This window comes from Anticarsia gemmatalis, chromosome 27 (assembly GCF_050436995.1).
Source record: "Anticarsia gemmatalis isolate Benzon Research Colony breed Stoneville strain chromosome 27, ilAntGemm2 primary, whole genome shotgun sequence".
NCBI classification, from domain to species: Eukaryota; Metazoa; Arthropoda; class Insecta; order Lepidoptera; family Erebidae; genus Anticarsia; species Anticarsia gemmatalis.
The window spans coordinates 674293-791030 of record NC_134771.1 but is presented as its reverse complement, the minus strand read 5'-3'; the positions used below and the strand labels follow the sequence as shown (position 1 = coordinate 791030).

The following is a 116738-nucleotide window of genomic DNA, read 5'->3' as shown; positions in this document are numbered from 1 at the left end:
TTCGGGAGGAGACCCTTGCCCTGCAGTCGGACAGAAATGGGCCACTAAAAAAAAAATGGAGAATTGAACCTTAGACCACATGATCATTAGTCGTATACCCAACCGCCCAGACCACAGAGGCAACTATGTTACTATATAAATATTAGTTTTTCAGTCACACGATACAGCCTACCCTAGAACAGTCGCAATAATTATCTCACTAATCGTATATTCTCATTGTTTAATTTATAAATAACTATAATTATACGTGTGAAATCTACATCCTTATCTATAAATGTGTTAAAATGTTGAAATATCTTGTTAAAATGTCATGGGAATCGAACCCTGAATATACTGTCCCACTGCTGGACAAGTCTCCTCCAGAAAATAGAGCATTCCTTAGATTTTTAAAGCTCTATACAGTCGATAATAACAATTATTGAACAATTGATAATTTAAAATGTGCTAAACGATTAGTTTGATATAATGACCTGATATAAATTTTATCCATTTTTTTTAAAGACACCATCCGCACTAATAATTGCTCTTGTGTCGCGGGGACTTTTACAAACATACAAACAACGGACACAAAGTACAACCAGACCCGAAACAATTATTTATATATTGTGGATCGCACAAATATAATGCAGTGTGGGAATCGAACCCACGACCTCCTGACGCAATGGTTTCGGCGTGGCATGGCCACTGCGCCACGGAGGCAATCGAATATTATTAGAAAAGGTTTCTGTCATTAGCTGTCTCACGCCAATCCTATAATCAATTTACTTTTAATTAACAAAAACTATAAGAATTTTATAATATCATAAAATTTCTAAAAGAAGAATGCTCTATCTATCAAACCTGGGACGTCACACTCAACTGTAGCACATATTACCACTGTGCCTATGTCTTGTGTACATATAACAAATAAATGTAATAACCAGTGGTTTTGTTCAAAGTTGTGCAGTTGTTCAGAGCGCGGCGAGCGTGGGAACAATGAAATATTAGTGTGGATACGATTTCTAAATATATGAGGTCGGGGAAAAAGTCTTTTTGCATTATAGTATGTATAAACTTGTAATAAAATCTTTTCTCTACACAAAAAAGCTCGATATTTGGGTACTTCATGAGCTCACTGAAAGAAACCTAATGGACCGTGTACTCATTTGTGATTCTTGAAGCTGAAGAGATTTTATTACAAGTTATACTATAATGCGAAAACTTTTCCCCCGACCTAATATAACTCAAAGGTCACTGACTGATATACCCCCAGTTTCTGAAGTTCATTTAGCAGTAGTTTATCTATTCAATAGTGTCAAAACTCATATACAAAAAACGCTATTGAATAGATAAACGACCGCTAGATGTACTCAGAAACAGGGGGTTAGGGATCTATCAACGCACAGCCCAAACCACTGGACGGATCGGGCTGAAATTTGGCATGCAGGTAGATGTTATGACGTAGGCATCCGCTATGATTCGTTTACAAATTGGATCATCTTTCATAGTATTTTGACATACGATGACAAAAAAAATTGTTTATCGGCTAAAATTCATTTTTTTTTTATTTATGTATTCTTGAGTCACCTTTTTCTATGACCCGTCTATCACCGGAAATATATAAAGCATTTCAAGATTCATAAAATTTGACTATTTGCAAATCTTATTCAATAATTTCACGTTACTATTAGAAAGTGTTATTTTAAGCACGCGCGAACGACCCCATAACAATTTATTATAATATTCTAAATAAAAAATATTGCACATATTATACAACAGTATTTAAGAGTGCAACGTTTTGTATGGCTGATTTAAATAAGGATAATGGAATGAGTTATGACTTTAGTTATAATTAACGCCTAAATAATGAACTATATAATATGAATGCCAATAATTAATCATTCACTTTTTTACATATCGAGAATACACTTTTCTTTCTTACTTATTTTATATGTCTTTATTGAAACACTTTTCTTTCTTATTTACTTTATAAAATATATTTAAACTAAACTATATTATATTCTTATTTATACAAGATATTGATTTCAAAAGAAGTAATTCAGTTAAATGTGATCGAAGAGGTCAGACTGATTTGTACGTCTGACGAAATTACTTAAGGTTTACTTCCTGAACTATGCTTGCTGAGGTTGGTTATTGAATGGGTGACCATATTATACGTAAGTACCGCGTTTATCCGTGTTTCAAAAAGCACGTTAAATTGTGGATCCCGGCTGTCATTTTCATAGATCTCTGACAGTCGCTAACAGTAGTCAGAAGCTTGAAAGTCTGACAACCAGTCTTACCGAGAATTATCGAGTTATAACCCAGGTAACTGTGTTGTGGAGGTCAGATAGACAGTCGCTCTATGTAAAATACTGGTATTCAGCTGCATCCAGTGAGACTGGAAGTCGACTCCAACATAGTTGGAAGAAAGACTAGACTGATGAAATGTATAAAAAAAAACTGACAAAATTTCATCGAATAGTCTATACGCTGAAACACTAGGCTGATGTATTTGTGCCTAAATATTTTAAAAGACAACACGTTTAGTCCCCTCATTACCATCTCTCTTAGTCCAAGAAGGTGACACTGAAGGTGTTACCCAGCAGTGGGACAGCAATGGGTAAAATTATTTTTTTCTAAGTCTTATCCATAGTAATCGAACAGTGCGTATAAAACGCAGCGGCGAGTACAATCGCATTTCAGTAGTGTGTCGTGTGCCGAAGTGTTCAGTGATTGTGTTGTCACGGTACGTACGGGGCGCAGGTTCGATTTTATATTTATTTAGTTTAGTTGTTTAGTAATTTAGGTTAATGGTTGAATATTTTAGTGTGATTATTAGGATTTTATTTGATCCTGAAAATGGTATTGGATATGTGATTACGAGAGCCAATAAATTATTAGGTCAAATTTCCTTTTTACATTAATCACAAAAAATATAAATGAGTTAGAAAAAATATAAGATGTTTTTAACGATTAAATTGATGAATGAATACGCAGTGTACATCAATTTAGTAAAGAGCTTTGCCATGCTCAATTTAAATATATTAAGAAGCCTATTTAAGTTATAAAATAAAGTATTTGTATCATACAATAAGCCACCATCAGCTGCATAAGCAATCATTGATGCTCAATTTTTTTCATTTCGTATACGCCATCCGAAGTCCCCAACCCGCATTTGGCCATCGTGGTGGACTCTAGCCCTAACCCCTCCCTCATTACGGGAGAAGGCCCTTGCCCAGCAGTGGGACACTAATAGGTTAAATTTATTTTCTTGTCGGACTGTAGTTGTCAAACTTGAGGAGCTCGTGGCTTAGTTAACAACAGCCATGCGGATCAATCTCTGAGGTTCGCTTGCCGAGGTTGTTTTGTGGATGGGTGACCATCTTATACATATCGAGTTCCTCCGTATATCGGAAGGCCCGTTAAATTTTGGGTACCGGCTGCAATTTTTAAACATCCCTGACAGTCATTAAAAGTAGTCAGAAGCTTAAAACTCTGACAACTATTATTTGCTGAAGAGTATCGTGTTATAACCTAGGTAACTGGATTGTGGAGGTCCGATAGACAGTCGCTCCATGTAAAATACTGGTATTCAGCTGCATCTGGTGTGACTGTAAGCCGACTCCAACGTAGTTGGAAGAAAGACTAGGCTGATTTTTTGTTGTCAATTAAACTAAGCATGTCTGTTGCCTAATTACTCTATTAAGTTAAACATTATATAATTATCGTTTGAACAAACCGCGTGAGGTATATGTTCCTGGTTCACTTTCTATCGCGTTTAAACATTGTATACAGCGGTTGCTATTGAGCCGTGAAAAAACGCATACTAGCGAAGATTACAGCACTTCCGTTATCATGTGACCTAAATCAGAATCATCTATAAAACATATATACATACTTAATATCACTCCTGTTATATACACGAAATTGTAGGCTAAGGTGTAAGAAATACACCCACGTTTCGCCATTGGCAATGTTAGTCCCATGTAATAGGGGGCGAGCCTTTCGCCATTTACCGACCCTGACTACTTTCTTCAACTTCTTTCTTTTCTCAGCCCTATTTTTATTAATCCCCCTTTTTCCTTGCACAATTCCCTATCTTGAGCAATCTCCCCCTTCACGTTGGTCCTACAAATGGCTATGTGTATATAACATACAATAAATAATTGTCAGTCTTCTGGATTAGACTGCTGCTCATAAGGCCCCGATTCCCGGGTCAGGCAAAGGGTTCTTTTCTAATTAGAATTATTATATTTTTAATAGTAGCCCAGACTTGAGTGAAGTGTTGGGTATGTGGCCATATAATGTAGCTGTATTTCATACACCTCTGTCTACAGCTTTGAATAGAACACGTAATGTTATGTGTGTATATGTAAATGAATATTAATTGTCTTAAACCTTTCCCCTTCCCCAAACCCGGAGAAACTCTTGCCCAGGAGCAAGACATAATTGGGTTAAATTTATGTATTGTACCACTTTTAACCAAATGAGGAAGTCTAAGCCTAAAGTGTAGTACGGCTACAAAGTACAAGTAGGCTTTGCATCCCTTCAAGAACTGTGTTAAACAACTCTCAGGCATGCAAGGTTTCATCACGATGTTTTCCTTCACCGTTATAACAAGTAATCATTATTTCTAATACACACATCACTTAGAAACGTCATTGGTGTGTTGCCTAGGTTTGGACTTGACACCTCGCGTGGGATACAAATACTTATGCCACTCGGCTATCACTGCTTTTTGATAAGGAAACGCTAGACCGACGGGGCACGATCGACATTACGTCAATCATTATTATTAATAGGAAATTTATTGCTTCTTACTTGTACTTTTTATAAAACGCCACCGTGCCGGCTTGTGTCAATCTTACTTGCAAACATTTTCTAAAAATGTCAGGCTGCCAATACTTCGTCCGAATCCTACTAATATTATAAATGCGAAAGTTTGTGAGAATGTTTTATGTATGTATGTATGGATGTTTGTTACTTTTTCATGCAAATACTACTGAACCGTTTCTAATGAAATTTGGTATATAGGTAGCTAAAGCCTAGAAAAACACATGCCATAGGCTACTTTTTAGAAAGTTTTTAAGTGAGTTTCCGAGGGATCGAGATTTACACGTGAAGGGTTTCCACGCGGACAATTGGGGTAGGCAAAAAGAAGAGAAAAAGGCGTGACATTATGTTCAAGGTATACATAAAATCACACCTTTCTCCCAAAGAGGTTGGAAGAGAGTAGAGAACATCACTTGGTAAGATCCTTAAAAACTTCCCTTGCTTCATTCACATACATACATGTTGTCATATGGGACTGACGGTAATTCTTAAGTAATTAGCATAAATAGCATGTAAAAACTACTTCCGTTTTGCAAAAAGCAGAATACCCATCCAAAATAATGCCTTCATATCTTATACTTAACTGCCCGTAAAATTCAATTAGCCTACTTAAAATACCATAACAAAATTATATAATGAGAAAGAAAATTAATTATTAATTTTTATGTAATAATTAACATAAAAAAATAATTAAAATGATTAAGTAGACTTTTAATTTCACGGAGGATGAAGATTATCATGTAAATCTCCAACGTTGTGTGGAAAGCATTCTTTGACAAGGTTTGTAAGTGGATGGGTGAGCGTTTTGTAATACTGGAATTCGTTGTAGTAATGATTTCTTTGCGACCGTCTCTGTGATATGGGTGCCAGTTTATGTAACTGCTTTCGGGAATCTAAGGTTCCATTCCCAGATCAGATGAAGCGCTATTTGGCTTATAGCTTTTGTAGCTTTCAGTTAAGTAACGGGTATAGAAAAGACCAAAAGCACTTTGGCCGGAAATCGAACGTGAATCTTCGCGATCAGTAGTCGTTCTACCGTTTACCCAAATATATCCAAAAAATATCACTTAATGCAATGGTCTTCAACTCACAAAGTCATGCGAAGCATTATGATTTCAACATAGAATTGTGTGCCAAAACAAAATGGCCGCCGATTACTGTGGGAGACTTTTGTAACTATAAACAAAGTAATTTTATCTTATGAACATCTTGGACGATAACTAAGTGGCAGGAAATTTTGAAATTATTGCAAATATAGTTTACATTGTCGAATATAGTTCGACGACTTGGTTTAGAGCTTTGTAGGCAATCAATACGGTTGTTTAAAATTTATTTGTAAATTTCATTATCCGACCACTTGGTACAGAGTCTTGTATACAGGGTTCGCGGCTGTCGAAGGTATACAAAATTAAGAATTTAGAAAATCTGTGACCTGCAGTCTTATGCCTTTAAAGTGGCCTGTTTGATACAGATACTATACTAAGTTGCAGGACTATAGAAACAGTTCTTGAAATAAAGTTATCGAAAATAAGTTTTTTAAAAGTGGTTATTATTAGTTACTGGTTTCTGTTCACGACTTTCTTCAAGTAAGAAAGATTCTTTGGGTAAAAAGTATTCGATGTGTTAGTTCAGTTTATAAACTATATATGCCCCAAATTTCATTAGAATCCGTCCAGTAGTTTTTTCGTGAAACGGTAACAAACATACATCTAACATCACAAACTTTCGCATTTAAAATATTAGTACGACACGCGCAATTTTCTACAGTCGATACTGTCAAGTATCACCTGACATTTGAAATAAACTGCCAAAATGTGGTCTAAGCCATTGCTTTGGGAGGTCGTGGTTTCGATTCCCACACGGAGCAATAAATTTGTGCGATCCATAAATAATTGTTTCAGGTCAGGTAGTGTTTTGTATCCGTTGTTTGTATGTTTGCAAAAGTCCCCGCGATACAAGAGCTATTCTTAGTGCGAGAGTTATCTTTTAAAATACAACAAAAGCTCGTACGGAGCCCGGTAGAGGTGCTAATCAGATTTTCGTGTAAAATTTATCAATAGCTAGCCGGTTATCGATAGTCGATAGTTGTAAAGAATCGAGTCGTAAGTCTTATCAACCTTGCAACCAGCTTTTCCCACAATAATAAAATTACACATAGTCAATACTATTATAGTTTTTATATAGCTATAATTAACCTTTTGTCTGTCCGTGTGATTAGTGAGACACATTGTTCCGGCACAATTATATGTGTCAGCTTGACAACTACACGAATTGTCTATGGGCATTTTTGATTGATTATTTTTTTGTTAATTTTAAAGTGTTAGGATGGAGGAATGATAAAATTATTGTGTCGTGGACTTAACAATACTGTGGAATAAGCAGACTGTGTATCATGAGGTCTTGGGTTTGATTCCGGTCACTGACAAAGTGTTACTGAAATTTCGGTTTGGAATATTTAATTACATAATATCAAGCCTGTTATCAACGAAAATGTAGGCATAAGTGTATAATATGCATCCCTATAACTTACTCCGGTCTGAAAAAGACCAAAAACACTTTGCCTGACTCGGGAATCGAACCGAAAACCTCGTGGTCAGCAGTCGCATACACTACCAACCGTAGGATAAGGCAGCCTCACATTATTTCATACTTAAGTATATAAAATCACGTCGTCTTCCCATAAGAGTAAGCGAAGACCAAAGAACGCCACTTGGTACGATCCTTACAAACTTCCCTTGCCTCATTCACATCCATACATCTTGTCATACCGCAGTAATGTACCAGTTAATTAATCTCCCTGCAATAACACACGATATATCTTGTTTCTGCGGTCATACTTCCTTCATTGTGAAATGTGCAAGTGAAATAGTTTCTTGTTGTGTTAGGTTTATTCTCACGATGTTTTAGGATAGAGAGTTTTAGGAAGAAGGTGTATATTGATGACTAGCTGACCCGCGCAACTTCGCTTGCGTCACATAAGAGTGACTGGGTCAACATTTTCCCCGTTTTTGTAACATTTTTTTACTGGTACTCTGCTCCTATTGTTCGTAGCGTGATGATATATAGCCTATAGCCTTCTTCGATAAATGAGCTATCCAACACTGAAATAATTTTTCAAATCGTACTAGTAGTTCCTGAGATTAGCGTGTTCAAACAAACAAACAAACACACAAATTTTTCAGCTTTATAATATTAGTATAGATAACCTTTCGACCGTTTGCTAAGTAATCTAAATACTCGCACTCGACTCAATGCCTCCACTCCCTAATTCCGGGAGGAGTCTCTTGCCCAGCAGTGGGACAGTAATGGGTTAAATTGATTTATTTTACTACTGCTAGATGAAAATCTCCTTCAGAAAATGTCATGTGCTTGACATTTATAATCTTACTACCCCCAACCCGAGTCAGCGTAGTAGACTCAAAGCTTAACCTCTCCCTCATTCCGGAAGTTGACCCTTGCCCTGCAGTGGGACAGTAATGGGTTACATTTATTTATTTTAATCTTACCACTGGATGAAAATGTCCGTCAGAAAATTTCCTTATGTAGTCCATGAGTCAATTTTCTAACAACCTACCTGTAAATAAATATATAAATAAATAACTTAGTAGATAGCCTTTCTCGTATGCAGGGTTCAAGGCTGGCGGGTTCATTCAGAAGTTAGTAGTTTAGAATTTGTAAGCATTAAGCAGGATTTCTGAAACTGGGGCACAATCTGAAATTAAGAGAACGCTCACCCATTAAATTCTCAACCTTGACAACATTGCTTAACTTTACCACGAAACGTTATTAAAACAAATTATCATATTTAAACATTATCCCAGCGGTCCGCAATGATACCGATCATATAAACCTCTGCCGTTAACTATGTATATGAGACCGATGCTATCGTGTAAAACAATACGGTTGCAACATACTGATGTTGTGACCTAGTGTGGTTTTTTGTTCAGATTCTCGCTATGGGTGGTTCATGGCCCTTTTTGTGTATTATATTATTAGAAAAAATGTGTTGCGAAAGCTTCCGTTATCAAAAATTTCATTTTTTGCAACTAGGGTTCGGTCGATTGAAATTATTTATTTTGTTAATTACAGTATATTTATTTTCACGTGTTTAAATTTAAAGTAAATCTTTAATCATTGACATTTGAAACTGTAACTTTCTAAGTTTTCATCAAAATCTGTTAAGGTTTTTTAAACTTATTAGTTCTTTATATTCAAACAATGCGTGTGTGTTTGAAAACAAATCGAGTTAATACATCAACTAAATGAATGTTTCAAATAATAAAGATCTAGTCTTATTTACAAGCCTTTGTAGATGTAAATAATTTAATGAATGAAACCACTTTAAAATTAATTCTTATAATTGCAGTCATCATTCTATTTCCTAAGTTATTTGTGCCCCCGTATTTTAAGTCAATTTTGTAAGAATTTTAATTAAGTACAGAATATAATAACTCCCCCCCCCCCTTTCCGAGCTAGTGGTAGATTCAGTTATTGTAACGACTATCGTAAGTGTCAATATTTGATTTAAATGAATAAATGATTTGATTTTGATCTTCTTTTCATATAGGCCTACTATAATTACGACCTACGATTTCGCTAATTTTGGTCTTGAATTATTTGTAGAAGTCCAGAGAAGGTGAATAAATTTGAAAATGCGCGGTATTAAATAAAAACAAGAATGCGTGAGCGTAGCACGGGTCAGCTAGTAATAATCCTGTGTGTTTCCAAAAATATGTTCTAAATTCTGATTTTTTTGCACCGCAAACTTTGCATACAAGACTCTTCACTCTCATATTGGCTTGTTAGACTATACAAAAAGTGTTATAGTGCCCGAGATAGGTTCAAATGCTTACAGAAATTTAGTATTTTTAGTATGACTATTGGCTGTCGTCTATATTGCGTTTGGTATTACCGCTGACTACGAAGTCTCAAGTTCGATTTCCGATTTCGGTAGAGTGTAGTCGTGTGGGAAAAAATGCTCAATGGTAACTTGGAGTTTGGTATATGGCAATAGGCCTCATTACATGAGAGTACCTTGCAAAATGTCGAAACGAGTGTGTGCTTACACTTTAGTGTAAAACAGGCGTGAACTTTAATTCACTTTCATAAAGAAATCAAGAAAGATAGAAAAGTAAAATCAGCTGGCTCAAAAGCAACACAATTATTATAATTCAAGTGAAATAGCGGCCATTGTTTTAAAACTCTCAGAATAGTTTTGTAAACTTAATTTCAAAGTTACAACAGTTGAGGCTGTGTTTCAACTAAGTAAATTGGGTATGCGAAATAATTTGTGTTCTGTGAAACTTAAAATTCTTTGTGAAACAGGATTATAATACGATTCTCTACAATTAACGAAAACTAACTGGCTATAAATGTAAATATCATTGGATAACTCACACACGGTCATCTGATTCCAAACTGAGCGGGGCTTCTTCTTGTATGGTTAGTGGTCAACCTAGTGTCTAAAGTGGTTCAAGCCCTCTTAAGGCCTTAGATGTGGCCTAATGACAAAAACCGGGGCCGAAATTTTACGTGCACTCCGAAACAATACTGGGGGTTTGTTTCGGAGTGCATTCAGACACCACTATGCGGTTACCCATCTATAAAATGACCAGGCCAAGGTTTGCGAAACTAGCTTTGAGCACATTAAATCGCCTATATTTTTTTGTGTTTTTTTTTTTAAATTTCGCCTTTAGTTCCAATCGTTTATCATGTATACATAATAGTAGAGCAGGCAAAGACCGTCACTTGGTACGATCCTTACAAATTTCCCTTGCCTCATTCACATACATCTTGTCATAAAGGACCGCCGGTAACCAGTACCATGCACCTGATCTTTTTTAACATTTCATTTTTAATTTTTAACTACCTGACCCGCGCAACTAACTTCGCTTGCGTCACGTAAGAGAGAATGGGTCATAATTTTCCCCGTTTTTGTAACATTTTTCGTTACTACTCCGCTCCTAATGGTCGTAGCGTGATGATATATAGCCTATAGCCTTCCTCGATAAATGGGCTATCTAACAGTGAAATAATTTTTCAAATCGGACCAGTAGTTCCTGAGATTAGCGCGTTCAAACAAACAAACAAACAAACTCTTCAGCTTTATAATATTAGTATAGATTAACACTAGTATGTAAAATACTCTTTTCCCTACAAAATGCGTAACGCTATAGCAATACTGTCGCACACACTCAGTCAATTTTGCATAACAGTAAATTGAGTAGTACAATTGAAATATTTATGTGTTTTTGTAGCACATAGCTTGCTTTGTGCCGCTGTAATTAGTTCCCATATGACGGTGGTTTTTATACCTGTTGCTCACTTCCAGTCGGTGAAAGAGTGCTGTGATTGAGTGCTAATTGTGAGGTCTCAGGTTCGAGTAGGTAATCAAGTAGTTTTTGTTGGCCAGAATTTATTAATTTTGCAGATTACTAATCTAGAGGGTTCAATTCCCGAGTTCAGCAAGAAAAAATACTGACGTACTTTTGAGTTACGTTTTATAGGCAGAAATATATAAAAATATATTGCATAGATAGATTTTATAGGTATTGATATTGTATGTATCATGACAAAAATGTATGAAATATGTGACTAACGAAAATTGCCTTGCATTCGCTATGGATAAACTGTTGTTTCCCTGCAACACTAATTATTGTAATAGTATATTTACGTAGTTACGCAATTTTATCTTTATATATTCGGTAGTAGCTCGGTATAATCGGCAGCAAGCGTTTGTCATTTGAATTATATAAAGAAAATAGTTTTTGAATACACAAATAAATACGGCAAAATGCAAAATCTTAAAAAAAATCTTTTAAAATATATAATTCCCGCTCAAAGAATTGCTATTGTGTCGCAGAAACTTTTACAAACAACAGATAAAAAGTACAACCAGACCTAAAACAACATTTTGTGGATCGCGTAAATGATTGTTCCGTGTAGGAATCGATCCCACGACCTCCTGACGCAGTGGTATTGGTGTGGCGACCTACACCACTCCGCCATGGAGGCAGTCAAAGGCATTTATAATGATTAAATTAAATAATAAGCAAGCTCATCGTTAGTATCGTAATACAAGATGACCACCATTCGTTCTTGAACTTGACGGGACGTTGACATAACCGCAAGATATCCCAGACTTGTCAGCAGGAAATACCTTGTGTTATAGTTATTTAGATATCATTATAATCTTTACCTATACTAATATTATAATACTAATATTATAAAGCTGAAGAATTTGTTTGTTTGTTTGAACGCGCTAATCTCAGGAACTACTGGTTCGATTTGAAAAATTCTTTCAGTGTTAGATAGTCCATTTATCGAAGAAGGCTATAGGCTATATATCATCACGCTACGACCAAAAGGAGCAGAGTACCAGCAAAAAGTGTTACAAAAACGGGGGAAATTATGACCCATTCTCTCTTAAGTGACGCAAGCGAAGTTGCGCGGGTAGTATATTATACATACACAAATACCTACTAAGTGACTAAATAAAGTCTTCTAATTTTCATTGATATTAAAATATGTGAGGAGTTCGTAACTCAGTAACAACAGCCGGCGTCGATAGAGCTCTAAGGTTAAGCTACGCTTGCCGAGGTGTTCTGTGGATGTCTGACTATATCATGTATCGCATGCAATTTCCAAAGATCGTTAACAGTCGTTACCTGCACATATAAGCTTGAAAGTCTGATAAACAGTCTTATCGAGACGTATCGTGTTACACAAGTAACTGGGTTGTGGAGGTCAGATAGACAATCACTCCATGTAAAATACTGGTATTCAGCTGCATCTGGTGAGACTGGAAGCAGACTACAACATAGTTGGAAAAAAGGCTAGACTGCATGTATTTCATGTTTCAGGCATGTTCGGTCAATTTTTATGAGCTCAATTTTTTTTGTTACAGATTCTCATAAGACCCCAAAGAAGGTGTTCAGCTCCAAAATGTCACAGCACAAGTTATGTGGGGTCAATCTCGGCTCTCTCAGCATACTGACAGTCCTGCTATACCTCATAGACAGATCTATAGCCGTGAGTATATAAATACATCTAGATTCAACTATATCACAATACTAACTGCTTCTTTGATGAGGTCGGTAGTGTAATCACTGCTGTCTACGAGGTCTCGGGTTCGCTTCCTTTGTCGGGCAGCGTTATTGGAATTTTCTAATCTATACTAATATTATAAAGCTGAAGAGTTTGTTTGTTTGTTTGAACGCGCTTATCTCAGGAACTACTGGTTCGATTTGAAAAATTCTTTCAGTGTTAGATAGCCCATTTATCGAGGAAGGTTATAGGCTATATATCATCACGCTATGACCATTTAGAGCGGAGTAGCAACGAAAAATGTTACAAAAGCGGGGAAAATTATGTGACACAAGTGAAGTTGCGCGGGTCATCTAGTAAATTATAAATATAGAAAGGGTAGACACGTGAATGAAGTCGCATGGGCCGGCTAGTTTAATGTAATTAATAAGTAAAACGTGATTTTTATAACTTCGCATGATTATGACAGTAATTATTGCATTGTGTGTCCGTCAAGTGTGGAAATAGCTGAACATAATTGGATTAATCGTTAATTAAGATAAGCCAGTATTTGAGATTACAATGTATCTTATTCACTAAAGTTTCTTACCTACCTTAAAGGACAAAGACACCACAAATACCCAGATTCGTTTCCCCACTTGGGCATAATGATTTTTCCTTCAATATTTGTAAATTTTTAGTAAAAATGATTATGTATTCTAAACGGTAGTGTAATTTGATTGCTGATCTTAAGGTCCCAGGTTCGATTCCCGCGTAAAGTATTATAAGGTAGTGGTAGTTCGGAGTTTGGTAACGTCCACAGTACATGACAATAGGCTCGCCTCTTAATACATGGGACTAACATTGTTAATAGCGAAATCACCTTTTCCGATCACTTAAGGGTGTAACAAATGTAATATTATGTATGTGTATGTATGTAGATATAAAAAAAAAACATAATATAATTAGCCTTTTGGGAACCGAACCCTCACACTCAGCTACGAGAAACAACGATAAAAATATTTTTTTCTGTAAACTTAGTGGATAATGTTATGTCAGAAATATGGGAATCGAACCTAAGGCCCTCCCAATCGCATATTAATAACAGTATACAATGAGTATGTGTATAAACACATTGGAAATAAACAATTTGCGACAAAACGTGTCGCACGCGACAATCGCATGTCTTCAAGACAATCTAATTAACAATAATAATAGATCTGCAATAATTACCTCTAATTATGTTAACTTTTCTAGGTATTAAGATTAACCGGCTTTTTTTTCATTAGTATATGACTTATGACAGATGAATAGAAGGTAATTAAAAATTACTAGTAGTCTAGCCAGACTTCGCCCGCGTATAAATGGTACAATATATTTATCCCTTTGATCTTATTTCCGTGGGAATTTTGATCCCATTGATCCTATACAAACCTTGTCCCGACGGTTACAAATAATACATCAAAAAAGAATTATCAAATTTAGCTTTTGTAATCGGCAAAATAATGTCCCTGCCGATTCGGCTACGGCGGTCAGTTTTTGAAACTGGCCAATGATGCAGGACTTTGTTTATATTGTCCAAGGGTGTGCACAATACACAGGTAAACTTTATTCCTTCACATAACCCGGTGGGACGGAAACCGGTGGAACTCTGCAAAACCACATGTGAAAATAGGTATGACTTTAGTTGTGTCATATATTTCCAGGCTCTAGACGGCTACATACCAGGGGAAGACTACCCAGTGTACACAGAAGTACCCCAGGGTTTATCTTTCACTTGTGACGACAAAATACCTGGATACTACGCCGACCCGGAGACTATGTGCCAGGTAAGTGTCTGATAGCTTATGGTTAGTGGTCAACCTAGTGTCAAAATTGTTCATGCCGCCCGAAAGGCCTATGACATGGCTTACCAAATGTAATCAGTTATCTTAATTGACAACAACCGGGACCGACATGTTACGTGTCCTCCGAAGCACGGAGACGCTAAGTTCAAAATAATATAACTATGCGGTCACCCAGCTATAAATTGGCAAATATCGTTTACCGACCGGTGAGCGCGACTAGCTTTGAACGTCTCTAATATAAAAATGATACCATTAAAACGCCTGATGAAATTCGTATAGCAATGTGTAAGATTTCCTTTTTAAATTATATTAGCAAAGTTTCACTACCTGCGGGAAAAGCGCCTGTAAATTTAGTTAGAGCAATGAGGCAACATTAGATCTCTTGTCGTAACAATGTATAGAAGCGCCTGTTGAATTTATTTTAGCAATCTACGCAATTGCGTGTTGCTTTTGAACAAAAAAGCGTCAGAATTTAAATTCCCGCGACATACAATAATATTACTATGCAACGTGTTTTAAACGCGATTGAAAATTAAAGATTCCGGTACCATTTTTCTTTACAAAAAAAGCGTTTTTTTAATTGTGGTGTACTAGTACATACCTGTTTTTGTAGTTGTTCTTCTATTTGTCTTAAAAAGTCCATGGTTCAATTTCCAGGTGTGGCACTGGTGTGTCCCCAGCATCGGTGGTAACCAGATGTATTCATTCGTGTGCGGAGCCGGTACAGTCTTCAACCAGAGGACCAGGGTCTGCGACTGGTTCTTCAAGGTAAATAGAAGTTTATGTATCAAATACTAGAAGCCGCCCGCGACTTCGTCCGCGTTTAAACCCTTCCCGTGTTAATCCCGATCCCTCGGGAATTCTGGGACAATTAGCCTATGTGTTATTCTGGGTCGTCAGCTACCTACATACCAAATTTTATCTTAATCGATTCAGTATTATTTACGTGAAAGAGTAGCAAATATCCAAACGTACTCACAAACTTTCGCATTTATAATTTTAGTAGGATAAGCAAGTTACGTCCATTCAAGTGGTTGAGGGTTCAAATTCAAGTTAATATACATACTTATTTGATTGAAGAATTAACATGTCATGCCTTAAAGGTCTTCAAAGCACATTTTTCAAAATATATACTTAACGTATTTAATCCGTACTGGTTCATCGCGGTGGACTCAAGTCCACTCTATCCCCTTTACCGGGAGGAGATAATTTGTCAAGCTAATGTATAAAAAAATGTTTTTTAACTATTTGCCTCGTTTGAAAACTTAGATCACTTGCTTGGATACTAAATGATAATGAAATGTGATAAGAATGATTTCTTAAAATACCATCAATGATCCAACCTCTTTCTAAAAGAAGAAAGATAAAACGTCTTGATAGCTTCGAAACTTTTAGTAAAAATTCAAAAGAATTACGCTATATTTTTACTAGATTAAAACAACTTTTATTTATATTTTCATCATCATTGGCCTGAAATACATCTATTGCAGATGATTAAGGTGGCGTCAGGTAGAATTAGTGTACTTGTATTTATATTTTAACTGCATCTTTTTGCAGGTTGACTGTCAAAACGCTCAAGCATACTACGGAATAAACGAAGACTTATACAAGGACGAGGCCGGCAACTACATCAATGGGAAAAAGTAGAGTTTTATTACACGTATCGACTAGCTTTTGATTCTTCTTTGTTGGGCTTCTGTCTGAAGGTTTCACAATTCGATCAACCATTTGATATTAAAAGGCTTACAGTGGTTTGTGGTAACGAAAGTTACTGAATGTCGTTCGATCCTTTATTGAACAGTTCAACAACTTATTAGAGAGCCTTTGCATGCAAGTTCTACATGTGATTTGCGTTTTTATCTTGGAAATTATAAAGCTTCTTCAACTTTAGTTCTTTCAACAAAATATGCCAGCAAGTAAACGCTGAACTTATGTTTGACCCGCAACTTCGCTTGCGTCACATAAGAGAGAATGGGTTAAAATTTTCCCCATTTTTGTAACATTTTTTACTGGTACTCTGCTCCTATTGGTCGTAGCGTGATGATATATAGCCTATAGCCTTCCTCGATAAATGGACTATCTAACACTGAAAGAATTTTTCAAATCGGACCAGTAGTTCCTGAGATTAGCGCGTTCCAACAAACAAACAAACAAACAATCAAACAAACAAACTCTTCAGCTTTATAATATTAGTATAGATAGAGTGCGGTAACTGAAGACGTTCCAGCTCATAAATATTAATTGTCTTCAATTCCAAAATAAAGTACCTGTATCAAACAGGTAACCGTCAGCTGTATAATTTTGGTCACTGATGTTATAAATTCTGAATGTTGTATACCTCCGTACCGCGAACCTTGCATACAAGACTCTCTACTAAGTAACTTTGCGCCGGAGTACTACCCTAAGTCCCTGTTTTCTGAACTAGTATCAAATAGCCTATCAGCTAGTTTTTTTATTATATATCAGATTGGAAATCTGTCACGATCTATATTTTCTTGCATACCAGTCCTTTTTATAACTTACTTTTAAGTTATATTTAAGACATTCTTAATGCTTTATTTCAGTGAAGACAAATTTGTTAGCCGATACGCCTATAACTATTTATAAATTAGTTTGTATTTTACTACTGATATTATTTTCAAAAAGGATACGAAATTAAAGGCAAAGTGATTATCCTGGAGCTAAATACGTAAAGCCTAATTAAAAACAAATCCGGGATATTTCGTGTCAATATAGATCACGGAAATCGTGGGTCCCGGCTGTCATTTTCAAAGATTTTTGACAGTCGTTAACAGTATTCAGAAGCTTGAAAGTCTGACATCCAGTCTTACCGAGGGGTATCGTGTTATAACCCAGGTAACTGTGTTGTGGAGGTCAGATAGACAGTCGCTTCATGTAAAATACTGGTATTCAGCTGCACCCGGTGAGACTGGAAGCCGACTCCAACATAGTTGGAAGACAGGCTAGACTGATGGTGACTTAGACATAGCCTTAAGGCAACTATAAACCAGCTTGGAAAATCGCTTTGTTTTTAATAAACCTGGATCGTAAAGCACTTAAAAAGATGATTTAAAAACTATATTTATGAATAAAGTACAAATGATTAAATTGATACTTTAAATTAATAATGTGATAATTATATATTTTATTTTAGTCATAATAATACTATAGGAAACATTGAGGTACTTTCCTCAAACGGGAATACAACTTACAACTATGTAGTTACCATTAAATTTAAGTATAAATAAACTTCGTAATTTTGATAATTTGTAAATAAACTCAAAATTAACTGAAGCAAATAAAACTGTTTTTAACCACTACTAACTTACTAATTTAACGAAAATAAGTACAAATATTTTTGTAATAAACACAAAAACCATTTTCGACAATTTTGATTTCTAAACTGATATGAAGAATGCTGACTTTTTTTATATTCTAAATGAATACATCATTTATTTAAGATTACCAACACAAAAAATGCTTTTAATGAAACTATAAAATGATGTAGGGAAAATATAAAGTGATTTTTTTCTAATTTTTCAAATATAGCAGAATGAAAAGATTACATTATCTCTTTTTAGAAAAATGTCTTTGAAATTCAATACCTCATAGACTTTTCTGTAAATCGTCATTTCAATACTTTAAATATTATATCAACATTTCTTTATCAAGTAATATACTATTACTAACTGATCCAACAAGTACGAGTAATATCGTTCCATCATCAAAAGTGACAAAACTAATTTCACATCAATATAACTTTCAAAGCTCAGAAAAGCAGTTAATTTTAATGGCAAGTAATAATTTATCACTTTAATATAATAATTATAAGAACAAATTATAATGTAACAGTTTAAAAATGTAATTTTACGCTCAAATATTAAAACCTTGCGTTAAATTAACAAGTAATTTGGACTTTAATTAATATTTTTGACAAGATGTGAATGAAGCAAGGGAAGTTTGTAATGATCGTACCAAGTGGCGTTCTTTAGTCTCTGCTTACCTCTATGGAAAAAAGGTGTGATTATATGCATGTATTTTTTTAAATACTGCACCAAAAATTGATCTTGTGTCGCGGGGACTTTTACAAACATACAAACAACGGATACAAAGCACAACCAGACCCGAAACAAATATTTGTGGCTCGCATAAATAATTGTCCCGTGTGGGAATCGAACCCACAAACGGTAGTGACGGAATGGTAGCAGCGTGGCGACCTAAACCACTGAGTTATTTATATTTAAATCGCTCTCATTCATACTAGACGCAGAAATGCTTTCAGTATTTCGATTCATTACAACTATCGACAACCCGCTAGCTATCGAGAAATGTATTAAACTCTGATCAGCGCCTCATGCGGGCGTTGTAGGAAAAATATTTTTGCAGTTCATTTTAAATGTCAAACTTTCGATACTCGATAGTACCGACAATACACAATCGTGTTACTCTGTAGCTACATAACCGCTGATCTTGAAGTCTTGGGTTTGATTCCCGGGTCAATCAAAGTGCTATTCAACTTATCTATTATGTAAAGCTTACCTGCTATTATGTGCAACTAATAAGTACTGTAAATAGCGAACTACGGTTTATTTCGTACCTCTGTCAACACCTTTGGGTAAACCAGGATTTTATGTATGTATATGTATATATGTATGTTTCAAAGCCTAACCCCTCCTGGTTTGGGAAGGAAACCCTTGCCCAGCAGTAGGACAGTAAAAAAAATGTATGTCTATTTATATATTATTTATTTAATCCCAACCCGCAATTGGCCAGCGTGGTGGACTCACGGCCTAGCCCCCCTAACGGGAGGAGACCCTTGCCCAGCAGTGGGACGGTAACGGGTTAAAAAATATGTATGTATAAAATATTTAATCCAAACCCGCAATTGGCCAGCGTGGTGGACTCAAGGCCTAACCTCTCCCTTACTACGGGTCACCTTGCCCAGGAGTGGGACATTAATAGTAAAATTTATTTATTTATATATGTATATATTTTTTCAGAGGTAACTCATACAACAGTTCATATGACAGACGACGTCTGGCGGCAAGGACTAAGCGACAACAATACGCTAACAGAACGAGCAATTACAAAAGATATGACGTGACAATAGGCAAGACTGACAGAAATGATAGGAATCTAGCCGTTGTACAAGACAGGTAGAATTTGACTGACTGAAAATGTAATTATGTAGTGTGGTTGTAGACTGTATGATATCGGGATGGCATTTTTGGATTTATTTTTTATAGTGTGAAAAGTTACTATCGAGTTGCTATCGAGTTGCTGTCGAGTTGCTATTGAGTTGCTATCGAGTTGCTTTCGAGTTGCTTTAAAATTGCCGTTGAGTTGCGATTGAGTTGCGAACGAGTTGCTATCGAGTTGCAATTAGGTTGCGATCGAATTGTTATCGAATTATTATCAAGTAAAACTCGACTCCAATATAAAGGAGGAACCGAGGAACAATCGAATTACTATCCAGTCACATTCAAGTTGCAATTGGGTTGCCATTGGGTTGCGATTGAGTTGCTACTGAGAATGTTTATAAGACACACTTTTTCATCGCTTATTATTTCTCGAACTTATTTTGTAAACTTATAATAGCTATGTAACTCGATACAAACTTGACACAAAATAATATAATATTTATTTAAATATTTCATTAACTGAAGATATACATAAATAATTAATTTAATCTTAATGATCGAAATGCCGTCCCGATAAAATGTACGACACGACTGAAAAACGACTGACATATTTTATTAAATAAATTATTTCCCCTCTAATTAAAATGGTGTAACTTCAAAGACTATAAACATTTATATAATTTCTATCAAATTAAAAAAACATGCTGAAACCCTTTGACGTGACTTAACTTCTGTTGATGAACAACCGTGACTTGTATCACGGAGACGCTCAGCTCAAACACTGCACCTACATCTATGTAATGTACAAGTTACTTAACACACTGATCGTTTACCGACCGGTGAGCGCAACTAACTATACCCTCTTATTCATAAAAATATATGAAGTTATGAAAGGCTTATGAAGAGTTTTGTTTCCTTCACTCCTTAGCGAAATGAAAAAGAGAAAACATATTATAGTCGTTTTTTAACTAAAATAGGTTTATAGTGTGATTATGAAAAAGAGGGTAAATATTTTTACTTTTTATAAAGTGATTTTAAAAACAAAAAGTATAGTGTAGTATTTCCTCATTATTTTGGTCCTTTTTTATCAAAAACAATAAAGTACTTGGCCGGATATCCCTTTTGCAAACTAAGAGAAAGTTGTTATAACATTTTAAAGTATCAAACTTTTAAGAAAGGCTTTCAAAGGTCCAAATTGAAAGTGATATTTGGAAATAGGGCAGAATAAAATACGTTTTGCTATTAATTGACAAAAAATATTCACGTTAAATTAACTATTTTGACGTACTAAACCCATTTTTTAGCTTCTCTACTTATTTCAAAATAGAAGTACAGTTTTGGCTACCATCAAAAAAATGGCAATTTCATGGTACTGTTAGCTCAGTTATTTATTAAAGTTACGTAACACAGAGGTTTTGAAAATATGAAATTGTTTAGCTACTTTTGGAGCAGACTGTACTAGGTTTACAAGATTCGAAAATACAGTAGGCTTTTTTCATAACATCATTTTGTTTTAAAAATATTAATTAAAGCACTATTTTGAGTGTTTACACATAGTTACCAATACGTTATGTACATAAATCGATAAGTAAATAAAATATTAAAAAAAAAGAGAATTGATTATAATTTTATATAAAATTTGCCATAAAATAAGAATTGTAAGAATTTTATGTAAATAAAGACAAAGTTTGTAATATTTTTTTATAATAAATTAATTAATTTTAAGTTGTTGTTTTATTTCTCGTTTTTTCAATATTTATTAAGATGAACGACTTTTCTCAATTATAACAGTATCCCAGAATTAAAATCAAAATCAAATAATTTATTCATTTTGGTCAAATATTGACACTTGTGATAGTCGTTACAATTACTGAATCTACCACTTGCTCGGAAAGGGGATAGAGCCTTATGAGAAGAGCTAGCAACAAGCTCGCAAGAAATTTGGTAACGTGCCCGGTATATGGCAATAGACTCGCCCCCTATTACATGGAACTAACATTGTTTAGTACTCAGAGACGCAGTCGGTAGTGTATCCGACTTGCTAATCTTGAGGTCTCGGGAGAATCCCTGGATCGAGCAAAGAGCTGTTGTTATTTTCTAATTTAAATGAGAATATTTCTCAAATAGTAGTTCGGAGTTTGGTAACGTGCTCGCTATATGGCAATAGGCTCGCCCCCTATTACATGGGACTTACATTGTTAATGACGAAACGTGAGTGTATTTCATATACTTCTGTCTACACCTTTGGGTATATCAGCCGTGATATTATGTATGTATGTTTGTTTCAAACAATGATTTAAACAGCATAAATCAAAGTACGTCTTATACAGTCACTAACAGGAAAATTCCTACAAAATCACGCAGACATCGGGGTATTGAACCTGGGATGCCCAGGTCATGAATTTTGTTAAAAGTTTTTAATCACTAACAAACTCCCTGGCCATTACTGGGAATTTTGTTACAGGAAATATTAAACATACACGATTGTTATACTCAAAAGTGTAGGAAAATGTGACATATACTCACGTTTCTCTCTGAACTACGCTTACCGAGGTTAGTCTGTGGATGGGTGACCATATAACATATTCTGAGTCCTTTGGAAGTGTGAAATGAAGAAGAGTGTTTCGGAAAGCACGTTAAATTGTGGGTCCCGGCTATCATTTTCAAAGATCTTTGGAAGTCGTTACCAGTAGCTACAAGCATGAAAGTCTGACAACCAGTCTTACCGACGGTATCGTGTTATAATAAAGCTAACTGGGTTGTGGAGGTCAAACACTTCATGTAAAACACTGGTATTCAGCTGCATTTGGTGATACTGGAAGCCGACTCCAACATAGTTGGAAGAAAGGCTAGGCTGATGAATATATGGATGTAAAGAATAGCTCTTCGATATTTTTAACTACAAGCTAGACAATCACATATCATCAAGCAATGTCCCCTACAGGATACGCAGAGAGAGGCCGCTTAATATTAATGTTGCATTCTACACACACACACAGACAGACACACACACACACAAACAAGTTGCATTGTGTGTCTACGTGTGCCTCTATTTATGGGTTTGTAAAGCTAAGGTTAGATTGGTGAGGAATATATAGACGACTTTTAGCTCGCGACTTTGTTCAAGTCAAAATATTTTATTGAGGTAAATAGTATCCTATATGTAAATATAGGTTATATACTATATGCGTACCAAATTTCATAAAAATCTGTTCAGTAGTTTTGGCGTGATTGAGTAATTAGAATCTATCAAAACATAGAATGTATCGCATTTATAATATTAGTACGATAAGTAAGATTTTTGTTTGATACAGTCCCACTGCTGGGCTTAGGACTCATATTTAAATGAGACAGGATCTAGGCTCTATATTCACCACACTAGCCAGAAAATCTATCCTTACGATGTTTTCCTTCACCGTTATAACAAGTGATCATTATTTCTAATACACACATAACTTTAAAAAAAACAGTTAGTCGTTTTGGTTTTGAACCCTTAACCATTTGCGTGCGAGGCGAAAGCTTATTCCACATAACTATTATTACATCTTAACACGCTAAAGTTAAGTTATTACTAAAAATGGCTACCCATCTATAAAATGCGGTATAGGTGACTTAACTCATTGACCGTTGAGTGCAACTGACTGACTTTCTCAAATAAATAATAAAAACAGGCTACCCATCTGTAACATGTCCGAAATAAAAGTTACTTAACTCACTGATTATACCGGCCGATGAGTGTAAAACTGCTTTCTTAAGCAAATGACCTTAAATGACCTTCCAAAACCATAGATCCCCAACACCATAATAAAAACAACTCATTCAGAACACTATAAAAAAACTTCAACAATTTAAAACTGTATTACATAATACAGTAAAAAACGCATTCAAATTAAAGAAACATTTTGAACAAGGTCTCTTTACTGTCACTTTACCTCTTTGGTGGGGCACAAAGCAGTATGCAAGATACCTTTGCCGCGGACACACGCGGCCGCGTATAAAAAAATCAATCTGTCATTAGTGTCAATTAAAAAAGTGAAGTGTTAGTGTCAAAATTGCACTAAATAGTGTCGTTTTTCACTAATAAATGGTAATTTAGTGTTTATTTTAGTATTTTGTTGTATATTACGTAATTGTCGTAACTTTTTTTGGCGATATTACGTTCGGAAACTTGTTTTGTAACCGGGTCGAGCTGAGAATATTTTCGTTCGGTAGTTTCTTGTAAATCTTTGATGGATACGGTGACATATTAATATACCTACTTTTATATAAGTATTATTAGAAATTTTATAATCGTTTAAATAGGGATTAGAAATTAATATGTTTTTTAATAGACTTCTCTTTTTACGAACTTTAAGGTCGATGAAAAATTCAAATATTTTAAGTCGATATTTCACTCTGGGATATTTTAATATAATATATATTGATAATATCGGGTCTTGAATGCGATTAAAAATTAGAAAATTAGTAGGATACCTTATTTCTTTTTATTTTTTGATCAATAGTCACACATACACTTTTATATTATTTACATACATACATACATACACAATATCACGCAAAAACCCGAAAGCGTAGACAGAGGTGTATGAAATATACCACTAAAAATGTCAGGCCCTTGTCAGTATGGATCGATGGAAATTTTAACAATTTTATGCAGCGATCAAACCTCGGAATTCTCTCTCGGAATTATTGATTAATAGTTGCTATTACAACTTTGTATGTTTTATTAATATATAGCGTATATAGAAGTAATATTTCAAAATACTATCTCTAAACCTCAAAATTGTTGTTTTGTTTGATACAGGTACTTTATTTTAGAAATACATAAATAAATAAATAAATTTAACCCATTAATGTCCCACTGCTGGGCAAGGGTCTCCTCCCGAAACGAGGGAGGGGTTAGGCCTTGAGTCCACCACGCTGGCCAAGTGCGGGTTGATCGATAGAAATACTAGTATTGACTTAGATAAATCGTGCATACCAAGGTTCTTTACTAAGTTGTTAGACTATAACAGGTTCGATTCCCAAATGAAAAAAAAAATTATACTTATTTTATAAATTATAGTTTCGGGTATAAGTTCTTTGTATGTATGTTTGTAAAGCAAAGGCCGTATTTCTTTTCTAAATTTGTAATCAATTGCATCACTCAATTATTATTCTGTTCGAATACTTACACGTTATACAATGTTTTAGATTCTGTCTGTCTGTCGTGGTAAGAGCGAAAGAGATAGAGGATATGCTTGTTATAATAACGACAAATTACTTAGCAGAAAATATTTATATAGATGGCAAATTACTCAACCAAAAATCTCAATTTTTTTTTCACGATCTCGGAAACGACCAATATTATTTTTCCCCGGTCTGGGTATCAAACCCATGACCTTGTGATAAGCAAGCATTTACAGAGTCACTTAGACCACAAAGGCAGTCTGTTCCAAACAGAAAACCCTGCAGTCATTTTTCCCAACCTGGGAAATGAAGTCCAGGCCTCGCAATATACTACTGTCTATACACATTGGGTTTTTATGAGTATACTAGCTTCGGCCCGCGATTTTGTCCACATGAAAAGATTACCTGGGGTAAAAAACATTTTGTGTTAATCCAGGTATCAGGTTAATCCAACCTATCATTGTACCAGATTTTATTTTTTTGTGAAAGAGTTACAAACATAAATATTTATAAAGTGTCGCATTTACCTCTATAATAATCTATTCGGTAGTTTTTTCGTGAAAAAATAACAAACATACATTCATACTTATAAACTTTTGCATTTATAATATTAGTAGGATTAGTTGCAAGAATTATTAGAATCCAGAGTTTTTACCTAACCCGGGAATAGAACCCTCAACATCGAAATGCTTGAAATGTCTATTGCAAAAAGCAAACAATTGCACTACACTCTTAAAAACACTTAACGCTTAGTTAAGTAATAGTTAAAGTTAGTTTTAGTTTAGCAACAAGTTATTTAGCGGTTGTAAAATGGTTGCTCCATGGTTGCGACAACCAGCGTTCTAATACAATGCAAATATATTAAACTGTATTACTAATATACGTCGTGTAAGATCTGATCTATACTAACATTATAAAGCTGAAGAGTTTGTTTGTTTGATTGTTTGTTTGTTTGTTTGAACGCGCTAATCTCAGGAACTACTGGTACGATTTGAAAAATTCTTTCAGTGTTAGATATCCCATTTATCGAGGAAGGCTATAGGCTATATATCTTCACGCTACGACCAATAGGAGCAGAGAACCAGTAAAAAATGTTACAAAAACGGGGGAAAATAACACTTTTTCTCTCTAATGTGCCGCAAGCGAAGTTGCGCGGGTCAGCTAGTCAATTATACAGTGTCACTTTCAATCAATTTTGAAACAGTATATCTAAATATATTAGGTCGGGGAAAAGTCTTTTCGCAATATAGTATGTAGGAACTTGTAATAAAATCTTTTCTCTACACAAAATAGCTCGATATTTGGGTACCTCACGAGCTCACTGAAAGCAACCTAATGAACCGTGTACTCATTTGTGATTCTTGAAGCCAAAGAGATTTTATTACAAGTTCAAACATACTATAATGCGAAAAGACTTTTTCTCCGACCTAATATATAAATCAAAGGTGACTGACTGACATAGTGATCTATCAACGCACAGCACAAACCACTGGACGGATTGGGCTGAAATTTGTCATGCAGGTAGATGTTATGACGTATGCATCCGCTAACAAAGGATTTGGATCTATTCTGCCCTAAAGGGGATAAAATAAGGCATGAAAGTTTGTATGAAAATTTCGGCCTAAGTTACAAACCACTCGGAAAAAGTCGTGGGCTAAAACTAGTGTTGTTATAAGGCTTTATAATAATAATATAATAAATTTAACCCATTACTGTCCCACTGCTGGGCAAGGGTCTCCTCCCGTAATGAGGGAGGGGTTAGGCCTTAAGTTCACCACGCTGGCCAAGTGCGGGTTGGGGACTTTGCATGCCCTAAATAAATGTATTAAACAAATTTTAGGCATGCAAGGTTTCCTCACGATGTTTTCCTTCACTGTTGGAGCATGTGATAATTATTTTTAATACACACATAACTTCGAAAAGTCATTGGTGTGTTGCCTCGGATTCGAACCTGCGAGGAACCTGGGAGGTGTCAACTTATACCACTCGGCTATCACTGCTCACTAATACTATAGGTATATACACTAATATTATAGGTATTGTATTTAAAATTGTCACCAATCAATAACTGTTCACAATAGTAGTCAGGTCACAAGCGAGAGGTTGCTCAATGAAAGCCTTCGATTAAATAACCATGTGTCGACACACTGTCACGCGGTGTGCATACTTTGTATCACTTTGTGTAGAGTAGCTTGTGTCGAGGTTCTGATCGGAAGGGAATTGGGTAATTGGGATTGTGGGGTACAAATGAGTATACTAATTTTTGTTTGTGAGTTTGTTTGATGGAAAAAACTGGAAAAAACTGGAGATGAAAATGTATTCTACAAGTGTGTTCAGGTTATATAAAAAGTCCTTACGGTAGTTTTCGAGGATAAGAGTGACATACATACAACCATTCATTGTTACAATCGCTAGCAATTATAACAAGATGTAGGATGCAAAGATTAATTACACAACTCAGCGCGTTGAAGCCTTTTGTATGAAGATCCAAAATACGGTGGAATCGATAAAATATCAATACTAATATAATATTTAAAGTCATTTGTATGTATATTAAGCTTTCAAGTCTAAACCTCTAAACCGAATTTGATGAAATTTTGCATACAGATAGTTAAAGACCCGGAATCAAAGCTACACTACTGAAATTTTCAAGACGAACCTAAAACGAAAAACTCAGGCATAGCTAGTTTCAAAATAAATGTAATTTCAATATTGAACGACGGAACGCGTTGAAGTCTTTTGTATGGAGATGAGATTTCAGTAAGCGTTTGTCAATAACATAGAGAATATGATTCATATGTAAATATTGTACTATTGTTATTTCGTTTTTGTTAATACTAGCTTTGATTTGCGGCTTTGCTTGCTTTTAAAGGCATTTTTGAAGTAGACAACTATATTTTTAACTTAGTTATACTTAAATTTGGTAAACGTGTATTACCAAATTCTTTTGGTATTTACCAATTTGCCTTTTTTGTCTATAAAATGCCAAGCATATTCTTTTAGATTTTTCTCAATCTGGAAATCAAACTTTTCTTTTTTCAGATAGTACATTTAAATAAACGTTATTTTAACAACTCACACTTTTTAACACGCTAATTTAATTATTGTCAACTAAAATTTAAGATACGATTTTCTAAAAAAACAATCCTTGACACGGGAATCGAACTCCTTTCCAATCACTACTGAAAATAACCTTTCAGCATTTTATTAAACACAAAATAATAATATATAACAAATCAAAATTAACAATAACAAAATATTAACAACAAAAAATATGCCCGACTCGAGCACAAAACCCGCTACTTACACAATAATATTAGAAATATATAAATAAAGTGTTGACCTAAATTCTTTTGACGTTGTCGATAGTCGACGATTGTTACGCAAAGCTTTCGTAACTTGTCCTGGCTAGTGATGGGACATGTCGATGTCGATAAAATATAAAAGTAATATTTTTTTTGTCGTTATTTATATATTTACAACTTTTTTCAAACTATACTTAAACTATACATAGTATAGAAATAGTTTAAAAAAATATATATATCTTTTTATATACTTTAACCTAGTAATATCTGTTATGAAAATGTGTCATGACATTTGGCCGGAAAGTCATGAAATAAACCCTTACTTTTTAATTTTTATCGCATTTAAGACCGGTTTTTAACAACTAATTGATGCTCTTGTTTTTCGTGTGTGTAGAAAACTCTGGATAACGATATTTAGAATTAGTCAAATTGATAAAAAGTTTTTTGTTCTAAGTTTTGTATTATCATTTTAATACCCCTCTAAAGCACTGCCTTTTTGGAGCAATCGGTGTTGAGCATGATGTCTCAAGTTCCATTCCTGGGTCGGACAAAATGCTATTATTCTTTAGCTATTGATGTCTGGAGTGTGGTAACGTGCCCGATAGATGGCAATAGACTCCAATAATAAATTGATAATGACAATACGTGGGTGTATTTCATACACCTCTGCTTACACCTTCGTGTATAAAAGGTTATATAAGTATGTAAGCCTTCACGGTTGATAGTAATAGGAAGTAACGGAACTATCATTCTGCCAAATTCATCAAAATCGTTTCAGCAATTTACGAAAGCGTAACAGACAGACAGACAGTTAACTTTCGTTTTATATAAGTTATGGATAAACCGCGGAAGTGTCCGTTTTGCTACGGATTAATCAATTTTCCTTCGCTTGGATAATTTTAATTGAAAAAATTGTGAAAGTTTAATATTTTTTTATTTGTTTTGTAAATTACTGTTTATTGGTTTTTGTCATTTAAAGATTAACTTCTGCCTGCGACTTTACTTACATTTTTTAGGGTAAAACTATGCCTTTTGAGGTGTTCACCACGCTACTGGTCACAACACTGCGTCGAGAGGTCGTGGGTTCGATTCTCACTCGTAAGAATTATTTTTCAATTATGATCCTTATCAAAAATCAGAAAATCATTTTTTTTTGGGTCATATGCTTACACTAATGATAGTCAATGATACAGAGACTGAATTTACCGCCAGTTCGGAAGGTAAGGCCAATGAAAAGAGCTGCCAACAAAATAAACTCTTTTTAATCGCCAAATGGTTTTAAAAATATTTCTGTTAGGTATTAATCATTGATGATATAAGGAGCTGCTACCAACACTACCGAACATACTTTTGTATACAGATAAATCGTAAGTTGTCAGACTATAACATGTAAACTTTCGCATTTATAATTTATAATATTAGGTCGGGGAAAAAGTCTTTTCGCATTACAGTATGTATGAACTTGTAATAAAATGTTTTCTCTACACAAAAAAGCTCGAAATTTGGGTACCTCACGAGCTCACTGAAAGAAACTAATGAGCCGAGTACTCATTTGTGATTCTTGAAGCCAAAGAGATTTTATTTACAGTGTAAATAAACCTTATACTCTAGCTAATCAATTTATTTCACACAGTTATATAAATGTGCAAAATTGTAATTTCAATGCAAATATTGTCTAAATTGATTTTCCACGTATTTGCGAAAAGACGTTATGGAATTATTTTCGTAATGTCTTTATTTATGTAATTTGTTTTCTATTTTTAGTGACGGAGGCGAAATTTAGCTTTTAAAATATCAAATTTAAGGTATGGCAATATTTACATACATACATAATACCATGCCTTACATCCATATAGGTATATAATAGGCAGAGACCAAAGAACGCCACTTGGTACAATCCTTACAAACTTCCCTTGCCTCATTCACATTCATACATCTTATGAAATTACAATAAAAAATAAATAATAAGATCCGATTTACAATCATAATTACCTTATTTACATAAATACCTCCGGGTTCCTACTAAAAATATTTTATACCGGAAATCAAACCTACACCACAAAATAACTAATCTCTTCATACACACATTAAAAACTTGACTCTAGTTAAAATCTAATAATTAATTAATTTACTTCATAGCACATACAAACAAATAGCCACAAGTACCAAATTTAACCTTCAAAATAAAATTCGACAATTTACCCAAACGGGAACCAAACCCGCTACATCACTACACAACCGGTCTATACTATCAAACGTGTAAAGGAAGTGTATACATAATTTTTAAAATCATTAATATTCAATTTTTATTCTACTTAAAACACGTCAAAGGCCTTCGGGCTTGAATAACTGTGAAAGACAGTTTGATGAACAAAATATAAATGAAATATTTAAATAAACAGTAGCAATACTGTATTTCTTAACCGACTTTTAGAAAAGGAGTAGATTCTATATTCTTATCCTAATTACCCTCGGTTTCTGGGTACATTTAGCGGTAGTTTATCTATTCAATAGCGTTAAAATTCAAATAAAACGCTATTGAATAGATAAACTACCGCTAAATGTACTTCAGAAACCAGGGGTCAGACACATAAGTTAACTAGCTATTAAATGTAATAATACAACTATGTTATAACATTCTAGACAGTATATGTAACATGTAATAAAATGCATCGAAATAAATTATATTTTATGCACATCTATACTATATATACTATCTATACTAATATTATAAAGCTGAAGAGTTTGTTTGTTTGTTTGATTGTTTGTTTGTTTGTTTGTTTGAACGCGCTAATCTCAGTATCTACTGGTCCGATTTGAAAAATTCTTTCAGTGTTAGATAGCCCATTTATCGAGGAAGGATATAAGCTATATATCATCACGCTACTACCAATAGGAGCAGAGTACGGGTGAAAAATGTTACAAAAACGGGGACAATTTTGACCCATTCTCTCTTATGTGACGCAAGCGAAGTTGCGCGGGTCAGCTAGTTACACATAATTATACAATAACTGCGCCATTTTAGAAATTTTTCATCCGTTTTGTTATTACGTAGTTTTGTTAAAGAAAGAAAGATTGCATACTTATATAGAACTAGTATACAAATATAATATCACGCCTGTTAAATGGGGTAAATGAAGCAATCTGTCGCACAGTCTTGGGTTTGAATCTCGGGCCGGAGCAAAAAATATTAAGATAATTTTAACTCTGCCAACTCTATCATGATAGAAAATCTTTGGGCAGAGCTGGCAGAGTTTTGATTGCCTACTTGGCGCAGTGGTTTAGGCCGCCACGCCGCTACCATTGCGTCGAGAGGTCGTGGGTTCGATTACCACACGGAACAATTATTGTGCGATCCACAAATAGTTGTACTGTACTGTTTGTACTTTGTGTCCGTTGTTTGTATGTTTGTAAGAATCTCCGCGACTCATGAGCAATTCTTAGTGCGGGAGTTATCTTTTAAAAAAGCTGGTACTTAAGGCTTTTGTTTAAGCCGCAAAGCCTCCATAAAGGGGGCTACAAGGTGACCCCTAAGTAAGAATACTAAAAAACTATGTACATTATTTATTCCTTATAAAGTTCTTAGTTTCAATCTATTAACCTACTGATCCAAATACGTATTTTAAACTAATTTTGGAAGCACAATAATTGTGCTACAACCTATTTAAATTCAAATTAGTACATTTGTAATCAAATGACTCTGAATAGAGATTTATGACCGATTTGAAATCATCCAAAATTGGATTTTATTTTGTAATTTATTTTAATTTAAAACGTATAAGGTTATATTATAACTAAATTAGGTTTTTATAGGCTAATATAATTGGGCCGAATTTATTCTTGATATTGCTGCAACTGGTTTATATTAGGTCGGGGAAAAAGTCTTTTCGCATTATAGTATGTATGAACTTGTAATAAAATCTCTTTGGCTTCAAGAATCACAAATGAGTACACGGTTCATTAGGTTTCTTTCAGTGAGCTCGTGAGGTACCCAAATATCGAGCTTTTTTTGTGTAGAGAAAAGATTTTATTACAAGTTCATACATACTATGATGCGAAAAGACTTTTTCCCCGACATAATATATTACTAACTTCTATTCGCGGTTTCACGTTACAAGATTTAAGGTAACAGGTCTTGTGTGTCCAGGTTATAAACTATCTGTATACCCACCCAGTTTCGAAAAAATCCGTCGATTCGTTTTTGCGTTAAAGAGTAACAAAGAAACATATTTATTATTATGCTTGTTATATATCCTGGAGATTTAGGCATAGGTATATAAAATAAATCTACGTTACGCCATTAACAATGTTAGTCCTATGTAATAGAGGGCGAGCATATTGTCATATACCGGGCACGTTACCATACTCCGGGCTACTTTTGAGAGCGTTTTAATATAAATCAGAAAAGATTTCCTCGATCCGGGAATCAAACCCGGGACCCTATAGTCGGCCGTCGCGCTGCAGAGGCAATCAATAATTGTGAACAATTTAATATAAATTAGAAAAGATCACCAATTTACATGACTAAAAATCGAACCTCGTGATCAGCAGGCATATACACTACCCAGACCACCTATAGTTAACAGTTAAACTCAGATATGTAACTTATTATCTAAATAGGAACACGTTTGTTGCAAAACTCGAGCAGAACCGGCGCAAAAACTAATAGTTGCTCAAGCAGTGAAAGTAAATAGAAATATGTACCAATATATCTTGATCCCTCATTGCATTTGATTGCAATACATGGATAGGTCTTACTACACTGGTTCTTTATTAGTAGGCTTATATACCTATAAAGTAAAAATAGGAACATTTTATATAGGTTATCGACTGTTATATGGTTCATGAGATACAGCCTAGTGACAGACAAATGGACCAACATTACCTGGGACGTATGGTGTTTCGGACACGTTTGACATACTAATATAGGCTTTTAAACCTATGAAGTTAATAAAATAAATTTAACCTATTAATGTCCCACTGCTGGGTAAGAGTCTCCTGCCGTAATAAGGGAAGGGTTAGGTCTTGAGTCCACCACGGTGGCCAATTTCGGGTTGGGGACTATTATTACTACTGGTCATAAAATAAAGTCCTCTCGCTGTGTCTGTCTGTTTGTTATCGATGAACTCAAAATCTACTGAACCGATTTACATGTGGTTTGCACATGTAGATAGAACGATGCCAAGCAACAATTTTACACAAGGGTATATACGAGCACATATAGTTAGCAAAGGTTTTGCGTAAATTCACTTACTGTATTTGACCATCATAAGTGATTGTAGTAATAGGATTTTAATTAATAAATGATTTATTTTATTGCGTAAACAGGCAAAACCAGGCGGGTCAGCTAGTGAACAAGACACCAAAAAGTGATTTTTTTACCAAAAGAATTTTACGACTATAGCATAAACACATCACACACACAAACATCGAAAAAAAAACGCTGTTTTCTTCACCTTAAATCATGAGTTTCATAGACAAACAAACTCAACCTCTATAATCCAACAAAAAACAACAAACAAAATAATCTAAATACCCATATAAATATCAAAAGAAACTAAACCTAGCTCAACAGCGCAACAGTCTTACCGAAAAATCAGTCGCGCGCGCTTTCTCTCGCGTTACGCAAAACTATAGCACGGCGGTTCACTCTTTGGCATAACAAGCGAATCGCTGAACGCATACAGAACAATCAGTTCACTTGCTACTTTACGTTTTTAAACGTAGAAATAGAATTGATTTAAATATATGTGTGTGTCTTTGTGTTTCACCTAGAAATTCGATGGAGAAATACCTGATTTTACTTAGTTTTGGGTTTAAACCTAGTTGAAACAATACCTAATAAATATAATTCCATTATTATGATTGGATAAAAATGGAAGGGGATTTTGCCCAGCAGTGGGACAGTATAGACTAGCAAATATATAAATAAAAAGTCTTCAAAACCTTTAGAAAAATGGAGGTTCTTAATTCGTCTGTATTTTTTATGTTTTGTCACCTCATAACTCTTTAATTTGATTGATGGTAATCTATTTATAATTTTACATACATACATACAAATATTACGTCTTTTACTTCACTTGGTACGGTCGTCCTTACAAACTTTCCTCGCTTTATTTTAATATTAAAATTCGACTCAATTGTTTCTTACATACAAAATAATGAAACAAACCTTTTTTCTCTGCAATTCGAATAAAACGATTTAATACTATTTCTTATTACAATTTGTTAATTTTGTCTATAAGTACTAAGAATTTTCGTCAGCCATTACTAAATACAAGTTGCATTTTGCACTGAAAAGTCTTTGATGCGTAAAATTACTGAAATATAACACTAAAATGCAATTACTGGGGACTTTTTCGTGAAATTTCGAAGGATCTGTAGTCACACTGCCTCCGTGGCGCAGTGGTTTAGGTCGCCACGCCGTTACCATTGCGTCGGGAGGCCGTGGGTTCGATTCCCACACGGAACAATTTTTGTGCGATCCACATATAATTGTTTCGGGTCTGGTTGTACTTTGTGTTCGTTTTTGTATGTTTGTACAAAGTCCCCGTGACACAAGAGCAACTCTAAGTGCGGGAGTTGTCATTTTAAGAAAAAAAAAATCCTCTGTGATGCGTTCGGGGCTATATCCGACTGCTAATAATAAGGTTTCAGGGTTGATTCCCAAGTCGGTAAAGTACTATTGGAGTTTTTTAATTTATATTTGTATATTACTCAAAAGTATCTCGGAGTTTAGTTACATGCCCGGTATATAGGAACAGGTTTGCCCCCTATTACATGGAACTAACTTTTGTAATTGCGAAATGTGTGTGTACTTTATACAGCTCGGCTTAAACCTTCGGGTCCAGAAACTCGATTCTCTACCACTACCGACTACTGACAACCGGCTAGTCAACGAAAAAAATTGTATCTGATCAGCGCCTCTGACGGGCGTCGTAGGAACTATTTTGGTAGTCAATTTTAAATGTCAAACTTTCGATACTCGACAGTACCGAATATAGAGAATCGCGCTACAGCAGGCGAAATATTATGTATGTTATAAACAAAATGAATTTCAGTTTAGTAATGTAACGTGTTGTATAATAAACTGTATATTTTCACTTTCTTTGTAAACAATACACAATGGTACATAAAATTCACAATCTGAGCTTTTGTTCTAACTTCCTTGACATATAACTGTAATTAAATAACATTATAGCATTATCAGGCCTTTCATCCTTTAGAGCATTGACAGCCGAGGGTAAACATTTACTTTCTAGAGTTCATTTCCAAGACATTTCTCTCTTCCACAACAGCTTTTTTATTTAAAATTTTTCATATATAAGGTTTTCCCCCTGAATAATAATTAATTCACTGCTGGGCAAGGGTCTCCTCCCGTAACGAGAGAGGGGTTAGGCCTGAGTCCACCACGCTGGCTATTGCGGGTTGGGGACTTTACATACGTTCAAGAACCGTTCTTAAGAACTCTCAGGCATGCAAGGTTTTATCACGATATTTTCCTTCACCGTTGTAACAAGTGATCATTATTTCTCAGATCACTATTTTCAATTTTTCCCCCTTGGGGAGGAATTTTCAAAAATCTTCTCTCAATGCTCCTCTAAATTTCCGAAGGAATCTTAGTAGAAAATTTCAAGTTTCTACGCTCAGTAGTTTCGGCTGTGCGTTATCCATCAGTCAGTAACGGAAGATATTTCATACTGAAAGTAGTTCTGAGTTTAGTAACGTGTCCAGTATATGGCAATAGGCTCGTCCCCTGTTACATGGGACTAACATTGTTAATGGCGAAACGCGGGTATATTTCATACACTTCTGCCTATACCGGGTATAACCAGGCGTGATATTATGTACGTATATTACGTCTATTAATGTCTACATGAGGCACCCATAGCCAGTTGCGCTCACCGGTCGGTAAACGATCTGTGGGTGAAGCAACCGTTGGCCCGGTCATTCTATAAATGGGTGACCGCATAGTGGTATTTGAACTGGGCGTCTCCGTGCTTCGGAGGGCACGTAAAAAGTCGGTCCCGATTGTTGTCGATTAAGATAACAGTTGTTAAGCCACGTCAAAGGCCTTCGGGCGGCTTGAACAACTTTTACAGTAGGTTGACCACTAACCATACGACAAGAAGAAGAATGCTACGTCATTATAGACAAGTTTTAAAATGCATGTAATCATTAACTAAGCAGTAATTTAGATTTCTATGTATGTTTGTTGAAATCGTTGCAGTTACTGTTTGATGATAACAATCTTTGTTTTAAAATGTATGTTTATTAAGCAAGTTTTAAAATAATAGCCTCTTTTTGTTCTTACTATAAGTCTTAATTATATATTTATATTAGCTTTAGTCCGCGACTTCGTCGCCTGTTTGTGACTTAAGACAGAAATGTCATACAAACTTTCATACCCTATTTTATCCCCTATGGTGTAGAATTCATCAAAATCCTTTCTTAGCGGATGTCTACGTCATAACATCTATCTGCATGCCAAATTTCTGGCCAATCCTTTGAGTAGTCGAGATAGCTCACTAACCCCCGGTTTCTGAGGTACATTTAGCGGTAGTTTATCTATTCAATAGCGTTTTTATATGAGTTTAAACGCTATTGAATAGATAAACTACCGCTAAATGTACCTCAGAAACCGGGAGTAGGTCAGTCAGTCACCTTTGAGTTCGATAATTATTGTCGATACGAAGGTGCCTACCCGAATATGTTCGAAGCCAGCCCTGTGATGTTTTCCTTCATTATCAAAAGTAATGATAATTTATATATCAAACTAATTCGTGTGGGAATCGAACTTACCTGTCGAATTTATTGAGAACATCTCACGATATTTCACCACTGACATACGCTAGTGTGCTACTTATACGCAACGTGTCAAGTCGTAATGATATGAAGTTTTTGTTATCAGCTTATTATAGTGGTTATTCACGCGATGATATCTAGAACATTCGATCATTGTTGTAGAGGCGCCCATAGTTGCGCTCACCGGTCGGTAAACGATCTGTGGGTTAAGCAAACCATAGTGCAGTCGTTCTATAGATGAGTGACCGCATAGTGGTATTTGAATTAGGCGTCTGCGTGCTTCGGAGGGCACGTAAACAGTCGGTCCCGGTTGTTGTCAATTAAGATAGCAGTCATTAAGCCACGTCAAAGGCCTTTGGGCTTGAACAACATTGACACTAGGTTGACCACTAACCATACGATAGGAAGAAGAATTGTTGTAGAATCAAGTGTCAGATCGGGTCTTAAAAGAATTTTAACAGTGCCTTATATGTGGGTCCCAACTGTTATCTTCAAAAATCTTTGACAGTCCTTACCAGTAGTCAGAAACTTGAAAGTCGTACATCCAGTCTTACTGAGGGGTAACGTGTTATAACCCAGGTAACTGTGTTGTGGAGGTTTAAACTACGCACAATAAATCATCAATATGAAGTTGTTCACACGAGTAACTAACTTTTCCGAAACGGTAAAAAAATATGACAATTTTAAAACACTTTGTACAAAGTTTACAATATAAAAAATATTTTAAATTTGAATTGAATTTGATCGAACCCAATACTTCATTATCATCATTCATATAAGGTACCTGGGTCAAATATGGCCCGCCTAAATATTTGGGCACAAAGCATTTTTCCAAACACGAAATATTATAAACGCGAACATTACACTACTGCCCAGACTACAAAGTTACATTCAGTTATAGCATATTATTGTTTTAAAGTTATATAACAATTACATCTTACACATAACATTACACTTTCTATTGATAAAAATTACGCACGAGAAAGCCGTTCTGTTCACTGGCTACGGGTTCAATGCCTGGGTTGTGAATTGTTGTAATTAAATCACAATGGGCGAGTTATATTGTTTGTCCGTCCTGGAATTTAGACTAGTATTAAAATGGCTATTCTGTTTAAGCTATGTGCAGTAGTTAAGACAAATAAGATTGCTATTTTATTATTGAAATAGAACAATTTATTGAACAATAAGAATCTTAAAAATCAATTAAGCCTGTCCAGTAAAAAATAAAAGATTACGAACTTAAAAAATACAGATTAATTGGGAGTCCCGTTTTCAAGTCTGATATATACAAAATCGCATTTATAATAAATATTTTTTTCGAAGGAGAGGTTAGACCTTGAGTCCACTACCTAGCCAAGTGCCGGTTGGGGACTTTGCATCAATAAGTATTAAACAAATAGGCATGCAAGGTTTTATCACGATGTGTTCCTTCACCGTTATAACAAGTGATAATTATTTCTAATACACACATAACTTTGAAAAGTCATTGGTGCAATGGCATGCAAAGTCCCCAACCGCAACCTCCTCAAGGCCCTCCCTCATAACCTCAAGGCCTAACCCTTCTCTAGTTTGGGAGGAGATCCTTGCCCTGCAATGGGACAGTAATGGGTTAAAAAAATCGCATTTATTATATACAAGGTATTTTCTTACTCTGTCTTGTTATGTTAAACTAGCTGACACGCGCAATTTCGCTTGCGTCACATAAGAGAGAATGGGTCAAAATTTTCCACGTTTTTATTAAATTTTTTACTGGTACTCTGCTCCTATTGGTCGTAGCGTGATGATATATAGCCTATAGCCTTCCTCGATAAATGGGCTATATAACACTGAAATATTTTTTCAAATCGGACCAGTAGTAACTGAGATTAGCGCGTTCAAACAAACAAACTCTTCAGCTTTATAATATTAGTATAGATAATGAATAAACATTGTACAATTTCACTTGTCTTACACGCTTTGTGAACAATCACGCGATAACTATGTTTAATGAATCATTGATCTTCATTCTTTTTGAATAAATGGCATTTAACGACAATTAATACATGTACGACTGTCACAGAGACATCTCCTGTTTGTACCAAAAAAATATATTATTGGACAACTCACACACGGTCACTGCCAGCCTCCGTGGCGCAGTGGTTAAGATCACCACGCCGAGATTATTGCGTCGGGAGGTCGTGGGTTCGATTAATCGAAATTCGATTTCGGTTCTGGTTATACTTTGTATCCGTTGTTTGTATGTTTGTAAAAGTTCCCGCGACACAAGAGCAATTCTTAGAGCGGGAGTTGTTCTTTTTAATTAAAAAAATACATTTCACACATCTATCTATCTGTCTATTCTATGGTTAGTGGTCAACCTAGTGTCAAAGTTGTTCAAGCCGCGAAAGGCCTTTGACACGGCTTAACGACTGTTATCCTAGTAGACAACAACCGGGACCGACTTTTTACATTCCCTCCGTAGGACGGAGACGCCCAGTTCAAATACCACTAGTCACCCATCTATGGAATGACCGCGCCAAACGTTAACCACAGATCGTTTACTGACCGGTAAGCACAACTGGCTATGGACGCCTCACTGCTTTTATCACGGCTGTCACTGCTTTATAATAATATGAAAGTATTAGGTCGGGGAAAAAGTCTTTTCGCATTTTTTTTTTTATTTTCTTTTTTTTTTAAAGACAACTCCCGCACTAAGAATTGCTCTTGTGTCGCGGGGACTTTTACAAACATACAAACAACGGACACAAAGCACAACCAGACCCGAAACAATTATTTGTGGATCGCACAAATAATTGTCCCGTGTGGGAATCGAACTCACGACCTCCCGTTGCCGTGGTATCGGCGTGGCTACCTAAACCACTGCGCCACGGAGGCAGTCGAATTATAGTATGTATGCCAGCTTATACCTTCAAGACTAACAGTCGTGAAGTTACACTAACCCAATCGTGTGGAAAACGAATTTAACGTTTCCTACGGAAATGATACTGAAAAAATACCTCATATAGGAAACATAGTATCAAGGAAGGAAGTAAATATTTACAGTTAATAATGCAGGCACACGCAACTGTACCGCGCTGTAATCGTGGGTTCGACCCCGGCTGTGGTTTTATTACGTAATTACGTAATTAGTTGACTATTTGACAATAGTTTGTTTAGTTTAATTAATTGTTTTTTTTGTTAGGATCGTACCAAGTGGTTTTCTTTAGTCTCTGATTAACCCTATGGGAAAGAGGCGTGATTATGTATGTATGTATGTATGTATAGTTGGTTAATTAGTTAGTAATGATGTTTTATTTTTTGATTAAGTATTAAATATAATATATACTGTTATGCTTGAAGTGTAGGTAGAGGTGTGTGAAATACACCTACGTGTCGCTATTTACAATAAAATACCTATGTATTAGAAGACAAACAATGCTACATGAAAAGCACTATCAAATAAAATAAGAATAATTAAAATCGATCCACCAAATAAAAAGTTATGAGGTACCAAAATAAAAGATTTCTTTAAATAAATAAAATAAATAAATTTAACCCATTAATGTCCCACTGCTGGGCAAGGGTCAAGTGCGGTTTGGTGACTTTGCATGCCCTCAATAAATGTATTAAACAAATTTTAGGCATGTAAGGTTTCCTCACGATGAATTCTTTAAAAGTCGATTAAAAATTACGCCATTTTCCTGTAGTGTGTAAGCAGAGAGCTAATAATGCCACTTGTTATAATCCTTACAAACTTCTGCTTCATACACATACATAATTATTAGTTATACCACAATTACATGTATCAAAATCACGATTCTCTTACTTTCTATTTGCAAATTCTATAATTAAGACAACAGATATCATTACAATCGAGAATCGAACTAACTACCCGTCTAATCACTGTACTGTTGATCATTAGTTACGTAATTCTAATATTATAATTGCCTGTCTGTCTGTATGTTATACTTTCATGGTTAGCATACTATTAGACCAATCTTCATGAAACATAGCATTGAAATAGTCACTATAAACATTTTTCTTTTAAGGGAAAACTACTGGACTGATTTTGATGAAATTTGTCAATAAATAAATTTAAATGTATCTTAATTGACAACAACCGGGACCGACTTTTTACGTGCCCTCCGAAGCACGGAGACGCTCAGTGTAAATACCTGTAAGTAGTCACAGATCTATGGAATGACCTCGCCAAGGGTTGCTTAACTCACAGATTGTTTACTGACCGGTGAGCGCAACTAGCTATGGACGCCTCACTGCTTTTATCGCGGCTTTATAATAATATAATAGTATATTAGGTCGGGGAAAAAGTCTTTTCGAATTATAGTATGTATGAACTTGTAATAAAATCTTTTTGGCTTCAAGAATCACAAATGAGTACACAGTTCTTTAGGTTTCTTTCAGTGACCTCGTGAGGTATCCAAATATCGAGCTTTTTTGTGTAGAGAAAAGATTTTATTACAAGTTCATAGATACTAATGCGAAAAGACTTTTTCCCCGACCTAATATATAACAAAAACAATGTAATAATTTGTTCATAATCTTAGCACTTTTCCTTTCCACAGTAATGTTATATGTACAGTTAACTACATTACAACACTCGGGAACTGAACCAGTAACCGCTGTTACGTTATACGATTTCACGCAAATCGATCGAGATTAGGTACACCATGGCTTTGATGAAATATGGATTAATGAAATCTTTCTTAAGTTTTATACCCATTACTGTCCCACTGCTGAGCAAGGGCTCCTCCCAAACGACTGAAGGGGTTAGGACTTGAGTCCACCACGCTGGCCAAGTGCAGGTTGGGGACTTTGCATGCCCTCAATGAATGTATTAAACAAATTTTAGGCATGCAAGGTTTCCTAACGATGTTTTCCTTCACCGATAGAGCAAGTGATCATTGTTATGTTAAAGAAAAAATTGTCATAGAAAGATAGTTTTAATAAGAAATTACAAAATGCAATATTTATTTTGAAATTAATAAATTCGTTGCACTGCATACCAATGCACCTTGTATAAAGGGTTTGATTTCCGGTCAATACTTTTCAATATACACGGGAATTGGAGTACAACCAGATTCTTGTTTTATCCCAATCAAAATACCAACTTGTGACGTCATAACGCATGTAGCATTTAAAAAAAAAAATACTGTCATCATTAGTCTAGTCTTTCTTCCAACTATGTTGAAGTCGGCTTCCAGTCTCACCGGATGCAGCTGAATACCAGTGTTTTACATGGAGCGACTGCCTATCGGACCTCCACAACCCAGTTACCTGGGATATAACACGATACTCCCTCGATAAAACTAATTGTCAGACTTTCAAGATTCTGACTACTGGTAAAGGACTTTCATGTTAAATTTTTTTCGGAGATTGTCCGTAGTTAGGAAGTTGACATCGTAGGCTTCCGTGCCTCGGAGAGTACGTAAAGCCTGATCCTTCACTGGTCGTGTCAGTTATCCGTCCCACCGGACTATGAGTGTGAAAAAATAGAGAGTGTACCTGTGTATTGTGCACACACTTGGACACTATAACACACTATACACACACTATATATTGGAAACTGACTACCATAGTCGGATATCAGCTAGGACATTAATTATTATTCTATGGTCACCCATCCACAGAATATCCTCAGATTAGATTAGATAGATTGATCTGCGCGGTTGTTCAGTCACGAGCTTCTTCATAATCATACAAGACCATCCAAATTACATACAAATCAATGTACAAAGTACATAGTATACATGTATTTAACATCGGAGCGTCGCACTCGATGCTAGTCCGCTACGATTTCACGCGGCGTCTGCGCAACAGTGCTTCACGCAACAGTATATGGTGACCATGCTGTTTGGAATAAAGTTAAGGAACTTATTTTTTATGTTCTTTTTCATTTATAAATACGTATGGAAGCGCCGGGAGGGGAATCTCTAGAAAGAAAGAAAGCGATCATATCAAATTCAAAATATTAGTGATGTCTTAGAAAAGGTCAGGTTAGTAGCCAGGCATGCTACTCGTAACCGGCGGTATTGGAGTGGAAGATGTATGGATGTGAATGTAGCAAAGGAAGTTTGTAGGAATCGTACCTAGTGGCTGTGCGTTGTCCATAAGTAAATCACTTAGTTACGAATGAGTTTTATATTATATCGACTAGCTGACCCGGCTAACGTTGTTTTGCCACATAAATTAAATAAAAAGTGGTGAGCAACCCTTTTCGCTTAGGGGTATGAAAAAACATGTTGATGATTCTCAGACAGAATTTCATGAGAATCAGTCAAGCCGTTTCGGAGGAGATCGGGAACGAACATTGTAACACGAGAATTTTATATAAGAAAATTTAGGTTTCTAGTCATTTATTCCTAAACTGATCCTTCTCTAGAAAAAAACCATTGTGTTGAATTTTAAGAAATCTCAATCAGCTGTAATATTGTTATACGACTCGGCTATCAGTAACTGTGTGTTGTGCAATATATTTTATCTGTCTCTAGGCCTTGACCGCCGGTGGACTAAAGGCTAGCGAAAGTTTCATATATTGTAACCCTGTAAATGTGTCACTGTTACAGAGAACAGTCTGACATCAAGATATTATACAAACACTAGATTTTACCCGCGACTTCATCCGCTTGGTTTGTGAATTAGGACAGAATTTTCATAAAAAATGTAATCCCCTATTTTGTCCTCTTGGGGGTAGAATTGATAAAAGCCTTTTTTCCAAACTATGTTGGAGTCAGCTTCCAGTCTCACCGTATGCAGCTGAATACCAGTGTTTTACATGGAGCGACTGCCTATCTGACCTCCACAACCCAGTTACCTGGGATATAACACGATACCCTTCGGTAAGACTGGTTGTCAGACTTTAAAGCTTCTGACTACTGTCAAAGATCTTCAAAAATGACAGCGAGGACCCACAAGTTTACGTGCCTTAATACGGAGTAACTCGATATGTATAAGATGGTCACCCATCCACAGATCAACCTCGGCAAGCATGCCTTAACCTCAGAGATCGATCCGCGCAGCTGTCGTTAACTAATCCACGAGCTCTTCAAATCAAGTGTCAAACTAACTTTCTATAAAAAGACCCTCAACTTACACATCAACTCAATCAATTTAAAGCATATTGACATAGCCTAACACACTTACCGATTACTCCACACTACCTTGAATGTTGTCCGCATATTGTGCAACGTACATACACCCCACTTCCCCCCCCCTTTCATACCCGCAACGACAACCAGTAAGCCTGCGACCGCAGACAAACGTATACATAATTTCATTCGGTTTAAAACAAATTCTTATTCATTGTGAGTGCTATTTTGTGATGTGATTTTAGTATTATTTTCTCAAAATTTGTTTAGCTATTTTGGTGTATGTTTTGTATGAAAGTTTGTTATTTAAATGTTTGAGTGTCTGTGCTGTTGAAAGAATGATATTTAGTATGTATTTGATTTCTTTTTGATTTGATGTTGTGTAGTTTTTTAGTCTGTGGTGTTTGTTTTGTAGATATTATTGGTTAGTTGTTTTTGACAAGAAATGATGATTTTCTAATTGGGTATTTTGATTTTTTGTCTTTCGCTTGATATACAAAGTATTTCGTAACTAAGGAAGTCTATTTAAGTTCCAACAGTTATGTTCGTTTCAATATTGATTTATTATAAGGCTTTAACTTCTTTAAAATCGATTTACTTGTTGAAATGTCTTTCCAGGATTTCAATATTTTTAATCCACAGTCTATAATAGATTTCCAAGTTTCATAAGCTATTATGCAGTTCATCTATGGAAAAAGTACCTTCATTTTTAATACTAACTTTATAAGAAAAGTTTCCAATATCTTATTTTATTATATAGCCTATTTTTAACCCATTACTGTCCCACTGCTGGGCAAGGGTCTCCCAAATTGAGGAAAGGATAAGGCCTTGAGTCCACCACGCTGGCTAAGTGTAGAAGACTTTGGTAGCCAAGAAATGCTGCCGGGATTAAAAGTATCCTATATGTTTATCCAGGTTATAAGCTATTAGTGTACCAAATATTATTTCAATAAATCCAGAACCTTTTTCGTGAAAGAGTACCAAACTAACATCCATCCACACTTACAAACTTTCGCATTTATATATACTATGATATACCTATGGAAAGTCCCCAACCCGCAATTGGCCAGCGTATGGCTCATTACGGGAGGAGACCCTTGCCCAGCAGTGGGACATTAATGGGTTAAATTAACTTGTATCTCTCTCTCTCTCTCTCTCTTCCATGCTATGAATCCCATATGGTAGTGGGGTCAGCCTTCCTGGTCTTTCTCCTCCACTTCGTTCTGTCCTGGACATCGTCTTCGGAAACCAAATAAGTTAAATTTACTTGTATACTTATGGAAAATTTCTTTCTTCAAATTCCATTCACTCAATATTGAGTAACGTACATATTTACGTACCAGTGAACGTCCTTGTAAACTTTCATACGTATTACATGTATGAAATAACTTTAATTACTTACAGTCTGTTGCGCTGAGCGATCAGTGAGTTAAGCAACCTCGCCGCGGGTGTTACATAGATGGGTGACAGATTTTGCAGCGTCTACGTGGTTCTAGTCACTGTTGTTGTTTAACAGTCGTTAAGCCATGTCAAAGGTTTTCGAACTTGAACATTTTTGACACTATGGTCGGTAAACGATCTGTGGGTTAAGCGACCGTTGTTGCGATCATTCCATTGACGGGTGACCACATAGTGGTATGTTAACTAAGCGTCTCTGTGCTTCGGAGGGCACAAGCGGTCCTGTATGACGACATGTATGGATGTGAATGAGGCAAGGGAAGTTTGTAAGGATCGTACCAAGTGGCCTTCTTTGGTCTCTACCTAGTGGAAGTGTGATTATATGTGTTTTTGTATGTATGTATGTATGTTTGTTTGTTTGTATGTATGAATATTAAGGGGGTATTAAATTTCCAGGATTGGCACATAAATGAATAGTACTGTAGAACCCCCGAGGGGTGTAATTCAAACTATAAAATCGTTTATAAAAGACATTTTCTTCCTATATTTTAAATTCGCACTCTACGCAATAGTAATTTATATATTTTTCTATTATTACGACTATTATTTTGGATGACAGATATAGCAGAAATGTGAATAGTGAAGTGTAGTGTTTTATGTAAATAAAAAGTGACTCTTAGTGACATTTTTCAGCTGAAAAAGGAACGAGAGGTATGTATGTTTTGTCTCTTTTTGCTACATTTTTATACTAATTTTATATCTGTGTTTTGCCTGTTAATTAAGGTATATTTTAGTCTAATTTTTTTCTCTTCTATTATACGGTACTGGTAATATGTTACTGTAGTAACAATTTACTCGTAAAGAGAGAGGAGCTCGTGGCTTAGTTACCTCAGCCGCGCGGATCCATTGCTAAGGTTAAGTTATCCTTGCCGAGGTTGTTCTGTGGATGGGTGACCATCTTATACAGGTCGAGTTCCTCCGTGTTACGAAAGGCACGTGAAAATGTGGCGGTCATTTACAAAAATCTTTGACAGTCTTTAAAAGTAATCAGAAGTTTGAAAATCGAACAACCAGTCTTACCGAAGGGTAGTGTTATAACCCAGGTGACTAGGTTGTGGAGGTCAGATAGGCAGTCGCTTCATGTAAAATACTGGTATTCAGCTGCATCCGGTGAGACTGGAAGCCGACTCCAACATAGTTGGAAGAAAGGCTAAACTGGTTTGTTTATCACTTCATACGATGCTCGGACCACTCCATCATATTTTAAATTGACAAGTATTTTGCTTCAAGTCTCCATTTAAATCCGGTATCGTACTATTATGTATTTATAATTGAAGTGTAAAAGTAAATGTTATTGCTTATCAAATACTTTAATATAAATCTAATTGCGTTCACTTACTGTTACTTGGTGTGGCCATACGAATGGAATATGGCGGACATTTTATAATAACAAATAAGAAAGTATGACAAATACTTTTTTAACCCATTACTGTCCTACTACTGGTCAAGGGTCTCCTCCCGTAATGAGGGAGGAGTTAGGCCTTGAGTCTACCACGCTGGCCAATTGTGGGTTGGGGACTTTGCATACCTTCAAGAACTGTTCTAAAGAACTCTTAGGCATGTAAGGTCTCCTTCACCGTTGGATTAATTACATTATTATTATTTGTTTAATTGTTAATATCTGACTCTATAGCACGGTTGTTAGTGTATCTGACTGCTGATCAGGAGACCCCAGGTTCGATTAGCCCGATTGTTAGTTTTATACATCCATAATATCACACTTTTTATAGATATTGAGAGACAATAATTTAGTTTTATATACCACAATAAAAGTCTATTACTAAAAACATACACATTAAATAAAAATTGGGAGTAATCCCAAAAATCTCAAAATCCATGGTTTCCCCACTATCAAAAGTATCACATTTACCTTTAGTATAGTACAATTAAGTCCAGCCGTGGGCGATATGACGCAACATAATGAATGTGGGTCAATAATCTTATTACATAGTTATAGCCCGCGGCGTTGCTTGGAGTTTGATGGTATTTTTGTTTTGTTATTTTATGATGTGTGGTGGCTGTAGCTTTGGTGGATACGGCTTAGCTAACAACAGCCGCGTGGATCGATCTCTGAGGTTAAGCTACGCTTACCGAGGTTGTTCTGTGGATGGGGGACCATTTTTTTGCTAAATTTCGTAGGCAAACTTTCTTAGGTCTGTTAAAACAATCGATAATAATTTGTAACTAGAGGCCCGGGCAGACGTTTTAGGGGTAGATAGTACAATTTAATTCCATTGATCCCACTCCCATGGGAGTTTGGATCCCGTCGATCCCATACAACCCTTGTGTGTAGTTGTTCCAAAGATTATGCGTGCACATACATTTAGATCATACATTTTAATATGAAAAGATACATACATAACTTGAAAAAGTCATTGGTGTGTTGCCTCGGGTTCGAACCATCGACCACTTGCTTGGTAGGCATATGCTTAAACCATTCGGCTATCACTGCTCTATATAAAATATATTTATATAATTGTTTTTACATACAAACATACAAATGAAAGACCCAAACTACAAAAAGTATCATAAAACTTGTACAACAAAGTAGAGTAAGCAGAAATAACGGTATAATTAAAAATCACATCACGTGCATGTCATAACACTGTAAAAGGATTGGGCAACTCATTACACTCCCTTTTGTGAAGTAGGTTACATGGTAACCTAATGTTAGTATGAGGGCAAAGGACTGGTAACCTTGGGTTCAATTTAACCTAGAGGAAGAGAAAGTTTTGAAAAATAGGACTACACATACTAAACCCATTGATGTCCCACTGCTGGGCAAGGGTCTTCTCCCGTAATGAGGGAGGGGTTAGGTCTTGAGTCCACCACGCTGGCCGAGTGCGGGTTAGGGACTTTGCATGCCTTCAATAAATGTATTAAACAAATTTTAGGCATGCAAGGTTTCCTGACGATGTTTTCCTTCACCGTTACACACACATATGACCCGAAGCTGTAGACACGCCTACAGCTACAGTGAAATATAACCGTATTTCGCTATTAACAATGTTAGTCCCATGTAATTGTGGCGAGACTATTGCCATATACCGGGCACGTTACCAAACTACATGAAACAAATAGAAATTATTAAAGACCAAGCACATTACCCGACTTGGAATCGAAACTGAGCAGTAAGATACACTACAAACCGCGCCACAGGGGCAGTAGGCAGTAAACGTATTTCATACACTTTTTCCAAAGGCCTTTGGGTATAAAAGGCGAGATATTATATATTTTCTTACCACAGAACAGAAAAATTTGCAAAATATTTAATTAAAAATATGCACATTGCCCAAACACTTAAGTAATATCATAGACAAACATCAAAATTCAAACCACAGACAATATAATTTCAACACCTGAAATAACTTTCACATCACTATTACTTAAAAAATCAAACATTTTTAATCGATTACGCAGTTGGATCGTTATAAATCATTTGAAAGCTACTAGTGTGGCTAATCGATACGATTCTTACCGATTATAACAGTGGTTCTCAAACTTTTTAGATGATAGACCACTTGTAATGTGATTCAACTATAGTTAGACCCCAGTTTATTAAATAGATGACCCGCGCAACTTCGCTTGCGTCACATAAGAGAGAATGTATGAAAATTTTCTCCGTTTTTGTAACATTTTTTACTGGTACTCTGCTCCTATTGGCCGTAGCGTGATAATATATAGCCTTCCTCAATAAATGGGCTATCTAACATTGAAAGATTTTCAAATCGGACCAGTAGTTCCTGAGATTAGCGCGTTCAAACAAACAAACAAACAAAAAAACAAACTCTTCAGCTTTATTATATTAGTATAGATTTTCGTTTCCATAGCACAAATAAATGACGTGATTTTATTATTTCTATTATTTTTAAAAAATACAACTCCCGATCTATTAATTGCTCTTGTGACGCGGGGATTTTTACAAACATACAACAACGGACACAAAGTACAACCAGACCCGAAACAATTATTTATGGATCACACAAATAATTTTCCCGTGTAGGAATCCAACCCACGACTTCGACGCAATGGTAGCGGCGTGGCGAACTAAACCACTGCGTCACGGAAGTAGTCATATTTCCCAAAACATCAAATTTCAAAGTTTTTCCACTTTATATTTGTTATCACAACAAAACAATAATCATTTTTAACACACACTACTTTACAAACTCAGATCTACAACACTCAACCGTAATATCTTTTAAGACACCCATAGACCCCAATTTTCTATCACTTAACTTTTAATTATTTGTACATTGACCCCCAGATTCGCGGGGTCATTGTAACAAACAACTTTGACACCCACTGGCCGGTAACAATCGATTTAGTTGTGTAACGATTTGACATCCAGTTTGTAAATATTTTTAGTTTTATGCAATTTAGTGTCATAATTGTTGCTTGTTTTTTAAATTACTTGCATTGCATTATGCATGTTCGCATGTCGGCATGTATGGTGCAAGAGTTAGAGTATGCTTAGTAATAATGGGATCGAATTCCATTTGAAACAACTTTACATTTATTTACCCCCGGTTTCTGAGGTACATTTACCGGTAGTTTATCTATTCAATAGAGTTTTTTATATGAGCTTAAACACTATTGAATAGATAAACTACCGCTAAATGTACCTCAGAAACTGGGAGTTAATCGGCTTAAAAATGGAGTTTGTTTTTTCATCATCTGATTTTTTTTATGATTGTTATTTTATATAATAATTTTATTGCTTGGACTAATTTTGATGGTAATTTTTTTAAACTTTATATGTTTGGGCTTGGGCTTACATCTTTAGAACTACACAACGAATTGATAAGATTTTTAAAACATAGAGTGATTCAAGAGGAAGGTTTCAGTCAAAATTGTAAAAGTTTTTTTTTGGTAAATATTTTTTTAAGTCGAGTGAAGTCGCGTGCTTAAGCACGTATTGTATATGGGTCATTAACCCCAAGAACATTGACTCAGGACTTGCCATATCATTGTCCCGTTATAACATAACAGGTTCGCCATATGGGACCGAGATATATTAGGATTATTATTTAATATTATTATGCAATACAGTGATTTTGTTTATTGTTTAAATTGGTGAATCTTTTGGTTATTGGTGTACGTAGTTCGATTCCCCGGTTGGTTAAAATGTTGTTGAGTATATAACGGGATTCTACACTTTACCAACTGGTGAAAATTTTCTCAGAATTCTCCAAACTCTCCAAATTATATTGGCCTTGAGTCAAAAAATATAAAAATGCGTTCAAAAAAGTATAGACTACGGCATCACATTTTGACCCACCCGGGATCTGAAGCCGAGACTACAGGTTAAGTCCTATTCAAGTATAAGTAATAAGTAAAAAATAAATAAATAGATATTATATATGATGTACGTACTACTAGATAGGTACAGCTACGGATAATATGGGCGAAGTCAGGGCATATTTCTAGTATATATATAAATACGCTATTATTATTCCTGTCTGGTGACAAGTTTTTTGACCTTCCAAGCTTTTTATAATTCCAAAGTTTTCTTTATTTTACACACAGACAAACCGATAATAAGGTGAATGCACCAATAATCGGACGTAAAATTTATTACTAACAATATATTATTTTTAATATATTTATTTGAAATAAATAAGCGGGAGTTTTTTTGTTATTTCTAGAATTAATGTGAATGTTTTGTTTTTGCTTTAAGGAGTCATTGATCTAATAATGGGGTCAAATTTTATGTTCAGAGGTCAGTTTAAAAAATAAATTAAAATACACCTTTGTTTTTATTTATAAATAATTAATTTTTATTTTGTAATAGTCGTTTATTCCTTTTCATATTTCAGTGTGCTTTAAATGTTATCGGCTGAGATTGGCGACAGCTATCTTTAACTGTTGTTATTATCGAATGGTTAGTGGTCAACCTAGTGTCAAAGTTGTTCAAGCCGCCCGAAAGGCCTTTGACATGACTTAACGACTGTTATCTTAGTAGACGACAACCGGGACCGACTTTTTACGTGCACGGAGACGCCCAGCTCAAATACCACTATGCGGTCACCCATCTATAGAACGACCGTGCCAACGATTGCTTAACCCACAGATCGTTTACCGACCGGTGAGCGCAACTGGCTATGGGCGCCAAGCTATCTTTAATGAAATAGTATGACACCACGTCCTTTTCTTTTGGGTTAGTTATTCCGTGGTGATAAGTTTCAGTGTTGAATTATGAGACAGCCAACTATAAACAGTCAAACGAAACGACCACGCACCAATAACTGTGACTGAATGTGTGAATGAAATTACGTTACGATGAAAGTGGTGACGCTCGGCTGATTCTTGCATTATTAAGGGGAAAATTAAAAGAAAATTGCTCTATCGCTATTGTAAAGTGTGTATCATTTGATTGATTTGTATCGAAATTAATTGTACACTTAGGTATTGATAAAATTATTCTGCTCTAATATTATAATGTTCAACAGCAGTGACAGTCGAGTGGTTTAAATTGACACCTCCCGCGCAAGTGGTCTCAGGTTCGAACCCGAGGCACAACTAATTTCAATAAAATTAAAATTCCTATACTCTTTATTCTAATTCTTTACCTAACAATATTTATATACCAATAAATTCCAAAAAGATACAATTTTAATACCAAAATAAATACATTTTTTACCAACTTCACACGACCGTCAAACAACCGATTCACCTTACAAAAATTTCTTTGTTTGTGTCTCTACGTTAAAAGAATATAAATAAGTTAAGACAAAGAACTTTTTATTGCGAAGAATATTTTATTTTATTTGAACTAAATATATTGATTTGAATATAAAGTTCAGTTTCGAGAAAAAAAGCCTTTTAAGCGACTTCTTTTGCGTTAAGGAGCTCGTGGCTAAGTGACGCCCGAATCGAATCCTCAGGTTAAGCTACGTTTGCTGAGGTTAGCCTTTAGATGGGTGACCTCATTATGCATGCAGAGTTACTCCGTGTTTCTAGCACTGCTAGCAATCAGAAGCTTCAAAGTCTGACATCCAGTCTTACCGAGGGTTATCATGTAGTCATTCTGGTAACTGTGTTGTGGAGGTCAGATAGACAGTCGCTCCATGTAAAATACTGGTATTCAGCTGCATCCAGTGAGACTGGAAGCCGACTCCAACATAGTTGTAAAAAATATATTTTCGTTTTATTAAGATTTTGAATAAAATCAATGTTGACTTACTTTCGTAATAATTATCATTTTTAATTTTAATTACTTAATTATTATTTATTTCCGCTCCATCATCTAATATTAGTAATGTAATGCATTTCATTATCTAATTAGTAATTATTAATTTTGCTATTAATAATCATGTAATTAGCATAACTATGTGATTAGAACTAAAATTGATTATTACGTAAGAAATGCAGTTGTTTTTATTAAAAAAAACTGTAGCACTTGAGTCGTCACTTTCACGAACATACAAACAACGGATAACCCTACGTTGCCCTATGCGGGAATCGAACTGCGACTGCCTCCCAGAAGTCTTGGGTTCAGACCCTAGATCGGGCCAAAAAAGTCCTTTTTGAGTTGCCTAGTAACAATTTCTCAGAGATTGCCTCGAATATGGAAGTTGAGGTCGTAGAACTCCGTGCCTCGGAGAGCACGTAAAGCCGTCGGTCCTGCGCCTGCCCTCCCACCGTATTTATTGTATGGACTATGAGAGTAAAGCAATAGAGAGTGTACCTGTGTATTGTGCACACACTTGGACTCTATAAAAATTCTGAACAGTAGAGCGATTCTGTACGGTCGGTACTGTCGAGTATCGAAAGTTTGACATTTAAAATGTACCCAAAATAGTTCCTACGACGGCGATAGAGACGCTGATCAGATTTTCATACAAAATTGAGGCGCCCAGAACCAATTGCGCTCACCGGTCGGCAAACAATCTGTGGGTTAAGCCAACCTTGGCGCGGTCATTCCATAGATGGGTGACCACATAGTGGTAATTGAGCTGGGCGTCTCCGTGCTTCGGAGGGCACGTAAAAAGTCGGTCCCGGCTGTTATTTACTAAAATAATAGTCGTTAAGTCATGTCAAAGGGCTCTCGGACGGCTTGAACAACTTTGACTCTAGGTTTACCACTAACCATACGACAAACAAACAAACATACAAAATTACTCGATAGCTAGCCGGTTGTCGATAGTCGATAGTGGTAGAGGATCGAGCTGGCCCGTTTCAATGGCCGCCTTATATCGGCTAGAACGCTAGAAGGACATTCTAGATTGCTTTTATCAACAAACTAAAAGGATATAAGCACTATAGCACTGGATAAGTCTAGCTCAGACTGTGACCTAATAGTTACATAATAAAATGGCCGCCTCGTTACGTCACTTGACACAAGCTAGTGCATTATTTTAGATATAATTAGCATTCATTTGTGACCTAGATTTTTAGTAGCGGTTTTTCAATATTTTGAAAGGGTTAAACGTTAAACATACTATATTCCCGCGGTTTCGCTTGTGAAAATGTTATAATGTCCGGGATATAAAGTCTCCTACGTCCTATAGTATATATAGGCGGCCCGTTAAACTTTATTGTTGACTAGCTGACCCGCGCAACTTCGCTTGCGTCACATAAGAGAGAATGGGTCATAATTTTCCCGTTTTTGTAACATTTTTTACTGGTACTCTGCTCCTATTGGTCGTAGCGTGATGATATATAGCCTATAGCCGACCACGATAAATGGACTATCTAACACGGAAAGAATTTTTTAAATAGGACCAGTAGTTGCTGAGATTAACGCGTTCAAACAAACAAACAAACAAACAAACTCTTCAGCTTTATAATATTAGTATAGGTATACCTAGAACTATATTTATTAAAATATAGTTAAATTTAGCACGCCCATAAAACTAAGTAGCTAAAAAAAATTGCCTAACTCAGGAATCAAACCCGAGGTCTACCACCACTTAGACCTTTCACAGTAAATATTTGAACATAAAAACAAACAAATTTAACAAACAACTCATAACAAGTATTGCAAATACAAAGTGAATGTAAAAAGGTCTTATGTTATATGATAACAATTGACACTTATGCTCTAATGATACTATGACTTTAGGCAACCTTTTAACCTAGATTTTTGTAAGACTTTTTGCGACCAATTTTTGCTTTAAAGTGTTTATATTTGCACTCATAGTAAAAGATTGTGGTAAGCAAACTATAATGAGGACGTATTTTAGATGGGTGACCACTTTTGTTCAATTGTAAATTAAGTTGAGCTTTTTGAAAATTGGATTAGAAAAAAAGTGTTATATTTTCAGCCATACTCGTTTAGAAATGTAGAGATAAGTCGTTTTCCGGTATATTATTTCTCATACACCTGAAATTGATCAAAATCTGTCCCACTGCTGGGCAAGAGCTTCTGCTCGAACGAGGAAGACTTAGGCCTTGCTTCCACCACGCTGGCCACGTGAGGTTAGTCGTTTGTAATATATGAGTATGATATAAAAATATATAAAAGTCATGATGAATCGAACCCGATGCTTCTGGTTTGTCAAAATTGTTAATATTTTCAATTAATACTGACCCAAAGTTAACCAGTTTACTTACTCAACAAGTAAAACCAGAAGCGAGTAGCAAAAATGGTTTTTATACCAAATATCTGGTACTTTATAACCACTCACTCATGCGGTTTTTTTACAATATATTAGGTCGGGGAAAAAGTCTTTTCGCATCATAGTATGTATGTAAAATCTCTTTGTCTTCAAGAATCACAAATAAGTACACGGTTCATTAGGTTTATTTCAGTGAGCTCCTGATAATGCGAAAAGACTTTTTCCCCGACCTAATAATTAAGTCATTTAACTGGTGATGTATGACAAAATGTATGAATGTGAATGAAGCAAGAAAAGTTTGTAAGGATCGTAGCAAGTGGCTTTGGACTCTAAGGCTCCCAATTATGGGAAAAAGTGCTTCGGAGGGCACGTAAAAAGTCGGTCCCGGTTGTTGTCAATTAAGATAACAGTCGTTAAGCCACGTTAAAGGCCTTTGGGCGGCTTGAACAACTTTGACACTAGGTTGACCACTTACCATACGATAAGAAGAAGAATGGGAAAAAGGCGAAATTTTGTGTATCTATGTAATTAACACGGTTTTCTGTTAATCTAAATAAGTAGGTATGTATATAGAAGTAAATATAAATATTTGAATAAAAGCAGCTGAAACCAAAACACAGTTACGTATAAATTTCATAAAAAAGTTCATAATGTTTCACTTTAATTTTGTTCAAAAACTTTTACTTAAAATATCAACTTACAAGGTACTGAAATGAATACAACTTTAAACGTGTTTAACTAATATTAGATAATAATCATGTAACACGAAAAGCCTAAAGCCGTCCATCGGCTTACACGGAAGCCGAGACAAGCAACAATAAGCCTAAGTAACGTTACAATGCATTACACAACTCATATGTCGGTCAGACAACAAAAACCTGTCACGTCCATTATGACTGTATACCGTTGTTACAATACACTGTGTGTGCCCAGTATTGCTATAAGTCTCATAACTTTAAGTAAATATCATTGGACAACTCACACACGGTCATTTGATTCCAAACTAATCAGAGCTTGTGCTATGGTAACTAAATAACTGATAAACATACTTATATATTTATTAAAGGCCCGATTTAACCACCTCTCGTTAAGTATCAGATAACTTATTAGAAGAAATTTCAACATTTATTTTCATACATTTTCCTGTCACTTTATCCAGCAGAAAGTTTATCTGACACTAATTCATAAGCCGTAAGCCGGCCCTTAATCGCGATGTCAAGGTATTTAACCAATCACATGACAAGAGTCAATGGACAAAGTACTTGTATGTATGTATGTATGTATGTATGTATGTATGTATGTATGTATGTATGTATGTATGTATGTATGTATGTATGTATGTATGTATGTATGTTTGTATGTATGTATGGGTATATGACCTTACAAACTTGGTCGGTGCAGTAACTGCAGACGAAGGTCGTTGTGTACTCGGCTTATAGGTGTAGGAATATTGTAGACGTGGCTTTATGGGACATAGTTGCGCTCACTGGTCAGTAAACGATCTGTGGGTTAAGCAACCCATGGTGCGGTCATTCTATAGATGGGTGACCGTGTAGTGATATTTGAACTGATCAAAAACAGGTTTCCTCCCAAACGAGGCGGAGGGTTTCCTTGAGTCCGCCACGCTGGCCAAGTGCGGGTATTAAACAAAATTTTTAGGCATGCAAGGTTTCCTCACGATGTTTTCCTTCACCGTTATATATTACTAGCTGACCCGCGCAACTTCGCTTGCGTCACATAAGAGAGAATGGGTCATCATTTTCCCCGTTTTTGTTACATTTTTTACTGTTACTCTGCTCCTATTGGTTGTAGCGTGATGACATATAGCCTTCCTCAATAAATGGGCTATCTAACACTGAAATAAATTTCAAATCGGACCCGTAGTTCCTGAAATAAGCGCGTTCAAACAAACAGATTAGAAAAACTCTTCAGATTTATAGTATTAAAAGTATAGATGTATGGAAAAAAATCTCGTCTTTACTGCAGTTTTCTCACTCTACACTTATTAACTGGTGACCTTTCAAGTAGCCACATTCCTTGACAAAATAAGAAATAGTATTCAACATCATTTACATTCTATCGAGTCGGCAAGCAACTTGTTTTTTAAAGATGCCTGCAATAAGAATGAAACCTGTGTCGCGGACTATTGAAACAAACATCGAACTCAAAATATAAGCCGAGAAAACAATTTGTAGCTTACACAAAATTATATTCGTTCTGAATAAGAATAATAGATACTAAAAGCATTCAAAAGTACACATAAATTAGTTTCTATTATTAGCTTTTACCCGCGGCTTCGTCCGCCACCTGAATTTTCCCATGAAAATGCGTCATTTTCCCGGGGTAAAAAGTAGCCTATGTCCTTTCTCGGGTATCAAAATATCTCCATACCAAATTTCATGCAAATTGATTCAGTAGTTTAGGCGTGATTGAGTAACAGACAGAGTTATTTTCGCATTTATTATATTAGTATGGAGTACATACTAGCTGATCAGCGCAACTTCGCTTGCTCAAGTAAGCGAGAATGGGTCATCATTTTCCCCGTTTTTGAAACAACAGCCTTATAGCCTTCCTCAATAAATAGGCTATCCAACAGTCAAATAATTTTTCAATTCGTACCAGCAGTTCCTGAGATTAGCGGGTTCAAACAAACAAACTCTACTAATACTAGAATAGATTACTAGCTTTAAAGGCAGTTAAAGAATAAACAGTTTATTCAAATCACCTTCGGCCTCTAACCTCAAAAAAAACTAACAACGGTCGTTTCAAATCTATGTACTTTAAGTTTACACAATGCAGTGGTTTCTCACGCGTATTACATAGTTTTAATTATATACGTTTGTCTCGGATACGGATATTAATTTGTAGTTGCAATGTTTCGTTTGTATGTACGGGTATGTAACCTACTGTCATATCAATATTTGTCATAAGGCATGAATGCACGTCCCAGAAATGTCCCACGTCTTGTGACGAGCGAAAATTAGCGATTTCGTTTGTTATATCGCCCAACACATAGCGAGAATTAGTATGTTCACGTTTCTGGGAGATTTTCCCATCCAAAACTTTTGTTTTTCCGCAGGGCTGCTAAGTATTTTTGTCAACAACTATACATAGAATTATAGTACCAAAAATTTGTAGAGAACCTTTGCTAGCAGATGTAACAGCAGCTTACCGAGAGTGCATACACACATACATACATCAAATCGCGCTATTTCCCCATAGGGGTAGGCAGAGACCAAAGAATGCCGCTTGTTACGCTTCTAACAAACTTACCCAGCTTCATCTATACTAATATTATAAAGCTGAAGAGTTTGTTCGTTTGTTTGAACGCGCTAATCTCAGGAACTACTGGTCCGAACTGAAAAATTATGTCAGTGTTAGATAGCACATATATCGAGGAAGGCTATAGGCTATAAATATATCATCACGCTACGACCAATAGGAGCAGAGTACCAGTGAAAAATGTTACAAAAACGGGGAAAATTTTGACCCGTTCTCTCTTATGCGACGCAAGCGAAGTTGCGCGGGTCAGCTAGTTTACCATACATTTTTTGTCGTCCATATTATCGTACAGGATACACATTGTCTCCTCCTCCTTTCATTTTCTCTCCATGACTAAACCATCTGAGCATCCCATTCTCAATGATTGTCACTTTATCTTCTTTCAAACCACAACGATCGTTTACAAAACTGCCTTATAATAAACATGTCAATTTGAATACAATCACCAATGTAACACGTAATATTGCCCTAACGTTTATGTAACGGTACCTACTGTACGTGACACACGCTTACTAGCGTGAAGTTTCACCTAATTCTGTATAATCTAGCTGTTACACATGGATTTACGTGGTTTTTATTAAACTAACTTTTCGTCAGCAGCTGTGCCCATGTGCAATTACATCTCCTTTGGTGTGGAAATTACAAAAAACCTCTCTTCCCGGTTTTTTAAGGCACATTAATCTGTAGTTTATCTATTCAAACTGTCATGTTTATATGAGCTTTAACGCTATTAAATAGATAAACTACCGCTAAATGTACCTCAGAAACCAGGGGTTAGTGCTTCACTACATTTTCTAAGGAATCTTCATACAAGTTTCTACGCTCTGTAGTTTCGGGTGTGCGTTGTCCATCAGTCAGTCAGTAACGGAAGAGTTTTAAATGCATAGATAGATAGGCTACTTGACTACCAGTCAAATCAGCTAATCTTTATACATACATACATAATAATATACCCAAAGGTGTAGACAGGGGTGTTTAAAATACACCCACGTATCGCCATTAACAATGTTAGTCCCATGTAATAGGGGACGAGCCTACTGCCCTCTATCGGGCACGTTCCCAAACTCCGGTCTACTGTTGAAAAATATTCTAATCCAAATTAGAAATGACCAATAGCAATTGATCCTACGCGGGAATCGAAGCCGGGACCTCGTGTTCAGTAGTCGTATACACCACCACCTAAATCACAAAAGGTAGTTTGCAGAAATTAAGCATCTACTACTAATACGACTATTATTGCTATCGCCAGTCGCTAGTCTATCTATTGCTAGTCGTATGTAATCCATTTATTGCACCACAAGGTCGTTTCCATTGACCATACGCATGCAACGCTCCGCTGCCTACCCGCTTTCTCCTTTAGTAGCGTTATATACCATTGTTGTTAAGTGTTATGTAAGAATACGAAATATAATTTTTATTGGGTAATCTACGATAGTAGTGATACTTGAAACCTTGCATGCCTAAAATTTGTTTAATACATTTATTGAGGGCATGCAAAGTCTCTAACCCGCACTTGACCAGCGTGTTGGACTCAAGGCCTAACCCCTCCCTCGTTACGGGAGGAGACCCTGGCCCAGCAGTGGGACATTAATAGGTTAAGGAGTTAAGGAGAAGAGTGATACTTGACTAAGTGCTTGCCTTCAATTCAAGAGGTAGAGGATTCGAATCTAGGCAATGCACTAATGAGGTTCCCAAGACATGTGAGCTGTGCCGGTCGGTAAACGATCTGTGGGCTAAGCGACCCATGGCGCGGTCATTCTATAGATGGGTGACCGCATTGTCGTATTTGAACTGGGCGTCTCCGTGTTTCGGAGGGCACGTTAAAAGTCGGTCCCGGTTGTTATCAATTAAGATAACAGTCGTTAAGCCATGTCAAAGGTCTTTCGGGCTTGAACAACTTTGACACTAGTTTGACAACTAACCTCCACAATCCAGTATTAAGCCCTTATTCTACCTCTTTGTTTAAAACACTCGCGATACAATAAGTAAAAGTATCGGCAAGGACATAGCAAGTGAACGAGTAGTACGTGTAGTAGTGAACGAACGCTGTATATAGCCTTATTAAATACTTGTATGTGCATGCATACATACATACATACGTAGTTATTACGCCCTTTTCTCATTGAAGTAAAGTATAGGTGTGTATACATACATACATTATTATTATGTCCTTTAATTACTGTAAGTAAAGTATAGGTAAGTAAATAGAGGTCACAAGTTCGAATCCTGTGTGGAAACATACCTTTTTCAGTATTTATTCATTGCCAGATGTCAGAGTTTCATCGAAAACAAAATTCTAAGTTAGAACGACAACTTAAGACGTAAGAAGACATGTCTTCAGCTATCATTGTGGTCTAGGCGGTAGAATATACGACTGCTGATCACAAAGTCCCGGGTTTGATTCCCGGGTCAGACAATAATTTTTGGTCTTTTTAATCTGATAAATTGGTACATATGAGTTTTTTTTTAATAAGAAAATTCCCGCACTAAGAATCACTCTTGTGTCGCGGGTACTTTTACAAACATACAAACAACGGACACAAAGCGCAACTAGGCTCAAAACAATTATTTGTGGATCGCAAAAATAATTGTTCTGTGTGGGAATCGAACCGAGAACCTCCGTTTTAGAGTTTTGGCGTGGCGACCTTTACCATTGCGCCACGGAGGTAGCACATATGACTTACATTGCAATCGAAACTACCTGTATTTTATCCACCTCTATCTACACCTGCTGATAATCATCAGTCTAGCCTTTCTTCCAACTATGTTGGAATCGGCTTCCAGTCTCACTGGGTGCAGCTGAATACCAATATTTTAAATGGAGCGACTGCCTATCGGACCTCCACAACCCAGTTACCTGGGATATAACACGATACCCTTCGGTAAGACTGGTTGTCAGACTTTCTAGCTTCTGTTAACGACTGTCGAAAATGACAGCCGGGACCCACAATTAAATGTGCTTTCTAAAGATGTATAAGATGGTCACCCATCCGCAGATCAACCTCGGCAAGCGTTGCTTAACCTCAGAGATCGATCCGCGCGGCTGTTGTTAACTAAACCACGAGCTCCTCACCTGCCTATAACACCCGATATATTACGTATGTATAAACTACATACATTTTGTAAAGCCGTGCCTAGATATTAATATTAATGCACTATATCTTCCTGTATTTCTCTTTAAGCTAAATCAATCACTGTGACAGTTAGAAAACCTCTTGTTGTGTAACAGACTGCTTCAGTTTCCGTTATAAACTAGCGTTTACTAGTGATTTTGTATACATACATACAAATATAAATATTATTGGACAACTCACACACGGTCATTTGATTCTAAACTAAGCAGAGCTTGTACTATGGTAACCAGACAACTGATAAACATACATAAATACTTCTAAATATATACTTATATAGATAAATTGACAACCAGGCTATATATAACTGATAGACGTACTTATGATACTTCTTAACGCATGGCAATGGTCTCCTTCCAAACGAGGGGGAGGGGGTTAGACCTTGACTCCACCACGCTGGCTAAGTGCGGGTTGGGGACTTTGCATGCCCTCAATAAATGTATGAAACCAATTTTAGGCATGCAAGGTTTCCTCACGATGTTTTCTTTCACCGTTAGAGCATACTTACATAGATAAATTAACAACCAGGCTCAGAAAAGATGCATCATCACAAAATTAATTGTCGCGGGTGGGATTTGCACCCCTCAATAAAAGTATTAAAAAACAATTTTAACGACATTGTCTTTGTAATAAAATAAATGCCCCAAGTGCATTTATATTTTTAAGTTCCAGCACTATAATTGAATTATTATTGGTGGGGTGACCTGGTTCCTGGATGGATGGCCAGACGCAACTATCGATAAACCGAGGAGACCTGGAATCTCAGGAGTGAGGTCTTTGCTCAGCAGTGGGACATAGAAACAGGCTAATTAAAAATATATATGTAAAATTACACATCATATGATATCCTACGAAAAGACAAAAACTTTTTAACTATTCTTTTACAAAAACTTTACAGACTTATTGGCCGATGAAAGGGCTACTAAGAATGGTCTAACAATCTAGTAAATATAATTTATAGGTACTGAATCTTGATTCGTTTATTTAAAGCAGGGGTTCCCAACCTTTTCTTAGTTCGGGACCACTTTTATATTATTCCTGTAAGCAGGGACCACCATGTTAGTATATTAAAAATAAGGTGGAATAATCATCCTGAAAATTCAAAATTTTGAAATCATTCGCGGACCACATTTTGACCTCTGCGGACCACTGGTTAAGAACCACTGATTTAAAGTATATGTATAACGGGCAACACAAAATAAAACAATGGTCTGTACATGCTCGTACGCAACTTCCTACTATTGTTGCATATAAGTGTAATTGTACCGCAAGATAACACGTTCGGTTCCCATGTTAGGCACTGTTTTGTTTGCAGCAATTTGTAAAGTTTGACCTTTTGGCCGACTGGTAACTGAAAATGTATGGTAATAAACTCGCCCCTGTTACATGGGACTAACATTGTTAATGGCGAAAAGGGGGGTGTATTTCATAGACATATTACCCCTTCTGGTAAAAAAAAAATAATTTAATTATTGTGTTATAACCCAGGTAACTGGGTTGTGGAGGCTCGACAGACAGTCGCTCCATGTAAAATACTGGTATTCAGCTGCATCCGGTGAGCCTGGAAGCCGACTCCAACATAGTTGAGAGAAAGGCTACGCTGATGAAGAATTTCATACTAAGTTTTTTTTTCTAAATAATGAATTTAGTTAAAAATTCACCACAAGATCATAAAATTATGAAAAAACAAGAAAAAAATTACTTCCGACAGACAATTAAATAAATTAAAAAAGTATTTTATGTAATTTTTACATAATTTAACTTTAAATACAACTTTATCTAACAAAACATTAAAATTGCGTAATTATTTTAACAACTTTTTATAACATTTTAATTTAATTCATGAATTAAATAGTGCGAATTATTCATAAAATGTAAAATTATTTCTAAGGGCGGTTACAGATTCAGCGTCTTTCACGACTTTGCTTAAAAAATGGTCTTTAAAAGATTAGTCTAATGTTCAAAATCTTATTATAATACTAGCCGACAAACGTTTCTTTGCCATATAAATTTAAAAAAAATAGTGTCTCTTATGTGTATGAAAAATAGATGTTGGCCGATTCTCAGACCTACTCAATATGCTCTCAAAATTTCATGAGAATCGGTCAAGCCGTTTCGTAAGCCGTGAGTATGGCAACGAAAACTGTGACGCGAGAATATAACAATATTTCATACATACATAACATTACGCCTGTTATACCGGAAGATGTAAGAAATAGGAAAGAGACCCCATATGGCCACTAAAAATGTTAGACCCATGTAATAATGTGACTATAAAAAATGACAATGAATAAAATAAATAAATTTATATCCCGCTGCTGGGGTACCCAATATAACAGTGCGGTTTGGAGACTTTGCATACCATCAAGAACTGTTCTAAAGAACTCTCAGACATGCAAGCAACCTTGCATCACGATGTTTTCCTTCACCGTTAGAACAAGTGATCATTAATAATTATAATACACACATCACATATAAAAGTTTTTGATTCGAACCATCGTCTATTTTATACGCCTAATGTGTAAAAGTTCTAAGTAAAATGTTACGAAAACCACAAAGTGTAACGTATGAGATAAAAACATTAATTGTTTGCGTAATATTTTAAATACTCTGAATCCATTGTTCACTCTACTTTCATTTTCACATACTCGCATTTCATTATATTTTTACACTGTATTTTGCTCAAGACTTTGTCTACGAAGAAAGATTTTTAAACGTAAAAAGAGCATATGTATAAATTTTGTTTATCGATTGATGTCTCAGGTTAAGCTACGCTTGCCGAGGTTGGCCTTTGTAGGTTTACCATATCGAGTTCTATGTTTCGAAAGTCAGGTTAAATTGTGGATCCCAGCTGTTATTTAAGATCAATCTGACAGTTTTCACCAGTAGTCAGAAACCTTAAAAGTCTGACAACCAGTCTTACTAAGTGTATGGTGTTATAACACAGGTAACTGGGTTGTGGAGGTCCGATAGTCAGTCGTTTCATGTAAAATACTGGTATTCAGCTGCACCCGGTGAGATTGGAAGGCTAGACTGATATGTTGCACCAAATGATATTTTTTTATGTAACTTCTAATGCCATCTATCGGTCATAATAATAAACTCTCGACTTTAATGAAAAAAATCCTTGAAATTTATAAAATAGAATGTCAAGCCTATTATGAAATTGTATAAATGTTGCAAGTATTTAATAAATACAAGTTGTTAATAGTTAATTAATGTTCAAGAAATTACGTTTAGATATTCTTAACTTTTCATAATAAATATCATTGGACAACTCACACACGGTCATTTGATTTCAAACCAAACAATTTCGTTTAATTTACTTTGACGCAGTGTTTAACGTGGTCACCTTGCCGCAACAAACGCCGCGTGTGGTGGGTTCGAATCCCACCCGGGACAAATATTTGTGTGATGAGCACGAGTATTTGTTCTGAGCCTGGTTGTTAATGTATCTATATAAGTACGTATTTAGAAGTATATAAGTATGTTTATCAGTTATTTAGTTACCATAGTACAAGCTCTGCTTGGTTTGAAACCAGATGACCGTGTGTGAGTTGTCAAATGATATTTATTATTTACTAGCTTTTTCCTGCGACTTCGTCCGCCACCTGAATTTTCCCATAGAAATGCGTCATTTTCCCTGGGTAAAAAGTAGCCTATGTCCTTTCTCGGGTATCAAAATATCTCCATACTAAATTTCATGCAAATTGGTTCAGTAGTTTAGGCGTGATTGAGTAACAGACCGACAGACAGAGTTACTTTCGCATTTATAATATTAGTATGGAAGTATGGATTAATAATCCAACGTTTTTATATTTTGTACCAACACTAAGTTTACTAATCGGTTTATTTTTTAAACGTTTACCTTAAAGAGGCCATTATTTATTTAACAAGAATCTTCAACCAGTCTTACTTAAGTCAAACTGTCAACATAACTTAGATATCTCCAAGGTTTTATACACTGTACAAACATACATACATTATAGCATACATGTTATATGTATACAATCTTTATGTACAATGTACGATAAAGTATTTTTTTTTTCTTTAAAAGACAACTACCGCACTAAGAATTGCTCTTGTGTCGCGGGGACTTTTACAAATACAAACAAAGGACATAAAGTACGACCAGACCCAAAACTATTATTTGTGGATCGCACAAATAATTGTTCCATGTGGAAATTGAACCCACGATCTCACGACGCAATGGTAACGGCTTGGCGACCTAAACCTCTGAGCCACAGAGGCAGTTAAAAGCGATAGAGTTTGTTAGTATGAATGCGTTAATATCAGGAACTATTGTTTCGAATTGTTATTTATTGTGTTGAATTAAATAGTTCGTTTATTAAAAAAGGCTATTTAAAAATGTTGGAAAAACTACCTCTAAAGTCCCTAGTACACTTGGGGTACAATCAACGACTAAACGTTTCGGGGCAGCTTTTTAACTCTTACACAAGAATAACTCAGACGGAAAATCGAACCCGAGACTTCATGACAAAAACTGTCAAATTAACACAATTTTAGTATCTGTCAAAATACATTATTATAAAAAATTATACCAAAAAATGTAGCAATATGTAAAAATTCACATCATCAACGCTCCTATTAATATTTATTAAAACATAAAACTGCTAGACTTATTCTGATGAGTTCACATCATTGTAATGTAATGGTTTCTTGCCAAATCATGTATAATATTGACCTCAGAGACCCAGAAAATGTTTAACAATAAGCCATAATAATAAAAAAATATGGCGATTTACGAAATGTACGAGAAACAGGATTAATTTAATTAAGAATCACCCATAATCACCCAGTTGCGCTCACCGGTCGGTAAACAATCTGTGAGTTAAGCAACCCTTAGAACGGCCATTCCATAGATGGGTGACCGTATAGTGGTATTTGAACTGAGCGTCTCCGTGCTTCGGAAGGCTTGTTAAAAGTCGGTCCCGGTTGTTGTCAATTAAGATAACAGTCGCAAGCCATGCTAAAAGTCTTTCGGGCGGCTTGAACAACTTTGACACTAGGTTGACCACTAACCATACGATAAAAAAATACCCAAAGTTTAGGCTCAGGTGTATGAAATAACCACGTTTCGCTATTAACAATGTTAGTCCCATGTAATAGGGGGCGAGTCTATTGTCATATACCGGGCATGTTACCAAACTCCGGACTACTATTGACAAAATAAATATTTTCATATTAATTAGAAAGACTATTAGTTCTTTGTCCGAACCGGGAATTGAATCCAAGACTACATGATCAGTAGTTAGATACTCTACCCACCGCGCCACAGAATCAATGTATTATGGAAAAATATGGAGAAATATATATTTTTCTATTACACGTGACATACGTCCTCCTTCAAACAAGTTGTACTAGACAAAATGTTAATTATAATAAAAAACCGGTATTGGAAACGAGAATATTCATTTTCGATCTGTTTTGCTAGATTTCGGTTCAGTTTTTTCTGTGATGTAGTGGGACACACACGCGGATTGCAACTATGATTGTGAGTTAATTATTTTTCTTTAATTTCACGTTTTTATTATTTCATGCTATTTCTTTCATTGTTTTGATATACTTCTTTTAATAGCATATTATACGTTTAGAGATTATATGTGTAATCGAATATTTAAATGAAACATTCCTATTCCAATATGTATTAGAAATAATATCATTTGTTCTAACGGTGAGGAAATCATTGCAATGAAACTATTCTTTAAAGCAGTTCTTGAAGGTATGCAAAGTCCCCCCTCATTACGGGAGGAGACCCTTGCCCAGCAGTGGGACAATGAGGTATATTTAGAATTTTCTTGAAATTGTCATAATTTTCATATTTATGTGATTGAATATGTATTTTTTATGAAAAAATTATTACGCTAAGAAATAATTGTCTAGTATGCAAAATTTACGGTGATTTCACAAATAGACAAGATATTAAAACCTGAATCAGTTCCACTTTTTGTTGACTCCACAGGAAATATTGGTCTTAACTTTGCTTTTAATAATAAATTACATTAGAATAATTAATAAGTATTATTAGATTTTCCTATGCTTGTTGGAATATTCTCAATAATAGCTCGGAGTTTGGTAACGTGCCCGGTATATGGCAATAGGCTCGCCCCCTATTACATGGGACTAACATTGTTAACTTAAAAACGTGGTATTTGTGATTGCAATTTAGAATCCTTTAAATATAAGCAATATTTTAAAAATTAAAAAAATGTTTTGTTGTTACTAAAAGAAAACTTTTGTTCATATGTTTCAAGCATTGATTTACCTCACAATGTGTGTTAGTTTTTGTCTATAATTCAGTAACATTAAATTCGAAATTTCTCGATACATAATTAAAATTTATTATTATAAAAGAAACATCGCGAACCATCGCTAATAATGCTATCCTGTAGTTTTGATTCTGTATAATTGGAGATTAATTATTCAATAATCAATAATTCAGTTATTATATAGTGGCTATATTAAACTGGCAGTTGTTATGTAGTATATGAAACTGAATCGTTTAAAAGTGAATTGCGTTACCTTGCATTGTTTAGTAGTGTGGTGATATAATGTCTATCGCTTGACAAAAGGGCGAGTTTGTATCGAGTAAATTGTTAATATCACAAATTCATACAAATATCACGCCTGTTTTACCCTAAGGTGTGGGTAGATAGGTATGAAATACACCCAAGTTTTGCCATTAATAATGTTAGTCCCATGTAATAGGGGGCGAGACTATTGCCATATACGGGGCGCATTACCAAACCCCGGGCTACTATTGAGATTATTCGAATACTAGCTTAGTCTGTAATAATTACAATTTCAACATTATTTACGAAAAAAATGACATAGTCTGAGCATTTTAGATGAACCTTTTACAAGTACAAGTTTAATATTTTTTTGTTAACCCAGTCAACTACCATGTCTATAGCCACTTGCGTACCGGTCTGTAAACGATCTGTGGGTTAAGCAACTCTTGGTGCGGTCATTCCATAGATGGGTGACCGCAGAGTGGTATTTCAGCTGGTCGTCTCCGTGCTTCGGAGGGCACGTTAAAAGTCGGTCCCGGTTGTTATCTACTAAGATAACAGTTGTTAAGCCACGTCAAAGGCCTCTCAGGCGGCTTGAACAACTTTGACACTAGGTTGACCACTAACAAACAACTACCCAGTTTAACTGAAAGCCTTCCGCATAGGCTAAGTTATCAATCAACTTATTATAAATTTAACTTTAATTATATAACGTCCGGTCTTATTTGAATCCGACCTATAGATTGTCAGTTATCCGATGCGCCGGCGCAGCCGATCCATTGTCTCGACTCGTTATGTAAGCGTTACGAGTTCGACTCCCGATAGAGGTCAAATTGTACGGCTTTTTTTATAAAAGAAAACGGTGTCATGACCTTTGGATAACTTTTATTGTGATGTTCTTTTTGGATGGATTTTTTTGATTATTTTTTTGATGTTAGGCTATTAATAATATTGATAGTAAAATGTTATTAATGTCATCGTGTGCTTGCTTGTTTGTCCTTCTGTCACGTGAAAGCGACTGAATTTATGTATATAAAACTTATGCCCGGTTTCTGAGGTACATTTAGCGGTAGTTTACCTATTCAAACTGTCATGTTTATATAAGCTAAAATATTATTGAATAGATAAACTTCCGCTAAATGTACTTTAGAAACCGGTTGTTAAAAATATTGGTAAATTCTTTCTCTAGATAGAGCAAAGACGATATTATTATTTTACAGTTTTTTAAGGACTATTTCTTAGGATTTAAATTAAAATCACAGTGTATTTAAATAAGTAGGATGCCTCGTTTCCTTCAGGGAACGGCAGAGAATAAAGTCGTCACTTGTTACGATAACTAAGAATTAGTTTGGCTTAATTCACATCCAAACATCTTTTCATAATACCTCCAATATTGCGATATGTTTTAACAAAAATACATGAAATCACGTCCTTTTCTCACATAGGGGCAGGCAGAGATCAAAGAACGCCACTTGGTACGATCCTTACAAACTTCCCTTGCCTCATTCACATACATACATGTTGTCATACAGGACCGTCGGTTACGAGTAGGTACTACGCAAATTACCTCTTTGCAACACATCGATATCTATACTTCTATACTAATATATTATTATAAGCTTGTAAGTATAGTTTGTTTGTTAGCAATGAAAATGTTACAAAAACGGGGAAAATGATGACCCATTTTCTCTTATGTGACGCAAGCAAAGTTGCGTCAGCTAGTATACTTATATCTTTTTAGTTAAAGATATAAAATAAGAAGATTATTTATAGGTCATTTTCATAACGCTGTTGAAATACTTATAAAACTTTTACTTCTTAACTCAATGGAACAATAACTAATCGTAACAAATTGATTTGAGATTGTTCATAGCAGGTATGATTTTATCATCAATATTGTGTTGAAATTTCTTCATAGTTATATTATACTTTGTAGAGATTCATTTTGGATTATTTGGGTTACAAATGTAACTACTTTAAACAATTTATATTAGAAAAATTCATACTAGTGGCCCGGAGATTGTCCACATGCCGGGTATATGGCAATTGGCTATCCCCTTATTATTTGGGACTAAGATTGTTAATGGTATTTGAGCTGGGCGTCTCCGTGCTTCGGAGGGCTCGTACAAAGTCGGTCTTGGTTGTTGTCAACTAAGATAACAGTCGTTAAGCCACGTCAAAAGCCTTCGGGTGGCTTGAACAAATTTACACTAGCTTGACCACTAACCATACGGCAAACGAATACACCTCGGCCTACACGGCGTGATATTGTAAATTTTTTTTAAGATTTATTTTGTATTTTTTGTAGTATTACTTTAAATTACTGCGTACTCGCCGGTTTCGCCAATTAGCAGCAGATTTTAAAAGCAGAAGCTTATATTTGATTCCAGCTCTTCACCTGCTTCCTTGCAAGAGTTCATCAAGATATGTTTAGCGGTTTACTTGTAGGAGCGTAACAAAAAAGATAAACAGACGGTTTTAAACATTTTTTACGGATTGTGTTTATGAACTTAATCATATTTTTTTGTTTATTTATTATTTGTTGTTTATGTTATTTTTAGTTAAAACTATGTAAAAATGGGTGCCATGTTATTAATATGATATTTCCATTGTTACAGTTGGTGTAAACAAAATGAAACGTTCCCGACATAGATGGGTTGGGCTGAGCGTGTTTTGTAAGTATTACAATTATTTTATAATATTAATAGTAATTTTAAATAATTTTACTTAATTTTATAGAAAAATATACACAAATTCACGCATTTTCCCATAGTAGTAAGCAGAAACAAAATTACGCCACTTGGTACGATCCTTACAAACTTCCCTTGCCTCATTCACATCCATACATCTTGTCATACAGGACCGCCGGTTACGAGTACAAGATACTTACAAAATATATGGAAAAATAAAAAATCATTCTGCTTGATAGAAGATAGTTGGAAGTAGGAGATTACTCTCTTATTCATAAAAAGATATGAAATTATGGAAGGCTTATAACGTGTTTTGTTTCTTTCACTCCTTAGCGTAAAGAAAAAGAGAAAACATATTATAGAAGCTTTTTAACTAAAGTAGGTTTATAGTGTGTTTATGAATAAGAGGGTAAGTATCTAGGAGTAATTTTTTTTTTAAGTGACGAAGATCCAATCAATAACTTCGATTAAAATTAGGTAACGACTTTTCTTTGAATCGAATCATTATTACTAATTAGTAAATGATTGTCCTATTAGCAGACAGTGAGTTTAAGTTCATTGTAATTAGCATCGCGGAATTTAATTAAAGTGCTTAGTTAATGGCGAATTAAAAACCATTGTTAACGTCACAACGCCATTTACAATACTAATCTAATTAGTGACGTGCCTATTGGACACTTTACCAAACTCTGGGGTACTATTTACAAATATTCTTATACTAGCTGACTCGAGCTGCTTTGCTTGCGTCACATAAGAGAGAATGGGTCATAATTTTCCCCGTTTTTGTATTTTTTTTTACTGGTACTCTGCTCCTATTGTTTGTAGCGTGATGTTATATAGCCTATAGCCTTCCTTAATAAATAGACTATCCAACAGTAAAAGATTTTTTCAATTCGCACCGGTAGCTCCTGAGATTAGCGCGCTCAACAAAAAACCTACAATTTTTTAATATTAGTACAAATTAATAAGGTAGCACTTTACTTCGGAATCAACCCTGAGACCTTGTGATCAGCTATCCTATATACCACCCAGACAACAGAGGCCACCTCACCTATTATTATCTTTATGCAACATAAATATGTAAAAGTCCACTACTGCCCACTCCTTCGGGGAATTAGCGAGATATGCTAAATACATAACTGTGGCCGGCATTGGAATAATTATGCGAATTGCATCACGATCAATGATTTATTATTACAAATATTTATAATAATATTATTACAACAATGTCATTCTCTAAGGAATTATTGCGAAATCTTTTGTTATTGAGGCCTAGGAAAATTACCACATTGGTTGATAAAATGTCCTTCCCGATATATAACTTTTTTTAATCCATTACTGTCCCACTGCTGGGCAAGGGTCTCCTTCCAAACGAGGGAAGGGTTAGGCCTTGAGTCCACCACGCTGGTCAAATGCGGGTTGGGGACTTAGGATGCCCTCAATAAATGTATTTAACTTTTAGGCATGCAAGGTTTCATGCATAGATAACTACATTAAAGATATCGAGTTCCTCCGTGTTTCGGAAGGCACGTTCAATTGTGGGTCCCGGCTGTCATTTTCGAAGATCTTTGACAGTCGTTAACAGTAGTAAGAAGCTTTAAACACAGACAATCAGTCTGACCGATGGGTATCGTGTTATTCACCAGGTAACTGGGGTGCACCTCCGATGCAAGTGGTCGAGTGTTCCTATCCGGGGCAACACACCAATGACGTTCCCATAACTCACTTGTTCCAACGGTGAAGGAAAATATCGTGATGCTACCTTGCATGCCTGAGAGTTCTTTAAAACAGTTCTTAAAGGTATGCAAAGTCCCCAACCCGCACTCGACCAGCGTGGTGGACTCATAGCCTACCTCTCCCTCATCACGGGAGGAGACCCTTGCCCAGCAGTGGGACATTAATAGGTTAAAATTAAAATTGCAATACTTATTACAAAACGCCTTTGGAAAAGCCCAGTAATCAACAGTCGTACATGCCCTAACCTTGAATGTCATTATATAACACATTACGATGTATCTCTTGAGTATATATACATTATATACAGGTATATATTATAGCAACCATCTTACATAACGTTACATCATGAAATCCTTAAATGGTTGTGCAGAGGAGTTTTATAGCTAAGTGACATACATGAAGGTGGTTTTTAATTTTGCTTTATTTTTAGGTTTAATTTTAAATATCAATAGGGTGAGACAAAGGCACCTTAATTTTAATATACCTATGTATATTACGCGTAGCTCCACTCGCGGACAAATTTTCATCCCTTACTCTTTTCTTCTCGCAGCTTTGCGCGTGAAATATCACTTCAAAAATCCACTCTTTGTGCTCCTACACTTTCTAAGGTATATTTATATTAAATTTTATGTTTATAAGCTCAGTAGCTGACTATACGTTGTTTAAAATGTCTTTTATTTCCACAAAAAAAACGAAATAACCTTCCAAACAACATAAAAGATCTTCCGAGCGCGCACAGCTATAACTACTGAATGCAAGAAGCTGAAATTTGGCATGTGTGTTAATTGAAAAATGTAGGGAAACACTAGTACAGCTTTTCTGGAAACTCCACCCTGAAAGGAATTACATTCCTTGCGGAAAAAGCCGCGGGTGGCGTGCAAGTTTTAGTATAACATTTTAGATAATCTACAAATACCTAAATATCTGTGGTTGACACAATTTAAGTCTAAACAAACGAATTCTTAAAATGGGTGTTTGTGTTATAATGTCACTTGAATTTTAATACATAATTCAAGGTCAGACTTGAGGAAGAATTAGCTAAATTTAGTTCTATACCTACAGTGATTCACCTTGGAAATTATCTAGAATTGAAATAAATTTAGACTATGTTTTCTTGCCCATAACTGTATAAAATGTTTTGTTTAATTTCTCGATATTTTTCCAGATATTTCTGTTTCTTTGAAATTGGCCTGTGCAATTGGTTAGTTTTCTAGAATTTTGTCAAAAGGTAATTTTTACACGTTATCGATAATCCTTTTAAAATAGCAGTCCAGAACTGGGTAAGGTAATAGTAAGAAAGAAAATAATATTTAATGTTTAGTTTAAGGATAAAATTAGGAACCTACCAATATACTGAGCGTGTCTAAAATACTTTTTGTTAAACTAATTGGCTCCTCAATCAGTAAGTTAAGTACTACTTATGCCATCTGTCGAATCAAAACAAAAACTTTGCTACAAGATCATGGCGCCCAAAATAGGATTCTATGTCCCATGATTTCAAACGTGCGTCATAATTTGTAGGAGTAGAAAGTAACATATGTCAATCTAGGAAATAAACAACAAGTTTACAAAATTTCATTGAAATCCGTTCAGTAGTTTTAACGTGAATGAGTAACAAACATACATACATACGCACTCACAAACTTTCGCATTAACAATATTAGTCGCATATTTGCCTCCATATCCATATTTTAATGGAAAAATTTACACATTTTTGTGCAAGATTTATTAAACCGTTTGTATGATAATAAACTCAGAGGTTTCATAACTGAAATTCTATTGAAAAGTCAAGGATTCGATGTGGAAACTTCAAATGTCAAAATTTGCATTATATAAACGATGTTAGTTCATTTCTTAGAATACTTATGATATTGCTAAGATAGAATTTTGCTCCGTGCTTGGGTATAAAACTAATCTAAATTACGTATGACCTACTAGAGGCCGCCCGCGACTAAGTTCGCGTGGAAACCCTTCCCGTGTAAATCCCGATCCCTTGGGAACTCCGAGATAAATAGCCTATGTGTTATTCTGGGTCTTCAGCTACCTAAATACCAAATTTCATCGTAATCGGTTTAGTATTTTTTGCGTGAAAGAGTAACAAACATTCATACAAACATACTCACAAACTTTCTCATTTATAATATTATTGGGATCTTTTTAAAAACCCCAACCTATATAGTTCTCCAAATTTCGACCACAAATGACTATTCACTTTTTCCTTTATTAATAATTATAATTATCTCCAAAAACCCGAAGGTGACTGATAAATACCTATATTCTGAGAATATGAGGATAATTGCTTGTTAATATTGAAGGATGTGTGTTGTAAGAAAATATTAATATTATGCGTTAGGTGCGATACTGAGAAGAGGTTCTTTATTTGATAATTAACTGGTTCACGTGACGCCCGTATACAAACTTTAAGCACGTGTAAGTTAGTAAAGCAATTGTTTTTGTAATAAATAGATATAATTTATTATATGCATACATATATAAATGTACATATATAAGTAGTGACAGTCTCTTACTAGATAACCTGCTATTATTTTGTCAATCAGACAAAATAATGTTTGTCTTATTGGCGAAGATACACTATATCTTAGATTGCTTGACGTTTTGGCAAATGTTACACCGGCCGCGAGCTTCTATTTATCGTCCGATAGTATTAAAAGTATCCTACGATTAAACTTGCTAAACACTCTCAAATAGTTTCAAAAAAGTATAACAGGTTCGAAGATCTATGACCACAAACTTTATGACACAAGATTTATATACTTACTATATACTTACTAGAGTCTGAAACCTGGCTCGGCGAATTTCGAATTTTATGTTTTGTTATTCATATAAGGTTTCGATCGAGTCTACCGTACCCCTTGACGAAATTATTATTATAGAAGATTATTAAATTAGGTTGATCACTAACTCAATATTCTTAAATTTCCAGGTATAACCATCGTACTCTTAGCTACCGAGCTCCCCACCACATCGGCCGTGAAGGCGACGTCGCTCATCTTCTCCAAGTCCACCACGACCACTACAGCAGCTCCTGAAGAACCCAGTGCCCCTGAAGATGGACCACAGGTAAGACTCCACCATTATAGAAACTAACTATATATCAGCCTAGCCAATTTTATTTAAAGACAACTCCTGCACTAAGAATTGCTCTTGTGTCGCGGGGACTTTTTACAAACATACAAACAACGCACACAAAGCACAAGCAGACCCGAAACAATTATTTGTGGATCACACAAATAATTGCTCCGTGTGGGAATCGAACCCACGATCCCGATACAGTGGTTTCGGCGTGGCGACCTAAACCACTGCGCCACGGAGGCAGTCAAACTTTCTTCCAAACTGTGTTGGAGTCGGCTTCCAGCATCACCGGATGCAGCTGAATACAAGTGATTTATATGACGCGACTGCCTATCTGACCTTTATAACCCAGTTAGAGCGCAGGGGTATGTGGGGCTCTGTCACCCAGAAGGTCTAGAAGGCCTACCCACTAAACTACCAAGGTGTTGCTCCTCTGCCGATGACAAAGTCTCGATATCGATTCATTGGTCGAATAAAGTCCCATGACTTTTTTCAAATTTAAATTTTTTATCATAATAGTAGTTCGGAGTTTGGTTACGTACCCGCTATATAGCATTAGGCTCGCTCCCTATTATACTACAACTAACTCATGGTTAGTCATGACTTGTAAATGGCAAAACGTATATATAGGTGAATTTAGGCATAGGTATAACAGACATGATGTTATGTATGTATGTATGTATGTATGTATACACATGTAATGTACTTTTTTTACCTACAAATTACTGGTATAACTGGCGGAAGTTAACTACTAATAAATTCTTTAATCCTTGGTTATAATTGTGTGGTGCACGATATTGGAAAGTGTATCAACTCAGGGCTATGTAGTCATAACTATTTATTTATGTCTATTGCAATGTCTTTGTGCCTCCTGGCTGATATTCAACGGGCAGTTTCATCAAAACCAAGACTTTGTCTATAGTGTCCAAGTATGTGCATAATACACAGGTATACTCTCTATTCCTTCACTCTCATAGCCCGGTGGGACGGATAACACACGACCAGTGTTATATACGGCGAATCGTGGGTATATTATGTACACCATTATAAAATATAGTGACAGATGAGTGCTTTAAGTTGGCACCTAATACGCAAGTGGTCGCAGGTTCGAACCCGAGGCAACACACCAGTGACTTTTCCAAGTTATGTGTGTATTAGAAATAATTATCACTTGCTCTAACGGTGAAGGAAAACATCGTGATAAAACCTAACATGCCTTAAAATTTGTATAGTACCTTTATTGAGGGCATGCAAAGTCCCCAACCCGTACTTGGCCAACGTGGTGGAATCAAGGTCTGACCCCTCTTTCGTTTGGGAGGAGACCCTTGCCCTGCAGTGGGACAGTAACGGGTTTTAAAAAAAGCCTACATCTTCGGGTAAATCAGGAGTGTTTTCTTGTATTATCAATGCAAGAGTGAGGTTAATTACTAACACAAATCTTAATAAATCAATGCAACTGTACGAATATCATTAACGTGTGGTGTGACGTCACGACCCGATGTAAAAGTCATCGACCTTGGACAGTCGCGGGACATAATGTCGTATCCGCCTTCCAGAATGATCGTGTTGTTTTATGGGTAAATGAAGGTTGACAAGGTTAGGCGACGGTAGCAAGGTGTGGAAAATGATGGGTTTCCGGAGGCTCTTTCACTCGTCGCCGTCATCAATCAAAACTAATAATCTCATCGTGTCAATACATTTAGAAATAAAAAGTTTTGTTTCAATTGTCAAAAGAAGCTTTTTGTTTTGTCTTATTTTTTGCCTGCTTTAATAATGTTATGGTGTTTAAATTAGCTTGGTCATAATTTTTAAGCTCATTGTAAAATGTTGCGTATCTATGACATTCGTACCATTAGCAGATAAATAGGTAGGAATAATATAATCCTCTGCGTTAACCTTATTTAAGTATATTACTATAATTATTTTTCGGAACTGACTGCCTCTGAAATCTGTGTGCAACTGCTAATCGCGAGGTCATGAGTTCGTTTTCCGAGTAATGCAAGTTGTCATTCAGTTAATTAATAAGGTTCTAAAGAAAGCCAATTTGAGCCTGAATTTGGCTACCTACTTAGTATTTGGTAGTAGCACCGTCCCCTAGAACATAGGAACATTGTTCACATAAAATAGTACTATATTTTTGTAAACCTCTATTCTTTCCTATATAACAGACGTGTAGTTATCCATTTACATTCTTCTTACTTCTTCTTCTAACATACCCTTTCTTCTTTACAGACCGAATCAACAGCTGAAGGCAGCGAAGCCCAGAACAACACCAGAAAATTGACCGGAATACCTCAAAATGACTATATCTTTGACCCCAACTTGCCTCGGGAGTTGAATGGGTATAACCTGTCGGGGTACCCCTTCTACGAGACCGTGCCCAAGCCCGAGACGATAGACTTCAAGTGCGATGGACTGCATGATGGGTTTTATGCTTCAGTACCGCATAAGTGTCAGGTAAGGGTTTTCTGAGTGATACTACTGTATGTTACTGCCGTTTAAGAGGTCTTTTATACATTTTCTTTTCTTAAACTTACTTTTAACTTTGTAGGACTTTTAATTTTATCGATTTTAGCCGATTATTTCTTAATGGAAATGTCGTGAATTTTTTTATAATTTTGCGTGTACTACTGCCAGTCTTTATTTTTCTGTAAACGCAGTAGTTGACATAAACTATAGTAATTAACAGCATAATATTTTTCTTAAATTTTTAAAGTAATATAAGAACTAACACAATCATTGAAATGCTTTCTCTCACACGCAGCCCTTGTGAATTTTTTTTGTGTTAGGATACATAGATCCTCTCCTTCTTTTTAAAATACGATATTTCTAATTACATTTATATATTTACAATTATACATCAATATTGATGTAGATTTAACGTGCCCAAAAGATCAAAAGATCTAACGTGGTTGACCGAATTGCTGTGTTTGCTTTGGGCTAGAAACAAGCATCGCAATTATAGATGTTGTATTCTGAACGTTTTCGTCTTTTCTTTTTCCAGGTATACCATCATTGTCTATTCGGCACCCGCTATGACTTCCTGTGCGCCAACTACACAGCCTTCGACCAGAAGACCTTCATCTGCCACTTCGTCTCTGAAGTAGACTGCAAGAACTCGCCCAATTATTACAACAGGTAACCTTTTGGTCTCATGGTCTACTCTTTAGGTTATGTTCTTTTAGGATCAGTAGTAGTGAATGTCTCAAGGAAGGCCTGCAACTAGATGGTCGGACGACATTGTTAAATGTGTAGGGCCGAAATGGATGAGACAAGCGGAGGACCGTATAAAGTGGCGTGCTGAGGGGGAGGCCTCACTCAACAGTGGGTGGATACGGGCTGATTAGATAGATAGATAGATAGTAGTGAATGAGATTATTATATTGAGGACTTGGGGGCAAAGAGTCGGTCTTTCAAGTTTTTGTTGTTGTTAGTAGAGTGGAATGTAGGTCTAATGAGTTTCATATTCTACTGTTGTAACCAAGTTTGTTTGCTGAGTGAATGATACTGCTACGTAAAAATATCGAGTTCGAATCTCAATTTATGCTGAAACCTTTTCTGCTCATAAATTTGGAGAGAAACAAAAATGACATATAGGTATTTTTTTTTCTTTCTAAGTCTAGCAATAAAACAGCTTGAAAAACATGAATATATGAGAGTGTGCCTGTGTATTGTGACACACTTAACACTGTAAACAAATATCATCAAAAATTACTGAAGCCTCAGACATAATATTCGCATAAAAATAAAATAAATAATAATAAGATAATAAAGAAAACTATTTTGCCGAGGAGATTTATTCGCCCCGTATTTTGAATGATCCTTGGCTCTTATGCAAAATACATTGTATATTTTATGATAAAATAGTAATACTAAATCTAGATTCGACATATCACGACGGAACAATCACTCCGCTCCCTGCACCAAGGTTAGCACATCTTCAAAGAGAGAGGTTCCTATGAGTAATGTAATAAAATTATATGACTGAGTTATATTAAAGGTATATGTCAAGTAATTTATTTAGAAGTTGCAAGTTAAATAATTATTTAGACGATGAAAATTAAAAGAGAATAGCCTATTGCGCTCATCGGCCGGTAAATGATTTCTGGGTTAAGCAACTCTAGGCGCGATCACTCCGTAGATGGGTGACCGCATAGTATTTGAATTGAGCATCGTTGCTTCGTAGGGCACGTTCAAAGTCGGTCCCGATTGTTGTAAATTAAGATTACAGTCGTTAAGGCATGTTTGTCGTTTTGTTTGCAAGTCCAGGTAATCAAAAAATAAGGGACGTAACTTTATAATATAACTAGCTGACCCTCGCAACTTCGCTTGCGTCCAATAAGAGAGAATGGGTGAAATTTTTCCCCGTTTTTGTAACATCCTTTACTGGTTTTCTGCTTCTTTTGGTGGTAGTGTGATGATATATTATAGCCTATGTCCTTTTTCGGGTATCAAAATATCTCTATATCAAATTTCATACAAATTGGTTCAGTAGTTTAGGCGTGATTGAGTAGCAGACAGACAGACATACAGACAGACAGACTAACTTTCGTATTTATAATATTAGTATGGATAACTAGACGAAAACCCGCCTTGGTCGGGTGAATTTTGCTATTTTGGCAATCACGGCAATTGCTGTAGCAATAGTAACACTTGTCCAAAACATAATTTTCGCCAAACGTCAACGATTGAAGAACCCAAAATGGCGACTGCGGTTTGTTTGTCAATGACATTAGAATTAAACGGAATTCTCCGTAATCAACATTTTGCAGACATAAGTTGTCGACTGGAAATCTATTTATTTCTTTGTTTTGTTATTCTTATGTTTCGATCGTGTCTACCGTATCCCTTAAAAGAAATTATGAAAAAAATATATCTATACTAATATTATAAAGCTGAAGAGTTTGTTTGTTTGATTGTTTGTTTGTTTGTTTGAACGCGCTAATCTCGGGGAGTACTGGTCCGATTTAAAAAAAATCTTTCAGTGTTAGATAGTCCATTTATCGAGGAAGGCTATATATTATCACGCTACGACCAACAGGAGCAGAGCACCAGTAAAAAATGTTACAAAAACGGGGAAAATTTTGAGCCATTCTCTCTTCTGTGACGCATGCGAAGTTGCGCGGGTCATCTAGTGTATGAATAAAATTACCATAGCTAGTTGTGCTCACCGTTCGGTAAACGATCTCTGGGTTAAGCAAACCTTGGCGCGGTCATTCCATAGATGGGTGACCGCATAGTGGTATTTGAACTGGGCGTCTCTGTGCTTCGGAGGGCACGTTAAAAGTCGGTCCCGGTTGTTGACTTTAAGATAACAGTCGTTAAGCCACGTCAAAGGCCTTCGGGCGGCTTGAACAACTTTGACACTAGGTTGGCCACTAACCATACGATTAATGATAATGAACATTTCTTCTTTGCAGAAACGAAGCCCTATACAAAGCCGCAACGACAGCGCCGCCGCCACCACCGCCCACCACCACCACGACCACCACCACCACACCACGTCCCACCAGACCACCGCGTAGACGACCAGCCTACCGATATGACTACGACGACGATTATTACTATGAGAGAGATGATTATGATTATGAAGATAGGTGGGTATTTTATTTACAGGTCTCTTTTTAATTTTTAAGTTAATACTAGCGGACCCGACAGACGTTGTCCTGTCTCATCATCTCAGCCGGGAATCATCCACTGCTGGACAAAGGCCTCCCCCATCGAGCGCCAATAGGACCGGTCCTGGGCAGCCCTCATCCATCGGACTCCGGCAACCCTTACCAGGTCGTCGGTCCATCTTGTGGGGGGCCTGCCAACACTACGTTTCCCGGTTCGTGGTCGCCACTCCAGAACCTTTCTGCCCCAACGGCCTGTTGTGCTGTCTACACGTCTTTAATTTGTAAAAATTAATTGAAAAAACATTGTCCAGCGGACAAAATTGTGAATCTTAACCATTCTCAGATCCCCTTAAACACACACAAAAAATTTCATCAAAATCGGTCCAGTCGTTTCAAGAGAAGTTCAGTGACATACACACTTACAGAAGAATTATATATATAAAGATTAAATATTATTGGACGACTCACACACGGCTATCTGGTGCCAAGATAATTCCTTAGTTCCAAATTAAAATCAGATATCAGACTTATATACAGATTAATCAAATATACTTATATACTTTTAAAAACGTGCTCATCACACAAAGATTTGTCTCGGATGGAATTCGAACCCACAACACGTGGCGCTATATATTGCGGCGAGGGAAACCACTGCGCCAGACGCGCAGTTAACCTAGACCAAATCACAAATGTTCAGCCAAAATGATATGTGTAGGCAAAATGCCAAACCCGCACTTGGCGAGCTTGGTGGACTCAAAGCCTACCCCCCCACTCTCCTTTTTTCGGGAGGAGATCCTTTCCCAGTAGTGGAACAGTCATGGGTTAAAAAACGGTGACTATCAGACGCAGACTATACTTGGACAGGATATTACTTAGAAGAGCTCATTATTATAACTCTTTTGAATCTAAGCAGTTAGTAAACTTTCTGTTCCGTGACTTCCAGAAGGAGACCTCGTCCGCGTCCAGGTGGTCGGCCAGGGAAGAAGAAGAGACCAGTTGATGACTACGAAGACGACAGGTTCGTACCATCAACTATGTATTTCATATAAACAATGTATTTCGTAGACACTAAGCCATGACAAGAAATTAGACTACTGTATACTTAGTTAATGCAATATATATTATGTCGTGCTAGAAAAACTAATAAAAGTGAAGGTTAGTGACATGATTGTAGTCAGCAATAGTCCGAAATACATGGATCCCGATCCTGGAAAGTAACGAAACATAACTTTTAAACTCTCGCGTTGCATGTTTAATGTATAATAGAATACGGGAATTAACGCGAACACGCATTTTCACTTAAAATGCCTAACGTTTCAGCGCAGGTTGCACTCGCCGTATTCTATTATAAATTAAGTAACGAAACAGATTTTACGATATATAAATTATAAATGCTATGGATTGCGAATTAAGCTAAACTAACTACAAGTATTTATTTGAATATATATTGCCAAAAATTTAATCACATAAAGGTTAAAAGGGAAACCTATCTATACTAATATTATAAAGCTGAAGAGTTTGTTTGTTTGTTTGTTTGTTTGTTTGTTTGAACGCGCTAATCTCAGAAACTACTGGTCCTATTTGAAAAATTCTTTCAGTGTTAGATAGCCCATTTATTGAGGAATGTTATAGGCTATATATCATCACGCTACGACCAGTAGGAGCAGAGTACCAGTAAAAAATGTTACGAAAGCGGGGAAAAATTTGACGGTTGAAGGAAGTTGCGCGGGTCAGCTATGTTATAATATATTATATGGAATTTTTTACTAAGATTCTTCAATCCTAAAGCTCTGTCCTCAGACAAAACTAAAATTCATCTCAAAACTTTCAGATACGAACGTCGTCCAAGACCTAGAGACGAAGAACCGGAAGACGATTACGAAGAACGACGACCATACGACAGAAGACCAGGCAAAAGACCGCAGTACCCCGAGAGAAGACCATACGACGACGAAGAAGACCGCAGACCTGGTTACAGGAGGCGTCCTAGACCGAGAGATGAGGAAGAAGACCAGTATGAAGAGGAACGGCCTAGAGCGGGTCAGAGAGATCAGAAAGACCGGCCCGAAAGACCGAAAAGACCAAGAGATGAATATCGGCCTAGGGATGAGTATAGGCCGCGTGATGAGGCGAGACCGAGGGATGAAATAAGGCCACGAGATGAAATAAGGCCTCGAGATGAAATTAGGCCACGAGACGAAATAAGGCCTAGGGACGAAATTCGCCCAAGGGACGAAATTCGCCCCAGAGATGAAATTCGCCCCAGAGATGAGATCCGTCCCCGTGATGAAATCAAACCACGTGACGAAATACGTCCCAGGGATGAAATTAGACCACGCGATGAAATACGTCCCAGAGATGAAATAAGACCACGAGATGAGGTCAGAGAAAGACCTGATAGAGACCGAAGACCACTTAGAGAAGAAGCTGAAAAGCCAAGAACTCCAAGGCCTAGAGAAGACCGGTATTCTGAAGGTAGGAGGTACAGAGAAGACCGTCCATACAGGAACAGAGAAGAAAGGCCTTACAAGGAAAGACCTTACGCTGATGAGAGAGAAGAGAAGAGAGAACCACCTACAGCACCAGAACAGCCTGCTGGTCTCGTAAAACCTGCAGGACATGGTCTTTTCAGTCAGCCACGAATGCCTCCCAAGATCAAAAGACCAGTTCCTATCAATGAAAGGGAAAAATATGAATACGTTACCGTCACTACAACAAAATCACCACCAAAAGTAGACGATGATGAATATTACGATTACGAAGAAGAAGAGACCAGTAGACCGTCGTCTTCTGGAAAGACCACAACGGTACAGCAAAGACCAAAGCCTGAGCCTGTTGAGAAGGAAAAGTTTAAGCCGACGAGACCTCACTATACGGCGAAACGAAAGGTCAAAAGACCGATAGACTATGAGGAGGAATTTTACGATGAACCGGCTCCTAAATCACAAAAATATACCTACAATCAAAGACCTAAGGAAGAACGGACTAAGAAACCTATTGAAGATGATTATTATGACTATGAGGAGCCGAAGAAAGAGACAGAAAGAGAAAGAGCGAGAGGAGAGGACGTCACAAGTAAGATAAAAGACTTGAGGCCTAACGTTAAAGTTGTTAAGCGTCCTTTTTTACCCTCTAGGGGTGGCAGCCCATACCTCCCGCGAGGCTTACAGCCTGTAGCTGGGAGGGATGTCACAGCACCTATAAATACCACCCCTAAACCTACCACCACCCAAAAACCTTCGACCACTACCACGACCACGACCACCACTACTACTACTACTACTACTACAACCACTCCTAAACCAACAACAACCACTACTAAACCAACAACGACTACTACTAGACCAACAACAACTACTACTAAACCAACAACAACTGTCACCACTACTCAACCCACAACAACATTTACCACAGAAAGAACAACCACATATATACCAGAAGAAGAATATGAATATTATGATGAAGAAGATATCGATTACGATAAAAAGAAAGAAACAACAACAGTTGTTGCGACTACTCCGCCAACAACACCTAGAACAACAACTTTAAGACGTACAACAACAACAACGACCGAAGCTCCAACTGAAATCCCATCAACATTAGATCCGAAAGCAAAAAAATTAGCTTCAAAAGTTTTGAGAGTTTACAACGACCAATATGAAGCAATAAGAGAAAAATTAGAATCTACCCTATCTCCCGGTGACTATATAAAACCTTATTTAGCAACAGCCATTCCTATAGCCACTGAAAAGCCTTACAGACCTGAAAACACTTATAAAAAAGAGATCAAACCGAAACCTGAAATTTCGAAGCCTTATACAGCGACCGGCAAGCCGCCATTGATTCCTGAAAATATTTCCATCAAACAAAATCTAGCGGACAGTTTAGAAAATGACTACGATATTAGATTTAATGAAGCTTTAAACCCTAGTGTACCTTCGAGTAGGGTTCCTTCAGGTTTTATAGTACCTGCTGATAGGGATTATACGTTTTCAAGGTTCAGAAATAACCTGCATCCTGAACCTCAGTTCGCTGCTTCAGATATTTCCAGTTTTCAGGTCCGAAAGCGTCCCCAAGTTAGTATAAGAACTCCTTCATCATATTACCTACATCCTCAGAGACTCGTGTACCAGGACGATGCGGTCCAAAGGTACCCAAGACAACTGTTTTACAGGCCCATGGTAGATTTTTATTAAATATTTTGATGATTTTATGAAAACTTGTAGGAATATTTGCCGAAAAATTCATTTGTAGTTTCAAATAGTTTTGTTATTTAGAAAGGGTATGTAAATAATTGTTTGAAATGAAGATGGAACCAAAATTGCTGATATTTGTCATTGATTTTTTCAATACAATATTTAGGGACAGTTTCACAGCCTGTGTATGTGTCAGATAATTTATCTGCTAGATAAAGAGACATTAAAAGTATCAAAACAAATGACAAAATCTATCTTATAAGCTATAATGATACTTATCCACTACCACTACTAAGTATCGGTTTGCCAATCAGATGAAATATTGACAGTTGTTTTCAAACATTTGCTGTCACTATCTATCAAATAAGTTATTCGACACTTATCCGTTAGCCGTGAAATTTAGCCTAATTTATGTCTCCTTTTAAATAACAGATTATTTCGGCTTTACGTCATAAAAAAGATCACATCATATTTCACCCTAAATGAAATTTTCAAAATTAAAATGATTGATTACAATTTAGATAAGATGGGTGTCAGAAGACGGCCTATGACAGAAGTTAGAAAATTGAAATAAATAGAAAAATTGGCTGAATAAGGAATCAAAAAGAAAAGTGAGCAAAGTCACTGAAAAATATGATAGTTCAAAATTCGGGCTCAAAAAAATAATATTGATTTACTTTTTTGCTGTCCAAATTAAATTTTAACGACACATATTGGCTTAAATTGTATATAACTAGAAAATTGTATAAAATTTCGGATTATTTTGTTAAAAAATACAAAATAATAATATCCTACAAGTTTTCGTATAAAAAGTACATTTAAATGTAAGTCATTTTAAATTATAAATGTAAAAAAATTATTGATATATTTTCGAAATGCAATTAGATACACTGCCAATTTTAATTTAAATAAAAAAATAAATGTAATAAATACGAAATACTCTTAGTTACCTGTATTTTTAAGAAAAATTACGTGTTATTTATAATCAAGAAAAAAAGAATAAAAAATCCTTAAAAAAATTGTTCTTTTCATATAATTCAGACAATAACTTTATAATTTTGTAACCAGTAGTCAGAAGCTTGAAAGTCTGACAACCAGTCTTACCAAAGGTATCGTGTTATAACCCAGGTAACTGTGTTGTGGAGGTCCGATAGACAGTTGCTCCATGTAAAATATTGGCATTTAGCTGCAGCCGGTGAAACTGGGAGACTCCAACATAGTTGGAAGAAAGGCTAGCCTGATGATAATTTTATAATCATACTAAATTAACATTGTGCAGATCTAATTTTAATACAAAAAATTACTTTAAAAAAACATGTCAGCATTCATAGGAAAATATTTTTTCTCGATTATACAAAACACAGAATTTATTTGTACATTTTTATAAATACGAATGATATTTTTTTACTGTACACACTAGTTTTAAGGAGACTTTTCCTATAATAAAAGAACTTTGTAAAATAATGCGTGTATTTATTTTAAACTTTTATATACAATTTCTAGCCTTCATAGATACTAGAAAAAAGAGATAATTTCCATTTCCTAGAGATCTTGTATTATTATACCTCTTATTTTCGATATTAGTACAGATTATCCCGGCATCAAGTAAGGCCATGTTAATAATTTTAAATGAATATGGAGCTGTTATTTGAAAACGACTGGTCGCATCTTGCCGCCGATAGGGGTTTGGAAGGGAAGGGGGAGGCCTTTGCCCAGCAGTGGGACACTCAAACAGGGTGAAGAAAAATAATTAGGTTTACTTGGTAGTTGGTCTAACATTGTTAAGTTTTCGAGGATGCTAGCGCAGTCAGCAGCGTCAAACCTATGGGAACTATTTCAATGAAACAACATCGATATTCTAATATTTATATTGCATTCTTAACCATACGATTACAAATACATAAAATATATCTATTACAATTATATTGGCATCTACTTAATATTATCTTATTCTATAGCAAAGACAACAAATTTTATTTGAAACGAAAGTGATAGCTTCGTAAAATATACAATTAGGGACATGAGAGTTAAAATTAAGTGCTTTGGAGGGCTCGAAATTCCCAGTTTTTGTTGTCTAGGTAGCAGTTGTGCTAAGCCAAAGATTATTGGTAGGCTTAAACAACTTTTATACTAAGCTGACCCCTTTTTGTCTTTTTTATTGTTATATATAACACACGTACATAAAATTACGCTTTTTTTCCTATATGGGTAGGACGAGCCCAGAGAACGCCACTTTACAAACTTCTTTGCTTCATTCACATCCATACATCTTGGCATACAGGACCGCCGGTTAAGAGGTTTGTGTGTTTTATAAAAATCTTTCATTTAATATGAATTATACTTTCGTCCCAAAACAATTTAAGATCTTTGCTAACAACTAACACTAAAAATGGAAGAATATTTTTACATTATATCATCAAATTATCCAGTTAAAAATCTTTGCAATCACATTTAGTATATTTATATTTTATTCACAGCACTTATTGCAATAATTTGTTATTTTATTTCATTACGTTTATTACTAAAAAATCGTTTTCCTTACCACATAATTGAGGTTTAGTGTACATCTGTGATTGTTGGTAGCTCCTCGCATGATCAATTATTGTATCAACCACATTGTAAATCTTTTGGCGATTGAAAAGGTAAAGTTGCTAAGAGTTTGTTGCTAGCTCTTCTCATAAGGCTCTTTCCGAGCTAGTGGTAGATTCAGTAATTGCAACGACTATCATAAGTGTCAATATTAGACTTAAATGAATAAATGATATGATTTTGATTTCGTTAACATTTGACCCAAAAAAAACAGTGATAAAGTTAGAAATAATTGATAGAACCCTGCTCCATAATCTAACTATCACAGAACATATTTCATTAATTATTATTAGTATTTAAATACCGCGACCGTATCGGACCCATTAATGATTTCGTTAAACTCGCAAGCGCAACTGCATACTTTGGAATTCCATTTAATAGGCTCGTTCTAGCCGCGGTGGAAACTTGGCTTTACTGAAAAACCCCACTGTAATTTGCAAAAAAGTAGATCCAAAGTTTAAAATAGACAGATTGTTTCCAGGTTTTCTAGATATACAATTTTAACAAACAATTACATGGCAGAATTTCAGTTCACAATGCTGGTTTAAACGAATGCTGTATTGCCAACTTATACTAAGCCAGTCAGGTAAACTCAAGTGCCTTTCCTTCTCTTCTACCGAGAGAAGACCCTTATCCAGCAGCGAAACAACTTGAAATAATTTATGCGAATTTGGTAACAAATGTCATGGTCGATCTATAACACTCAGTAAATACACCATTTTTATATTTATCTCTATATCTACAAGATTCTAGTCGCAGGCAGGAAAGATGTTAGGTAAACGATGAATTTTAATTACAAGTTCTTTATGTTATGGGAGCCATTGAACAACTAGCTCTTATAAAAATCTCTGTGATCTTTATCTAACAGTACTAAAATAATTACTTTTACTGTGTTTATAAAATGTATGCATTTCACAACATACTTTTATGTATTACGAAATATCATGGCACATTATACAATTACATATACAATTTTTGTGCCTATATTTATTTTAAATAGCCAGCTAGCCAAAATATATGGCCTTTTTAACTCCCGGCGCAAAAAGAGGAATATTACAAGTTTAATGTCTGTCTGTCTGTGGCATCATAACTCCCGAACGGATGCAGTAATTTTAATTCAGTTTTCTTAAATATATTAATCAACTGATTTAGTTATAATGTGACAATAAACACCACTAAAATACACAATATCGCACTTAAAGAACCAAGTTGTTAAGTAACTCTCTAATTAAACAACAATCAGTAAGCCTAACAGTATCATTATCCAACTAGATTCATATGGCCCCATAATTTGTTCAACAATAACAGTTTACGTCTACCAAAACACCATTCCAGACCTGAAAAGACCAGCTATATTTGGACTCCAAATCTACCTCAAAACTCATCACAAGCTAGAATGTTCCACCAGACCTTTCGACCTGTACTTCAAATTCCAAGAATCAGAAGACAATCCATTATTGTCAGTCTTCTTCTCCGAAATTTGGACTTCTGTCTTCTCTTCTTGGATTTCTTGAGGTTCTTTATGGAAGATCCTGTTGATGGGGAACTGGATGAAGTAGAAGACGAAGGTGGAAGCCCAGATGAGGATCTGGTAGAGACAGACTTGCCACCAGGTCATGATTGCGAAGACGTTGTAAAGCCAGCGGTGAGCGAGGAAATAGATGGAGTAGTACCTGAAAGTAAAAAGGAGAGTTTAGAAATTTGTTTTAATAAGGTCAAATAATATATTAGGTACTAGCTAGTACTTTATATATTATTAATCATCGAGTTCATTGTAGGATAGAATTTTGATAAGCCGTGTAGAACCTTGTATTCTTTTCTCTCGATCCTTATTCGTTATAATGTAATAATAAGTAATATAATATTTGGCACCTGCTTCGAGTTTTATTAAGGCCAACATAGTGTAGAACTTTGATACACAGATGTACTCTCTATTCCTTCAATCTCATAAAACGGTGGGACAAAACTGGTGAAAGATCAGACGTAAGACCGACGGGTTTTGTGCTTTCCTAGGTACGTAGGTCTGCAAGTTCAATTTTTATACTCCAGACTATCATCCCAATTTATCAACAGCAAAGATTTTAAGTCTACTCGGCTTCGAACCTTAAACCTCAAATGGCAATCGTATACACTACTGATTCGCCACAAAAACAGTCGTACCAGGCATTTTTATTTCTGAATTTTTTCGACATTTTGTCACAAGGTACGTTTGCCGTAGTCACAAAATTGCCAATTAACAAAGCGTTAGTAGCAAAAAAATGCATCAAATTTATTTAAACCACCTGAAAGTCCTTGGACTTACTGTAACAACAACCAGGACCCACTGAAACTGCCTGAAAAGTCATATATTCAAAACCAACTTACACAATAGCATAAGAGACTCCAGCAATGCCGTTCAGCCACAGCTCAATCTTCCTATTAGTGGGGTATCTCCTCGCTTGCAGCAGCGTCTCCACGCCCAGCACGATGAGGATGTTGGTGTGGACGCAGTGGTTGAACCACCACGGGACCAGCTGGTCATAGATCTCCGGGAAGACCAGCTCGCGGTCTATCCAGTAGACTGTCCAGAACATTGAGGATATAAACTGTGGAGAGAAATTAAATCAAAATCAAATCATTTATTAATTTAGGTCAAATGCTGACACTTATGATAGTCAATGATGCAGAGAGTGAATTTACCGCCAGTTCGGACGGTAAACGGTTGATGATGTAAGGAGCTGCTACCAACACTACCGAACACACATAGGTCATAACATATTAAATCAATATATTAAAATGGTAGTCAACAAAATGTCAAATGTATTGGAAGCATGATGGGAGCATCTACAGAATTATTTTATAAGAATATACTTAGTTATGCACCCTAATATTATGAATGCGTTAGTTAATATGTCTGCCTGCTACACATTCACATAGCTAAAACAGTGAATCATTTTTATAAAATGTAGTAGGCGAAAAGCCAAATAAACAGTAACTTTCCTGAAGACCTAAACATCTTTTTGAGTAATCCTGTGTTTGGATTAGCTTGTTAGCTAGTTAACTAGTATATATGTTACCAGTTATATCCAGGTTCTACCCAGGGAACCATGAGCTTATTTTATCAGTACATTGCCAATAATTGTCCAAATCCCATTTTGATATAAAAACAAATACAAAAACACACTCGCATTTTTCAATTAACTAATGTTAGAAATTAACTTACCAATGTCAAAGGTACCACAAGCCCACAGAACATGACATCTCTGACGTATTTCAGTTTCCTGCCGATGTACGACTCGTGCTTGTCCATCCACTCCATCATGTCGTACACCAGAGACATCGTGAGGAAACATGACTGGAACAACTGAGGGAAAGAGAGAGAAGACATTAGTAATATGAAGTGGAAAGAGAGGGTAAGTAACAACAGCCGGATCGATCATTGAGTTTAAGGTCCGCTTACCAAGGTTGTTTTGTGCATGGGTGACCATCTTACACATTAGCAACAGCAAAATCAAAATTAAATCATTTATTCATTTAGGTCAAATATTGACACTTATGATAGTCGTTACAATTACTGAATCTACCACTAGCTCGGAAAGGGGGTAGAGTCTTATAACAAGAGCTAGCAACAAACCCACGGCCACTCTTTTCTATCGCTCAAAGTTTTACAATGTGGTTGATACAATAATTGATCATGCGAGGCGCTGCCAACAATCAATGATATAGACTAAACGTCAATTTAAAAAAAATGAATATGACTAGAATATTTATTAGTCTCTGATCATACCGTATGTTGGGAGCACCTACTAACATGTGACAATAAGAATATGTGCAGTAAGAAAGAGCAAGCATTTAAAAGACAAAAGTTTTGAAGCTGTAATTTATAACAAGTTTTGTGTTTATTTATTCAAATCAATAAATAATAACTGAACGTTACATAAGACAGGCAGACACATAAACCGTGAACACACGAGAGGTCACGGGGAGGACATGTCTGGAGATATCGATACAAGTACAAAGTTTAATTGTTCATTAGATATTTGTCTGATGCACACGTGATTATGACATATAAGTTCGTGAGGTGAGAATGTTGAAATTATATTGAGCCCGCTTATTAAATAGGAGTGGTTTGATAATTAATCTATACTAATATTATGAAGCTGAAGAGTTTGTTTGTTTGAACGCTCTAATCTCAGGTACTACTGGTCCGATTCGAAAAATTCTTTCAGTGTTAGATAGTCCATTTATCGAGGAAGGCTATAGGCTATATATCTTCACGCTACGACCAATAGGAGCAGAGTACCAGTAAAAAATGTTACAAAAACGGTGAAAATTTCACCCATTCTCTCTTATTGGACGCAAGAGAAGTTGCATGGGTCGGCTAGTTTCTAATATATGTACATATAATTTCGAAAAGTCATTGGTGTGTTGCCTCGGATTCGAACCTGCGACCACTTGCGTGGGAGGTGCCAACTTTAACCACCCGTTAAAAAATATTTATTACCTAAAATCATATATATAGATAACATAACTCTTCCGTAATTATAAATATTTTAAACTAACAGTTTATCTTATCATATAACTATAAGGAATTACTAAAAAGTTTAATCTTTAATACCGTTATCAAAGATTAAATGTGTCTACCGTAGTTTTGTCTACGAAACTAATTTAAGAAGATTATCGGTAAGGTTAAATGAGTTATATCACTGTAATTACATAAATCTATACTAATATTATAAAGCTGAAAAGTTTGTTTGATTGTTTGTTTGTTTGAACGCGCTAATCTCAGGAACTACTGGTCCGATTTGAAAAATTCACTGTTAGATAGCCCATTTATCGAGGAACTCTATAGGCTATATATCATCACGCTACGACCAATAGGAGCAGAGAAGCATTTAAAAATGTTACAAAAACGGGGGAAATCTTGACCCATTCTCTGTTATGTGACGCAAGCGAAGTTGCGCGGGTCAGCTAGTGTAAAATAAAAACATTTAATTAGTATGACCTTTGCCGCGACTAAATCCATTGCTCACTTTACACATCCCCGGAAAGGAAGCGACGAAATTGTATATAGCATAATGAACTTTATATCAATCGCATAAGACACAAATTGACAATTAACTGCTGTACTGCATGAGTTATCCCCGGTTTCTCAGGTACATTTTACGGTATTTTATTATATATTTTTAGGTATATTATATTATACAATAGCGTACAATGACATTTGACGCTTTTATTTAAATGCTACTCTGCTCCTATTGGTCGTAGCGTGATGATATATAGCCTATAGAGTTCCTCGATAAATGGGCTATCTAACAGTGAATTTTTCAAATCGGACCAGTAGTTCCTGAGATACAAAAACGCTATTGAACTTATAAACTACCACTAAATGTACTCAAAAACCGAGGGTTATACTAACACATAGGCTACTATTAACTCAAAGAAAACATTTGACGTGGGAAAAGCCTATTATTATAAAATAAAATATATAAAATTCAGCCCCTAAGCTTGTCAAAAAAGGGAACGAAATTTTCACATAGTACCACTACTATGCATGTTACAAAACGCTTCCGCTCCGCTTATCGCCCCGCTTCCCGCTATCACTCGGACCTTATATGTGTCATATGATAAAAGTGTGCCCCAAATACTTCCGGCCGATAATTTAGGGCGAACACGTTTTACGATGCACTTTGAACCTCCTGCATAGATAAGCGGGTTTGATGTCCGATTGAGGTAAAAATATATTTTTACTATTGTAAATTGTATGAGTGACTTTTGTTGATGGCGCAGTAGTAATAAGTTGTTATTCATGCTGGGTTTTGGGTTTGATTTTAGATTAGGTATTGTCTTTGAGCTTACGAGTAGTTATTTAAAAATAAGTATACAACATAAAAACTTCTTTTGTTGATTTTACCACATTTCGCATTAATTATAAATAGTAACATTATCATATAATTTGCAGAATATACCATATTTATTTTAACCGTATTTTAATTAACATAACCGGGACCGACTTTTTACATGCCCTGCGAAGCACGGAGCTGATGCTCAGCTCAAAGACCACTATGCGGTCACCAATCTATGTAATGACTGCGCTAAGGTTGCTTCTCAAAATAATGGTTGTTAAACCGCTAAATGTACTTAAGAAACCGAGGGTTAGTTAATTAGTTAGATAAATCGTTATCAATTCAAGTCCTGTTTATTTGTGCACGTGAAATATTAATTAATTATACAAAGTAAACATTAATTAGAAACATGATCAAATTAACTTTACTGTCCCACTTGTGATTGTAAATAATAACACAGGTTATAACCCCGGATTTTATTTGTATGGATATTTGTGAGAAAATAGCAAATATTCTTTAAACCCTGTTTGTCTGTTTGTCTGTCTGTCTGTCTTTCAACGTGTCTGTCTCACTGTGTGTCTGTATATGGCACCATAGCATTTAAATGGATGAGCCAATTTGGTTGCGGTTTCAATAGAAAACATCATTATTTTTGAAATTCCTAATAATCTAAAGACACTTCAATAAATACAAAGAAATTAGGTGTTACGGAGTCTTTTACAAACATACGAACAAACATGGTAAAAAAGAAAGAAAATAATAATACAAAGATGTTTTCTTGGGAGAATCGAACCCACGACTTCTACTTATCTTTACTAGGATACCGTAAATTCTCAGATAATTATTGTATTTAATGAAAAAATCATACGATTCTTTATCTGTACATAATAATTAGTGAGTAATTATAGTTAAAATAAGATTTGTTAATTAATTTACTTTAAGATAAAAACATAGTAATTACGAAATATTATAGTGGTGTCATTGACCCTAAATGGTCAGTGATCATAAGCGTGATTACTGATCGGAAAATATTTTAGTCAAAACATGTCTCTATCTATCGAAGTTTATACGACTACTGATCGTGGGTTCGATTCCCACTGGGAATAATTATTATTTGTGCGATCCACAAATTATTGTTTCGGCTCTGGTTGTACTTTGTGTCCGTTGTTTGTATGTAACCAACGCAATGGTAGCGGCGTTGTGACCTAAACCACTGCGCCACGGAGGCAGTCTATATTATATTAACTGCACGTTTGGCGCAGTGGTTTAAGCGGTCATCTCGCCGCGACAACCGTAGCGCCGCGTGTGGTGGGTTCGAATCCCACCCGGGACAAATCTTTATGTGATGAGCACGAGTATATGTTCTGAGCCTGTTTATCAATTGATCTATATAAGTATGTATTTAGAAGTATATAAGTATGTTTATCAGTTATTTGGTTACCTTAGTACAAGCTCTGCTTAGTTTGGAAATGACTGTGTGTGTGAGTTGTGCTACGATATTTATTTATTTATATGAATTCCCCAGTTATATATAATCTTATAATTCTTATAAATGATGTCTTTCAGTTACGTAGCTATAACAATCTTGATAACAAAATCACGCGATGGTCACGGGTCAATATAACTTTCTAGATAAACAATAATTATATTAATTACATATGTACCAATCAAACATGAATGGGATTCATTATGTACAGTTTAAATGAAAGAAAAGTAATGTTTTAAAATCATACCAGTTGGAGTTCGCGACTTTGTCCGGGTAAAAAGACATTTGGTAATAAAAAAAATTAATAATAGGATATTTGTCAATCTATGTTATCTATCTGTGAGTAAAATTTCATCAAATTTAAATAACTTATTTTAATTTATTGTGACGGGGTTTTTTTTGTTACAAAGGCAATTTTATTGATATTTGTTCAATAGCTAACCCGCAAGGTTTTGCTTGTCAGGTCAACATAAAAAAGAGATTTTGGAACGAAAAATAGCTGATGCTTGGCACCAAGTCTTTACCTATCTCCTAGATTAATTTCATCAAAATCGGTTAAGCGGTTTAGACATGTAAACGACTGTTAGACTATCGCATTTACTATATAAAAATAGTCAACTTCTGCATGTTAAATAATTCCAATTTCTTATAAAACAAATGTATTGGCCCTTGCCCAGCAGTGGGACAATAAATGGATATTGTTTGCCCACTACCATGTGTCCTAATTAAGTCACGTGTCCCAAACATTTGATTAGTTAAAAACAAATAAATATTTGTTAACAGTTATCTTTGCTGATAACTGTCGCAATGATATTGCTTAGCTATCAGTTAATTAGTTCAATTAGGACGTTTTCCTGTAGTTATAGTTCATTGGAATAGCATTTTATATAAGTCTGCCTATACCCTCAAGTAAAATAGGCGTGATTTTATGTACCTCTATAATAAACGTATCTATGGGGAATACATAAGTACATATAGAGGTATTATACAGTAACGTGAGAAGTATTTAAAAGAAGAGATTTAGGTGCAAATCGTGTTCAACTCAGGCATGTTTTATATCTAAATAAATTAGGACTTTGTGGACACACTTATATACAAAAATGGAAAATAATCGTTCTTTCTGTCTGCTGAATTACAGCACAAATTGAGATGAATTAACATGCATATTTATTGAAGTAAGTACATATTGGAGAAGGACATAGGTTTTTTGCTATTGAAAGTACCGGACGAAACAGCGGGTAAAAACTAGTTAATTATGATTATTATATAAATGAATTGACATGACCAATAGCAAGTTAAACAAAACTCGATAATTTTGATATTTTATAATGTGGGTATCTAAGAATTTATAAATTGTTAGTTACCGTACGAAACGGCTAGACCGATTCTCATGAAATTTTGTGAGGTCTGAGAATCGGCCAACAACTATTTTTCATACCCCTAAGTGACACAATTTAATTTATAGGGCTAAGCAACGTTTGCCGGGTCAGCTAGTTAGTCTATAAATATACAAAACGCACTGAATTATTTTCTTTCAATAACAACACTAATGTATGTAGTTTCTTCAAATTTAAATTAACACCATGCACAGAAAACCACGCAATTAAAAAAGTACTCACGAAATTCCATCCAGTCAAATATCCAGCCCGAAATCTGTACAGATTATCTAGGTCTATATGAGGACTACTTTTTATATCTAGTCCGGCTGCAAAAAGGCTGACATAAAAGTGATGCAACACTCCAAAAAGATGATATACAGTAGTCCAGTATAACTTAGCGTCACTTCTATCAAACAATTTCTCGTTTTCCGTAATCAAAAAACATAGTATATTGTAGAAAATATTACTATCTTTGAATAAAATATCTTCCATTTTTTTAACTAATAAAATGACACTGAATAACAGGAAATATTTCAAATTATATTTTAGAAAATAACACTTTAAAAAAAATCTATTGATAATTTTCAATTATAGTTTATTAAAATAACACTTTTATTCAATAAAAATATCTATTTTGGTATTAATATTCTGAATTTGAGCACTTTATTTTGAAAATAACAAATTTCAAATTAATAATTGCAAAAAATAACACATTAATTTAACCAAATTACAAAATTATATCTTCAAAAATTAACGATTTTTCACAAAATTTATATTTTAAAAAAATGTTAATAATAACACTATATACTAAATATATGATTAAAATTATAATAATATTAGACGCCCGCTTCCCGTAATGGTATGGGGCGACTAACAAGATTTGTCATTGTCGTATCTTTGTACAGATAAAATTGTGTTACCCTCTATGCAATTAATTAGTACTTCATAATTGGTAGATTAAATAATTATTTTCTTGTTTGTTTATTTTAATTAGTATTTATATGTTAATGATAATTGTTATACCAAAGCTGAAATTTCAAAAAGAATATTTCAGTTAGTTCTTTTGGTATAATCTACTTGTATTATTATTGTTTTCTTTTGATAACTATTTTTATTAACTTTCAATAGTAAATGTATTTTAAATGCTTAAACTATAAAAAACGTAAGTCTAGGTATTCATCTGTTACTTTAATACGCTCTAAATAATAAACCAATTTTGATGAAATGTAGAATTTAGTTTTTCAAAATCTACCCTTAAGGAATGAAATAGGGAATTAAACTGTTTTTACAAAGCAGCACATATTGTAATGCAATGTGTAATATAATTATATGTATAGATAAGACATTATATAATATACAATAATCCATTTAAACGAAAATACATACAACCTGAGAAAGTAATCAACAAATAAAATATAAATTTAACAAAACGCCTTTCGTTTTATTCATAGCAAATCAATTGTATTGCGATTATTATTTTATCAGGCGTTTTAGTAATACAGTTAATAAATTTATAAATTAGGTAATGCAAGTTGTAGGTTAACGATATATATTTTGACTGCTTCCCTGGCGCAGTGGTTTAGGTCGCCACACCGCTACCATTGCGTCGGGATGTCTTGGGTTCGATTCCCACATGGGACAATTATATGTGCGATCCACAAATAATTGTTTTAGATCTGGTTGTACTTTTTTCGTTGCTTGTATGTTTGTAAAAGTCCCCGCGACATAAGAGCAATTCTTAGTACAGGAGTTGTCTTTTAAACAAAATGTACAATGTCACTTTATGTGATGTGTAAATATAACGTCTAATAAATTTTTCTAGACCCAGGTTTTGAACCCGAGACCTCTGCACGGCAGTCGCATTCACTATCAAAACTATCAAACACGCCACAGAGGCAGTCACTATAATATAATACTTGATACTAATCTACACAGTTAATTATCTTACAAAAATAACATACAATAGTATACAAAAACTTAGTTTAAAATGTTGTTAATCATATTTAGTTGCAAATCTCGCATATTTTATGAATTAATCAGTTTATTATCAAGGTAACTTAGTAAAGGAGATCGGCAGATTTCGTACAGCTTAAAGTTTGTGTTGTTTCGTAACAGAATTTGTACCACTTATTAAGGGGACTAAGTCACTTATTTTTATTTGGGAGTATTATTTTTAGAAGTCCGGATTAATTAGAAAGTATTTGTTTATTTAAATAATAATTTTTGGTCCATGGCTTATATTTGTTGACAACTAAAGAAAAAGAAAATCTCATGAGACGTCACTTTTCGTCTGACGTCTACGCATCCGCCAATTTGCTGTTGTTTTGAATTGTGGTTTTGACAGCATCTGAGCAATTTAGCGAACTATGGGGGCTTCTAAAAATGGACATAACTTTTACCTCCCAACTTTTAAAAATATAAGAATTTTAAAATAAGCTTGTCTATCATATTAGCTACCAATTAAAACAAAAAGTAAACCTAAACATGACATTTTATAAGCTGTACGAATTCTTCATACAAACCTGCCGTTCGCCTTTGATGCCAAGCTGAAGGTTATATATCAAACTAGCTGACCCGCGCAACTTCGCTTGCGTCACGTAAGAGATAATTGGTTATAATTTTCCCCGTTTTTGTAACATTCTTCGTTGCTACTCCGCTCCTAATGGCCATAGCGTGATGTTATATAGCCTAAAAGCCTTTCTCGATAAATGGATTATCTAACACTGAAAGAATATTTAAATCGGACCTTTAGTTCCTGAGATTAGCGCGTTCAAACAAACAAACAAACTCTTCAGCTTTATAATATTAGTACAGATTAGACTCATACATACATAATATCGCGCTTGTAATAGCTAAAGGTGTGGGCAGAGATATTTGAAATACACGCACATTTCGCTCTTTACAATGTAAGTCTTATGTAATTAAATCAATGTATTTCAGGTTATAAAATTCATACATAAATATCCTTATAAACTTTATAATACTAATATCCATACTAATATTATAAATGCGAAAGTAACTCTGTCTGTCTGTCTGCTACTCAATCACGCTTAAACTACTGAACCGATTTGCATGAAATTTGGTATGGAGATATTTTGATACCCGAGAAAGGACATAGGCTACTTTTTACCCCGGGAAAATGACGCATTTCCCGGGAAAATTCAGGTGGCGAACGAAATCGCGAATAATCAATATTATAATGACATTAAATTAACAAAATTCCGTTGTCATGGCAACTGTTTTAATGGCGGATATGGCTTAGCGCGACTTCGTTATATTAGAGATATAAATAACTTTAAGAATATTTTTCGTGAAAAAAACAAAGCATATTTTATATCATCACGCTACGACCAATAGGAGCAGAGTAACAGTAAAAAAGTGTTACAAAAACGTGGAAAATTCTGACCCATTCTCTCTTATGTGACGCAAGCGAAGTTGCGCGGGTCAGCTAGTTATACTATAAATGCTTAAGTTTATGAGGACAGATGTATGTCAGTTACTCTTTCACGCAAAAACTATTGAACGGATTTTCATGAAATTTGCACCTAGATTAACACGTAGAATACTTTTTGCCTACACAATTATTTGATCGCACAAAGCTCACCCATCCACATAATATCCGCGTCAAAGATTGCTTAACTCACAGATCGTTTACCGCTGCAAATGTTCATAGTTTCTATTTTTAGTATAGTACTAATAACCATAGCTATGTTATTGAAATCAATTAAATGCATCATATGCTTTCGCTGTTCACTTTCTATTGTCTGGTGTTCACTAGATGACCCGTGTGGCTTCGCTTGCTTTATTTATGACTGGTATATAGGCAAAACTTGATTTGTGTATATTGATTTCCCGGGACATAGAGCACAGTTACATGAGAGCTACAGTTTCCTGGGAGAGAATACTATCAAAAAATGGCGGCCGGTCGTATATCGTATTAAATTTAAATAATTTTATGGCCCGACCCTGGACTCAAACCAGGAACGTTATACAGAAGTTGCATATACTTGCACTACAGAAGCGATGATGATAGGTAATTCTTTTAAAAATATAACTGGACTAGCTGACCCGCGCAACTTCACGCTTGCGTCACATAAGAGAGAATGGGTCATAGGTACATTTCCCCGTTTTTGTACCATTTCTACTGGTTCTCTGCTCCTATTGGTCGTAGCGTGATGTAATATAGGCTATAGCCTTCCTCAATAAAATAGACTAACAGTAAAACTATTTTTCAATTCGCACCAGTAGTTCCTGAGATTATCGCGTTCAACTGAACAAACTCTACAATTTTATAATATTAGTATAGATGAAGGCGGTCGTATGTTTGTCGCTCCTTCACTCAAAAACTACTGATTAGATTGTAATGTAATTTGGCATATAGATAATATATAACCTAAATTAACACATAGGATAATTTTTGACCCGATTTTTTTTTGCTTCACGTAACAATTTATTGTTATTTGCGTGCCCTTGACCCACAAAAACCATCTTCAAAATTAATGTCACTATGTAAGGTCATATTTTAACCTAAGCCTTGAAACTTAGAAACTATTTCCTATATGCAAGGTCATATAGAGGTCAAAACGGTCGTTTGCTAAAATACAGTAATACATTAATATTTATTAACTTGTAGACCTTTAAGATAATACAAATCTTAGTAATATTATAAATACAAAGGTTTGTGAATATGTATGTTACTCTTTCACGTTAGAACTGAACAGATATTGATGATATTTGGTCCACAGGTAGTCTAGTTTTTCTCCCAACTATGTTGGAGTCGGCTTCCAGCCTCACCGGATGCAGCTGAATACCAGTATTTTACATGGAGCGAATGCCTATCGGACCTCCACAACACAGTTACCTGGGTTATAACACGATACCCCTCGGTAAGACTGGTTGTCAGACTTTCAAGCTTCTGACTCTCCTACACGCATATTATGTATGTATGTATGAATTACGTATGGAAGTAAAGGTAACTAAAAGCATAAAGAATTACTTTTCACTAAACTCTTAAGCACTTAGTTATGCACTAAATTCTATACTAAACTATTCTAACATTACACTTTGAGTTCAAAACCAAAAACACATTTTGAAAAATATCAAAATAAAACTAAAAAAACAAGGTGTCATTGCCCATTTTATGTTTCTGTTTTCATATGGTTAGTGGACAACCTAGTGTCAAAGTTGTTCAAGGCGAAGGCGTTTGACGTGGCTTAACGACTGTTATCTTAATTAACAACAACCGGGACCGACTTTTTACGAGCCCTCCGAAGCAAGGAGACGCTCAGTTCAAATACCAGTATACGGTCACCCATCTATGAAATGACCGTTACAAGGGTTGTAACCTACAGATCGTTTACCGACCGGTGAGCGCAACTGGCTATGAACGCCTTATTATGAACGATGGAAAACCATAATAATATATCAGCCTAGCCTTTCTTCCAAACTATGTTGGAGTCGGCTTCCAGTCTCACCGGATTCAGCTGAATACCAGTGCTTTACATGGAGTGACTGCCTATCTGACCTCCACAACACAGTTACCCGGATTATAACACGATACTCTTCGGTAATATTGGTTGCCAGACTTTCAACTTTTTGGAAAACGTACGGTGGAAAATTATGAATAGTCTTATATACCTACAAGATCTTTGACTCAAAAAAGTCGGTAATATTCTAGCAATTTTTAATTTTATTAGTGTTACAATGACTTGCGTTCAAGTCATTCATTATATTATTTTTATTACTTTTGTAGCAAAAAACTCAGGTACTGTGTTTTTCAATGCTTTTTTTTCTATCTTTAATGTGTTGCTGTGCTAATGTTACCGGTTATTTTACAAACACGATTATTTAAACCTAAAAGGTGTAGAGATGTATAAAATACACCCATGTTTTGCCATTAATTGCGATTGCCTATCGGAGGGTGCCTGACTACTGTAAACGACTCTCAATAATCTTTGCAAATGACAGGCAGGACCCACAATTTAACGTGCCTTCCGAAACTCGAAGGAACTCGATATGTACAAGATGGTCACCCATCTACAGAACAACCTCGGGAAGCGTAGCTTAACCCCAGAGATCGATCCGCGCGGCTGTTGTCAACTAAGCCACGAGCACTATTTATTGAGAATACTTAATATAGTAACACATTTTCATCCTATTACATGGCACTAAAATTGTTAATGGCGAAATGTTGGTGTATCTTAGTCACCGCTGCCTTCATCTCCTTATATAACATTCGTAATAATATATAATGTATGTAGATACAAAGTTTAATTCCACCTTATATACAATGGTTTATAAAGTTTCAAGGTAATTAACGAGATAAACCTTTGATATAAATAATGAAATATCTCAAGCAAACAAGTTGTTAGTGAGATATGCTATTTTATTATTTTTTGTATCAAGCGTTGAAAGGACTTTTTGTTCTTTTATACTGTACAAAAACAGTGTTGATCCTTTTCATTGATAATAATAAACATTTTGACCGGATTCTGTAAAACACGGGACTTGGTTTTATGTGAAATTACGACTGCCTCCGTGGCGCAGTGGTTTAGGTCGCCACGCCGCTACCAGTGCGTCGGGAGGTCGTGGGTTGGATTCCCACACGGAACAATTATTTGTGCGATCCACGAATAGTTGTTTCTGGTTGTACTTTGTGTCCGTTGTTTGTATTTTTGTAAAAGTCCCCGCGACACAAGAGCAATTCTTAATGCCGGAGTTGTCTAAATAAAAAAATAATGAAAGCATATTCATTGAAATAATGTACCTAATTAATTATATACTATAGTCACAGAATAAGTAATAGTACTACCGTACAGAAGGTCCACTTCTGAACAAAAGTGAAGTTTAGGCATAAAAAATTACCTACACTAACGACTGCCACACGAAATTGAAACTTATCGCGTTGCGCGAGCGTTCATACTCCATTGGGTATCGCCGCGCGTCTCCGGTTTCACCGCCGGAACACAGGGTTATCACTAGTCGACATAAATATTAAAATAAATCAATAAAGAGAACAGTGTGTACCTATGCAAATACAATACTTCAAAACATGTTAATCTGTTCCTAATAGTGTTTGAAAAACCCATTAATCATTATAAAATAAAATTATAATTGTATTGCTGTCTGGCCATTAAATAAATATAGGTAGGTATCTACATAACTTTACTATACATAAAAAAGCGAATAGAACAAACGATTGGCCGCCGCCACTTTTTTAACAGGTATTCCGTGGATTGCGCCGACGATATTAAAAAATGATATTCATATATTTATTATATTATTATGATATTTTCGATTCCGTATTGCCTTTGTTCATGCACCCATAAACACTACAGTATCTTTTAGCTTTATTACGGGATTTTTGTTGTTTAGTTGACATTTTTTTTTATTTAAACAGAAAACAGATTAAGAAAATAGATAAGTGTAGCTAGCACTAAATCGCGCGACGCGGTCAGCGAGCGCGCCGAGTGGCAACCTACTGAGATAGGCCGCATATGCGGCCCGGCGGCCGATCATACCTACTCTGCGGAGTGGAACCCCCCTGCTATAGTTTTCGATCCCACAGTGAAACTGCGTCACGTAGGTAGTAGTGTGACACATCAACTAATTAACTGTCCATCCCGCCAAAAAGAAATAACAAAGTAGACTCATAGATATTTTCCTTTTTTACTAAAAATAGTTTCGTACGTCAGAACTCAGGATAATTTCTACCCAGCCATGACGTCTGTAGTTTCTTGTTTAGGTAAAAAGAAAAGACATAGCCAATACATTATTATATTCGATCTAAAAAATCACTTTAAGGAAGGATAAAGCTTCAACCTCGTTTATTAGGCGGATATAGCTAAACTACTAAACCGATCGAGATAAAATTTTAAATTAAAATGTCGTAGCCGGTTTCGGCTAAGGTGGCCACTTTCATTGAAACCAGCCAACTGTGCAGGACTTGGTTTAATAGTGTCCAAGTGTGTGTACAATACACAGGTACAATCTCTATTCCTTATCTCTCAGAGTACGGTGGGGCGGTAGACACGACCAGTGAGAGATCAGGCGCAGGACCGACGCGGCGACGGCTTTACGAGCTCTCCGAGGCACGAAGGTCTACAACCTTAACATCCTAACTCCGGGTAAACTGAGAGAATGTTAAACAGATTTTTATTTATTAAACTCAGATATAGCCTGTTTAAAGCTTACCGTTTTGGTAATACTTTATAAAGGAATATGATATTATTTTATACACTCGAGTTATGTAGGTCTTTTAATATAAAAATAATTTCGAAAGTTTGTGAAGAAGGATATATGTTTGTTACTCTTTCACGAAAAAACTACTGAACAGATGTTCATAAAATTTGATACATGGATAATTTATAACTTTGAATAACACATAGGATACTTTTTTACCACAGGAAACCTTTTCACGCCGACGAAGTCGCGGGCGGAAATTACTATACCTATAAACCTTTATTAAAACCTCTAAAATTTGTATAAAACAACTTACCACATTCCAGTTTGTCACCATAAAACCACTATAATCCCATATTAAACTGAAATAATAATTCTTTTTCTGTTCCGGGGTTAAATTAACCCTCACAAGATACCCATAAACTGATACGAAATAAAATAAATCGCATTGCAAGAAATGAAATGCCGTTCTCAAAATTAAATCAAAATCGGCAGAATTTCGCTTTAAAAAATACATATTTTTTTGAAAAATATAATCGTGTATACTGTATGAAACTTTTGTGTGAAATGAATGTATTTTTCGTATTACAATAGTTAATTTTGTTTTCCGTTGTATAATATAATTTATCATTATGAGACTCAACTCTTAAAACTGGTATCAATTGTGACTATTTTTTTTTATATACTAGGTAAATACTGTTGGTCTGCTCACTGAAGCTAAAAATAATATTAACTATTTATAATAGGTGTTTCAACTAAAATAAAATATATTAATATATATACCAATTGTAAAAAAAGGAAAGGGAGAGAGCCCCATGCATCGAAGTACTCCTCCGCATCGCTGTCTACCGGAAACGTTGTATGAATAATTAGTTTTTGTTACTCTTTAAGAATTATCGGTCAGTGAGAGCCAAATCAAACCCGGTATAGACGTTTTGGAGGCTAATCGGAAAAAACATTCAAACAAATAAACAAAAAAAAGTTGAAGCGTTTTTTCTATAGTTCGTGCTTACAACTTATAGGCGACATTTCAAGCTTCCATTTCATATAAGTTGCAATACAATCGGGTTAGTCGTTTTTGAGTAATATACAAACAAACTAACACACATAGAATCTTTGTTATTATAACAAATGGACTTTTGTATGACAAAAAACACACTAAAATTGGTTCAGTTATACTCGAACGTTATAAAATAAATAAATTAATAAAAAGCGCCTATAGCTCAGTGGTTAAGGCTACTTAACTTACATTCAAGTGGTCAAGGATTCTTTTCAAACACAAGTCTTAAAATGTTGTATATTTTAATTTTATGAAAGAATACAACTCCTGTACTAAGAATTGCTCTTGTGTCGCGGGGACTTTTACAAACATACAAACAACGGACACAAAGTACAACCAGACCAGAAACAATTATTTGTTGATCGCACAAATATTTGCTCCGTATGGGAATCGAACCCACGACCTCCCGACGCAATGATCTCTGCGTGGCGACTTAAACCACTGCGCCACGGAGGCGGTCAAAATTGATGCAATTTTATAATATAGGTAACTTAATATGCTATAGTTTTAAAATAACCAAAATCATTTATTAAAAATTTATGGTCAACTGCCACAAAACCTGTATGATTGCGTCAATATTGACGTAGGTAAAAGTTTTTCAAGTTTAAATATAAAGATCCTGTAATTTATGAATTTATAAAACATCTTTATAACACTGTTCTTAAGTTTATCCATACTTCCATACTAATATCATAAAGGCGAAAGTAACTCTGTCTGTCTGCTACTCAATCACGCCTAAACTACTGAACCAATTTGCATGAAATTTGGTATGGAAATATTTTGATGCTCGGAAAGGACATAGGACAAGGACATATATATCATCACGCTACGACCAAAAGGAGCAGAGTACCAGTAAAAAATGTTACAAAAACGGGGAAAAATTTCACCGATTCTCTCTTATTGGACGCAAACGAAGTTGCGCGGGTCAACTAGTGACCTATAAAACTACCATCGCAGTACAGCTGTGGGATCGAAAATTATCCTACTAATATTATAAATGCGAAAGTTTGTGAGAATGTATGTATGTATGGATGTTTGTTACTCTTTCACGCAAATACTACTGAACCGATTACGATGAAATTTGGTATATAAGCCTCTAGTTTATTATAATGATGTAACACTAGAGGCCACCCGCGACTTCGTTCGCTTGGAAACCCTTCCCGTGTAAATCCCGATCCCTCGGGAACTCCGGGATAAAAAGTAGTAGCCTATGTGTTATTCAGGGTCTTCAGCTACCTACATATCAAATTTCATCGTAATCGATTCAGTAGTATTTGCATGAAAAGGTAACAAACATTTATACCTTCTCACAAACTGTCTCATCTATACTATATACTATCTATACTAATATTATAAAGCTGAAGAGTTTGTTTGTTTGTTTGTTTGTTTGAACGCGCTAATCTCAGGAACTACTGGTCCGATTTGAAAAATTCTTTCAGTGTTAGTTAGCCCATTTATCGAGGAAGGCTATAGGCTATATAACATCACGCTACGGCCATTAGGAGCGGAGTAGTAACGAAAAATGTTACAAAAACGGGGAAAAAATTGACCCAGTCTCTCTTAAGTGACGCAAGCGAAGTTGCGCGGGTCAGCTAGTTTATAATATTATTAGGATAAAAAACTTTGTATAAAAAGACAACTCCTGCATAAAGAATTGCTCTTTAAAACATTTTACAAACATACAAACAACGGACACAAAGTACAACCAGACCCGAAACAACTACCTATGGATCGCACAAATAATTGTTCCATGTGGGAATCGAACCCACGACCTCCCGACGCAATGGCAGTACTACACAGAGGCAGTCAAGTATTAAAACACATTAGGAAGTGCTTATATACAACTAAGTATATAGACCTTGAAAATAACGACCTGTAAGCGTAACAAGTTCAAGTACATATATAATATACACGGAATAGTAATTATATACTACTAGCTGACCCGCGCAACTTTGCTTGCGTCACATAAGAGAGAATGGCTCATCATTTTCCCCGTTTTTGTAACATTTTTTACTGGTACTCTGCTCCTATTGGTCGTAGCGTAATGATATATAGCCTATAGCCTTCCTCAATAAATAGGCTATCTAACACTAATAAAAATATTTTTTTAAATCGGATCAGTAGTTCCTGAGATTAGCGCGTTCAAACAAACAAACAAACTCTTCAGCTTTATAATATTAGTATAGATTTGTATGCTCGTTAATACTCCTTAGATAATTGTATATAAACCAGTGTCTTTATTCGTCATCATCAGCTTAGCCTTTCTTCCAAGCTATGTTGGGGCTTCCAGTCTCACTGGATGCAGCTGAATACCAGTATTTTACATGGAGCGACTGTCTATCTGACCTCCACAACACAGTTACCCGGGTTATAAATACGATACTCCTCGGTAAGACTGGTTGGATTAACACCTACGATACTTTTTACTCCAGGAAATCTTTTCAAGCAAAAGCTTATAAAAATTTATATACTTAAGTCATCTTTTCTGAACTTCTTAAGGAAAAATCAAACATAAATAAAAACCTGTTTTGTTGATAATTGGTTATATTGACGTAATTCGATCTCTTATTCCTTTTTTATCAATACCTATCACATGACGGATAGGATGAAGCGCTCATAGTCAGTTGTGCTCACCGGTAAACGATCTGTGAGTTAAGCAACCGTTGGCGCGGTCATTGTATAGATGGGTGACCGCATAGTGGTATTTGAACTAGGCATCTCCATGCTTCGGAGGGCACGTAAAAAGTCGGTCCCGGTTGTTGTCAATTAAGATAACAGTCGTTAAGCCACGTCAAAGGCCTTTCGGGCTTGAACAACATTGAAACTAGGTTGACCACTAACCATACGATAGATAGATCATTATTATTCTGAATACAAGTAAGTTCCTCATTCTAGCCCCAATTTGACCCTTTAGTTCAAAAACCCAACAATGTAACGAAATGACTGACATTTTAATAAATTATAATCTATACTAATATTATAAAGCTGAAGAGTTTGTTTGTTTGTTTGATTGTTTGTTTGTTTGTTTGTTTGTTTGTTTGAACGCGCTAATCTCAGGAACTACTGGTCCGATTTGAAAAATTCTTTCAATGTTAGATAGCCTATTTATTAAGGAAGGTTATAGGCTATATATCATCACGCTACAACCAATAGGAGCAGAATACCAGTGGAAAATGTTACAAAAACGGGGAAAATCTTGATTCTCTCTTATGTGACGCAAGCGAAGTTGCGCGGGTCAGCTAGTACTAAAGAAAATCAAATTATTTATTCACTTAGGTCAAATGCTGACACTTATGATAGTCAATGATACAGAGAGTGAATTTACCGCCAGTTCGGAAAGTAGGGCCAATGAGAGGAGCTGGCAACAAACTCCAGGCCACTCTTTTTAATCGCCAAATGGTTTTACTAATTTAGTTTAAGTGATTAAAGTAGAATTACATACTTAAGGGACTGACATGCCCGGGTTTGAGTCCCAGCGGAGACATAAATTCGACAAACTTTGTATATAATAAGGCTGTGATAAAAGACTAACTATTGCCCGAGGTTCACTTGCTTTTTTATTCTAAAATTGGACATTTGATTTCAAACTAAGCCGAGCTTGTTACTATGGTAACCAAATAACTGATAAACATACTTATATACTTCTAAATACATACTTATATAGATACATTAACAACTCTCAGCTCATCACACAAATATTTATTCCGGGTGGGATTCGGACCCACAACACGCGGTGTTGCACTTATTTCGGCAACGTGACCACGTTAACCACTGCGCCAAATGTGCAGTTAATTTAAAAATAATGCACATAAAACGAATGAAAATAATGAAATGAACATATTATTTCGTTTTGTCAAAGTCAAATAAATATATACTTTTTTATGTATTTATTGACCTCACAATATGTATTTTTAGAATAACCATTTTTCATGTAGGTATGTTATTATTTTTATATAAAAAGTTATTTTTAAATATTAGGTCGGGGAAAAAGTCTTTTCGCATTATAGTATGTATGAACTTGTGATAAAATCTCTTTGGCTTCAAGAATCACAAATGAGTACACGGTTCATTAGGTTTCTTTCAGAGAGCTCGTGAAGTACCCAAATGTCGAGCTTTTTTGTGTAGAGAAAAGATTTTATTACAAGTTCATACATACTATAATGCGAAAAGACTTTTTCCCCGACCTAATATATTTTTTTACATAAATAAGTGATTTAAGGAGTCATCTTTTGTGACAGTCGTTGACCCTATAATTTTTTCAACATTTCAAGTACCATGTAATAGGGGGCGAGTCTATTGCCATATACCGAAGATTACTTAACTAAAACTAAATACTTGGCATAAAAACCCAATGATTCGTTGCCCCACATGGGAATCGAACCGGCACATCTTCAATAAATATGTCTGAAATGAAGTAGTAGTTATTGCCTCTCACGCAAGTTGTTGAAAGTGCGTATGTAATATTACGCTTGTTTTACCCATAGGAGTAAGCAGAGATAAAATACACCCACGTTTCGCCATTAACAATATTAGTCCCATGTAATATATATGATGACTCCGTGGCGCAGTGGTTTAGGTCGCCACGCCACTATCATTGCGTCGGGAAATCGTGGGTTCGATTCCCACACGGAACAATTAAATAGTTATTTAGGGTCTTGTTGTACTTTGTGTCCGTTGTTTGTATGTTTGTGACACAAGAGCAATTCTTAGTGCGGGAGTTGTCTTTTAACAAAGTATATTGGGCGAGTCTATTACCATATACCGGGCACGGTACCAAACTCCGGACTATTTGGGATGCTAATATCCTATTAATATTATAATTGCGAAAGTTTGTGAGAATGGATGTATGTATATTACTCTTTCAGGAAAATACTGCTGGACGTATCATTTAACATATTTATTGCAAAAGTTTGTAGATATACATATTATTATTATTATATATTTGTTATTCTTTCACACAAAGAAAATTTTGTACACAGGTATTAAATATAACCAGGAATAACACATAGAATATTTTTTGCCGCTATATTTTTTTTAAGTCAACTCCCGCGCTAAGAATTGCTCTTGTGTCGCGGGGACTTTTACAAACATACAAACAACGGACACAAAGTACAACCAGACACGAAACTATTATTTGTGGATCGCACAAATAATTGTTCCGTATGGGAATCGTTATGCGGCCGAAGCCGAAAATAGAAGCTATAGTAAGTAATATGAAGTATTTAAACGGCCATCTTTGCGTGTAAGTAATTACATTTAAACTAGTTTTTCTAGTAGAAGAGCAATTATAAACCATTTTATCAACTGTGTATATCGATATAGCTTGTATTGTGGAATCGTTGTTTTGTTTTTGTCACATCCATTTATCGCAAGATTGATGAAGAAGTTATATAATATAAAACATGCTATTTTATTTATGTACTAGCTGACCCGTGCGGCTCCGCTCGCGTGAATTTCGTACTGTTGCTTATTGGTTTGAGCACGCGAATTGCGAAGCGCTCGATACACCTACACATAAAAATGTTAACAACTGTTTTGTCATCTAATGGTTATTTACGAAAGGGACCCGAAAGGCACACAATGTGACACAGGCTCAGGCAGGCCTGATTTCCTGTGGTTATCTTCTTTTCCGCTCTCGTCTGTATCCGTAGCAGTTTACACTGTAAAATATAATACCTTATAATAGACTGACCATTGCTTATCCGTCTGGATTCAGAATATTATTATAGGTCCTATCTGCGCCGGAGCTCTTCAGACGCGTAATAATGTATACTTGCGATGATACGTCCGAAACCGCGTAACCCGTAATTATTTTTTATGCTTATATCATCCGTTGTTTATTTTTTAAAACTTACCACATAGTCTGTTTCATAGCTATCCAATTTATTTCCTTAATGCAACCAATTCATTTGGTTATTAAATATTATGTGATTCGAACAACAACGCCATCTGTCAGTTGCGGCGAACACCGACAACAAACGAAATTACTCGGTTTGCCATCTAGGATATCCCGATCGCACCGGACCCACGTAAACCAACATTTTTGTGTAATATATCATACAACATTTATGTTTAAAAATCTTATAAATGTATAGCATGTTTCAAAGGTATTTTTTTACAATAAAGCCATCAAAATAAATTAATTAGAAAAAACATGCTTTGTTGCGGTTTATAACGCCATCTATTGGTTGGTGCGAACAACAGGTATCGATACGGCAGGCGCCGCGTTAACTATGCGAATGTTGTGAAATGGATTGTAACGCCATCTATGGTCTCTATAGGGAAACGCAGGTTCAAACGATTTCTACGTATTTTTTTCAATTTCCTAAAAATCTTTGAAATTTTATACTATAAAAAGTATCCTAGAAATTGCTCCACTACTTATTCTATGCATATACCAAATTTCAGTGCATTCTATCCGGTAGTTTTTACGTGATAGCGACACATACAGACGGAGGACAGACAGACAGACAGACAGACAGACAGACAGACAGAAAAGAAAATTATAAATTGTAGATTCGGTATCAGTATCCGTTACTAAACATCCCCCATTGGTTTTTTTTTAAATATATTCAATGTACAGAATTGACCTCTCTACAGATTTATTATAAGTATAGATTTTGTCTTTATAAACAATGCATGGAGTACATATCCTACTAATATTATAAATGTGAAAGTTTGTGAGTATGTATGGACGTTTGTTACTCTTTCACGCAAATACTACTTAATCGATTACTAGGAAATTTAGTATGTAGGTTGCTAAAGATCTAGAATAACACATAGGCTACTTTTTATCCCGGGGATCTCGAGGGATCGGGATTTACACGGGAAGGGTTTCCACGCGGACAAAGACTAGTCTATACTAATAATAATATTATAAAGCTGAAGAGTTTGTTTGTTTGTTTGTTTGAACGCGCTAATCTCAAGAACAACTGGTCCGATTTGAAAAATTCTTTCACTGTTAGATAGCCCATTTATCGAGGAAGGCTATAGGCTATATATCATCACGCTACGACCAATAGGAGCAGAGTATGAGTAAAAAGTGTTACAAAAACGGGGAAAATTGGGATCCATTCTCTCTTATGTGACGCAAGCGAAGTTGCGCGGGTCAGCTAGTTTAATATAAAACATGCAATTTATTTATGTATATGCTTGGCCTATATAAACAGGCAATCCTAAGACTGTTATTAGTGTCAATCTATATAATATATTATATAAAATTACTTGTCCTGACTGATTTACTGACTGTTTATCATCGCACAGTCTAAACAATAAAAGTTATAAATATGAAATTTCCATGTAAAATACTGGTATCCAGCTGCACCCGGTGAGACTGGAAACCGACTATTAGTATTTTAATGGGTAACAAAAATAAATGGTTCGAAGTTAAATATGTATGTATGGAACAAGGACAACGATATCCTTCCTTCTAAGCTTGTAAGATAGGTCACTAACATCTCACAGAGTCTCAATAACAAAATGGTTTCCTAAAACCTGTTTAAATTCAAGTTTTAATCAAGCTCAAGGCAAGTTGCAGGTATAAATTGTTGTATTTAGAGATTGTATAGAGCAAAGCACATTGAAACTGTTGCATCGAATCGATTACCATAGGAAAAAAATAATATTTAGATATATTAGGTCGGGGAAAAAGTCTTTTCGCATCATAGTATGTATGAACTTGTAATAAAATCTTTTCTTTACACAAAAAAGGTCGATATTTGGGAACTCACGAGCTCACTGAAAGAAACCTAATGAACCGTGTACTCATTTGTGATTCTTGAAGCCAAAGAGATTTTATTACAAGTTACTCTGGCCTACTGTCACATTATTACAAGTTACTGTGTCCTAATCCTGTCCCACTGCAGGGCAAGGGTCTCCTCCTAAACGAGGGGGAGGGGTTAGGCCTTGAGTCCACCACGCTGGCAAAGTGCGGGTTGGGGACTTGATTCACAGACGTAATATAAAATACCTATTGTCTTCCTAAATTGTATCAAAAAATAACAAAACAAAGAATACAAAAACTTGTCTACGGAAGCATATTAATACAAAAAAAAGAACTCACGAAATTCCAGTTTGTGAGGAAGCAGGGCGTAAACCACTTAATATTTAACACATCAGGGTTATCCAGTTCTATCTTCTCGGTTATCAATAAGTACCAAATGTAACCACCATAACCACTGACGAACCAGAAGCCAGAAACCGCGAACAAATGGAAAATTAACCTCAAATATAATCTAATTGAATTTACACTACTGTTCCCGAAATTCGGCACTGCGATTCTCACTTCAGTCATTTTGAAAGATTTCACTGGTTATAGTTAAATATAGGTTATCTATTAGTTAGTTGTTTTCATACCGTTGTTGCTTTTTGGCAAATAGTTAATCCGATAGTTAAATGTATATTGTGAAATTTTTTGGTCTAAATTTTAAAATTAATGTTGAGTTATCATTTGTTTTTTTTTTGTTATTGCTTTTTACACTTTTTTTTAATGGTGACTTTTTTGAAATAGACTTTTTAAAATTTATTTATTTATTGTTATTTCCACAACACTTTTTTTCTTTTTTTATTGTTCTTTTTTCAAATATTTATTGGTCGAATAACACTTTTATTTTTGCACCATAAACTTTTCAATTTATTTTTTCAATTTTTGTTTTATTTCACTATTTTCAAAATTGTTATTTATTTTTACACTATTTATTTATTTACACTAGAATGTTATATGTACGCGTGCGTTTCGTATCAATATAACGTGTTCTGTGAACTGTTGTTAAGTAAAGCAGAATATTAGGGATCCTTGGGTTTTTCAAGACATTTTTTCTAATCCATACTAATATTTTAAATGCGAAAGTAACTCTGTCTGTCTGTCTGCTACTCAAACACATCTAAACTACTGAACCAATTTGCATGAAATTTGGTATCAAGATATTTTGATACCCGAGAAAGGACATAGGCTATATAATCATCACGCTACGACCAAAAGGAGCAGAGCACCAGTAAATAATGTAACAAAAACGGGGAAAAATTTGATCCATTCTCTCTTATTGAACGCAAGCAAAGTTGCGCGGGTCAGCTAGTAATGAAATATTTTTTTCTAGAAAGATCTTTGTTGGTTTATAGTTAAATATTCATTATCATTAATGTTGTACATCGTTAAATACTAATTGTTAATTTTTTTTGTGAAGCAAACATTAGTTCCTTGTGGACTTGAACTGTGATTTTGGAATATTTGTACTTATATTTAATTGTGAAATTTTTGTATGTGTAGTGGCACTTAGTTGTGCAAAAACGGTTTTGGGTTCATAAGTCCTGGGTAATTGGATAAGTGGTAATAGTATGGTGATAATAGGTATAATTGTTCTATCGTGTATAGACCTGCTTTTAATAAAATTTGGCTCTCAAATAGATTTAACCCCGGACTAACAATTGTGTTAGAATATTTTTACTCCGGGAAATCCGTGTTTTTCTGTCACATTATATTCCTTTATTTTCGATCGTTTTTTTCAAACATCCAAAGTTACAGTTTTATTATTTATACTAGCTGCCCGCCCTGGCTTCATCCGGGGTAATCTTATTTAATCTTATACTAAAACCTTAGTCAAAAATGTATCTATGTAGGTATAATTGAAAATTGCTAGATAATCCATTTAGTAAATTAAAGTTTATCACGAACAGACAGGCGCGGCGTGGGGACTTCAATTTAATACATTATATTAATATACGGAACCATTTCAAAGTACAACTCACGCTTGTCCTAACCACATAACATGACGCTCAATGCCACAGTCTTTACTTAATAAAAACTTATAAAAACAAACCCGTTCTTAATTATATACAATGAATGAGATTTTTTACAAACACTTCAGTGATTTACTCAAAGTTTCGACTTAAAATGTTTAACAAATTATTTCATTACTCACTTTTGACAACAATTTTGTTTGTTTGCAAAGATTTTTTCGGGGTAAATAGAGATTATATTATATAAAGATAGATGTATATAAAAAATACTATTCCAAGTGACTGCCCAAATTGGAATTTAGATATTTTTAAAATTTTATTAGAATTAGATTTTTTAGTTAAAATTGCATCAAACATACATACATACATAGTATCACGCCTGTTATACTCGAAGGTGTAGGCAGAGGTGTATAAAATACACCCACGTTTCGCCATTAACAATGTTAGTCCCATGTAATAGGGAGCAAATCTATTGACATATACCGGACACGTTACCATACTCCGGCCTACTATTGAGAAATAGACACATACATAAAATTTAGCCTTGTTCCCACAGATTCCTTAAATAATACCTCGTCTCATTTACATCCATACATCATCCCTGTAAAGAAATATTTTAATACTAGCTGACCCCCGCAACTTCGCTTGCGTCATATAAGAAAAAATGGGTCGTATTTTTCACCGTTTTTGTAACATTTTGTACTGGTACTCTGCTCCTGTTGATCGTAGCGTGCTGTTATATAGCCTTCTTCAATAAGAAGGCTATCCAACAGTTAAATAATTTTTCAATTCGCACCAGTCGTTCCTGAGATTAGCGCATTCAAACAAACAAATTCTTCAGCTTAATAATATTAGTATAGATAAATTAGAAAAGACTCATAATACTTTTGGCAGACGGGAACCTGGAGACCTCATGATCAACAGACGGATACTCTTCCAACTGCGCCATAGAGGTAAATCTTTAGGTTATATAATTTTTAGCGTGAGTAA

The 116738-nt window shown here is 35.5% G+C and overlaps 3 protein-coding genes across 10 annotated transcripts; 2 read left to right on the top strand and 1 right to left on the bottom strand.

Moving 5' to 3' along the window:
- Positions 1–2680: 2680 nt before the first annotated feature.
- LOC142984532 (uncharacterized) lies at positions 2681–21554 on the top strand. 2 transcript variants are annotated; one of them, XM_076132230.1, is made up of 6 exons: positions 2681–2728; positions 12722–12846; positions 14547–14669; positions 15345–15455; positions 16245–16330; positions 19688–21554. In XM_076132230.1, exons 2-6 carry the CDS (start codon positions 12760–12762, stop codon positions 19845–19847), a joined length of 567 nt encoding a protein of 188 aa, XP_075988345.1. In that variant the 5' UTR covers positions 2681–2728; positions 12722–12759; the 3' UTR covers positions 19848–21554. The 2 variants fall into 2 exon arrangements, with proteins under 2 accessions (XP_075988345.1, XP_075988346.1); XM_076132231.1 differs by having other exon boundaries at positions 2686–2745.
- A 2225-nt stretch (positions 21555–23779) lies between these two features.
- Positions 23780–86957, top strand: LOC142984677 (uncharacterized). Of its 5 annotated transcripts, none has more exons than XM_076132431.1 (9): positions 23780–23915; positions 46210–46301; positions 70778–70834; positions 75531–75667; positions 77912–78136; positions 78684–78817; positions 81100–81276; positions 82241–82315; positions 83129–86957. In XM_076132431.1, exons 3-9 carry the CDS (start codon positions 70792–70794, stop codon positions 85491–85493), a joined length of 3156 nt encoding a protein of 1051 aa, XP_075988546.1. In that variant the 5' UTR covers positions 23780–23915; positions 46210–46301; positions 70778–70791; the 3' UTR covers positions 85494–86957. The 5 variants fall into 5 exon arrangements, with proteins under 5 accessions (XP_075988546.1, XP_075988547.1, XP_075988549.1 ...); XM_076132432.1 differs by having other exon boundaries at positions 23789–23915; positions 46047–46301; XM_076132430.1 differs by lacking the exon at positions 23780–23915 and adding an exon at positions 44319–44408 and having other exon boundaries at positions 46047–46301.
- A 388-nt stretch (positions 86958–87345) lies between these two features.
- On the bottom strand, positions 87346–114756 carry LOC142984556 (androgen-dependent TFPI-regulating protein-like). Of its 3 annotated transcripts, none has more exons than XM_076132261.1 (4): positions 114076–114756; positions 91285–91425; positions 90447–90667; positions 87346–89755 (listed from the first exon to the last, which is right to left on the bottom strand). In XM_076132261.1, the coding sequence occupies exons 1-4, from the start codon at positions 114304–114306 to the stop codon at positions 89467–89469; spliced, it is 882 nt and encodes a 293-aa protein (XP_075988376.1). In that variant the 5' UTR covers positions 114307–114756; the 3' UTR covers positions 87346–89466. The 3 variants fall into 3 exon arrangements, with proteins under 3 accessions (XP_075988376.1, XP_075988377.1, XP_075988375.1); XM_076132262.1 differs by lacking the exon at positions 114076–114756 and adding an exon at positions 105270–105362; XM_076132260.1 differs by lacking the exon at positions 114076–114756 and adding an exon at positions 97013–97286.
- Between the last annotated feature and the right edge of the window lie 1982 nt (positions 114757–116738).

What these genes read in the sequence shown, in the direction of transcription:
- LOC142984556 (XM_076132260.1), bottom strand. Translation starts at nt 97,264, where the DNA reads ATGGAAGATATTTTATTCAAAGATAGTAATATTTTCTACAATATACTA. An exon ending in TTGTGGTACCTTTGACATTG is followed by an intron (nt 90,668 to 91,284) that starts GTAAGTTAATTT and finishes TTCTCTCCACAG; the next exon opens with TTTATATCCTCAATGTTCTG. An exon ending in GGAGTCTCTTATGCTATTGT is followed by an intron (nt 89,756 to 90,446) that starts GTAAGTTGGTTT and finishes TTTTACTTTCAG; the next exon opens with GTACTACTCCATCTATTTCC.
- LOC142984677 (XM_076132431.1), top strand. Translation starts at nt 70,792, where the DNA reads ATGAAACGTTCCCGACATAGATGGGTTGGGCTGAGCGTGTTTT. An exon ending in GGTTGGGCTGAGCGTGTTTT is followed by an intron (nt 70,835 to 75,530) that starts GTAAGTATTACA and finishes TTAAATTTCCAG; the next exon opens with GTATAACCATCGTACTCTTA. An exon ending in CCCCTGAAGATGGACCACAG is followed by an intron (nt 75,668 to 77,911) that starts GTAAGACTCCAC and finishes TCTTCTTTACAG; the next exon opens with ACCGAATCAACAGCTGAAGG.
- LOC142984532 (XM_076132230.1), top strand. Translation starts at nt 12,760, where the DNA reads ATGTCACAGCACAAGTTATGTGGGGTCAATCTCGGCTCTCTCAGCATA. An exon ending in TCTGCGACTGGTTCTTCAAG is followed by an intron (nt 15,456 to 16,244) that starts GTAAATAGAAGT and finishes ATCTTTTTGCAG; the next exon opens with GTTGACTGTCAAAACGCTCA. An exon ending in AACTACATCAATGGGAAAAA is followed by an intron (nt 16,331 to 19,687) that starts GTAGAGTTTTAT and finishes ATATTTTTTCAG; the next exon opens with AGGTAACTCATACAACAGTT.